The sequence below is a fragment of the Suillus clintonianus genome (genome assembly GCF_016758775.1).
Source record: "Suillus clintonianus strain FC179 chromosome Unknown DEU56scaffold_63, whole genome shotgun sequence".
Lineage (NCBI taxonomy): Eukaryota > Fungi > Basidiomycota > Agaricomycetes > Boletales > Suillaceae > Suillus > Suillus clintonianus.
Window position 1 is genome coordinate 1 of NW_024539287.1, and position 130,824 is coordinate 130,824.

Genomic DNA, 130,824 nt, shown 5'->3' on the forward strand with positions numbered 1-130,824 from the left:
CTGACCGACCTACCGATTTCATTCTTCACCGACTGGTGATTTTCCACTTTTTGCAAGACCGAATGTATTTTGGTCCACCGAGTGTATTTTTACCGATTGTGTTATGTTGACCGATTGTCTTGGTACCCGACTGTGATCTGACCTACCGACCGATTTCACCGACTGGTGATTCACTTTGCAAGACCAAATGTATTTTGTCACCGAGTGTATTTTTACCGATTGTAATGTGTTGACCGATTGTCTTGACCGACTGTGATCTGACCGACCGACCGATTTCACTGTGATTTGACTTTGCAAGTATGTTGCGGATGATATGTACTCAATCTCAACATGTGACTGACCGACATATTCTTGATATACCACCGAGCATCTTTTTACCGAGGGGGTATGTCACCGAGCATCTTTTGACCGAGGGGCTATGTTACCGAGCATCTTTTATACCGAGGGGTCCGGGGGCATGATCTATACCACCTCGGCCCATCTGTACATATCGGCCACAACTGCCCATTCGGCCCACCCGTTCAAATCAGGTACATACTGTTTACACTACCTGTCAAGGTTAATAGAAAAGTCTACACTTATCTACTACACTACATACTACACTCTTTGACCGGCCGACCCGTTGGTATCAGATACACACTCCCGACCGGCCGACCCGTTCATATCAGGTACATATTTCATACAATACCTACCATACACTATCTACCAAAGTCAATAGAATGTCTACACTTATCTACTATACCACACACCATGGGCCCATTGATTGTATCAGATAAATACTTGGTGTCGGCCCACCTGTATTTAACAGAACAATACATTCATCGGCCCACATCCGCTGGCCTGTGTAGAACAGGGATATTTCAACCTCGGCTGTCTGTTTCTATCAAGGGTAAAGTGACTGCAGTATGTGGTCCGAGAGATCCGACACGAGGAAGACCGAACGATCCGAGATAGAGGAGGAGGAAGAGTGACAGGTCCGAGCCCAAGCTAAAACGAGCGTAGACGAGCGACATGTTGACGTCGGCTCGTGCGCTGCAATATGTCAGATAGTGATACGTTTATTACTCGCAAACGGTCAAACTTGAAACAATATGATGCCACAATATATTACTGGTGTAACACGTCTCTGGCCCTGCAAATTTTCATCACCCACTAGTACCACTCCCCACCATGCAGCTCGACAATGCTCTCGCAGCTAAAGAAAAACGTGTCATCAAGATGACCGGCAAGGCCAAAGCTGCACTTGAAGAGAAAGCTGTTTCGAAGAAGCGTAAACCTGATGATAGTGGAGATAGCATGAATCTACTACCGAAGAAGGCAAAAAAAGACCTACCAGCTGGTAGCACGACTCTGGCGGACAAAGATAGGCCAGGGATAGCATTGTCGCCAGCACCAACTCCACCTCCAGTTGCAAGTAGGCGTGCCACTGTGCGCACAGAGGAGGAGGAGAACATGCTGCATGAATGTACCAACTTGGATGTTGACGAGCCTGCAAATAGCGACACACGGTCGCAGGTTGATGACGAGGCTGATGAGAGCGCCGAAGATGAGCTCAGTAAGTCCAACAATCTATACATGAATTGAACATTAATTGAACATAAATAGAGCGGCTAATGAGAGAGTGGATCTTGCCTGTGTACGCGTTTTTTGATCCAACACCACAAATCGTCGAAATTGCTGGCTGCCGTGCGCACGAGTTCAAGTGCCAAGCACATGGTTGCAAGGTAAAAGTGCGACGCTTCCTCGATAAGGCTGATGCACGATCCACGGGCAACATGCGGAAACATGTGCGTTTGTGCTGGGGAGGCGAAGTCTTGAAGGCTGCAGATAACGCGAAGGATGCCAATGAAGTGCGTAACAAGATCGTTGACAGCATTCTGCGAGACGGATCCATTACTGCATCCTTTGAACGCAAAGGCAAGGGCAAAATCATGTACTCGCACCGTCAACATACCCGCGGGGAAACAAGGTATGAACCAAGTATTCTGATAGTCTTTGGAGCCTAACAATGCCTTCAGGGCTGAAATCGTGCGTTGGGTGTCCGAGAGCCTGCGTCCATTCGATATCGTCAAGGATCGTGCATTCCAGTCATTGATGAAGACGGGGAGACCCGAATATTACATACCTTCCCCATCCACTGTTTCTCGTGATGTGCGACTTGTCTTCGCGCAGACTCGACAACGGGTTGCTACAATGTTGCAGGTTAGTGTTTTTTCGTTTAGACAAAATCAAATGTTAACGACGTACCAGGAATACAACGGCAAGATTAATTTTACTACCGATGGTTGGACATCGCCCAACCATCGCGCACTGGTCGCATTTTCGGCCCACTTCGAGCACGAAGGGGAGCCACTATGTATCCCATTAGATGTGATTGAAGTTGGGAAGGTAAAACTTACTAATCTAGTACATGTATACGAGCTAACAAGACCACAGTCCCACACCGGCGAAGAGCTTGCAGAGACCTTTGCGAAAATGCTAGAGGAATTTGGCATATCAGAAAAGGTATTGTTCAAACAAAAAAAAACTTACATGCAGCTAAATGCATGATGCACAGATCCTGAGCGTGACTTGCGACAATGCATCCAACAACGATGCAATGATTCGTGAACTGAGCAGTAAGGTACTCGAGTTCGGTGGAGCAATGACTCACACAAGGTGTTTCCTCCACACCGTCAACCTCGTGGCAAAATCGCTTATCCGAGAGTTCGACATGAAGAAACCGGACGCTGACCATGAGCTGAAAGACCTGAGTGCAGATATTGAGGAGGAGGATGCAGGGATTGCGGAGGATGTAGATAACGATGACGGATTTGTTGACGAGGTTGAGTTGTTGGACAATCAAGAACGAACAGCACTAGACAAAGACATTCGACCAGTCAAATTAGCGCTTGGAAAAGTAAGTACAATCAAACTGTTAAAAACTCACCATTGATCCCAATCTACATCCTACCAGTTGCGAAAGCTGGCATATAAAATTATCCATTCGACTACCATTGTGCTTCCTGCATGGCACAGCATCCTCCAGGACTTGGCGCAGCCACAAATGCTTATACCACGCGATGTGGCAACACGATGGAATTTGACCTTCGACATGTTGGACTATGCCCTTGGACATCGAGAAGCCGTGGATGCTGTTACCCAACGGCGGGACTTGGGATTGCGGAAGTTTGAGTTTGAGGATCATGAGTGGCTAATACTAGAACAGCTGCGAGATATACTTAAGGTTGGTGCATTCCTTTTTTGGTACAACTACGTGCTAACATTGTTTTGTTTGCTTCTGTTAGATTCTAAAGGATGCAACGCTATACTTTTTGCGTGCAACACCCAACCTTGCAACAGTGATCCCAGCAATGGATCACGTCGACAAGATGCTCACATCATATTCCCGCAACAAAAAATACCTTCTGTCAATCCGTTCTGCAGTTCGGCTGGCCAAGAACACTCTCAACCGGTATTACCGGCTCACGGACAGGTCTCAGACATATTGAATCGCAATGGGTATGTGCTGTTCGATCTTAGTGTTTTTTAAAACTGAGATTTATATAACTCTAGTCTTACATCCACAGCACAAGCTAACATACTTTAAGGCAGCACGATGGGAAGATGACTCAATCAAAACCGCGGAGAGACTTGTGCGCGAAGAATTTGAACGTTCATACTTATCAATCAATGATGACTCTGATGTGGGATGCGAAGACGATCTCTTAGAGTCAGACTACAATGCGCAGATGGTATGTTTTATTTTATTTTTATTTGGCATCTGTACTGAATAGTTCTTAGAGCGACAACATCTTTGACAACCTCCCAGTGCTCGCACCCCCAAAATCTGCTAACCTAGGCTCCGAACTTGACCGGTACCTCAGTACGGACGTGGAACACGTCACTAACCCTATTGCTTGGTGGTGCGAACGTCAGAAATCTTTCCCCGGCTTTCACGCATGGCTATCGACTACCTGACCATCCCCGGTATGTAACTGGCTGTTTTTCGATGCATTGTAAGCTTACATTTTGCCATAGCGACATCGAGCCCATAATGCTATATAGATACATCAATATACTACTATAGCCCTAAAATAGGGATACATTATCCAGTCTACTTGTCCACTGTCCACAATGATATATCCAATGGTGAATCACAATAAGCAGTTTTAGGCTGCAATTTTGGCTCCCCAAAGCGAAAATTCATGATATATATTCCATTTTGGTAACCTCCTCATGTCAGGCCTCCCCACATTATTCCCACACATCATATGTTCGCATTTTTCAGCCCCACAGTGTGGGAATTACCCCACAACACCAAAAATATCGCCCAATTTGGGAATCTCCACAATATCAATTATTCCCACACCCTTCCCACCTCACTGCAGCTTCACCACCACCCCACAATAGGTCCCCCTTCATATATAAGTGGTAGTTTGGTATATATATGTATAATATAATATAATAGTCCGCTTTTTTTTGTTTATTTGTGTACCTGCTCCTCCTCCAGGACCCTTTCAACATAGCCTAGGGTACAGAACACTTTCGCATTTTTGCCCCTATGATAGGGAAGTGTTCTAAGGCATTCAGAACATGTTCAGGAGTATATATGAATGTATTCCCATCTTTATTTTACCCCCTGAAGCGCCCTACATCAATAGCTATAGCATATATACATAGAAATACAAAATATGTTCCCATGTGTGCATTTCCAAGTGAACAGACTTGAAAATTGTATCCCCACAATCCACTAAGCAGTAGGAACAATGTATCAGGAGATCAGGACCACAGAACAACACCCTGTTGACTGGTATACCCCTCTTCTTCTGGTGGTTTACCCCCTGTGAAAAATTTTCCTGGAAGGCTAGACCTTAGATATGGCAGGGAGTCTATTCCTATACATATCTGGAGTATATCTATCACATAGCTACCACAGGAAGACTTTAGGGTCCTTCAATAGCAACAAAAACATAAAACATCACATATTTCACTTTTTTGATGTTTTGTACTACCTTACCCTTTCACAAATAATACAACATGATCATATATCATTAGTAGGGCATATATACATGCTTTATATACCAAAGATCAGTTCAAAATAGGCCATAGTTGTGGAATAGTGTATATACTTTCTAAATCTACTGATTAGGTTCCCATACCTTAAAATCATCGAAATCTTATAATCAGACACCTGGAGTACATTTCACATATATTCAGCATCATAGGCCTAAATGTACAGAAACATCCACCCAGATCTCAGAGCTGGGAAGTGAAATAGATCAAAAATTGAGTGTGGGAAAATTCAAATGCCCAAAACATCGAAAATGGGTAGTTTGAGGTTGAGTGGTTATTGGACTTTAATGCTGAATCAACTCACTTTCACACTACATCCCTTCCACCAACACTCTACCCTCAGGGCAGTATGTAGTATAGGTTCCTTAGGTAGTCTATCATGTATCCTACACATTTTTAATAAAATCTTCGACCTGTCTCATATATACATATGACTTTCTGTGAAAAAATGTCAATTGTCACTTTTCACACATATGTCATTTTCCTTGCCATTCATTCAAACCTTGATGGATCTTTCTATAGATTTAAAACTATCATTAGGGATATATATGAGATATATTCCAGGTGTCTGATCACTGATAAAACCCTTTATTTCCATGTGGCCTTCTAATCAGTGGAAATACCCCCTTTACCTCAGATCTAATGTTTCCACCCTATATCCAGCTGATCCTTAGCATAGGAAACATGTATACATGCCATACTAATGATATATGATCATGTTGTATTATTTGTGAAAGGGTAAGGTAGTACAAAACATCAAAAAAGTGAAATATGTGATGTTTTATGTTTTTGTTGCTATTGAAGGACCCTAAAGTCTTCCTGTGGTAGCTATGTGATAGATATACTCCAGATATGTATAGGAATAGACTCCCTGCCATATCTAAGGTCTAGCCTTCCAGGAAAATTTTTCACAGGGGGTAAACCACCAGAAGAAGAGGGGTATACCAGTCAACAGGGTGTTGTTCTGTGGTCCTGATCTCCTGATACATTGTTCCTACTGCTTAGTGGATTGTGGGGATACAATTTTCAAGTCTGTTCACTTGGAAATGCACACATGGGAACATATTTTGTATTTCTATGTATATATGCTATAGCTATTGATGTAGGGCGCTTCAGGGGGTAAAATAAAGATGGGAATACATTCATATATACTCCTGAACATGTTCTGAATGCCTTAGAACACTTCCCTATCATAGGGGCAAAAATGCGAAAGTGTTCTGTACCCTAGGCTATGTTGAAAGGGTCCTGGAGGAGGAGCAGGTACACAAATAAACAAAAAAAAGCGGACTATTATATTATATTATACATATATATACCAAACTACCACTTATATATGAAGGGGGACCTATTGTGGGGTGGTGGTGAAGCTGCAGTGAGGTGGGAAGGGTGTGGGAATAATTGATATTGTGGAGATTCCCAAATTGGGCGATATTTTTGGTGTTGTGGGGTAATTCCCACACTGTGGGGCTGAAAAATGCGAACATATGATGTGTGGGAATAATGTGGGGAGGCCTGACATGAGGAGGTTACCAAAATGGAATATATATCATGAATTTTCGCTTTGGGGAGCCAAAATTGCAGTCATAATGTATGTTTAGGATTTCTGCTTGCTATATTAGATACATGGATTCTCAGACTACATGGATGTATCACTGGTGAGTGGACAATTAGATTGGGGGATGTATCCCTATTTTAGGCCTATAGGCCAAAAGGATACATCCATCCCCCACCATCAGGTGTGACATCTGTTGATGTAGAATGACTGTTTAGTCGCAGTCGCCTGATCCTATCGCACGTCAGAAGTCGTCTATCAGCACAGTCAACATGCGCGCTTCTTTGTCTTGGCCTGTGGAGTGAGTTGCGTCTTGTTGAGTCTGAGGATGTAATTCAGGTGTCGAAGCTCCCAGATGTTGTGGGGGAAGAGAAGGCCATGGACGATGGATGGGACAGTATCAATAGACAGTAAACTAGCTACTACATTGTTATCTCGTAGGTATAATTCATAGAGACCCGCGGGTATACCCTCCATGGGTTGTACCCCGGGTCCGTTATGCAGGTACCCGTCGACAAACCCGTACCCGCTGTGGGGGGTATGGGTATATCTCGGGGTGCGGGTACGGGTCCAACCACTGCTACCCGGGGGTATACCCGTGCAGTTCCCTAGCAGTAATAGCGCCACCTAGAGATGCTACAGCTGCTACAAGTCCGTCTCCACCTACTATGTCTCTACCTTTGCAACGGCCTGTCTCGACATCAACTCCAGCTATTCCGAGTCCGTCTCCCGCTACTACAAGTCCGTCTCCCGCTGCTACAAGTCTGTCTCCACCTGCTTTGATTCTGTCTCCACCTGCTTTGATTCTGTCTCCCGCTGTTTCAAGTCCGTCTCCCGCTGCTACAAGTCCATCTCCCGCTGTTCCAAGTCCGTCTCCCACTGCTACAAGTCTGTCTCCCACTGCTACAAGTCTGTCTCCCACTGCTACAAGTCTGTCTCCCACTGTTCCAAGTCTGTCTCCCGCTGCTACAAGTCTGTCTCCCGCTGCGCAACAATCAACTTTAGAATTTCCCGCATTACTAGCTCCATTTCTACCTGCACAACAGCCTGTTATAGAACCCGCGCCTCAGATCAAGGTCGTGAATACATTGTACGTCAAAATATGATTTCTTGTTCACAGCTAACATTGCTTAACAGATCCACTCTCGCTCTCGCTGCATCTCAGATCGTTTTGCCTCCACTACCACCTTCTAATCCATTGCTTGAGTCTCCACCCGAGTCAACCATCAACGCATCGCCGCTCGATAATATCACGAAGAAAGGCAAGACTACTGGCACCAAGAGTGGTACCAAGAGCAAGATGCGTCCTAGCGCGACCAAAAACGGACGGTGAGTTGTTTCCTTTTTTTTTCATTTGGACGATACTGGTCACTAATCGCTACTACTACAGGAACCTGTGCGCATTACGTTGGCTGAAACAAACCAAGTCGAATGGCACAACCGAGGAGTTCAACGCCTACTACAGCTCCCTCACGTCAACACAACGCACGGTGCGTATTTATCTTACTCTCTCGGACATTGACTGACACACATTTCAGGAATACGACAAAGACGCAGCGAATTTGGCAGCAACCGATACATGGAGCAAGACTGTGTGCGACGGCAAGATACACTAGTCCTCTAGACGGGTGTTTCGACGTGTTTCTGTTTCAGCATTTCATCGAACCGCTTTTGCGCTGTTTTCTGGCTGTTTTCGAACCATTCGTATTGTTATTATTCCCGTATTCACATTCGCATACCAGACTACCAGCAATACCAATAATATCATATTTGAGCATAATATAGCATACACCAATGGGGACAAGCAAGCAAGCAATAATATGCGCTCATGTGCTGGATCGTGAAAACGACACAAAGGAGCACGAGGGAAACTGCCCCCACATATAGAAAATCTGCTATTTTTCTCATCATCGTTTGGATTGTGCTGCGAGGTGTTTTTCTTCGCGAGCAGTTCTACCAACACACCTCGACATACACGGCCCTTTCCCAGCACAGCCGGTGCTCACTGGGTCTGAAGTTTGAATGCCGCACACCGTGCTGCACGATGTACGAAAGACTTGTCTGTGCAATTTCATTATCTCGCATCCCAAAAAACACATCATATGACGATAAAGTGCAACCAGCTACCACGTGGAACCTCCAAAAAAAACAAGATCACGGTCATCTTGGACCACCCTTCCGCTGATCTTCGTTCAGTTCGCAGAACACTGACACGATCAGGCGAAACCAGGTCGTTTACGCCATCAGTATGTAAGCGCGTTGGCCTTGATCCTGTAGAATATAATGTTGCTGTAGCTGACTTGAAAATGATAAATACTCACATTGCAAAGGTCAAAGATTGCGGATACGACGTCCAGGTGGTGACGACTCTGCAACGATTCGGACACAATGTGGTGAGCGAGGTGTATGGGTGATACGATCAAGACTGAGATTAACCGACTGCGACTGCAAAGCTTCAAGCTTCGCTCACCTCAACGAATTGTAGTACTGTTGCAGCGTCCAGGTGATGGGAACTCTACAGGGAAGACAAGAGGCAACAATTCAGACACAAGGTGGCAAACAGGATGTGTATGTGTTATACGTGTCAAGACAAACACAGGCAGTACGAATCACATCTCACACTGACAGCTTCCATGTCGTTGGAAGCTATGTAGTCATCAGCGTGACATTGCTTCTGAAGTGTTGTGCCGAGTGCGCGTGGAGGGCAGAATAGATCATGCACCCGCCGACAAGAAGTTCTCTGATCTGGATCTATTGGTGCTTTGATCGTGAATGGAGGGAAGATGATGAGTAGCCATTGACGAGAGGAGGAATACGGACCATCCAGAATGAGGAAGGATAGACACTGTGCGACGTGGAGGACTGAGAGCAAAAGGTCAGAACAAGACCTGATTCAAAAAATACTCACAGCGCGCATTGATGTTGGCTCGTATGTCATCGAAAAAACCTGGCAGTACTCGATTATTGACTATGAAGATTGCCCGACTCTTGGAGTTGTCCAAATGGATGTACCCTTTGCTGATCCCAGCCGAGTGATCAACCGATGTCTGGATGGACGTGACTGAGACCGTGATGACCTCTGGAAACTGGTGCTCGCATCCGCACGGAACATTGGTTCCGGCGCCCAGTTCACTGCAAAAACTTTATCCCGAAGTTAGTGCGAAGGAGACGACTTGGGCACAATATTAGGTGAAAAATGGCACAGCACAGCACCGTCGGCATCCTCACCCATTCGACTATCATCAACCAACGTAGCAGTGAATCTTCTGTGACGACTCCTGGCGGTACAGGAATTACGTGTCTGAGTCAAGTTGAGCTTGACTTCTTTCTATGTCAACGCTGCAACCAGACCGGCTGGCTGGCCCAGCGCCTGTCGTTATCACATAAGTGTTTGATAGAGCGCGCCTCGGAAGGCAGAAACTCCGCTGCACAAAGAGTGGCTGGTTTGAGGTGTGAGGGGAAAGAACGTCGGCTGCATCTAGCGCACACGCAGATCTTGGGATTGGACGAAACGAAGAAGTGATATTGCAGTAAGGTGTATGCAAAGTGTTCAGGAAAGTTACATGGTTACAACGGTGATGGAAGTATGGCAGCAAACCACCTCGTGTCCTGGGCGTCTATGGAAATGAGGCAGGTTAAGGTAGTGAAGTATCACAAAAACGCACAATACACGCACCTCTGCAGCTGAGACAGAGACGCTCACTAACCCTCCAAAGTCGACCTCGACCGTGCTCAACGCTACCAACATCTAGTAAAATGACAAAGCTCATTTCAAGCACCACACCCCTTCGAACATTTAAAGGTCATGAAAAAATCGTAAGGGCAGTCGCAGTTTTCCCCGACAGACGAAGAATGGTTACGGGCTCATACGACAAGACACTTTGTCTTTGGGACTTGAAGACAGGTGTTGTGTTGAAGAAGATGGAGGGGCATAGCAGTAGGGTGTATTCATTGGCGGTATCACGAGATGGGCAAATAATAGCAAGCGGTGATGCAAATGGGGAGGTCATTGTTTGGAACGGAGAAACAGGAGAATCCCTCACCCAACCCATCAAAGCCCACTCCGATTGGATCTGCTCGCTGGACTTTTCCGCAGATGGTACGGTGTTGGCCACTGGTTCAGACGACCACACGGTCAAGCTGTGGTGTACCAAAACATGGGGGGTTACACACACTCACTCACGTGGATGCCCGATGGCACACGCCTTCTTTCTGTCGCGTATGACGCCATAGAAGAGTGGGATACATCAACCTGGGGGAAGGTCGGTCATCCCTGGAAGGGCCATACTGGGGGGATCAATGACCTCGCCGTCAATCCTGCTGGCACGCTCGTTGCTTCCGCATCTAGAGATAGCCATATCCGTCTCTGGCAGCTCTCAGATCGCCAAACAATTGCCATGTTCAAGCACTCATCCATTCCGGAATGTATCACTTTCTCCGCAGATGGCAAGTACATCTTCAGTACAGGTGGTGACAATCAGATCTCGGAGTGGGACGCAAAGGGTTTTCATTCAAGCGTGAGTTTCCGTCCTTGACTCACGTCAGACAATTTGATCACGCTTCACGCAGATCCTCTCTGCTGTCACGGCAGACCGTGGTTCATCCATCACTGGAGACTTGTCGACTGCTGAACAGATACTCACACAAGATATTGACGCCGACGCCAATAACTATACCTCATATGCCAGTCGCTCATTCGTTATGGCGCGAAAACAAGACTGGGACCGTGCCCTTGAGGATGCAATCAAGGTCAGTCATACCGACCAATTATGGCCCTGTTACGAAAGGCTAACGTTCATCCGTGACATAGTCCATCAGAATTGAGCCTTCATTAATAGGCTACATCTCGAAAGGCATCGCCCTCTGCGGAAAAGGCAATGTCCCGGGCGGGAGGGTGGCATTTGATGTTGCATCCATGTTCACGAACCAAGACTCAGGCACTATTCATTTTCTTCTCTTGATCAAGGTAAGTTAGGTTCGTCTCGCATGCGCTCTGCTCCATTCTGTATTTCAGGCCATTGCCCTCTTCAATGCAAATCAACATGAAGAGGCAATGCTGCTCATCACAGAGCTAGCTGCCGCTCGTCGGGATGCTGATACCCTCTCGTGTCGCGTCGTGGAAGTAAGCATCATGCGGCTATGCTCGGTTATCGCTACTGATCTTTGCAACTCGCACATTAGGCATATCTACGCGTTCAGCTCGGAACCAAGGCCTTCGATGGTGGACATCATGATGAAGCCGCTGACTACTTCGCTGCCGCCGTCAACTCCAGCACTTTCCCATCGAAAATGATCCCTGATCTATGCGAGGATTTTGTTGTGGTATGTTGACATGATGCGTCCGCAAATGCTATATTAACTGAGTGCTTTCTCCAGCTCTTCGGCTGGGATCTCGAGTCCTTCTGGCTTACTACGCACCAGAAACGTTGTCAGGCTTTGCTTTCGGCAGGTAAAGTCGAAGAAGCCCTCGAATCACACCAACATATGATGGACACCATCGACGAAACTGAGAAGGCCAGCTGCCTCGATTGGTCCAACGGCAAGTTTTCAGTGATGTCACTCGACGCTGTCATACTCACCCGCATTTCACTCAGACTTCAAGGAACAATGTGCGCTTGCTGCCCGTGATGACCGTATTCTTGGCGCATGTACTCCCTTCCTCAACCTTTTCGCTATTGACCTAAGTTATGCAGGCGGAGATTCCGGGGCAAGATCAAGATGGCTATGATGTAGAACCTGATTTCTTCCGGGGGACGCATGGCGTGGGTGCTTCAGCGTATCCTTCATTTTTCTCTCACATGTCATTCATTACAGCATCCTCAAACTTCCAGACCACGACCTCAAGAGCGCCCCGGGCTCTTCGAGAAACTCAGGCTCGCTATGACAAGGAATCTTCATCCAGTTCCACCACCTGCACCTGCACCCACACCAGCACCGCCCACCGCCCTACCACCTGCCGCTGCCCCCACGACCTTCACAGGCCACGTACGACACCTATTCACCTGGCGACCCGATCACACAGCACCACCCGTCGTCGAAGTTTCTTTTGCGCAGGGTCGAAAGGTGCGCTCGATCTATTTTCATCACTGTCTTAGGTGTCTCATGCATATATCTACAGCGTAATGCTGCAGCGGGTGCTCCTGCTGATGACGATTCAGACATTATACGTGCTGAATATGTCGATGATGGTCCACAGGATCGCAATACACAACAGCCTACTACGCAACAACCCATTACGCAACAGCAACGACAACCAGTAGTAATGCAGGCAGTAGATACTGGGGAACATGGAGGTGGCAAGTCGTGTTTCTGCTGCTAGCGTCTTTCTTGGATGTCCTCGTGTATTTTAGTTCTGTCATTGCTCTTGTTTTTTTTTGCGATATATATCTGTTTGATGTAAATCGTACTATTAATCCGACTCAACGATGGCACCGCAGGGTCCCTACTACATTACCCATACCATCCTTTCTCTCGGAACAGGCCACAACTCAGTTTCATCGTGTCAGTGTTCAATTTTGCGTGCACTCATCCACTACTGTATTCTTCATAACTGACGGTTCTACACTTATATACTAATTGTACGCTATCCGCCATATTCGGCGGATCTGCTCAATCCAATGACAACATGAACTTGAAGATTCGTATTATCATCCTCGCGTGTGTCCATCCTAGCTAATGTTACCCCCCGCAAAATATTCATCTGGCCAAAATTGAAACGGCCGCATTCTACACCATCACTTTCACGAACTATCTTGGACGTCACCTCACCTGCCCTGCCCTGATTCAATGATGGACATGCGTGCTCCCTATCACACGCTAGTCTCGCAAAGATCGGTTTGACTTTCTGCAGCTTTTGCGAATGACTCCAGTGCGATGTTCAAGGACTCCCTCATGAAGATTGATCGCCGTATTGAAGCTCAGTGCGCTCGGGCTCTGGTGTAGTAAGAATGGTGTCGGCACTGGAGTTTGCAGGGCGCTGGCCACGGCTATTTACTATATAATGGCACTTCTCCGATACCTCACCATGCACTGTACAGGTGGATTAAGTAGAGACGAACATATGGCTGAGAAATTTTTTAAGAAACCCTACTCATCAACCACGACATTGCCGATGTATGTGTTTCAAAGTGAACTTCAGCATGTTCAAGGGTGGCCCGGAACCCCTGTTTTAAAAGGCTGCTGGTGTTAGTTACTTGTGGGGCGACAGATTCAGCATGTGAAAAGTGACTTGGTGCAATAGACTGGCGCATTTCGGAATTGTCATGCGATTTGAACAGAGAGTGGCTGTTGATGACGATGAGCGTAGGCTCGAGTACTAATCCTTATACACGCTCTCCAACAAGTGGCTCATGGCACCGCTCGCCAACGAGTTGGAGTGACTCATAACACCGCCCACAGACGCGGGAGCAGCAATACAAGTGTTTTGATTTTGAGATCTTCGAAGTGGCTAGACGTCCTGGACGTAACTACCAGGCATCATGGGAATGAGCATGAGCATGGATTGAGCGGGAGTTTCAGGCAGCGATGGACTTGGGTCCACTCCAACCACCCACACCTACACCGACATCGACATGGCCCACTTCGCGGAACCCCACGAATTCGATACCAGCGCCTCGCTCACAAATACTTGCAGAGCGTTCATGTTTAATGCTAGGACTATGAAAGCTGCAAGCTGCCTGCTCATTCATGGTGAAAAGTCAGAGTCTGTCGTCACAGCCAACTCACCTAGGGAACCTAGAACATTCAACTTCGGATTCAGCTTCAGCTTCGGATTCGGATTCTTGACCAGGGGCGCAATCAAGACGGACTCCGAGTCGAGGTTTCGGTAATGGTGATGGTACCACTGTGTGATTTCGATGGGGCATAGGCGTGTACTCTTGCCCGTGAGGACTGGTAGCGGATGTGAGTATCGCAGTACCACTAGTACCAATAGATAACTTTTAGACAGATACAAGCGCCGGGAAGCAGCAACCGCAGTATGATGCGAGTGCATGCATGCTGGAAGATGTGGGGACAAGAGTCAAACGAATGTATACAGTGCTGAGGCAGCGGGAGGGTATACTGTCGAGGAAGGCAAGTTTGACAATAGGGAGCATTGTTGCTACAACGGTGATAGGTGCGGCAGCAAACGACCTCGTGACTTGGGCGTCTATAGAAACGAGGCAGCTTAATGTAGTGAAGTAACGTAAAAACGCACAACACACGCACCTCAAAGACGCTCACAAACCTTCCAAAGTCCACCTCGACCGTGCTCAACACTATCAACCTGCAGTAAAATGTCGAAGCTCGTTCCAAGCACCATAGCACTTCGAACTTTTAAAGGTTATGAGGGACGCGTTAGGGCAGTCGCAGTTTTCCCCGATAGACGAAGAATGGTTACGGGCTCACAAGACAAGACACTTTGTCTTTGGGACTTGAAGACAGGTGTTGTGTTGAAGAAGATGGAGGGGCATCGCAGTCAGGTGCGGGCATTGGCGGTATCACGAGATGGGCAAATGATAGCAAGTGGTGATGAAACTGGAGAGGTCATTGCTTGGAACGGAGAAACAGGAGAATCTCTCACCCAACCCATCAAAGCCCACTCCACATTTGTCGACTCGCTGGACTTTTCCGCGGATGGTACGGTGTTGGCCACTGGTTCATCCGACTACACGGTCAAGTTTTGGTGCACCAAAACATGGCAGCAACAAGGAAATCGAATTGAATTTGAATATGGTGTCTACCGGGTTCGATATTCGCCGTCTGGTGAACTTCTTGCCATCGCAACAAGGTACAATATCCAAATTTATAATTCAGGCACAGGGGAACTCGTCGCAACCTTAGAGGCCTACACCTTCTCACTCGCGTGGACGCCCGATGGCACACGCCTTCTTTCTGCCCATGACGCCATAGAAGAGTGGGATACATCAACCTGGGAGAAAGTCGGTGATCCCTGGAAGGGCCATACTAAGTGGATCAATGCCCTCGCCGTCAATCCTGCTGGCACGCTCGTTGCTTCCTCATCTGAAGATAGCCATGTCCGTCTCTGGCAGCTCTCAGATCGCCAAACAATTGCCATGTTCAAGCACTCATCCATCCCGGGATGTATCACTTTCTCCGTAGATGGCAATAACATCTTCAGCGGAGGTGAAGACAATCAGATCTCGGAGTGGGAAGTACCTAAGGGTGTTCATTCAAAGGCGAGTGTCCATCCTTGACTTGTGTCACGCAATCTGAGCATGCTTCACGCAGATCCTCACTGCTGTCACGGCCGCCCGTGTTTCATCCATAACTGGAGACTTGCCTGCCGCTGAACGGCTACTCACGCAAGAGATCGATGCTGATGCCGACGACTATACCTCCTATGCCAATCGATCATTCGTTAAGGCGCGAAAACAAAGCTGGGACCACGCCCTTGAGGATGCAATCAAGGTCAGTCATACCGACAAATTATGGCCCTGGTACGAAAGGCTAACGTTCATCCGTGACATAGTCCATCAGCATTCAGCCTTCATTAATAGGCTACATCTCGAAAGGCATTGCCCTCTGCGGAAAAGGCAATGTCCCGGGTGGGAGGGTGGCATTTGATGTTGCATCCATGTTCACAAACCAAGATTCAGAAATCACCCATTTTCTTCTCTTGATCAAGGTAGGTTAAGTTTGTCTCGCGTGTTCTCTGTTCCATTCCGCATTTTAGGCCATTGCCCTCTTCAATGCAAATCAACATGGCGAAGCGATGTTGCTCATCAAAGAGCTAGCTGCCGCATGTCCGAATGCTGATACCCGCGCGTGTTGTGTCGTGGAAGTAAGTGTCATGCGGCTACACTCGGTTATTGATACTGATCTTTGCGACTCGCACATTAGGCATATCTACATGTTCAACTCGGAACCAAGGCCTTGGATGGCGCGCGTTATGATGAAGCTGCTGACCACTTCGCCGCCGTTGTCAACTCCAGCGGTTTCCCATCGAAATTCATCCATGAACTATACGAGGACTTGATCGTGGTACGTTGACATGATGCATCCGAATTTTTTTTTCATAACTGAGTGTTTCGTCCAGCTCTTCGGCTGGGATCTCGAGTTCTTCTGGCTCACCGCACATCAGAAACGCTGTCAGGCTTTCCTTTTGGCAGGTAAAGTTGAAGAAGCCCTTCAATCACACCAACATATGATGGACGCCATTGACGAAACTGAGAAGGCCAGCTGTCTCGATTGGTCCAACGGCAAGTTTTCAGTGATGTCACTCGACGCTGTCATACTCACCCGCATTTCACTCAGACTTCAAGGAACAATGTGCGCTTGCTGCTCGCGATGACCGTATTCTTGGCGCATGTACTCCCTTCCTCAACCTTTTCGCTATTGACCTAAGGTATGCAGGCGGAGATTCCGGGGCAAGATCAAGATGGCTATGATGCAGAACCTGATTTCTTTCGGGGAACGCATGGCGTGGGTGCAACAGTGCATTTTATCTTTTTCTTTCTCTCACACACTATTCATTACAGCATTCTCAAATCTCCAGACCACTACCTCAGCAGCGCCCGGGGCGCTTCAAGAAACTCAGGCTCGCTATGACAAGGAATCCTCATCCAGTTCCACCACCTGCACCTGCACCCACACCAGCATCGCCCACCGCCCTACCACCTGCCGCTGCCCCCACGACCTTTACAGCCCACGTACGACACCTATTCACTTGGCGACCCGATCATGCTGCACCACCCGTCGTCGACGTTCCTTTCGCGAAGGCTAAAGAGGTGCGCCCGCTCCATTTTTACCACTCTCTTGGGTGTCTCATATATACATATATAGCGCAATGCTGCAGCGGATGCTCCTGGGAGAGACGAGGACATGGTTCCTGACGAATATTTCGATAATCTTCCAGAGGACCCCAATGTCACACAACGGCCCAATACACCACATCAACAACAACCAGTAGCAATACAGTCAGACACTGGGGAACATGGAGGTGGCAAGTCGTGTTTCTGCTGCTAGCGACTTTCGTGGATGTCCTCGTGTATTTCAGTTCTGTCATTGCTCCTCTTTGTTGCGATATCTATACAGTTTCTAAGTATTTGTGATAAAAGTACAATGTCCTGATCCTGCATAAAAGTACAGCTGCGAATGATTATGAAAGCGATGGACTCGATATACGAAAGCTAGTGTACACGCTGCGCTAGCGTTCAATTAATCGAGTTACCCTTGGAAGAACCGTAGTGCGAAGTCTCCAGCACTGGCCCCTGTCCTAAATTTTTCATGGACTTCTTTGAGCCCTGTTTCGCTCGGCCTCTCTGAATATCGCTTCCTATACCGAAGAGCTTCACCCACAGAAGTAAGCTGAAGACCCATACCTTCGAGCACATGGCCGTCATAAATGCGAAGAAGACGAGTGCGAGCCGGACGAGCGGAGTAAGAGGCGGTAGAATTGAATTCATCAAGTCCTACCATTGGCAATTAATGCAAATCCAAAATAATATTCTCAAGAATGAACCAACCATGGGGTGTAAAAAGTCTTCTTGAGAATAGATATATAATAACCTGTCTCGCTCCTGGAGCTTAAGACGGATGATGTAGCTGGCGGATGTGCGATTCGCGTTCACGTCAACATCATGGTGGTACACCGGTAACGCGCATCCACTCACCGAGAAGGGGCTGCCTTGAACGGGCTAATTCTAGGACGGAAGTTCTGAGTGACTTCGGCGACAACGACTTGATTTTTCTTGTCATATACTGGTATGTCAACGCGCATATAGTCAGCTTTGAACGACGGAACGAGATTGTTGGGTAAACTAACACACTGAATTCACTTCAATGGTAGTGTCGGGGCTAACGATGCGGCACCATTCGAACACGCCGAGGATTTTCTGGCTTGAATTTTTTCCATGCTCAACGATCCTGAAAGGGTGGTGCAAAGACGCGTCCTGCGTGTAGAATTTGTCCACAGCTTCACGCAAGTCAGAAGGTTTGCGGGAGGTAGTCAGGGCTGACAGCGCGCCGGGAAGATCACGCTGTGGGTTCTCCATTGTATAGAATAAGTTTGGAAGGCTGAGTGCGGTGGTTCTTCTGTGCGGAGGTGAGAGAAGGAGCGGGAGGTGAAAGTTGTTGAACTGACCCTATTTGGCGTCGCGACTGGTGGGTGACATCATCATCATTGTACCCAATAAAATGCTTCAGCACTTCAAAGCCTTCGACAACGTTCGCATTTAAAAGTTAACCTGATAGTATGCTGCTACGTCTCATAGCATCCGATGGTCGAGTTTGGTTGGCCGTACTACGGTGGCACTGGTTGGCTGGATTTTGACTTGCCAATTCAATTCGCAGAAAATTACCAAATGTGGCAATCATCAACTCAAACCAGCTTCAAGCGTTGCTCCAACTCGGATAGCGCTTCAAGTTCGACAACGTTCGCTTCTAGCCCGCGCCATCGCCAATTTTCTCAGCTAGAAGAATACTACTACATGGGACAACTCTTTGGAACTTTTCAGGGACCCAACTATGCACAGTCTCTTCCCCCCGAACTTTGGCAGCATTGCTTGAGTTTCCTGGCGGTTGAAGATCTCCTGGCTGTGTCATCCACTTGTTTGTCGTTTCATTTTATCTGCAAACGCATGTTATTCAGGCACATCACCACCACTATCCCATACAAGCGCACCGTTCGGCACATATTCCAGCCTCGATATGGGGATGTTGCAAGAATAGGACGAGCACGCCGACTTCTTCATCGTATTCACGCGCTTCAAAGTGACAATGATGCTCAGGAGGTACTCGGGCTAGTGGAGACATGGAGCATCAGGACCTTTGGCTCGCCTGCCCCATTAGAAGCCGCCGATATCATGCAATACGCCATAGATTGCCTCCCCTTTGTACAATCATCCACCTCGATTTTCCTGATTTTGCCATCATGCATAAACCTTCGGATGCTGAGCATTTCGGATATTTACATGGGGGAAGAGCAGTGGTCTGCCCTGGTAAAAATCCCTCAGCTGGAATGCCTCAACATGGAACGATGCAACCTGACATACGGTGGCGAGGTTATGAAGCTCAAAGTCGTGTCAATTATCCATGAGGCGCATCATGACCCACCGCTTGTACTACCTCCGACTACACAGCTTATCTCCTCGCTCTTCAACCTTCGACATTTAGAAAGACTCACACTACTCGACCTCACCTTCTCGAACTCGTTTCTCATTGGACTCGCTCAGGTGGGACAGTTTGAGAACCTGAAGCACCTTTCTGTGGTGGTTCCAGAAACCCACATGGACACGATGTTTACCTTCTTGAGTAGAACACCTTCAATCACATCGCTCACTATTTCAAACTTCTCAACCATGGCCGAGCCTAGCATGCCCGTCTCACAATTTGTCGTTCCTAACCTCGTAGCCTATGACGGTTTCCCGACTCTCCTCCCCATTTTACTTCCGGGGCGGCCCATCAGCACAGTTCGTTTGAGGATGAATCACAGGACGGATCCTCAAGCAAGTCTCGGCGATCCGTTTGGCGTTTACGATAACAACGTTATCTGCAAAGCATTGAATGATTGTTCTACGTCCACTCGCGTGGTACATGATCTTATGCTCTCTCCATTTCATCCTACCCCCGACAGTATGCAGGACATCGTACGCATCCACCCCGATCTTCGCCACCTGCGACTTGATATCCTCCGCACACCAAATATCAACATGGGCGTTGACGTGGTGAGTTAACGCGCTCTGCACGTGATCTTTTCCGACTGCTTATGACAAACAAGGACGAACCCATGTCACGTATCATGGACATGCTTGCTGATACCATGGAAGCGCAGAGTAGCGATAACATCTCAAACCATCCCCTGTTCTTGATATCGGTGAGTGATGTTGACTATTGGCGAGCCAAGTACAATTCTGATGAAGGGTTTCGAATCAGGGTTTCTTAAATTGGATCGCTAACGGTCATCTCCCACTTCCGACAAAGCTTGAGACACTGCATCTTCATTATTACCAGAAATCGGAGACGGTTTGCGGTAATACGGCGAAGCAACGACTCCTCGTGCCAAAGATCTCCGCAGCTTATCCTGCACTGCATGAAATTGAGATGGGCACGACGCGCTGGTGGAGAGAGGGTGATCGTTGGTCCCATGAGGTACTCACACGTACTCAGCTGTGAGGTGTAGGGTTGTAACATTATTTTAGTCGCGAACCAGGTAGCTTTGTTACTTCTAAGGGCTTTGTCCGTGTATGCAGAGGGCATTCCACTGCCGTAATTACCACTACCAGCGTTCTGGTATAGGCCCGACAGACTCGGAAGAGTAGTAGTTGGATCTTCTTCTCGGGGCGGTTCTTGCGGTTATTCTGAGCCATTCGGAAGCGATTCGAGTCAAGATCACTGGCAGTACTGCTGTTTGTTTTGTCTTTCATTGTGTCTTTCTAGGTATCCAAATTAGAAGAGTACAATGCAAAATCTGATTGTTCGCCTTCACAGCGTGGGTGCCCGTCAGTTGTTAATTAATTAATCCAAAATAGGTCCACAGCCACAGATGACGACTTGCACTTGACTCGCACGCACAGCAACTTCAGAAGCGCTACCCACGGGCCATGACCAGCCTGCGACTATAAGTACTGCTCTTTGGTTGTTTATTTCTTTCCTGCATACAGCCACGAAGACAACATATTCTATACTTTTGAATCATGAGCAACCCTCCGCGTGGCAGGGGCGGTAACCGCGGTGGTCCGCCTGGTGGCCCTCGAGGTGGTGGTGGTGGTGGTGGTGGTTTTGGCGGAGGAAGAGGCTCTGGTACGAGGGGCGGGTATGGCGGTGGTCCCAGAGGGGGAGTACCAGGAGATTTGATCTTCCGGGGCCCTGCGTCTGTAGACCAACGCCTGGCAACCTTGGATCAACTGGTCTCTTCCTTTAAAAAACTCGCCTTCAACCCCGCGCGCCCTCACCGGCCTGGCTACGGCACCCTTGGCCGTTCAATCACATTACGAGCCAATTTCTTTCCTATCAAGCTTCCCAAGGGACCCATTTACGACTATCGTGTCGAAATTACGCCGTCCACAGACATTAAGCGCATTCGTGCGCGCCTTTTTTGGTTCCTTGAACGGAGCAATCAACAAGGCTGGAGAGAGCTCGTGCCTTTCACTGCTCACGACAACAGTGAGAGGCTAGTATCCTCCAAGAAGCTACCTCAGCCTCTTGACGTGCAAGTCCAATATTATGAGGAAGGAGAAGCTGGCCCCAATGCCAAATCCAAGACATATACTTTCGGATTCACCCACACGGGTGACTTGGATGTTGCGAAGCTCACGAAGTAGGTTATGGGAAGCTACCTCCTTTGTTCTCGCGTTAATTCATGGCGGCCAGGTATCTCAGTGGCAACATCGAGTCACGGGACTTTGACGTCCAGCCACTGTTATCTGCTGTGAACCTCGTGCTTCAAACGCATGCAGCGCGTACCGGTGTTCGTGTTGGCAAGAATCGCTATTTCTTCCCCTCGCAAGAGCGCTTTGAGCTAGCGCTTGGCGTGGAGGCCTGGAAAGGCTTCTTCACGTCCGCCAGACCTGTGTACAAGGAACTTATGGTGAACGTTGGTGTCTGTATGACTGCCTTCTACAAGCCTGGCAACCTTGCCGAAGCTATCATGGAGTTCAACCGGACATCCAATGGCGCTATGCTCCAACGGTTTACCCAGAAGCTCAAGGTGACCACGAGTCATTTAGGGTACAGGCAAAAGAAACCAATCAAGAAGATCATGTCTACGACTGCGAGGCAGACGTTTTTTAACTGCGAAGAGTACGGTGGCAAGATATCTGTTGAAGATTATTTCAAGAAAAGTTCGTTTCCTTAATCACATACTTCATTCACTCGCTAATTCTACGGTAGAGTACCCCCAAATCAAGCTGAAGCATGCACACGACGTCCCAGTCGTTGACATTTCAGGTCCAAATTCGAAATTCTCCATATACGTACCGGCCGAGCTATGTGAAATCGAGCCTGGGCAACCGTTCAGAGGGCGTCTCAACGAGAAAGAAACGTCGAACATGATTCGGTTCGCCTGTAACCCGCCCAGAGTCAACGCAGATGCCATCGTTGAACGCGGTCTTCCCACCCTTGGATTCACGCCTCAGACGCTGAGCAGTCCTATGAGCAACTTCGGCATGGCCGTGGACAATGACATGGCGGTTGTCCCTGCACGTGAACTTCCCCCGCCCCGCCTCAGCTACAAAGCAGGGAAGCCACCCAACGTCAGCAACGGCAGTTGGAACATTCTTGATGTCAGTTTCCACGTCGGCGGAGCCATCAAGACGTGGTGGGTGCTTGTCATCAAAGACGGACAAAGCGTGTTCAACGGGCCCAAGGACCCGAATTTGGAGGGAATTTGGAGGGGCTTTGGTGAGAAATGCCGCAAAAGCGGCATGTCACTGGGGTCAACGCCTATCTTGTTGAACCAAGATCTCGTCCCTCCCGCTCGTGATCCATCCAGGCAGCAGGCGCTGGACCTGATTCGCCAGAATATCAAGCGACACATTGCTGAGAAAGGAAAACCGACGTTCATACTCGTCATTCTCTCTCGCCGGGACAACTACATTTACCCTGGCATAAAGCGGATTTGTGATGTCGAGTTGGGCGTTCACACCCTCCATATGCTTACAGATAAGGTGCTCAAAGACCGCAATAAACAAGATCAATACTTCTCGAATGTCGCTCTCAAGTTGAACACGAAACTCGGAGGTATCAATCATATGCTGGACCCGGAGAGCATGAAATGGTGGACAAAGTCCAAAACGATGGTTGTGGGCATGGACGTTACGCACCCCGGTCCTGGCAGCGTTGAAGGCACACCATCAATTGCCGCTGTTGTCGCGAGCGCAGATAGTTCTTTCGTCCAATTCCCAGCAAGTCTCAGGTGTCAGGAGACCAAGAAAGAGGTAGGCGATGTGGCAATGTTGTCGCCCTAACACTCACCCCTTCTTTATAGATGATCACAGACCTAACTGCGATGATGATAGAACGCCTCATGTTTTACAATCAGAAGAATCGAAGCCTGCCAGACCGAGTTTTTGTTTATAGGGACGGTGTGTCTGAAGTCAGCAGAGCTTTCTTCTCGATCTTGAAGTTGCTTGCTGATGTTGAATTGAAAGGGCCAATTCGATACTGTGCTGGAGGAAGAGCTTCCTAAGATGTTGGAGGCATTTAAGAGAGTCCCCCAAACGAAGCCATATCGCCCAGCGTTGACGATCATCATTTGTGGAAAGCGCCACCATGCCAAGTTCTGGCCGACCGACTCCCAGTACGCGGACCGGAACGGTAACACTCGTCCAGGAACTGTCGTCGACAGAGGCGTCACTGCAGTGTACGGCCCTTCTATTTGACCACATGTTGATTATTTTAACATTTTGATCATTGTAGATTTGACTTCGACTTCTACCTTCAAGCTCATGCTGGTTTGCAAGGCCACGTGAAGGCAACGCACTACACAGTGGTGTATGACGAGAACCACCTTGGCGCAGATGAAGTACAGCAGGGTACGCACACTGCTAGTTACCTGTACGCTCGCGCGACCAAGGCTGTGAGTCTCGTCCCGGCCGCGTACTACGCCGATTTGGCGTGCGAGAGAGGGAGATGCTACTTGAACGACTTCTTGAGTGCCGATGACAAGGTATCGAGCTCTGTCGTATCGAAAGGACAGGGGCGAGGGAAGTTGGACAAGGAGGAGGAGAAGAGACGTGTGTTTGAGGCGGCGAAGAAAGCATGGGGAGAGGGTGTTCACCCCGACTTGCGCTCGAGCATGTTTTATATCTGATCTGGTGGTCGTGTGCTGCGGGTTGTACTTGTATCTAAGTTTATCGTCTTGTATGTATTTGCGGATATGATATCTAAAAATATGTTTGTGTATCGTATGTAAAGCTTGGTCTGTGCGTGTGAATAAGGTGATTTTCTTGCTGAGTAAGCGACTTTATTTAAGACGCAACTGGAAGCTCTTTCCGGCAAACTGCTATTAGTGCTGAACCATGAATACCAACAGCAATCCCAATCGTATCCGAACTCTGAGCAGAGGCATCCGTGGTCGTGGAGGAGTTCAGCGGGGTACCGTTGCCCAACGGGGCCCTGCTGCAGGTCCTGCACGAAGCACCTATGGACCGCCTGCCAGGCCGCAGCAGGCAGGGGCCCCTCAAGGAGGTGAAGTTGACGAATTGCTCCGCTCCCATGAGCAAGCTCTAGATAAACGACGGCGCGAGGTTGGCATTCGGTATGAACGGCCTATCCGTCCAGGGTTCGGCACCCTCGGAGACCCGGTCACACTGACTGCCAATTTCTTCGCATTGAAGATTACAAATTCACTTGTTAATACGTATCATGTCAAAGTCGAACCGGCCCGGAACGCCAAGGATGTTCAGCGCCGTCTCCTACGTTTACTCGAGGAGACCGATGACCAGCCTTGGCAAAGTGTCAAGTCATTCGTGGCATTTGATGGGAGAGAAACACTGGTATCTGCGAAGGAGTTGCCCCAACCCATGCAGATTTCTGTGAGCTTCTTCGAGGAAGGGGAGACGCCTAGTCCAAACTCGCCAGAATATACCGTCTCCTTCCAACTGCTTCGCAAATGGGAGATGAGCGAACTAAACAAGTAAGTACTGAGCCAAGAGACGTGACACTTTATCTTAATCTTATTGTCCAGGTACCTGCACTGCGACGCCGACGTTGACATTTCCCCGCTCATATCTGCATACAACATTGTTATTCAACAACATGCATCCTCCACTGCGACTCGAGTCGGAAACAGCCGCTACTTCGGGTTCCCGGATTACAAGGCAAATGAGCTCTCCCCCGGGCTTACGGGTTTGCAGGCATTAAGAGGCTTTTTCTTGTCTGTGAGGCCCGTTTTTGGAGAGTTAATGGTCAATGTTGGTGTGTGCATGACACCGTTCTACAAGCCCATTGGACGGCTGGACTTGGCGTACAATGAATCCGCGGATCGTTCCAAGGGCGCAATTCCGCAGCGGTTTGCTCAGAATGTCAAAGTGACCACCACGTATCTTGGTTACACCAAACGTCGCACGTTGTTACGGATCACGTCGTCGTCTGCAGAAAAAACGACATTTCTCAAGGATGGACGCCAAATTTCAGTCGCCCAACATTTTCAGGAAGGTACTGTCGTCATTTAGCTGCCAGTACCTCTTCATTAAGCTGATCGTGAGACACTAGCGCACGATATAGCTCTGAAACGTCCCGATCTCCCACTTGCTGACCTCGGGACAGAGAGGAGGGCGGTCTATGTCCCCCTGGAGCTGTGTACCATCGAGTCGCAACCATTCAGAGGTCTTCTTGATGATCGAGAGACTACGAAGATGCTGAATCACGCATGCCAGCCTCCAGCTGCCAACTTTGAAGAGATAATCAAACGAGGATTACCCTCGCTTGCTTTGACTAAACCCAAGGCGAGCCTTCTGGACAAGTTCGGCATATCGATCAGTCAGACGATGACCGATATTCCCGGACGAGAGCTGCCTCCGCCCAAAAGTCTACTATATCGTTCCAGTTCTCTTGCCATACAGCCGGCAAAAGGAAGTTGGAACCTCGCGAATGTGAAGTTCCACACTGGGGCTTCCGTTGCCAAATGGGCGGTGGTCGTCGTTGGCACGTCTAGGGACGAAGACGTGTCCAAAGTGTGGAAAGGGTTCAAAGAAGGTTGTCAGAATTCGGGAATGATGTTTGACGAATCGCCCCCGACTATTGCCAGAACATCCCAACTGCCCCGACAGTCTCAGGACAGGGATCGGTCTAAGGATATAAAGGAAATCAAGCAGACCATTCAGGACATCAGCAGGGACAACCCTACGTTTGTGCTGGTCCTCTTACCTTTCCGTGACACGAAGCTATACCCCGGTGTCAAACGCATCTGCGATGTCGAGCTCGGGATACATTCTGTCACGATTGTCCTGGACAAGATCTTGAAATCCAAGGGTCCGCAGCAGTACTATGCTAATATCGCCTTGAAGCTGAACCAGAAACTCGGGGGCATCAATCATACTCTCGATGCTAAAAGCACACGCTGGCTCACTACGAAGAGCACGATGCTCGTGGGCATGGATGTTACCCACCCTGGACCTGCCAGCAAGGCAGGCACTCCATCCATCGCTGCAGTCGTCGCCACTATTGACGAGACTTTCGTGCAATGCCCTGTAAGTTTGAGGTGTCAGAAGTCAAAGCAAGAGGTATTGCGCTCTAACAAATTCTTTGCCTTCGGCAAGCTGATGGACACCTACAGATGATAGACGACTTAACGGAGATGATGCTAGAAAGACTGAGAGCGTATAAGAAGACTAGTGGTTCCCTTCCAGAGAGAGTTATCGTCTACAGAGACGGTGTCTCAGAGGTAAGACAATAAATTTTCAACCTTTTGTGCAGAACGCTCACCCATAACCTAGGGTCAATTTGACACGGTGCTCGAGCGCGGCTCTGAGAAGGACAAGATACTGGATGCCTTCAAGGCCATCCAAAAGGAAACCGAGGGTCTTGCAGAGTATCGGCCCCATTTGAGTATCATCATTTGTGGGAAACGGCACCACGCGCGCACCAGGCCGACAAACTCAAAGAACGAGAGCCGAAACGGAAACACGCGCCCTGGAACAGTTTTCGATCGACGCATCACTGCCGTGTAAGTCCTTTCTGATCTGTGAAATTCCCAGCTCATATTCTCGTTTCTGCCAGTTTTGATTTCGACTTTTATTTGCAAGCTCACGATGGGCTCAAGGGTCACGTGCGACCTACGCACTATACAGTTGTCTACGATGAGAATGGTTTCAGCGCCAACGACATACAACAGGGCACGCATACCGCGAGTTACTTATATGCCCGTGCCACCAAGGCGGTGAGCCTTGTCCCCTTGGCGTATTATGCTGACCTGGCATGTGAGCGGGCGCGGTGTTACCTTGAAGGATTTCTCAATTCGGAGCAGCCCCCCGCGTCTGGTTCCTCAAGTAAGAAAGGAGGAGGGAAGGGTAAAGGGAAAGGCGTAGCGAAAGAGGCGGCAGACGAAAGAGAGGCGGCGAAGCAACGTGTTTACGATGCTGCTCTTCAAGCATGGGGTAATGGGGTCCACGCCAATTTGAAGGAGATGATGTTCTATATCTGAAGATGGACGACTTGATTCTGCATAAGTAGTACTTGCGTTATCGTGTCTGCCTTGTGTGGATGTGTGGATGTGCCTGACAATTGAATATTGCCATTAAGGCCGCTATCTACATATGCCCGGGCCATGATGCCGCCCTTCTGACAAACGACTACAACTCCAGCTGGCGAAATAAATTTTCTCATGAACTGGACAACACGACCGATGTATCACGGAATGACTCGATGCTCTATCTGTCCAGAAAATAGACCACAAACCGGGCAGCCAAATGGGTCTACTTATTGCGCAGTTCTCTCCTTCCACACGGGTGTCGTGACTCGTGAGGCAGACGCACATTCAATAATTGAAGCCCATTTTCACCACACAGATCTAGGGGATGAATGCATTATACAAAAAGCGGAAGGGCAAAGGGTTCAAACAGTCAAAGGCAAGAATGAACACATTTAAGAGTTTCCCAGTGTATCTGACTCTGACATAGAATGATCCAAATGCTAAGCACACTTCTTCTGATACCAAGGCATCGCAGGATGACAACTCGAGCCAACTGGTATGCGGCGCTATCGCTGTACTCAACCCCCACAAAAAACCTGCCAGTTTGTATCGACCTGGCGAAAGGCATTCTCGAAACTATCAACATCCTTCTATTGCGCAGGTAGCCTTTTTTCCTGAATCGATCTTTAGGTATACACAGCTAGTTATCAAGATAAAGTCTAATTCCTTGGCGATAGCCGCCGACAAGTGCGAGATAGAAATGTCTTTACAAGGGCGATAAAGAATGCTACCAAAGACAATCTGCCAGAATCTTCAGGGGATGCTTTACCACAGCTTAACGTGTGAGCAGAACGGGTTTCATCTCTATTTTGCGTTCAGTACATGTTTTGATAAAGGGTTTCATTACTGACATACCCGGACCCTTCATTTGCGTTGCAATTATTTCTTAGAACTGCAACAGCACAGAGTCTGTACAGTATAAAGGGCGCTACTGGTGGTGGTGACTTTGTGTTGCGTCTCCGGGCACTGCGGGCCATACGCCCCACACGGCTCCCAAATGCACGTGTCAGTGGTCTCTGTGCCGGGCATGGCTCGTGCACTGATAGGACTGACAGCCGTAAGTGCCAGGAGGATGACCATCAAGAGATCCATCTAGACCATCAGTGTCGTGAGTCCAATCTACAGGTTGGTGAGGTGAGGCTTACCGTCAAACGGTGCATGATTTTCAAGATAAGTGTGGGTTTGTTTTTTGGTTGGTGTTCGTCAGTTCTGTGCTCACGCACTTTATAGCTGTTCGTTCAAGTATCAAACGTAAGTTCGAAAACAGCATCTCGCCTACTAAGTCTCTCTAGGCAGAAAAAAATGAAGGAAAACAGTTGTTCCATACTACCACCTCAAGGCTAAATGAAGTGCCAGGCGAGTTAGGGTATGACAAGGGCGATCTTTGCCCAGGTACCTACTGTGGAGCACTTACAGTCACACGTGTTGGTCGGGTGGAACGAGTGACGGGTACCTGTGATTGGTTCACCCGTGCGGGTACGCCTGCAAAACTACCCACGAGTATCCGCGGGTGCAGGAGATCCGAAAAGTGCGGCGTGCACTGTCTCTTCTCTCTGCTTGCATGCTGGGCATAGCGGTGAGTCTACTGCATTTATTTTGGCGAGGTGTTTGTTGAGGGGGGCGTAGCCCGTTCTCAGTTCAAGTTGCACAACTAGACGACATACTGTAACGTGGTGATAGCGCGAAGACCTCTTCGTATCCTTATTTTATCGCTGCGTGCGCATCTTCAGGATGGCCCATGCATTACTAGTGTGCGTCACTACGTAGATACACGTATTAGGTTTACAGCGCACGGATAAAAGGTAAGGCTGTGAGTCGGGAAAGGATGCCTGGCATCGTTGTGCCACTAGTAGCATAGACTATTATCGCTTAGCCTCAGCGGATGTATCCTAGCTTTGGTCTACAGGCTAAAGGGATATATCCTGCCCATAATATGGTAGATACAAACATACATTTTCGAGTCCAAGATCTCTCTAGGGGAGGCTAATATTCTCCCCTCAAGCCGACTTCAGGGAATGGTTGCACAATATCATGATGTGATAGCTCAGCCTTCTCATAGGAAATTAACATAGTACTTAGTATAGCCTGATGTATAGTCGACATACGGGGACGTCGGCCCATAAAACTACACAGCAGGTACAAAGGGAAGCGACCTATCGCTCTAGCAGTCCCAAGTCTCCCTTCTCCACGCACCTATCCACGCCATGACAAAATACAAAAACCCTGCAGGTAATATGCAGACTCTTGCAACGATACCCCAATCCCACCGGCGTCCAGCCAACTTGCGTGTCTCCTCACCCTTGAGTTTCACATGCGGCCGTAGACGATCAGGGACCGCGGATGCGCGAGTGCCTGTATCTGACGGGAGAAGGTTGCTTGTCACCCATATTTGAATGCTACGAGAAATGCACGTCGTCGTCCCTATAACAGCCCAGCACACATCTGGACGTATTGTGGTCCAACGCAGCAGTGCATTGTCCAGGATATTTAGTGTAGGGAATGCGACATCGACATTAACCCCTAGTCCGCCAAGGATGTCGAGCGTAAAGTGGGTTGCAGGCCAACAAATGGCCTGCAAAGCGAGAAGGCGTATTAGCGTGGATAAAGGGGCGTAGTAGGCACGCCACCGGTGAAGGAGTCCGGTTGTTAACTGGAGGCATTGGTGTGCCGTTAGTAACGCCTGCAGATGAGATATCAGCCACGAGATTGACCATCCCAAAAATCTAAAACCTTACCCAAAGAACGGCCAGGAAATAATCAGCTCTGTCCGGCAGGGCGATGCGACCCCAACTGTCATGCTCCCGGTTTATTCGAGAGCATGAACCGGGGGCGACGTGTTCTGAGTACAGTCCTGGAGGTTTCCACATACACCAGGCGTTTATTAGGGCGCCTAATGAAGCAGGGACGACAGACAAGAGGCGCGATGCATCGAAAAGTAGAGTTGTCAGAGTGCTTGGTGGAACTAATGGCTCTGAGGCAGGTAGGATACGCGTCGTCGGAAGATGGCGCGGCTGCAATACGCGTCCAAGTAAGAAAGGAATGAGGTATATGTCGACAAATCCTCACAGGTTCGTCAGTCTCGGTCTCGGTCTCACCCGCACCCAATTGTCCTGGAGCAGTCGTTATCTGCTGTGATTTGGGCTTCCGCCAGCCAAGGCCTACACTCAGGAATGCATGGAACCCGCTCGCTCGTGAGTCCTTCACTACTCGTGTATTATTGTGACGGTGTATATCTTGATTGCTTCGAGTGCGTCTAGCAGTATATATAACACTGGCCATGTCTTCGTCATCGTCTGGACTCAGTTCCTGGTCAAGTTTCTCGGAGAGCAAGTCGCGCATGGAAGGTAATAATGCAGGAGAAACGACAAAGCCCTGTGGTCGTTTCCGTGATGATGGTGGTGGCGTAGACACTGCAGAGGGTGTCTGTGTCTGGGAGGGGTGTACGCGAGTGTCCGCGGGAGTGAGCAAGTCGCACAAATGTATGTATGGTGGTTTGCAGCACGATGTAGTTCGTGATGAAGATAAGGACGAGGATGAGGAAGACGAATAGGAATACGACGAAGTTGAGCTCAGGCCAGGTGTGGAAGCCGGTGTTAACTTCAAGGTATGCGACCGTCGTCTTGAGCGAGCCTTGCTTGTTGCAAGACTCGACGTGGTTGATGCTGCCATCGACATGTTCAATGGTGAGCTCAAATGTCGGCGATAAGAAGTGAAACTCACAGCAAAACCCTTATATATGGTTCACACTCAATCCCAGACCTACTGTTTTGACGTCGACGTTAACTTGAGACACACCTTTGTGCCTAAATATGAATTGCTGTATTGAGTAATATGGTTTCGGCAGATGCCGCAGGAATTCCGAATCCCTCTGTCAAACTCTACTACTACAGACTTTGTCTTTCAAACGCTTTTACTCCCTCAACGTAGATCATGGATCATGGACCATTGCTTGTATATAGCATATGTACTCTCTCGCGTCTATTCCCTGAGACTCGGCCATTAGTACGCCATGGACCCTCTTCTGCGGCTTTCTGTAGCACCTGCGCGTCCACGCGGCTGCATGGCATTCAGAAGAACTGGAAGACACAGAATTGATGTCACGAAGAACGGGTATCTAGATGTATTCATATACAGATGTAAGGGTCCCCCACTATGTTGCATGGCCAACCGCCGTACTCCCCATGTCAGCTTCATGTTGAACTCATTTTCGTGATCTAAGTTCACGTGTGAGGTCGTGAATGTTGCACCACGAGGCTGCTTACATCATAGTTCGTCTTATGGAACGAGACTCGGCTTGAATACGTTCACATGCTGGGCCAACTTGTGGGGGAAGACATCTGGTAAGTACGTCTAGTATCAAGGCCGAACGCCCCGCCAGTCACTTAGTCCCTGGACAGCTCAAGCTCATCCCCTCGATTTGGTTCATATTTTTGCCGTTCTAAACAAGTCCTGGTATTTCGTGGACTCATCGGCGTACGTTTCCCATTGGTCTTGACGCAACATGTGAAGCTGTTATCGGGTTTGCGTGGCTGTACGCAAGGGTTTCATCCCGGTCTCGCGGAACATCTTCACTGATTTGACCTTGAATCACTCATGTTCCGGGTATGTGGCTGAGTGTGGTGCACTAGGCGATCCTTTCCCCCTCTTTCTCCACTGCCAATGGTGTGGTACACGTTCTGCTTATGATGACCTCATCTCGTCAACCCTTGTTTCATTCATATGTCGCTGGTTCATGCTCAAATATTCAACCTCGGCGAATTCTCCACGAATTTTCCAACCAAGAATAATCAATGTCCGACCTTACTAATGATCACCGACGATTCCCAGGGCCAACATAAATCTTATCTTTGAAGCTCCCAGCGCAACAACCATACCGATGAGGATGTGTCAAGCGAGAGCAATCCTTGCGTTTTAACTATGTTTTGTACAGAACCTCACCACGGGCAGCCTATTTTCCCTACAGGGGTTTGCTAGTCCTCTATTTCCGGCTAAGACAACTGGACTTCCTTGTACGACCCAGAAATCACTCTGAAGCAGACAAATTCTGTCCACGTCAACAAATATCTCTCTCACTCATCCTAGACCCTGCCGGTGCTGAACAGCCAACGGGCTGAAGTTCATCATGTGTAATGCATATTCCGCATCAAGTGGCCCATCTGTTGTCGTGTCGACTCCAGGGCATCCGTCCTGCGGCTTTGGGTGGGCCACCATATCCACCCAGGGCTCCAGGGTCAATACATAACCTCTCGTCATCCAACTGACCATGTGTAGTTGGCGATTGCGGACGATACAATCTGCATTTGAACAAAGGCCGATCACGCACCCAGTGAACATCGGACAGTGCGGGAGGATGTCAGAGTGTGCGATAGAAGTATGCAACGTGGGAGCGCAGCACATGCAAATGCACAATTCTGCATTCCCCTCGCACTTATTGCGAAACTGCACGGATCCCTCAATGTATTGACAAAATTTTCGCATCTGCTACTCAGTGTACAAGAAATGCTTCTAAGTGTAAAGTCCAACTTCACGATGTTCGGATCTCTTGTTCCCTTCCTACCATCATGACTACCAGTACGGTCCAGCAGCGATGCGGCCTACTCGATGTCCCTGGCCCCAAAACATTCGAATATATTCCTAATGTAATTTTATTTGATGTGGGTGGTATGCAACTCATGTATTTGTGTGCATAGGGCACATATATGCGCAATTTCCATTGCTCGTAGTCGTATGAATCAGAGAGAGTCAGAGGTAACAAAAGTAGCGAGTTTTCATTAAGTTTGCATCATCCACTCAAATGACAGTCGCACGACGATGCACGATATTGACTCCTTTTCCATTGTGTGTTCGTCTGGATTTATTGTCGATCGTATATTGTGATGGTTTTGGTGCAGTTGGAAAGATCTTTTCAGACGGACTTCCTCACGATCATGGTTAGCGCCGTACACGGGGTAGAGGTTCCCATCGGCGATTGTATTGAAGTTGAATTGTTCTAGTATAGAATTTTTCGAACCAGTGGGCGAACCATGTTTTAAGCTTAAGCTTGAGCTTTGTTTCTCATGCCTCAGGAGTTGTAGACGCTCTGAAATAGGATATCGGGAATTTCGCAACCACAGCACAGACATAACATTTTTATATATATAAAATCTGACTTTACAAGTCCAGTATGGCCAACATGCATAAGCGAATGAGATATGTACATCCACCGTGCCAAAGCTTGCGCCACTATTCCAAGATCTCCATTGCTCGAGCGGCAGTATTACAAACCTGTTCCGAAGTAATTACATCAATCAACCCAGTTGAACAGACTACCAGTAACTCACGTCGTGCCATCAACCATACTGCACTGTGAAAGCAGAAATACAACTAACTGCCGCACTAGAAGCATACGCCGGCCTGCCCCATCGGTGAGTCATGTGGCTAAATTCTGGACGCAAACTACTCACACAGACTTGCTTAGGACAGTTTACGCATTGTGAAGACTTCTTGCAAAAGACAGGGCATTTCTGGGCCTGGGCGTCACTGGCAGAAACGGATACTGTCAAAGCAGCAAGGACGGCGAGTACAAAGGAGAAACGCATGATTTCTTTGTGAGGATGGGATCTGAATAATTCTGAATGCACACTAGTAGGACTCCAGACGCTTTGCTTTTATGGGATTTTCAGGAGGATTTAAGAAGAGCCTATCGACCTTAATCCCTTTCGAACAGAAGATATTTGCAATGCCAGCAGATTGCCAAGTAATATCTATTCAGTTTGGTGTCGTACTTGTCAGTCGGTCGATGTTAACGTCGACCAGCCAGCCCTGAAACATGAATTCATAGTCCGCATTCAACATCTCGGTGGAGGACTCATCTCTAAAATGGCCAGCCTGGGCCTTTGAAAGCCTGGGACACAGAAGGTCTAACTGCCAAGGGCTTCCCCAAATCTGGACAAAAGACAAGCGGTGAGCGGGAAGTGACTCGGATGTATGGCGGCGGGCGCATTGGCGGAATGATACATAGGCGTTACAAACATACAGCGGGGTTTGAGCCAGACTTTGTCCGTACTTTGGCACGGACGTTGTCCCAGACCGGCCAAATATTGGCTTTCTATCTCGGTGTGAATTGCGTTCGGGACAGAGAAGATATTGGCCACCAAGTTCGATAGTGCAATGAATCTCCGAAGACGAAAAGTACGTCTGGCGAAGGGCCTTGCATACCTGTAAGCAAGCCTATTATCAATATAAAAGTCTGTAACAATATTGAGTTTGCCTTGACACTCGAGGTTGGGCGGCGAAACAGTGTGGAAGTTGAATTTCGTTGGCAGTCGCTCTGAGTCACATGACAAAGATCGCCGTTAGTACGTAACCATCGCTAGAATAAAAATTCTGCTTCCACTTCTCCAAAAAGATAATGCGGTCGTTGGTCATGCAGGTACACCAGGGTGCCACCAGTCTTCTCCCCGCGGCTCAGTTCAATATTATCCCTGAAACAAGTGGGAGGAGTACATGGCATACATGTCGACACTAATGGCGCTCTGGCACACTCGGCTGGCTCTTCATTTAGGCTCTTGTGTATTTGTTTGTCATGATCAAGAAATTCTGCATTATCTGACTTGAAGGGTATCAACAGCTGAATAGGCCAGCAACGAACATGAGTATAAGCCCGACGCCAGCTGTGAGCGAGGAAATTATACGACAAGTGGCCTTCTCCACGATAACTAAACTAGCAAATTGGTAGGAATTGTCTTTCGTACAGAGTACTAATTGTACTAGTACTACTAGTAGTGGAATTTCCAGCACTGCGCTTCACAAAATGAATCGATGAAGTGTTGACAAGACCTGCAAAGCCTTGGTTTATGTACAGGAGACTCGGCCTGAAGATAGATAATGCAGTGCCTGTGTATCCTCCCAGATCTGCGGCTGGAACGTTGTCTATGCCTGTGCCAACGATAAGACATGTGGCCTCACCTTCAATGAACCAGCGATACGGTGCACGGAAGCTACAATTCGTACACGACCTGCGACATTTTTGCAGCGGCGGCTCTGGTATGAGTATACTATATACAGTAAGGAACCTAAAAATGATTGTTAACCTGAGATCGCTACGGTCGCTGGTCGCGGGCCTCCGCCTGTCATTCAGTGTAAATGTTGTCCCATGTTGGCCCTGAAAATGAGCGAAATGAGTGGCCATGGAGCACGCATACATGCTGTCAACTTGTTGTCATTAACGGGAATTAGATGGAACAACTGTCGTCCGTCTATTGGGTCTGCCTAGGGGAGACTATGCATGATTGCTGTCTTCAAACTGACAAATCAGTACTTTAACGACCAGCAGCTATAAAGTGCGTGAGCACAGAACTGACGAACAACCAACCAACAAAAAAACCCGTACTTAGCTTGAACTTTTTGACGGTAAGCCTCACCTCACCAACCTGTAGATCCGACTTATGACACTGATGGTCTAGATGAATCTCTTGGCGATCATTCTCCTGGCATTTACTGCTGTTGGTCCTCTGGGTGTACGAGCCATGCCCGGCTCCGAGATCAGTGACACCGAGTCCGTATGCTATTGGAGTGAATGCGGGTACCCGTGCGCGGCACAATGGGGTATTTCGGGTGCCAGGGATTGCGAATTATACACTGGTGCTACGTCGATTCAGTACGAATGCTGCAGGTGAGGAGAAACCATTGTGACTCAAACGATGGTCTGGGTATGTCAGCGATGAAACACTTTGTCAGAACACGTACTGAGCGCACCATAGGAGTGAAAAAGTTCTGCCCGCAACTTGAAAGAGATTCTCGCAGAATGTCTATGGTAGCATCCTTAGTTGCCCTTTTGTCCAATGTAAAGACTTTCCTGATGGTGTCATACATGCCGACTATCGCTAAGAAATTAGACTTGTTCTTGATAACCGACTGTGCATGCCTAGGGTCCAATTGAAGAAAGGGCTGCCTGCGCAATAGAAGGATGTTCGCGATAGTGTCAATGATGCCTTTCGCCAGGTCGATGGGAACAAGGTCTTTGTAGGGTTGATGGCGGTACCAGCAGAGGCGTGCTTAGCATTTGAATAAGTCTATGTTAGGGTTGAATGACACTGTAAAAGTACAACATCTTGCCAAGGAAGGAAGAAATTCTTCAGCAAGAGATATCAACTCTGCTTTGGGGTCGTTAGCTTGATGCTGCATCATCATACCTAATGTTGACGTCGCGACTTGGGAAAGGTGGATGAAATTTTAATTTCGCAGATCGATCGTCATTGACCCTCTAGATCTCTATGATCGCTGGGATCAAAACTCTGCTTCCGCTGTCTCTGGCCTCGGCAGAGGATGCGCGTATTCATGAGTCGGTGTATCGGGTAGACTTCGAGGTTGGTATGGGTTTCCCTTCATTTGAATTCGTGCCCGGTCTACCGGAAGCTACACCTACGACGCCTCCAGCCCCTCGCCGAGATTGGCACGTGGTTGATTCTTCTTCTTCTGAGGTTAACCTGTACTTGGCTTCAGCGAATACACCATAGAATTAAGAATGTCATAAGGATGTAACCACAGGAAAGGCAGCGCCGACGACTTGTTTACAACCGTAGGTCGCCAGCTACAGTTGGATTTGCTAGAGTCATGATCTCGACTCGGATCCAAGCGGGCGATCTTCTCGGGTCGCTCATCATCAGCCACCGATGCCTCACGGATGAAGTGGGATCGGTACGTTTCCTTTTCCCGAAGGCTCGGCGTCGAACCGAGAAAGAACATCTTTCAAATGCAACAAGAACCCCAGGCTGGATAACCTTAATCACAATACATACAGGTGGCTTCCGTGGACCCCCACAGCACTCGGGCGTGCATCAGCGCGTTCTGTGTAGTCCTTTGTTCAGTGACGGCGACTTCGAGAATCCAGAACTGAGAACGCGGCGCAACTTGGATAGTGGTTGTTGGTATGATAAGTGTAACGTGTTTGTACTAAAACATAACCAAACATTTCAGCAGAGTAGTTCGGTTGTCTAAACGACTGTAGTAACCATCGCTGGAATAAAAATTCTGCTTCCGCTCTTCTCTGAGCTCCAAAAAGATATTGCGGTCGTTGCATCAGCAGGTACACCAGGGTACACCAGGTCTCTCCCCGCGGCTCAGTTTCAATATTGTCCCTGAAACAGGGAGGAGCACGTAGCAGTATTACATATTGTCATCTCATACGCTTGCTCCGACACTTCATTTAGGTTCATGTTACGTATTTGTTTTTCATGATCAAGAAATTCTGCATTATCTGACTTGAACGGTAGCAGCAGCTGAATGCACCAGCAACGAACATGGGTAAAAGCCTGATGCCAGCTATGAGCGAGGAAAGTATGCGACAAGCGGCCTTCTCCACGATAACTGAACTAGTACACTGTGGATAGTAAATACACGGAAATTCCGTGATCTGATCATTGAAATTTCCTTAGAGACCTTCTATTGAAATCCAGCGCATACTCACTGAAATCAAGTGATTCTATTATCACTGAAACGACCGACCTACTCTATGAGAATTTCAATAGAGGCTCTCTACTGAAATTAAGTACTTGAGGCTGTCGCCAGTCGGGAAACCAAAAATATAAACTTGACTACCATTTCCGTGACAGAATCTTGGAAATTTCCGCGACCCGTAACAAATACGTTGAAATTAATTGATTCTACTACCCACAGTGAGTAGGAATTGTTTTTCGTGCAGAGTACTAATTGTAAGTAGTAGTACTAGTGGAATTTCCAGCACTGGACTTCACAAAATGAATCGATGAAGTGGTGACAAGACCTGCAAAGCCTGGGTCGTCAATAATATTTCGTAGTAGGTCTCTAGTTGATGTACAGCCGGCTTGAAGATAGGTAATGCAGTGCCTGCGTATCTTCCCAGATCTGCGGCTGGTTGTTGGTTGTCTATGTCTGTGTCAACGAGAAGACATGTGACCTCACCTTCACAATGAACCAGCGATACGGTGCACGCAAGCTACAATTCGTACGCGACCTGTGACATTTTTGCAGCGGCGGCTCTGGTATTAGTATACAGTAAGGAACCTGAAAATGGTTGTTGACCTGAGAACGCTACGGTCGCTGGTCGCGGGCCTCCGCCTGTCATTCAGTGTAAATGTTGTCCCATGTTGGCCCTGAAAATGAGTGAAATGGGTAGCCATAGAGCATGCATACATGCTGTCAACTTGTTGTCATTAACGTGATTTAGATGGAACAACTGTCGTCCGTCTATTGGGTCTGCACTGGCATAGGGGAGACTACGAGTGATTGCTGTCTTCAAACTGACAAATCAGTACTTTAACGACCAGCAGCTATAAAGTGCGCGAGCACAGAACTGACGAACAACCAACCAACAAAAAAACCCGTACTTAGCTTGAACTTTTTGACGGTAAGCCTCAGCTCACCAACCTGTAGATCCGACTTATGACACTGATGGTCTAGATGAATCTCTTGGCGATCATTCTCCTGGCATTTACTGCTGTTGGTCCTCTGGGTGTACGAGCCATGCCCGGCTCCGAGATCACTGATACCTATTGCATTTGGAGTGAATGCGGGTACCCGTGCTCGGCACCATATGCTATTTCGGGTGCCAGGGATTGCGAATTATACACTGGTGCTACGTCGATTCAGTACGAATGCTGCAGGTGAGGAGAAATCATTGTGACTCAAACGATGGTCTAGGTATGTCAGCGATGAAACACTTTGTCAGAACACGTACTGAGCGCACCATAGGAGTGAAAAAGTTCTGCCCGCAACTTGAAAGAGATTCTCGCAGAATGTCTGTGGTAGCATCATTAGTTGCCCTTTTGTCCAATGTAAAGACTTTCCTGATTGTGTCATACATGCCGACTATCGCTAAGAAATCAGACTCGTTCTTGATAACTGATTGTGCAGACCTAGGGTCCGATTCAAGAAAGGACTGCCTGCGCAATAAACGGATGTTCGCGATAGTGTAAATGTTGTCCCTTGTTGTCCCTGAAAATGAATGAAATGGATGGCCATGCAGCATACATGTTGCCAACCTGTTGTCACTAACGTGATTTAGATGGAACAACTATCGTCCGTCTATTTGGTCTGCATAGGGGAGACTATGCATGATTGTTATATTCAAACTGACAAATTAGTCCTTTAACGAGCAGCAGCTATAAAGCGCGTGAGCACAAAACTGACGAACAACCAACAAACAAAAAAAACCGTACTTGGCTTGAACTTTTTGACGGTAAGCCTTAGCTCACTAACCTGTAGATCCGACTTATGACACTGATGTTCTAGATGAATCTCTCGGCGATCATTCTCCTGGCATTTACTGCTGTCGGTCCTCTGGGTGTACGAGCCATGCCTGGCTCCAAGCTCACTGACACCTCATGTCATTGGAAAGCATGTGGGTCGCCGTGCTCGGCGGCAACGGAGGCTCATGATTGCTATTTGAACGGTGTTGCGTCTATCCAGTACTACTGCTGCAAGTGAGGAGAAAGCATTGTAACTCAAACGAGGGTCTGGGTATGTCAGTGATGAAACACTTTGTCAGAACACGTACTGAGCGACCATAGGGGTGAAAAAGTTCTGCCCGTAATTCTCGCAGTGTCTACGGCAGCATCATTAGTTGCCCTTTTGTACAATGTAAAGGCTTTCCTGATTGTGTCATACATGCCGACTATCGCTAAGAAATTAGACTCGTTCTTGATAACTGACTGTGCAGACCTAGGGTCCGATTGAAGAAAGGGCTGCCTACGCAATAGAAGGATGTTCGCGATAGTGCCAATGATGCCTTTCGCCAGATCGATGGCAACAAGGTCTTTGTAGGGTTGGTGGCGGTACCAGCAGAGGCGTGCTTAGCATTTGAATCAATCTATGTTAGAGTCAAATTACACTGTGAAACTCTTAGACACGCGCACCCCCGCCTTCAAGTGTCTCCATTTTCTATACTTTGGCAATATATTCATCACCTGGATCTGTGTGGCGGGAGTGGGCGTCAATCAATGGGTGCGCGTCTGCCAGGGTGAGAAACTGCGCGGCATAATAAGCTGTCGTCTATCACGCTGTCAGGGAACTCGAAGTTAATTCAGATGTAGGCATTTCGTTATGTCGCGAAACCCCCAGGCTGGATTAACTTTCCGCTTGCTTGAAGGTCCTCTGCAGACTAATTTCAAGTTGGTTGCCTGGCGGTAGTATTTTGCTCTGAAATCTGTGATTTCCCGGACAGACACAGAACTTCCATGAGCCTAATTTCCAGTCCGTGGTCGATGGTTCTGACGATGATTAAAACTTTGGGATGGTAAAATTGGGTGAACGATGTCGATGAACCGTTAACGTTCTGGTTCAACCACTTTATTTGCATAACGTAATAACCGACATGTCAGGGAATTACATAATTCAAATTCTATCCGGCGCTGAGTTTACGCTCTTCCTCCGAGTCGTCTGCATGCATTACTAGCCATAGGACATTACTAGTAAGCTTAAGATGAGTTACCCGTCTCACTTGTACGTCTCTGACTCTCCTCTTGCGCCCCAACTTTTAAAGTAGCACTCATTCGCATGAGAAAATAAGTTTCTTGAGGTGCCGTCCGACATTGCTCGTAGACAATCATGCAACAGTCCAGGGAGCACTCGATGACTGAAATCAGTAGCTTCACCTGGGCTGCCGTGGAATCCCGAATTGAAGACAATCATTTGCCTCTTGCTCGAATCGCGGCTATACGCAACGGGCAAGTTAACGATCTCGATCAAGACTTGCAGAATCCGGAGTTGCATTCCAATTGGCGTGCTATATCACTTGTGTTAGCGCCGATGAGGCTGTCCATCTCATTGCAGCGATGCAATCAGTGTGATAGGTTCGATGTCACAGTTGTGAACTTGTGTGTCGACGAGTTGTTTCTGTAATTTACGGCGACTTGCCAGCTGGTTGATCAAGTTGATGATACAGGGAGATTGGCTAGACTGCATGCGGCACTGCAGTAGCGCCACACGAGGCCGTAAATGTTAAATGTTGCACATTAAGAAGATTTTATGGATCGTATTTGTTCACAATAGCCTTCACATAAGTACGCAAATCATCCATATCCACACTAGTGCATGCACAGCGCGCTATCTAGATTCGTCAGACCGCTTTCTTCAAGGTATAGGTAGGTGAACTTCATAATAGTGGCACAGGTTAGAGTACATATGTATATAGTAAAGGCTAGTGATATTGTGAGTATTCCGAGGTATTCAGTACAGACTGTACAGTCTGTATGAGAGTCATTATGTCTTGCAAATAAGATGCAAGCTCGTCATGAATCCCAGCACAAACATGTTAATCCTTGGAAGGCGAGTTAGTATCCGGGTTTTGCCGCCAATGGTTCTCCGCTGGGGGTGTGTTCTTGGCGACCTTCTTCTTGCTCAGAGTCGCTTGAATCCGTATCCTTTTGTGCAAGGGGTCGTCAAATATTGAAGTTAACTAGCGAGATGTAACACTCACGTTGATATATACCGGCACCTCTTGGCCATCCTCATCGAGAGGCGCCCACGGGAGGGGAGGGGTAACCCATCTGGCATGCTGTTCGGTTAACCAACATGGCAGCCCGATGATTGCACTCACAATTGTTCGCCTGTGCGTTCGGGGGATGGTGAGGCCCGCCTGTTTCGGGGGGGCCTAAATTGACGAAGATCATACAAGGGAGTGAAGCAATGCTCCGTCTTGCATCCATTGCGTGATAATCCAGCTTGTCTGTCATTCCACCATCTCATCGAAGCCGTCGCACCAACGGTGCTCACAGGCGCCACAATGGGGGCGGAAGCTAGAAGAGCAATGCTGATATTTTCTCCGCCTGCACCTAAATGAGTATATTAGTTTCCAACGGCATGACGCACTGACTTTTATCTGAGAGGTACAAGGAGTAGGCGGGACAATAAAAGACCTTGACAACGAGATGCACGTTCTTCAGGAGCTCGATGCTCGCGAGCTTCCCGAGGATGGCTGGAGTGATGTGCTTTATACGAGGCTTATCCATGAGCAAGACAGCGCCCGTAGTTCCTTTCTTGATCTGCCATGTTCCTTTGATACTAGCTGTGGCAATCCCAGACACATCTCTGGGGGATTTGGAGTTCATCGGAATGCGATATCAGGACTGATGTGAATTGGTGACTCACGCATGAGATTCAACGTTCAATTCGAGTCTCTTGACATTTTTCGACCAAGCTGTGAACTCAGACTCTTCCGGACAGTCTTTGGGTTGATGCTCGTTAGAATCGGGGTTGATACCTGCAGCGATGAGACGTTCTTTGAAATCATCTGAGTATATGGAACCTTCGGGGATCAGATTTCCCGTGTCTTTGTCGATCCTTCCGTACGACCCAACCTGCTCGACATCAACATACAACGACAGGATATATGAGCCACTGATTACACGCACTGGAATCTCCGAGGGTGGGTCCCAGTTGGGATACTTTCCGGTTGAAGCAAATATAAGATCAACGAACATGCGTTGCGCATGCGCCGGATTCGACTGCCAGTGGGTGAGCCAGTTCCACATGTGGTGGGTATATGGTTTGCCAGTGAGTGACGATCGAGGTTTTATAAGGGTGTAATGGCAGTGTACTGCTGTGTCCTGCTGTGTGACAAGCGTCAAAAACTCGGATGCATATACCAACGTGAGAGCATTCTGAGATTTTGTTCTGAGGATGCATTGATGAGGTTGTCGGATCCATTCAAACAAATATGATTGTTCATGATCAGATCAGAAAGCCTGGGTTGCTCGGATCTGTTATTACAATGTACAGTGGTTAGATGGGCCTTGATTGAAAATATTTCATCCCGACACCTGCTGTACCAGGCAACATTCGAGTCAGCTGCGTGCTACGCCGGCAGTGTTCACTGTTCAGTCGCAGTTCGATGATATCAATAGTGGCGTCGTGGCGGTGCCAGCTTTGTCAGCCTGTGCTGGACCGTCAATTTGCTCGTGATCTCGATCAACCCTTCTTCGTCTGCATATCAACGTTAGTAATTAGAACTCCGACAGAACTCATTGTAATTATCATCCGGAATTCCACCTCATCATGATTTTTAGATCAACTGTACATAGATCGAAGAGCCCCCTTTAATCGTTGCTGCTTCAATACTTTCCATTCTGTTGTTAGGAAACCGGTTCGCCATGTTATTGTCGCAGGCGCGCAGCCTGAGCACGAGCACCTTTTGAGCACAGGTATTTTCACAAGTGCGGAAGCAGTGCTTGGACTCATCTGAGTCTCACGCACTCACAGGAGCCTCGTCAGCTGCTCGAACCTGTGCGCATTCACGTTAATCTTTGTAAGTTTTATGCTTACTCCTTAGACAAACTCAGCCAAGCTGGTTATCCGCTTACAAGTTACTGGTGCTCTCCCTCGTCTGATCAGAGATATCTCGTCAATATAATTTACCGGCTCCCGACTTACAGACTTATCCATATCATGAGGAGGCGGTCTTGACCTTACACAACGCTGATCAATCGTGTCGGCCGTATATTTCCTCGTCTTTCCACGCATACACCTCTCGCTGCAGATCCTGCGGTAGAGTGGCCATTGGGGAGTATCCTTATGGCTATTATAACTGATCCTCATCTCTCAGTAGCCTTGCCACCAACCTTCGATGCAAATTCTAGGAGAGGAGCATCCATTCTGACCTGGATGAGTTCGTCAAGTTCCATAGAGCTGTCGTGTTTCGTTGGCACTCCGTGCCTCTCGAAAAATTTCCTATCAGCCTTTGACACACATCTCAGTTGCAGGGTACACCTCATTCTGGATAGGTCTTCAGTCTCCCAACTATCTCAAGCATATCAAGTAGTTTCACACGATGGCTGTAATTCTGCTCCGTCGGGTTTCTTATCCTGCCGCATGCTGCATCTACTTACTAGTATGTTTTGTTCCCGCTTCGTCACGACTTCTCGTATGTGTCACCAATTAGCTCATGCTTTTTCTGTGATAGTCAATTCCAAGACAAACATGTGGAGTAAACATTGACGACATGTAATTGGACAAAACGCTGTTCCATGCACTCTGTCATCCGTGCGGACAATCATACACTCCCCCCACACATACACGCCGTTCAGGCGCAGTCTGCATTCGGGCAGCCTACGTTATGCTACCCGGACGACGAGTCTGTCACCGTCGATACTACTCTCGCTCGTTTACAACAAGCTGCCCAAACTGCCTCGTGCTTTCCTTTCTTTGCTCGTTGTACAGATACTATGGACCCATGATATTCTTTCTTGTTGCGAAAACTAAGCGAGGTATAGGCTGGCACATTGAGAACATATTGTACAGGCAATACGAAAGTTATAATATTACATTATGATACAAACTCATCATGTACCTTAGCACAAATGCTGCCAATGGTTCGCTATTGCGGTTTGATACCTTATTCCTGCTCAGAGTCACTGGAGTCACTGGAATCCGTATTCTCCTGTACAAGGAGTCGTCAACGAAAATTGGACAGTTCGATATGATACTCACGCTGATGTATATCGGCACCTCTGTGCCATCCTCGCGGAGAGGTGCACACGGGAGGGGAGGGTGATCCATCTTGCACATTAAGAAGATTTCATGGATCGTAACTGTTCACAACAACCTTCATAAAGTACGCAAATCATCCATCACAGCGCACTATCTAGATTCGTCAGACCGCTTTCTTCAAGGTATAGGTGGGTGAACTTCATAATATTGCAATGGAATCTGAGATGGCGGGCACAGGTTAGAGTACATATGTATATGAAGGCTAGTGATATTGTGAGTATTCCGAGGTATTCTGTGCAGTCCATATGAGAGTCGTAATGCTGGTTGCTGGTGTTGCAAATAAGATGCAAGCTTGTCATGAATCCCAGCACAAACATCTTAATATATTTGTACCTTGGAAGGCGAGTTAGTATTCGGGTATTGCAGCCAATGGTTCTCCGCTGGGGGTGTGTTCTTGGCGACCTTCTTCTTGCTCAGAGTCGCTTGAATCCGTATCCTTTTGTGCAAGGTGTCGTCAAATATTGAAGTTAACTAGCAAGATGTAATACTCACGTTGATATATACCGGCACCTCTTGGCCATCCTCATCGAGAGGCGCCCACGGGAGGGGAGGGGTAACCCATCTAGCATGGTGTTCGGTTAACTAACATGGCAGCCCGATGATTGCACTCACAATTGTTCGCCTGTGCGTTCAGGGGATATTGATGCCCGCCTGTTTCGGTGGTGCCTAACATGATGAAGTTCATACAAGGGAGTGAAGCAATGCTCCGTCTTGCATCCATTGCGTGATAATCCAGCTTGTGTGTTACTCCACCATCTCATCGAAGCCGTCGCACCAACGGTCACAGGCGCCACAATGGGGGCGGAAGCTAGAAGAGCGATACTGATATTTTCTCCGCCTGCACCTAAATGAGTATATTAGTTTCCAACGACATGACGCACTGACTTTTATCTGAGAGGTACAAGGAGAAGGCAGGACAATAAAAGACCTTGGTAACGAGATGCACATTCTGAAGGAGCTCGATGTTCGCGAGCTTCCCAAGGATGTTTGGAGTGATGTGTTTAATGCGAGGCTTATTCATGAGCAAGACAGCGCCCGTAGTTCCTTTCTTGATCTGCCATGTTCCTTTGATACTTGCTGCGGCAATCCCAGGCACACCTCTGGGGGGATTTGGAGTTCATCAGAATGCGATATCAGGACTGATGACTTGGTGACTCACGCATGAGATTCAACGTTCAATTCGAGTCTCCTGACATTTTTCGACCAAGCTGTGAACTCAGACTCTTCCGGACAGTCTTTGGGTTGATGCTCGTTAGAATCGGGGTCGATACCTGCGTCGACGAGACGTTGTCTGAAATCATGTGAGTATATGGAGCCTTGGGGGATCAATTTGCCCGTGTCTTTGTCGATCAATCCGTATGACCCAACCTGATCAACTTGATCAATACATATGCAACGAACGAGGATGTGAACCACTAATCGCACGCACTGGAATCTCCGACGGTGGGTCCCAGTTGGGGTACTTTCCAGTTCGCTCAAATATAAGCTCAACGAACTTGCGTTGCGCATGCGAGTTCGGGTTGGTGAGCCAGTTCCACATTTGTGGTGAGTTTATGGTTTGCCGGTGAGTGACGATCTCGAGGTTTTAAAAGGGTGTAAGGCAGTGTACTGCTGTGTGCTGCTGTGTGACAGGCGTCAAAAACTCGGATGCATATACCAACGTGAGAGCGTTCTGAGATTTTGGTCTGAGGATGCATTGATGAGGTTGTCGGATCCATTCAAACAAGTGTGATTGTTCATGATCAGATCCGAAAGCTTGGGTTCTGTTATTACAATGTACAGTGGTTGGATGAGCCTTGATTGAAAAGCTTTCATCCCGGCGCCTGCTGTACCAGGCAACATTCGAGTCAGCTGCGTGCTACGTCCGTCGGCAGTCTTCAGTCGCAGTCTGATGTTATCAACAATAATTAGAACTCCGACCGAACTCATTGTAATTATCATCCGGAATTCCCCGAGGCTCATCATGATTTTTAGATCAATTGTACATGGATCGAAGAGCCCCCTTCAATCGTTGCTGCTTCAATACTTCCATTCTGTTCAATTGTTAGGAAACCTGTTCGCCATGTTATTGTCGCAGGCGCGCAGCACGAGCACCTTTTGAGCACAGGTATTTTCACAAGTGCGGAAGCAGGGCGGCGCCACTGTCAGTGCTTAGGCATCCGAGTCTGTCGCACTCAGGAGTCTGACGCACTCACAGCTCGCCAGCTGCTCGAACCTGTGCGCATTCACGTTAATTTTTGTAAGTTTTGTGCTTACTCCTTAGACAAACTCAGCCAAGCTGGTCATCCGCTTACAATTTACTGGTGCTCTCCCTCGTCTGATCAGAGATATTTCGTCAATATAATTTACCAGCTCCCGACTTACAGACTGATTTGTATCATCAGGAGGCGATCTTGACCTTACACATCACTGATCAATTGCGTCACCAATTATCTCATACTTTTTCTATGATGGTCGATTTCAAGACAAACATGTTGAGTCAACATTGGCGACATATGAATGGACAAAACGCTTTCCATGCACTCTGTCATCTGTGCGGACAATCATACACTCCCCCCACACATATACGCCTTTCAGTCGCAGTCTGCATTCCGGCAGCCTACGTTGTGCTATCCGGACGACGAGTCTGTCACCGTCGATCCTACTCTCGCTCGTTTGCAACAAGCTGCCTAAACTGCCTCGTGCTTTCCTTTCTTTGCTCGTTGTACAGATACTACGGACCCACGATATTCTTTCTTGTTGCGAAAACTAAGCAGGGTATAGGCTGGCACATTGAGAACATATTGTACAGGCAATACGAAAGTTATAAATATTACATTATGATACAAACTCATCATGTATCTTAGCACAAGCGCTGCCAATGGTTTGCTATTGCGGTTCGACACCTTATTCCTGCTCAGAGTCACTGGAGTCACTGGAGTCCGTATTCTCCTGTACAAGGAGTCGTCAACAACGAAAATTGGACAGTTCGATATGATACTCACGCTGATGTATATCGGCACTTCTGTGCCATCCTCGCGGAGAGGCGCCCACGGGATGGGAGGGGTGATCCATCTTGTATGCTCCTCGGTAAGCCAACATGTCCATCATAAAAAGCAAAGAGTGCACTCACAGCATTTCACCTGTACGTACTGGGGAGGGCGACGTGCGCCTGTTACGAGGATGCCTGACATGCAACAGTTCATACAAAGGGGTATAACAATGCTCCGTTTTGCATCCGCTGCGTGCTAATCCAGTTTGCGTGTCACTCCACCATCTCATCGGGGCCGTAGCATCAACTGCGCCCACACTAGGCGCGGAACCTAGAAGAGCTATGGAAAAGCTTTCACCGCCTTCCTCTGGATGAGCATACTTGTTTTTCAATAGGATAGCGCACTCACTTGTATCTGAGAGGTGCATATAGAAGGCAGGGCAAGAGAAGGTTTTGGTAACGAGATGCATGGATTGAAGGAGCCGAATATTCGCGAGCTTCCCGATAGCGTCTGAAGTAATGCGTTTCATGCGAGGGTTGCTCATGAGGAAGACAGCGCCAGTGGTGCCTTTCTTGGCTTGCCATGTTCCTTTGATTGCAGCTGTGGCAATCTCAGGGACAGCTCTGGTAGAGCCAATTGGAATGTGATATCAGCAGATGATCGAAAGCTAAGGACTTAACAACTCACGCTTGAGAATCGACCTTCGATTCGATGCGTTTCACGTTTTTAGACCAAGTTGTGAATTCAGACTCCTCTGGACAGTCTTCGGGAAGATGCTCGCCAGATTCAGGGTTGATACCTGCATCGATGAGAAGTTCTTTGAAATGATCTGAGTATATGGAACCTTCGATGTTCAGATTTCCCGTGTCTCTGTCGATCCTTCCGTACGACCCAACCTGCTCGACATCAACATACAACGAAAGGAGATATGAGCCACTGATAACACGCACTGTAATCTCCGAGGGTGGGTCCCAGTTGGGATATTTTCCGGTTCGATCGAATATAAGCTCGATGAACTTGCGTTGCGCGTGCGAATCCGGCTGGGTGTTCCAGGACCACATAATGTGTATGGTGGGTATTGATGGGTAGTAATAGGTATGTCCAGTGAATGTCAAACTCTCGAGACTTATACGGGGAAACTAAGGAGGCAGTGTGGTGCTGTGTTGGTGCTGTGTGACAGGCCGGCGTCAAAACTCGCATCTTACCGCGAGAACCTTCTAAGGTTCTATTATATTAAGCTTGACCAATCCGTATAAGTTTCTTTGTTACAGTACCAGTGCTGAGGGATGACGTGCCTCGGTAGAGTTGAGTCTTTCGAAGGCCATCCTTCATTGACATCCCTGACATCCCAGCAGGGCCAGCACCAGCCTTGCTGTGGGAGCATGCAGCGCCCCAGGCTGCTGCGGTGTAGGGAGAGCACCTGTGCAGGTGATTGGACAGGGTATGCATATTGTACTTGCTATACAGGACTGCGCGTTTAGAAGCCCGAAGTAATCCTCGATCAAATCTCCTGCTTGTTTTATGTAATTGAATGGCGCTGACTCCAATTATAATCGATATCTCTTGATCGTTGTGTCCCGACTTCATCATCACCATCATTTGGCTAACTCGTGGGATCGTCATTATAACATTGAAACACTGTCAGACGAGAGTAGTGTCAGCTCCGCGCACAATACGAATTGATTATACATAATACACGAACATAGGCCAAAGAAGGGTGAGCAAGAGAATATTTACATGGGTATGTGCAACCGACTGTATCAAGATCGTGTCTCTCCGCTCCCTTGGCAGCGCTCTTAAGAGATTGCACACCAGGTGAAGAAAGGAGGCAGCCACGCCCAGGACAAGACCTCTACCGTAATCAAACATTGAACCCACCACAGTTCAGGAGCATAAGATGCGATCAGAAGTGCTAGTATGGAGTGTTCTGTCAGTTACATCTTAGTACAAGGATATAACTGCTCACCTAACATCAAAAACATGATAGAAATGGTGAGGGATATACACGGCCAGCCCACAAATCGAAGTGTACAACATAATCGAAAGCGCGAAGCCGTCAAGACCTGCAATTGTATGAATATCGATGCGCGAAAGGCCAGGTCTGGTACCAACATCTTTAACCCATATTCGATCACAGGCTCCGTATATGTTAAGCACCGCTAAACCACACATCAAACCACCAAGCGCATGTGTGAATGACAAGAAGGCGAAAATATAGGCGCCACGGAATGTGTAAGGAAGAAATGATGTCAAGGGTGGTTGTGTTGAAACAAAGACCGCAGAAGTAGTGAGCATCTGTAGACACAGCATCCGGTTTATTCATATTTTGATTACCGAGAGTATACCAAGCCCGCCTGCAACGTTCATGGCATCAGTACACGGACAATGCCACATTTTTATCACCCACCACTATGTTAGTGTTACACAGTCTATTGATGATCCTCTTCTGTTGTTTCTCCCATTTGTCATCGTCCGTGAAAGACTGCCAGTACTGGTCAACGGAGGGTCTTGCTACCGAGATCAAGCAGAGTGCACGAAATAGCAAGGCCTGTATAGGGAACTTTTGGGGGTTTAGGGCCTTCCACCAGTCTGGTATCGGTGGCCTGCGGCCAAAAAGCTGATCAGTGTACAATCTGAAAGTCGTAGGTGTACTTACTTGTGCGAAAAATCACTTTCGTTCTCCATTTCAATGGATGAGCTAGATATCCGATATGGCTCGCTGTTGGACATATAGGTAGGCAAAGCCATACAGTGCTGATAGCAAGCGAAGCTAGCAGGAAATATGTTGTAACACGCACGAAAATTCTGGGTAGATAAGCTGTACGCATTCGCCAGATGGGGCTTCCGTCTTTACGTTCACGCAATATGCCTTCCCTCCTACTGAATTGAACGCTCCGAGTCGGGGGAGATAAAACGGCATGCGACTGCATTATCCCTTTGAAAACGAGCACTCACTGAGACTAGTTTATATGCGGCGCGTAGACTTGAGATAGTTGTTGACCGCCGGGAGGAAGAAATGAACGTCAGTAAGGGTTCCATGGTCATTCTTGCCGCTCTTCCGGGCAGTAGGGTGGTCGAGAGCGCTGCTTTCTGAAGCACATTCTAGCTCAGAGCAGAAGGCTCGACGGTCACATTGAAGTAAAATTTAAACTGCTTCAGACTGCACGACCTCGAGATATCCTTGGATAACTTGGTTTGAGCCTGGTATTGAGTACTGGCAATGGCACCTTGAGCACTGAAGGAAGTTCAAGGAACGACTGCAATTCGCCTAGTCTGTATCGGAGATTTTGAGAGTTTGCCAGAGGCCGGCAACCGCCGGTTTCAATGTTCGGTTCATTTTCCGCGATGATGGATCACGATAAATAAGCTTTTCAACCAACTTTCCCCGGACATAACATACTCAGGAGGTAGACGTTGAATCTTAGCGATTATCGTTTCACTGCTGAGTGCATGTTAAACAAGCTTGTCGACTCGGGCTCACACAAATCACCTATTTCATCCCAGTTTTTTTATATTCATTGACGTACGTCACGATCCGATGATCACCGTGACCTAACCATTGTACAGCCGCCCTTTGTATTGAATGGCGCACTTAAGCTTAAGGTTCGTAAGTACATGTAATACGTTTCTACGATGGACCCGATACTGCTGCGCAATCCTCCTTACAGGGTGGAGTTGCATTGCAGTCCAGTGGCATCACTGCGATCCACGCCCGACAGTCTCAGAAGCATAGCATAACCTACTGCACATGACGACTGCATCTTCCGCCCCCAATCTCGCCATCTTCCGCAGTTATGCATCCAAACCCAATCCAACAACTATACCACCATCGATCCTACTCTCCCACTCAGGAACAAGTCTGACGGTCTTCGACGCGTTCCCCAAATCCATCTTTCACCTTCTGGTCATTCCCCGAATCAAACCGCCCTTAAGCGCGCGCCATCTCACAGACTTGCGTTCTTTGCTTCAATGCGAGAAAAGCGTTGCAAAGGAGGTGCTTATGAACTTGAGTGAAGAAGCGAATAACGCAAAGAAGATGATCGAGGAAGAGATGATGAAGAAATACCAGTTCAAATGGGAAATTTGGATTGGGTTTCATCCGATCTCGAGCATGGAGTAAGTGTTTGTCTATCCTCTCTTAAAGATGGTTTCGTTGAGTTCATCACATCTTTATGGCATCGTTTCAGACACCTCCATTTGCATGTCCTTTCTGCAGACCTCTTTTCTCCGAAGATGAAGTTGAAGAAGCACTACAATTCGTTTTATCCTAGCCTGGGGTTCTTTTTGCATTTGAAAGATGTTCTTTCGTGGTTCGATGCCGAGCCTTCGTATTATCGACGAGTACGTTGCACTGCAAAGGATCCCTTGTTCCTCACTACTGACAGAGTTTCGGGAATGTTTTGTAGATGATTAAGCTTGATGCAAGCCAGTATCAGCCGCTCTTAAAGGATGGCGACCTCTGTTGCTGGAGGTGCGATCGTGCCTTGGGGAGCATGCCCAAGTTGAAGGCGCACTTACAAGAAGAGTTCGAGAAGCTGACGAAGATTGAGAAAGCGAAGTTGGAGAGGAAAAGGAAACGCGTCGATGTACCCGCCTCATCCGTGCAGCCTGAGGTATCAGTGGCTGATGATGAGCGACCCGAGAAGATCGCCCGTACGGATCCAAGTCCAGATGACGACTCCAGCGATCCAACTGTAGCTGGCGACCTAGTGTCGTAAACAGGTCGTCAGCGCTGCCTTTCCTGTGGTTACATCCTTATGACATTCTCAATTCCATGGTGTATTCGCTGAAGTCAAGTACAGACGGTTGACCAAATATACCATCACAAAATTTGCGTTTGACGCCAAAACTCTTGTGTAATTCAAGTTGATCACATCAGAAGAAGAACCGACCACATGCCAATCTCGGCGAGGGATTGGAACTCAACTCGAATGCTGTATCAAGCCATATCAAGCCAAGGCATCGTAGGTGTAGCTGCCGGTAGACTGGGCACGAATTCAGATGAAGGGAAACCCATGCCAACCTCGAGGCCTGCCTGATACACCGACCAACGAGTACGCGCATCCTCTGCCGAGGTCAGAAACAACGGAAGAAAAATTTTAATTCCAGCGATCATAGAGATCTAGATGGTCAATGACGATCGATCCGCGAAATTCAAATTATATCCTTCTTCCCCAAGTCGCAACATCAACGTTGGGTATGATAATACAGCATCAAGCTAACGACCCCAAAGCAGAGTTGTCTCTCTTACTGAAGAACTTCAGTCCGACATTCTGAGCTTCCTTCCTTGGCAAGATATTCTTCCTTGTACTTTCATACTGTCATTTGATTTTATCATAGAATGGATCCAAATACTGAGCATGCTTCTTCTGGTATTGAGGGGTCGCGGGGTGATAGCGCGAGCCAATTGCGAGGTGCCACTATGACTGCCATCAATTCTACAGATACGTGGTTCGCATCGACTTGGTGAAAGACATGCTCGAAATAATCTTATATTGTGCAAGTAGCCCTTTCCTAAATCGATCCTTAGGTGTGTACAATCAGTGATCAAAAACGAGTCTGATTTCTCAGCAACAGTAGCCAAGTACGACACCATCAAGAATGTCTTTACATCGCACAACGTCAACTAAAGATGCTACTGCAAACAACCTCCAAAAATCTTCCTGGGAAATCTTCATCATACGAGCAGAACCGCCCTTACTCCTATTTTGCGCTCAGTACGTGTTCGGATAAAGTGTTTCATCGCTGACGTACCCGACCCTTTCATCTGCGTCACAATGCCTTCTCATCATTGCAACAGTACTGAGTCTTCGAGACACCATTTACTGTGCAACTTTTGCTCGTCACAACGACCCCCTCTCCGCATGAAACTCCACAGGACTTCCAATTGCATGAGTCAGCAGCACTGGCCTCGGCCAGTACACCAAGAGGACCGATAGCTGTTACTGCCAGGAGAATGATCGCCAAGAAATTCATCTAAACAATGTCATCAGTCACATTGATAAGTCCTAGTGATGTGAGCCTTGCCGTCGAAAGGTGCGAGTTTTTTCAAGACAGGTGAGGGTTTGTTTCGCAAAGTTTGAGTTAATCGCAAGTTCTGTGCTCATACGCTTTATAGCTGCTGCTTGTTAAAATATTAATCCGCAAATTCGAGAACAGCAGTTATGCCTAGGTCTATGCAGACATAATAGATGGAAGGGCGTCCGTCGTTCCATCCAAACCATTCAGTCATCGTAAGAAACATTCATGCGACGGTAGAGGCTAAATCATGAGCCAGGGGACAACAATAAAACGATCGCGCAGGAAACAGTGCAACGTTGCTAACACCATCATATTCAATAAAGCGAAAATGAAATTCCACACTTCTTCGCCTCAAGTGTCGAGGCGAACTAATCAAACTGACAAACCCAAAGCAAGGGGTCGATATCACCTATGCATACTGATCATAAGTTTGCAGGTATGCAAGGCCCTTCGCCAGACGTACTTTTCGTCTTCGGAGATTCATTGCACTATCGAACTTGGTGGCCAATATCTTCTCTGTCCCGAACGCAATTCACACCGAGATAGAAAGTCAATATTTGGCCGGTCTGGGACAACGTCCGTGCCAAAGTGCGGACAAAGTCTGGCTCAAACCCCGTATGCATCATTCCGCCAATGCGCCCGCCGCCATACATCCGAGTCACTTCCCGCTCACCGCTTGTCTTTTGTCCAGATTCGGGGGAAGTCCTTGGCGGTTAGACCTTCTGTGTCCCAGGCTTTCAAAGGCACAGACTGCCCATTTCAGAGATGAGTCCTCCACCGAGATGTTGAATGCGGACTATGAATTTATGTTTCAGGGCTGGCTGGTCGACGTTAACATCGACCGACTGACAAGTACGACACCAAACTGAATAGATATAACTTGGCAATCTGCTGGCATTGCAAATATCGTCTGTCCGAAAGGGATCACTGTGGATAGGCTCTTCTTACATCCTCATGAAAACCCCTTAAAAGCAAAGCGTCTGGAGTCCTACTAGTGTGCATTTCAGAATTATTTGATCCCATATCCCATCCTCACAAAGAACCAATGCGTTTTTCCTTTGTACTCGCCGTCCTTGCTGCTTTGACAGTATCCGTTTCTGCCAGTGATGCCCAGGCCCAGAAATGCCCTGTCTTTTGCAAGAAGTCTTCCCAATGCGTAAACTGTCCTAAGCAAGTCTGTGTGAGTAATTTGCGTCCTGAATTTAACCACATGACTCACCGATGGGGCAGGCCGGCGTATGCTTCTAGTGTGGCAGTTAGTCGTATTTCTGCTTTCACAATGCATGGTTGATGGCACGACGTGAGTTACTAGTAGTCTGTTCAACTGGGTGGGTTGATTGATGTAAAATTACTTCGGAACAGGTTTGTAATACTGCCGCTCGAGCAATGGAGATCTTGGAATAGTGGCGCAAGCTTTGGCACGGTGGATGTATATATCTCATTCGTTTATGCATGTTGGCCATACTGCACTTGTAAAGTCAGATTTTATTGAAAAAATGTTATGTCTGTACTATGGTTTTAAAATTCCCGGTATCCTATTTCAGAGCGTCTACAACTCCTGAGGCATGAGAAACAAAGCTCAAGCTTAAGCTTCAAACATGGTTCGCCCGCTGGTTCAAAAAAGTCTATACTAGAACAATTTAACCTCAATACAATCACCGATGGGCACCTCTTGTACCCCGTGTACGCTAACCATGATCGTGAGGACGTCCGTCTGAAAAGATCTTTCCAACTGCACCAAAACCATCACAATACACGATCGAGCGTGGTCCCCAGTGAAAATCGGACAGTGCGAGAGACGTCCGAAGAGTGCCGCATCGTGCACCACCAACTGAAACCGCCCTCGCACGATCTCGACAAGAAATCCAGACGAACACACAATGGAAAAGGAGTCAATATCGTGCATCGTCGTGCGACTGTCATTTGAGTGGATGATGCAAACTTAATGAAAACTCGCTACTTTTGTTGCCTCTGACTCTCTCTAATTCATACGACTACGAGCAATGGATATTGCGCATATATATGCACTATACACAAAAATACATGAGTTGCATACCACTGACATCAAATAAACTTACATTGGGAATATATTCGAATGTTTCGGGGCCAGGGACATCGAGTAGGCCGCATCGCTGCTGGACCGTACTGGTAGTCATGATGGTAGGAAGGGAACAAGAGATCCGAACATCGTGAAGTTGGGCTTTAGACTTAGAAGCATTCCTTGTACAACACCACCATAGAACTGGATAGCCAGCGTATTCCCCCTATTGCGAACGCCGACTACACCTGCGTCTAGAACTCCCGAGGGATAAAGGACAAGTATGGTTCAAGTTTGATGCCCTATATCAAAATTGTCTCTACACCAGAAGGAATTAGCTTTGATATCATACGGTCGCTGATGGGCACCTCTACCTTCCATACGTAGATGATGACTGAATTGACCCTGCAGTACTTTTGGTGACCCTCAGGCTGCTTGACGGATGTTGTTTCCGTCCCCGAGGCTGCTCGGGCGCATTGAAATAGTCTCTGTTCCCTGCAGCCTGCTTGCGCGCTTCGTCCCTCCCTCGGTGCAAAGCTAGATAACGGCACACGCATCAGTAAAACAGATCGGCACAAGGAACCTACTTTGTTGAGCTTTGCTTGCAAAACGAAGCTAAAATCACAAAGTAGGTTCCTTGAGGTCTTTGAGAGCTCTGTTGTCGTTCTCGAGTCTCTCGGCTTCTAACCTCTGAGCAGTTTTTTGTCTCTCAAACGAATCAGAGAGAGGTCCTTGCTCGGAGATGATCGATGAGAGGTGAAAGAAGGCTTCTACGATAGTGTTTGAGGGGGAGTCGCTAAGAACGCGCCTGTCTTCCGCGTATGTTTGTTTGTTTTATCGAACAGCAATGGGTTGGTCGTATGTGTAGTACTGATGGGATGGCCTCAAGGCCATTCTCGGAGTTGGGAATGTGAAAGACTGCATGTAGACAAAGAAGGATATGACACGGAGAACGAGTGGTAGGAAAGGCGGTGGTGCATGGTGTAGCTCAAGGTAAAGCGTAAGCTGAAAGGACGAGTCGGAGTCTTATGTACTGGGCGTGACAAGATTGTGACACGACTTTGCCGGTGCTTATCGCTGTGGTTGCGTGCTCGATGCTTGAAATGGTAATAAAAATGCGGCGATGATAACGGCGGGTGGTAGGTCCGGAGTTCATTAGGATAGTATCAAGTCAGCTGGAGTACTTGCAACGTGATAGATTGTGGATCTGGCTGAGTATCCTTCACTGTAAGGGGTTGACTGAAGGGAAGGCGAGTCACGGTGAAATTGACGAGACTGTTGACACCTTGGCGGGTTACAACTTACAAGGTGGAGCGAGTGACCTCCAGTGCTTAGCGGGTCGACTGGTTTATGGATTTGGCATTACAATTTTAGTATGCATCTTTGGACAACGAGACAGTGCGATGATTCAATTGGCTCCAAAACGCTTCACGACGCTACAGTACTCCTTCACGCCCTCTTGCGCGTATCATGCCAATTGTTCTATACACTGGCGAAAGCAAGCACATCAGCACTCCGACTCGGAAGGCAACGAGAAGGACACACTCACTCAGGCACTGTGTAGTTGAGTAAATCTCAAGACTTACACGTGAAGTCATCTCCATCCCCAGTCACCTTACAACAATGTGTGCATGAGCATGGCGTAAAGCCTATAATTTTGCCATTAGCTCCACAAAAATATCCGAAATCCCTGCCGCCGTTGTAGCCCTTGAGGCCCGTTGAGCACCCCGACCGACCTGTGGATAACCGTCAGCATGTGGTCTAGGTCTGCACGTAGGCTGCAGAAGTGCTCACTTGGATTGCTACAAGGGAGGTTCTTGGGTGTTACCGTCAGGTCCTCGGATGCGATAGCTTCGCTAGCCATCACTGCGGCAGATACGATCATAGTGGTGAATGAAGCGAATTTCATGGCTGAAACTTGTTGGTGTTGTCTGGTTCTGAAGCTAGTATATTGGCTTTTATACATAAGTAGTATAGGGGGCAGCCAAACAATCTGCACGTACCCTTCATCACTGGATGCTGGGTAACGAAACAGATGCCGGCTCACGTTCCGTGATGTAATTGTTTTGAATGCCTTGGAAGGTATCGAGAGTGCAGGCTCACGTTGCGTGATGTAATTCCTTTGAATGCCTCGGAAGTTGGAAGGCATCGAGAGTGCAGTCACAGATAAATTCTCCCGACCACATTCGCATAATCTTCCAAACCCACTTCGCGAGTCCTCTTGGTACGGCGCAGTAAAACTCCTATGATGATGATCTATTCACCCAGTTTTCATATTTGCGGTGATGTGGTAAACGCACTCACTGACCATGTGCCAATCTAGAAATTCAATAATCAAGTGAATTGTGGGATCTTGGCAAAACGTCACTACGAGGAGTAGGGTATACTCGTGACGAGATCTGATAGGCCTGAGCGGTGCCCAGTGCCCGCATGACCTCGCGCCACATACTAGAGCATAATAGTAGCAAGCGCGGTGGTTTGCGGTGGTATAATGTGGCGGCGAGGTCCCCCCGAGGACGATGAATAGATCTTGTTGTGGAATAAGTACTTGAACAAAACCTCCTCGATGGTTACAATATCATGACTTACGAGTTGTTCCGCTCAATACTGGTGCATTCCTGAGATTTTTAGTGGACTCCAGAGTATGCAGATCATGCGAATATGAACTTCAATAAACCTATCCTGCCGTGGACAGGAGCGGGCTCGTTGTTTGCACCTTCAGGCGTGTCAATGACCCATCGAACAGAAGCGCCACTGTCTGTGAGATCAAGGCAATCTTGGCACAATTTGCTGCATATGAAGGATGGGCGCCGGGCACTCGCGAGTCGTGTTGCAATCCCAGACCCTGAATATGTGTATTACCTGTGGCGTTATAGATGGAGCGCTGTGGCATTGGCACAATACTCTGCGCTTCGCGAGTCGCTCTACACTGAGAGTGACAAGAAGAAGCCTGGGAAAAATAATTATGCCTCCAAGAGCTAGACATTCGAATAATAGTGGTACTCAAAATAAGATCCAAAACTTTTTGGAAACTCGCGTAGAGCACGGCTAAACCCTTCCAACACGGCTAAAGTTTAACAGAACATGCTCGGCACGAGTCGGCACAAAGTCGGACCTTTAAAACAACACTTGTGATTTTTTTCAAAGCGTGAATATACATAGGGGAAAGTGTACTTTAGAGAGAATAGAAAAAGTAACCACAATCTAGTAGCTTCAAAACGAGTAGCAGATCCTCCAACATACTTGTATTTCAAATGGTAGTAGTAATACACTTGTAAAAAAAACTAAGGCCCCGCCCCAATGAAATCAGCCGTAGGTAGGGAGCGCCGGATGGAACAAAATAAGTGCTGAGGGGAAGAGCGGGGGGGAAGGAGAGGATAAGCGTTGGGAGGGATATGTGGGGGGCAGATTTGCGCTGGGCTAGGTATGCGTTTGGGGGGCGGATGTGCGATGGGGCAGATTTGCGCTGGGGGCTGGGGCTGGGTATGGGCTAGGGGGCAGATGTGCGCTGGGGGCAGGTATGCGTTTGGGGGGCGGATGCGCGATGGGGGCTGGGTATGCGTTGAGAGGGCAGATGCGCGATGGGGGCTGGGTATGTGTTGAGAGGGCAGATGTGCGATGGGGGCTGGGTATGTGTTGAGAGGCAGATGCGCGATGGGGGAGGAATATCTGCATGCCTCCGCGGAGACGCAAGACTGAGTGAAGGTAGACTCCTTCTGGATGTTGTAGTCGCTGAGGGGGGAAGATCTGCATGCCTCCACGGAGACGCAAGACTGAGCGAAGGGTAGACTCCTTCTGGATGTTGTAGTCGCTGAGAGTACGGCCATCTTCAAGCTGCTTTCCAGCGAAGGTAAGGCGCTGCTGGTCAGGTGGGATGCGTGTGGGATCTGGATAAGAATAGACAGTGCGAGACGAAACATCGGAACTTTCCGCAACTTTTAAACTCCGCTCAAAACTGCGTCACATATACACGCAGATAGGAGTTTTGATCCCACACGCACCATAGCCCCCCACCATAACTATGCCTCGCCCATCCACTCGTAAAGACCTCCTGAATATTGTCGATCAGGCTGCACTTTCCGTGGCTAGGTTGCAGTATCAGGATATGCTGGACGACTGGTCGGACTTTGAGTCTGATACCGACTCTGACTCGAACTCGCTTTCTACTTCAGGCGATGATCATGACGACTCTTTCAGCCTGTCATTTAGCTCCCCATCCCCTCAATCCCCCCTCTCTCCCATCTCTCCCCTTCCCCTCTCCCCTGGGATGGGGATTGCGGATTCTTCCAGTGACGAATCCGATGACATCGCTGCACCTTACGGCAGGCTCCAGGACACCATCGCTGCTCTTCGTGATGAGGTTAAGAGGGCACGTGTACTCCACAAGCCCAATGAGCCTCCTCCACGAGCATCTCAACTTCACATGCTGGTTCACCACGAGGAACATCGCCCTCACTTGTTTCGGCAGAAACTTCGTGTCAACCCGGAGATCTTCGATGATATCCTCGATCATATCTCTAATCACCCTATCTTCCAGAACCAGTCCAACAATCCTCAGCTCCCCGTCTCCATCCAGCTTGCCATTTTTCTTAATCGTGCAGGCCACTATGGCAATACCATTTCTCTCGAGGATGTCGCTCAATGGGCAGGCGTGAGTGTCGGGTAAGTGGTCAATTGCACTAATCGTGTGATGGTCGCGGTGCTCGATGCCCATGATCAGTTTACCTGCTTCCCAGCAGGTGACTCTGAGGATAGTGACCTGGCTCGCAAATTTGCCGAGTCACGTACTTGTCCAGAGTGGAGAGGTGGTTTTCTAGCCATTGATGGCTCAACCATAGATCTGTTCACGAAACCGGGTTATTATGGTGAGACATTTTATGATAGGAAGTCGAAGTATTCCCTTGGCTGTCAGGTAACATTTTTTTTGTCATCTTCATGTGCAAAAATTAATTTGATTCTAGGCAGTCATCTTACCCCACAACCTCCTGATCGTTGATTATTCTCTCGGTCATCCTGGGAGCGTCCATGACGCATTCGCTTTTCGATCCACTCGCCTCTATAACGAGCACGCTGATCTTCTGCCTGATGGTCATTGGGTTTGGGCGGACAGTGCTTATCCATTGGAACCATGGTGTATTCCCCCTTTCAAGAAGCCTCGCAATGGACGGCTGACGAAGAACCAGAAGACATTCAATTATCACCTCTCTAAGGTATGTTTTTTTTTGGTGGTTTTCAATTGATTTACATTTATTTAGATTTGTGTTCGTGTTGAACACACATTTGCTGTTTTGAAGGGACGGTTCCAGTCTCTTCGAGAGCTACGGTTCAGAATTCAGACCGAGAAAGACCTCGAGTTTGTTGTGCAGTGGATTAAGTGTTGTATCATCCTGCACAACATGATCATCCGCTTCGAAACCGACCATCAAAAACAGGATGGAACATACGAGAGTTCTCTAAAGTGGGCTCGTGTAGAGGGCGAAGATTTCATTCCTCAAGAGTATGAGGCTCCAGATGGTGATGAAGTAGTTGGTGACAGGACATATGATGGCACTCCAGGTCAGGCTACTTGTGCAAGGCTAATGGATGAGCTCTTTGACAGTCCTCAATCTAATGCACAAAGGAGAGCAGGATAAGGATCACATTCACATGTACTACTTGACATGTACTACTACTAAATGTACAACACATATGTACCTATGTAACATCAACTTGAATAAGATACTAGTGTAGGAGAAAAACATACATGCAACAATGAGAACACAAAAACAACAACAAAAGAAACATATGGTAGCAAGAACAAATGAAAAAAACGAGACGAAAAACTCATACACCTCCATCTGACCTGTTGCCCTGTGTCATCTGGTGGAACTTGATCTTGAGGCGGAGGTTTTCAGCCTCCTTATCAAGCACCAGTGAATGAGCTTCGTGCACTCGAATGTCAGTCTCGCGAAGACAGATCTCAGCATTCTGCTTCTCTTGCTCACACTGATGGTTGGCGGTTGCTAACGAGGCCTCATGCTCTCGCACGCTGCGCAGATACTCATACTTCCTCGTGTCGCGATGGTGTTCGGTCTTGGCGTCGAGCTTCGCAAGGAAGCGCTCTTGCTTCTGGTCGTGGCGTGACCTCGCGTCCGAATGCAGGCTCTCGATCTCGTCCTGGACGTGGTCGATCTGTTGAGCGACGTCGGACTTCGCCTTCTTCTTTTTGGAGCCGGCGCTCGTTTGCTGCGACGTTTGCGGGGTGGGGGACATGTTGTAGTCAGATGAGGAGGTGGTGGTGTTGCAAGTCGTGGATGATGGTGTCGACATGCTGCGGGACATGTCGGTCGATGCCTTGCGTCGGCCCCCACAAGAAATCGGCCTCTGCGCCCCAAAGGCTGCCCGACTGTCGTAAAATGACGCCGGGGACTTCGGGGGCATTTCAAACGGGTGGGGGGGGGTGAGGAGGAGGGGACGGGGAAGAAGGCAACTGGCGCTTCTTACCCGCAGCCCGGGAAGGGCTGGTGTGGGTGCCAGCATCAGCGTCCATCATGTTGTTGTCGTCGCCGTCGATGGGGGCGGAAAACGGACCAGCGCTATCATCAGCGCGTCCGAAATCGTCGGTGATGTCGATGTCGTCGGATTTGTCGAGCCCAGGAAGGTGGAACGGCGGGCACGCGTTTTGGGGGGGGTATGGGTTGGGGGACAGATCCACGCTGGGGGCTGGGTATGGGTTGGGGGGCGGATATGCGTTTTGGGGGGGGTATGGGTTGGGTGGCGGATCCGCGCTGGGGGTTGGGTATGGGTTGGGGGGCATATGTGCGCTGGGGGCTGGGGCTGGGTATGGGCTAGGGGGCAGATGTGCACTGGGGGCTGGGGCTGGATATGGGCTGTGGGCTGGGGCTGGGTATGGGCCAGGGGGCAGATGTGCGCTGGGAGCTGGGGCTGGGTATGGGCTGGGGGCTGGGGCTGGGTATGGGCTGGGGCTGGGTATGGGCTGGGGGGCAGATGTGCGTGAATGTGTCTTTGCCGCCATGGCGGGATTGCCGTGCCAGATTGAGTCGAGGTCCTGGTACCATGGAAGGTCCGCACATACGACTTCTATAAAAATAAATCAGCCGTTAACTAAAAAAAAAGGGAAGACGAACTCACGTAGAAGATTTTGGGCAGACGGCCCATCGAGCGGCATGATGCCAGCGCCAGTGGCGGTGAACTTGTTCTTGTGCTTCTTGTACTTATTTCTAAGGCTTGATGTATTTTTTGTTAGTGTATGCGTGAATAAAAATGAGACGAGAAGACTTACCTTATGATGCGATTGGAGACCGAATCACTGAATTTCTTTTGATTGTGGCGGTATGCGGAGCGGTACTTGATGTGATCGGCGAATATGAGGTGGGCGATGGCGCCATATACGTCCCCTTTGTCCCTGTTAGAGGGGGGGTTGTTGACGAGAGCCGATTTCTTCTTCCCCTCGGAATAGAACAGGATCTTGCAGTCAGTGGGATGGGTGGTTAGGTAGTTCACCAGGATGTCAGTAAGGGCATGTTCACTTTGCCACTGGATTGACATCCTGGGTCCAGATGTTTCTGGAGGGAGTCCTTCGGAGGGGGATTCTTGAAGGTCCATCGTCGTTGAGCTCGCTCGAGTAACTCGAGCGTTGCCTCTGAGCCGTGCAGAACAGCGAACACGTTGGCGGGCAGCAGGCATGGATTGAAACTCTGCCGTGCCATGCCGGCCTGACTTTCAATTGTAGTCGTCAAGCCGATACCTTTAGCCGTGTTGGAAGGGTTTAGCCGTGCTCTAGGCGAGTTTCCAACAAGTTTTAAATCTTATTTTGAGTACCACTAATATACTCAATGAAAGCAAAAGGTGGGAAAAATGCAGCGGCAAAACATGTAGTTTGCTGAGATATTTAGCGCGGAGATTGAACGCGATAGGCGCCTGCAGCTTACAAGTCACCAAAGCGCTCTATGTATCAAGTGTCGTAAAAGGTTGGCAAAAGACGAGAAGTGCTGGTGATGTACCGGAGTAATGCATATCGTGGATGGATGCTGGATTCACTGGAAGAGGGATTTGCCACGACGGATCAACCCGAAACCCAACATCGCACGCTCTTGGGCCTGGGCAGGAGGTGTACCCTGTCAGAAGATCGAAAGTATTCAGTCAGTTTACATAACACTACATTCACAATTTCCAATACGAAGTCCCAAAAAAAATACACAGGTGGAGAAATCAAAAGTGGGTGAAGCCCATTGCCAAAACTCCAGATTCACACAAATATACTCGCACAACGGCATCTAGGCTCACTTCAACCCTGGGTGACAAGTCTTTCCATTTCCCTTAGATTTGCAACCTGAAAGTAGCATCGTCAAAGGGCATCATAGCGAAATGAAGGACGAATGTACCTTCCAACCGTGCATAGCGGCCGCTCTCGTATACCCTGACAATGCCTCATGTGGATGATACGGTCTTTAAAAAAGGTCAGAACTTGGATCCTCTATCTAGCAGGCGAGAACACATACTGATCCCAATTATGGGCTAGCTGCGCAGGTTTAGGATCGGTGCTCGAGATGGCAAGCTTGATCTGTAAGAGCACGGATGCGATGCTATGAGGCGTGTCAGATCAGCATGAAAGATATCTTGCGAGATACGAACTTGTAGCTTGGAAGCCATCCTAAAGAACTGCCTCAGTACGTGCTGTCGAGACTCAAGTGAGACTCGCGACTCACCAGCTGATGTTAAAAGATCCATGCAAATAGAACCCCCTGTATAGATACCAGTAAGCCGGTGCAACAATAACACTTCAGTGATACTCACCAGCAGTAACGTGACCACCTCCACCCTAGATCCAACAGTCAGCTACACCAAGAATATGAATCCTTCACCTCGTACCTGCATGAAAGGAAGGAAGCGAGGCATCACGAGTCTAAAGAACGGAGGAGAATGAGGGAACATTGGCGGGAAACATATCTTGAAAACAAGCGAATTGACACCCCTTGTAAAAGACGAATGACCCATCAGCACAGTCCAATACTCAAACAGGCAGCCCAAACTCACTTTGACTTCAAATCCTTCGCAATAGGCAAATCAGGATCAAACAAATGCATCTCCACCACCCACTGGAACAAGTTCTCATTGAACTCTGGAGGCATGTACCATCCCAAAGTAGCAAGTGAGTCCGCGCCCTCCTGTTCTTTCATCATTGCCCTGTACTCTTTTTGTAGCGCCATTGTCGCGCCTGGGGTCGAATCAGCAGGCGGAGGCAACAAGAGGTCGATGTTCTTCTCCACCCAGCTCGCATTGTGTACCCAATCTCGCTTTGGTTTTCCGTTGGCGTGTGGTATGCTGCTCCTCAGCTTCGCTTCCTCTTCATCTGGTGCGTTAAACACAGCGTTGTCGTCCTCATTGAGATCAGGCAGGATGTATGCGTCTTGGCAAAGCCTGAGAAGTTTCTCAAGTTTGTATGAAGGCTGTGGGATCTCGACTTGGGCATTCGAGAGTAGTGGACGGCGATGAGGATTGTGTTTGACAAAAGGAACGTTCCGGATGTTTGACTTGGTGGGGGTGGCGGCAGTGACGATGATCTGTTCATTAGGATGCAAGCTATTGAACGTGTTGACTAGTAGGTATCGACTACAATCAAGATTGTCAGTCCTTGATGACCAAACTGAAGTATCATTCTTACCACATAATCCATTCTGTTTGCTTTACTACATAAAACAGATTTTGCGAGGTAAATTTTTGCAGGAGATTGATGATCTCAGCGAGAGCTACGCAAGCTGAAGGGACAATCGTGCTATTCTTCCAACACAGTGAGCTGATCGTGGCATAGGAGCCCATCGAAACAACATCGTCCTTGGCGAAGTAGACACCTGAACAAGATAAGATACATTATCATCGATTATGGGATTGTCTACTTGCCATCTCCGTATGAATGGCCATGTGCGATGGTCTCATACCACAGTCCGTGCTGTATGATCTATCAAAACATCTCAGTGGTTTCATTCGGGGGCTCTCGAATAACTTGCCGAATGCCAGTTCTTCAGAGGTGACCCATGGAAAGCCTGTTGCGCTGTAGTAAGAAAACATTGTAACTGACGAAAGTACAAAGACGCATACATAGAGAGTGGGGTACTTCTTCGCATTAGGATCTACACGTGTTTCCTGCTCCAAGGCATGTTTGAACTTTGCTTCTTTATCAGGTGCACCGACCATGAAGCGGAATTGTTGCCACTGAGAGCCTATACCGTCACCAATTAAATGAATAAACGAAAACGAGCTAATAGCACATACCTATATTCTGTACTTGATCTTCCTCTTCAGTTAACTCTTGCAGGTGCGTTGTGCAAGAGGCAACACACCTAAATGAGATGGATTGAATAAACTGCATCAGTGACTCAAAAGCATTCAATTGACCAACACAAGATAGACCACGCAGCGGGCAAGATCGAGGGGTCCATGTCTTTCAACTTCGGCTTGTTAGTCCCTGTTCTCAAGGTGTTTCTTCATGTCCTGAATCTGTGATGACTTGAGCATTAACGTCGGCAATGAAAAGATGTATTCGAACTGAAGGCAGTGTGTCGATGAGTTTCATGATTGTAATGTGCATGTCGCTAACAGTCAAGGTATCGAAGTCACACGTGGGGGTTCTATTTTCGGGGTCGGGAACTTTCAATAATAAGCCACGCGGAAGGGGCTCGTCAAGAACTTGTTCTACAGCAGCAACATAAGTGAGGGAAACCAGGAGATCTACCATCTCAGTCTTCTTGCAGATGTCATACTCAATGAGTTAATAAGTAATTGCCGATGATATTTCGGGTGCAAAGTTACTGACCTCTTGAGAGGGACCAAAGTTGAGGCTGTAATATTGGTATGCACATAAACCAGAATTGCAAACATAGGGTTTTAGCGCCTTGAAGTCAGAATTAAGTTTTTTGTGACAGACGATGCAATAACGATTGCAGAGCTGTTGATAATAGATCAGTGCAAGTCGCAATGTCCATCTCAATAGCACTGACTGTGAATCGACGTAGAAGGTACGCAAACGCAGTCTCGAGCAAGTTGATGTGATCATCTTGTTTGTACAAGGGATCATGAGGCAAGTAGCGAGAGCCAGAGAGGTGTTTCTCCTCCTCGTCAGCTTGATGAAGTTCCTAGAAATCACAAATGTGAATATGACAGTTACTTGTGTTGATATAAACACGCACCTCCTGCATCTCCTTGACGAGAATCACAGGCGATTTCTGAAGTTCCTGCGATCTCCAGTGGAGTTCTTCTGCTGAGGCCCATCCAAGTTTGAACTGTCGTCGAAGTCGGAGCAGTTGAAGGAAGTGCTTGTCAAGTAATGATTCAAGCGAGCTGCTCAAGCTAAACTTGTCAAAGGCGCCGTCATCCTGTTCCGGCCCGGTTTCGGAATCCTTGTCAACGTCGATATATTCTTTGACCATTCCATCTTCGACACCATTATGCTGGTCGGACTGGAGGCCGTATTGGCGGAGTGAAGTGATGACATGTTCCTTTGACGGTTTGTACTGTCGTGAAAGGCCGACATAGAACTTCAAAGAGGTGCAAGAATTGACTGCAGCAGGGGAGAGTGTCCCATCACTCTGAACAGGTGGATAGACACCCCAAAATCCAGAAATAACCAGCACGAGATGCTGGCGAGGAAGTAGGAATTGTTTATCCCAAGACATTAGGACGTGAGCGGGAATTTTGTCAGTTAATTACACCACAGGAACAGAGACTGTCAAGAAGAACTCGCTGCTACCACTCCAAATAGCTCCTGGTGTGTAACCGGCTGCATGAGCGCCTTCAAAGTCCCTGCAATGATGTAAGTGAAATAGTTATCTGCGTAAATATCGGCACACCTGCGCAAGACTGAGCGAGAGATCTCTGGTCTGGTGAATGCACTCATGTCCTCATCTATTGATATATCATAATCATAATCGTGGTCATCTTCGCCGTCATCGTCACCAGATATACTGATCAAGAAATGCTTCGCCACTTTGTGTATCGTACTGGGACTGTCGTCAAGTACCCTGTCACAAATCTCCTTCACCTGCTCCCCATAACTGCCAGGTTCTGGGGAATGGCAGAAGAACAAGTGAGTGTTGGGGTACTCTGAAGTGTCTATAGGGATGATGATCGGTATTGATAACACTTCCCTTCTTGATGATGACTGACCGGAACATAAGAGATGCATCACTATCCTTGCCTGATCTCTAGATTCTATCAGGTCGAACTCTACTGAGCCGTCATCATCTCCTGATCTGAAACCTAAGAATACCACTGTTAGTGATGTTGGTGATCGGAAACGATAAGTCTAACTTACTTTGTGCAGACCATGTTCCCCTATTAAGGTCAGATGGACAGGTTGTGTGCAGCTTGTGAAGATCAGCACTGAATCTCTTACGGCCTTTCAAAGGCTTTGCTGTCAGTACCATGGGAGGAGATGATGAAAATGCCAAAGGAGTCAAATGAATCGCTTCCGAGGAAGTCAATGGTAGCTGTGCAGCCTCCGCCACCGGTACCGGCGATATAGGGGTCTGTGCGTCAGCCAGCTTCGACAACTCGTAAGTATCATCATCCGCCATAGCAACTTGTTCACCATGGACATCTTCACCGTGTCGCACAATGATGCGCTTGTGAGGCCTCTTCCTGGAGTCTTGACTTGAGCATGGTTCGAATTTATGTTTCTTGTGTGTATTCCGTGTAACGGGCATGGTACTCAGTGACTTGAATTTGCTTGGAGCTGGGCTCTGGGAGCAAGACTCAGACTGATTTATGGTGTGTGCACGATGCAGGAATCGTTGGGTTATAAAGGTCGAGACGCCGTGTGGCTCATGGCCTCGCTGAGACTTTCGCAACATTATGGAATTGAAGACTTGCCATTTACAGCATCCGTCCACAAGCGCCCAAACGTTTGAACCAAACACGTCTCCCTTCCCTCTCGTAACAAATTCAATCGAGTAGGGATTTGAACTTCAGTGGCTCAGAGCCATGTCTGAGCGCTCAGTGCATCAGGAAAACCACCGGTCCCTTTTTCCCGCTTATGTTACTTTTAATTAATAAATCCAACTGAAAACACTGCTTTTCCCACTTAATTGACTTTTGCAAAAGCGCATTAAGACACACTTAAGCTCACAAGTCAGACCACCAAAAAAAGCGAGAAAAGTTGTATTAAACCAATAAGTAATAAAAGGTAGTAGTACTCTAGTAGTACTAAGTCACCTGTGCTCCTTGCCGTTAATCCGAGTCGCGGTTTGAACATCAGCCATTGCATGTCGATGTTTCCATGGAAGAGGTAGGTCCATCAAGGCCAGCACTAAAAGCACTGACCTCACCTTGAACGATGTGTTCAACCGATTCCTTTTCGCAAGTAGACCCAGGATGCACCTTCTCCTGCGTGACCAGCTCTGGGACCTTGGCGCGGATAGCTTCCAGGTAACACACACTCTTGACAACCCTCCCAGGAATGACAGCCTCAGCCACCACACCCTTCCCACGTCCCTCAATCCAGTTGATGGCAGCAGGCTTCTTGTCCGTGCAGTAGTTCCCTGATAGCGCAAGCGTGATCATCTCTGGGTAATGCTTCTGAATAACCTCAAGCACCTTTTCCGTGCCCTTGTAAATCATGTTCATACCCATGGCATCACCAGTGCGTGTCGCGAACTGAACGAAGAGGGTATGACCAGCCATGGCAGTCTTGAGGTGTTGAAGCTTGGCGAAACGTGATGTTGAATCAAATGCCTCGCGGATGATCTCAAAGCCTTCTTCCGAGTCGATCCATAGCTTAGCTTCTGCAGCCATGACGATGGAAGGGAAGTCGATGGCAGGCCTACGCGTCATGGCGTCGTTGGTGAGGACAGTTGATACAGTGGATCAAAAAGTGAAGTGTCAAGAACGCATAGTGGTCGGGCAGGAACTCGTCGCATGCGGTGTTGTTGTTGACACATCTGCTTGAGGCGAATGTGACACGTCCGTCACACATGTGATGTGTTGACGTGTCTGGTTAAATTTTACCTTAGAAAATTACAAGCAGACCAAGCAGGCTGCTCAGGTCCTCCACCATGGTGTTGTTCGTTTGGCTGTGACTTTGTTCCTTCAATTATCGGTATCATTGTCTAGTACTGTGCATGAGTGGACTTTCCTGACGATTTCAATATTGACTTGTATTGACAGGGCGGGCATCAAGAAGATGCAGAAGAATTCCTAGGATTCTACCTCAACACGCTCGAAGAAGAGCTTCTAACGCTCTCCTCATCTCTCACCAACCCCAACCAGGCTCCAACTCAGCAGAACAACAACGCCCCAGCAAACAACGTGCAAGAAGAGGGCTGGCTCGAGGTGGGCAAGCGTAACCGCACTGTCCTGTGCAAGTCACCTCCGTAACACGCCCAGGGGCAACCCTCGACGCAACCCAACAAGTCCACATCGACTCCCTCCCTCCGATCCTCATCCTCGCGCTCGTGCTGCTGCCGACGGCAACCATGTACCGTCACATGGACACTTTGCATTGGGTAAGCATTTCTGATGCTTACAGCGAGTGACATGCAGGACTAACTTTGTTCATTTGTAGAATGAATACATCCAATGAGCCGTCTTCCTCGCCCCTTCAACCTATATTGTCTCCTCCTCACACATCACAGGTTCCTCAGCCCACACATGATCTACACCTCTGGCGTCATATTAGATGCCACTAACAAAGACACCTCCCTCGAGAACTCCAAGGTAACAAACTCCATCCCGTTTGCTCAAAATCTCGCTGACATCTAGCGCTGCTGCAGGATACAAGTCGTTACTATACCATCGCTGCTACCCTAGTACAGTAGATTTCCATCATCATCATCCGCCCCGCCGTTTTCTGCCCACATACCTACCCTTTCCCCCCTAGTATGTTTGGCTAGCCCCTGACTTTTTATTTCCAGGAGTCTCCTTAATTTATGCTTATTTTACTTTCTTGTATGCTGGGGCCCTTTTCAATGACATGCTTGTGCTGCTTTTTCTGCTTTCTTAAGTGAAATAAGTGTGAAAAAAGCGAAAATTCAGAGATGGAGTGGGCTTAATTAAGTGACTCGCACTTTTTCACTCAAATGACTTAATTGTCCTTTTCATGTAATTAAGTGACCGGTTGTTTTCCTGATGTGCTGGTGGAAAGGGTTTGTGTCATAGTTTTGTAATGCAGTTGAGTCCTTCAAGCTAACATGTCGTAGAACGAAGCAGAATAAACATCAATGATCAACTCCAGATCATCATCTCATTATACTTCAGTCACATCATGTTCCTCAATTCTATAGGCTTTAGAACGATCTGCACATATTTATCAAGGAAGGTGCTTGAGTCTTCACAAAAGCAGAAACCCTGCTCTATCTTTCTCAGCATTCCAAAACCCAAAGTTCAACGCGCCGTGGGTGAGGAAATAGGGATGCGAACTTCAGGGAGTCACAAGAATATCTACCTCGAGAGGCGAGCTTAGTAGATTCGTCCCTTAGGGGATGCTACTGAGGCAATCTCTCTAAATGATGAGAGGGATCAAGAAAAGGCTCGAGTTGGAAGAATGCGAAGGCGTGCGGAAACGCGCGGGGCTGATGCGACGAATGCGCGGGACACACGAGTCGTGCGGAAGAGTCGGAATGCACGCAGTATGCGCGGAGTAGAGGAACGGCGACGGAAGATAATAGGCAGACCCCTTGACTTATAAGGCGAGTCTTCACAAGAGTAAGGAGATGATAGACAAATGCAGTGATGTTATTAGCGCTATATGCACAACTAAGCAGAAAACAGATAGTGAGTCCAAGTAAGGGAAAAGTAAGTAAGTCCGAAAATCCTCCAAGCCTTCTAGATATGTAGGTCGCTACGCGCGCTCTCAGGGTAATAAAATGTAAGGGAAGCGGATAGGCTGTGCGGAAGCGTATAGGGAGCGGATGTGTATGTAACAGTATGTAACAAGACCCTGGATGTGGTCAGAGACAGAGATGACAGTGAGAGTACGCACCAATGGTACCGGACAGACAGGACAGGACATGGGAGGGTATTCCGATCAATGCGCCGGATCGCGGAAGGGTGCGGAATGTTGCTGATGTGTCGCGTGCTCTGCGGAGGAGCGCGGAAGGTCGCGCATGTCGCACGTGGCTCTATAGGACTGGTAATACATGGGGATAGGGATGAGGTCGACGTACAAATGTGGGGATATGAGCCCTGTAGAGATATAACTCTCTACAGCGCATCATGGAGCTTCGATGTCTAAGCCAGAATGGAGTCGGAGGATGCCTGTGATCTGTGTGGGTCGGTTCTGTTGTGAGTTCCTATACGAGTTTGAGGCGCAAGGATGTAAATATCAATATCAAGCACAACACACTGGGTCTCCAGCCTTCCCTCCGATTTTGACACGCAAAGTGTAGGAATTGTAACTTGTTGAACCTCCCCAAGGTTACTGTTTGTGATAGAGGAGCTACTTTTCTGATCAGATCTCTTTGAGGCGACATAGGCGGATGTAACTTAAGTTAGCAATAACATTGTGACGAAGCTGACAAATATCGATGATGCAATCAGATTTACAGCAGATAGGCGCTTATGACAGCGGAGGAGCGCATATACCCTTGACTTGTGATTATTGTTTCTTTTACATATGATTTATCTATCACGGGCTAAGTACTAGATACCTACTTAAGTAGTATACCCACTGTACTGAAGCACTAGTTCTTTTCCAATCAACCCAGACTTTTACCTGGCTATTGCGTTGTGGGAATACTCTTCTTACCTTGTGCCAATTACTCAAGCATTACCCTTCGAGCAAGCGTCACATATTTTTTAGCCTTCAATCAAGTCTATTTTACTAGCTTATCTCTATTAAACTTTCTACTCGACATCACTTCGACGACGGGTCCGGCCCACCACGTTCATCGATCAGTGAAAATGTCAACTACTACCCGAACCCGTTACAACCTTCATTCCGCCCGACAAAGGGCTAATTCAGACGCGTCCCCAGTAAAAAACACTGAGGTACGCCCCGGGGCGACTTTGATAAATTTGTTGCTAAATTGTTAGACAGCGCGAGGCGACTGACAAATGGGACCAACGTCGATGAGACGAAGTCCCTTGTCAAACAGTCACCACCAATCCCTATTGAGGCGCCCAGTGAGGCACTCAGTGATGATACCACCATTCCTGAATCCACACGCCTATACAGCGATGTGGTCAGAACAAGAAGCCCCTCGCCAGATCTTCGGACTGGCAGGGAGATAGAACTATCAGCAGTTAGCGCTGTAGATACCCCTGAGAATTCTAGTGTACAGTTACCTTTTGAGAAATCAATCGCCATCTATGAAACAGCGAGTGAGCAAGAGGAGTCCACTAGTGAGTCCGGTGAGGAAAACAACCCGCTGTTACGATAACATGCCTCGGACCGGACCCCCCTATCTTTTTCCCTATCTTGTACTGCCTTATGACGATTCTATCATCTTCTTGTACAGCATCCTTGATCGCCGTCTTATCTTGTATCTCTTATCTTGTACCCTGTACCCTTACCATTGCCTCGGTAGTCTTGCCCTGAAGTAACCTTTACCTATAAGTAGTCGATCATCTTGTCCTGTATTCTCTAACTTGAATCTACTCAGTATTCTGATAGACCTTCCTTGAGCAAGATCACTCTCATATACAATTTCACTTAAGACTCTTCGTCTTAGTGTCTATACTCGATCGATACCATTAGTCTTGTCTTCTCTTACTGACTCTTGTCACCAAGTCTTGACTCCAACAATAACGATAAATGAACCTCTGCATTATCTTCATCTCATCTGAGACTTAGTACAGAGCTCTTACCTGAGTCTACGCTTTCAGCGTAAAACCCGCCTTGGATAACAGTCGCGAATAAAAGAAATCGCGACCCACGAAAGCGCACTAAGGAACAGGCCATGAGACCCAAGGCGTTGACCAGTGAACAAAGGAAAACGGTCGGGAGAGCAGAAGAGCGACTCACCGAAGCGGATCAAGACCAACTGGCTCGACGAGATGATTCTATCCGTCATAGGCATGTCACGAGGGTGACATGGGATAATGAATCCCAGGTGGAGGGACCATCGAAAGGGAAAGGTCCAGACCCCCGGAATTGGGGAGGGTTAGACCTTGATGGTACAGAATATGAGCTAGAGGCTCAGAGGGCAGCGTTAGCTTCGTATAAAGCAATGAAGTCGGCAGGAGGGGACTTACCCAATGTTTATGAGGGAGTATCCTCCAGACCAGAGTTGTCTCGACTTAACGAAGGGGGCAACGAGCCAAGCGACCTTCAACGAATGGTCGAAGCGGCAGTACGAGCTGCCGAAGACTGTCTGAGGAAGGAGTATGAGATAAAACTCAAAGCGGTTAGTAGAAACAAGAGTTTTAAACCCCAGAAGGGGGTTGAACATACCGAACCTGTCGAGGGAAGAGGGGCTGATCCTGTGCGCAGAATGATCAATAGGGTAGTGCAACCCTCGAAAGAACCCAGGGTAAGGAACCGCACCCCTCAAACGATGGAGCCAGTGCACCAGGTGGCACCTGAGTCTTACATTGGGAAGGCGCTGGGAAGGATCGATCTTGACGATCCAGATGACTCGTCGTCGTCATCCTCATCATCATCGAGTGAGTCAGAATCGTCGGAGAGTACGAGCTCCTCGAGTGAAGATGACCGTCCACCCAGGAAGAGAAAGACTTCTAAGAAACGAAGTAAGTCCAAGAAATCAAAAAGGACTAAGACTACCTTGAAACCCATCCCACCCACTGTGTATGATGGAACAATAGATTCCCGTGCTTACCATAGGTTCATTACAGAGGGCACCGTGTATGTGGAGGACGGCAAGGTGAAATCTGAAAAGAAGGTGTTCGTGCTCGCGCACTTCCTAAAGGGAAAAGCGCATGAGTTTTACATTAGAGAGGTATCGGGAGACCCTTACCAATGGCGCCTGAGGGGGTTCTTTACAGAACTCTTCAACTACTGCTTCCTGATTAACTTTCGGATGAAGCAGCGAGAGAAGTTGAAACACTGTTTTCAAAACGATAAGTCAGTAAGAGACTAAGTGTATGAACTAAACGAACTATGGAATATGATAGGAGATGTTGAGGAGCGTGATCGGGTCAGTCGACTATGGACAGGGTTAAAGCCCGAAATCCAGAGGGAACTCTGGAAGACAGAATTGAACCCAGAGGTATCAACGTTCAAGTCAGTACAAGCGACAGCAGAGATTATAGAGATTGCTCACTCTGTACCAGCTGGATGTGACCAAGTGCCCTCGCGAAAGGAGAAGGAACGACCATCGGCTATACATAGCTCGGCAGTGGTACATATGAAGGGGGTAGGATCACGTCTCGACAGAACACAAAGGACAAAAGGAGGGTACCCACCTAGGAAACCAGGTGGAGGAAGTCCCCCACAGTTCCAGAACCGCCCTAAGGGATGGGAGCGTCCTAAGGAGGGAAAACAAACCACACCCCTATCCACTGAGGAGAAAATGAGATTTAGTGCTGAGGGCCGGTGCTATAGCTGCAAGGAGACAGGGCATTTATCAAGAAATTGCCCTAAGAGAACAATATTTAAAGTGGACTCACCATCTATCAACAAGCCGCCTGGTGTCCCCAGTTTTGGAGTTCATATTGAACCCGGGGATACAGAACGGCTACGGGCCCTCGTGGATTCTTCGCCCACTCAGGACGAGTTGTATCTAGGATCAGTAAACCTATACCTTGAGGAGGAAGAACAACGCGACTCACCTAAGTCCAGTGGGACTTACCGTCCAGGAGGAATCAGAGATCCTACTGCCAGACGCGCCATGGATTTGCTGCAAGGAATTAAGTACCCTGGGGATGAAATAGGAGACCCTACTCAACAATGGGATGACCCAGATAGGTTCCACGTCTATAGAGAATCAGACGAGATATATAATATAGTGGATCACTTACACAAGGACCGTGGAATACACCTTGCAGTCCCTAGGGAAAAACTGGAGAATCCACACTTTAAAGTAGATAGCGCGTACTGGATACACCTTGGGTTAGCATGTGGGCACCCAAAAGTGTGGCTACGACAGACTGACCGAGAACGGACTAACTATCGAGAGGCAATGGGAGACCCCGTGTCAGAAAGGATCGTTTGGTGGCTGAACACCTACTGCCCCAAGGTTAAGGGCGGAAGATCTGCGCGGACAAGGAGGCGATTCTGCTGTCAGAGGACACCTGACAGTAGCTACCAGGTGGTAGACGATGCACTTGCCTTCCAAGCAATATTACCCCGGGGTGTTGTGTGTCAGTGGGAGTGGGATCCAGCTCGCTGGTACATCCGTCACCTGCGAAAGACCACTATAATGGTCAATAACGACCTATTAGAGGCAAAGGGATGGATGTATGCTGGACTCACTGAGCTGTTTGAACCAACCACACCCGACCAGCAGACACTCACCAAGGTTCTTGGCGAATGGCTGGACTTCGGGGAGTTGGTAAAGGTGTACGAGGACAGAAACCCCAGGTTACCTAGTCAACACCTGGTTAGTGTAAACGGCATCCAAGTGACCAAGGGGACATACCCGGCACTACAGCGCAATTCGTCAACAACACGTGACTTTGCAAGGGCAATACCCAAAGCCATAGTAGTCGTCGTGCACGTCAATGGGCGACCTGTGCGGGCGTTAATTGATACAGGATCACTGGCAGACTTTATGTCATTAACAACAGCAGAACAAGTTCACGCGAAACTTACAGTACTGGAGAAGCCCCTAACTATTCAGTTGGCGGTCCAAGGTTCAAGGTCGAAGGTGAATTACGGGAAGAGTGTCCGTTTTCAGTACCAAGGGACAGACTACCCTCGGTACTTTGATGTAATTAACCTACAAAATTATGACTTAATATTGGGCACGCCGTTCTTGTACCAGCACAGTGTAACAATAGGATTTAATGCACCTCGTGTGATTCTGGAGAGCATACGACCCCAGCCGTTAAAAGGAGAGGGGGTGACCACGCTGGAATCGCGTGCCGCAGAGGTATACAATGAAAGGGTGGATAAGGCGCGTGAACATCTGAAAGTGTTAGCAAAACCATTGTGCGCCAAAGCGTCAGAGACAGGCTTACCGCCGTTAAGGGTTATAAACCACACAGTACCCCTAATAGACGAGGGGAAAATCTACCCATGGTGTCCTTCTCGATGCCCGGAACCGATGTGCCCACAATGGGCTGAGAAACGGCGGTCGTACCTAGCGCCGGGGCGATGGGAGATGACTAGTGCGGGGAATACAGTCCCGATGCTATTTATTCACAAACCTGGGACGGATCGACTCAGAACAGTTATTGACTTGAGGGAGCGCAACAAAAACACAAAGAAACTTACCTCCCCCCTCCCTGATATGGAGGGCATATTAAGGCGGGTAGCGAGAAAGCCGCACAGATCCCTAATGGATGGTCAGGACGCATACGAGCAAATAAGAGTGGTGCCGGAGCACGTACCTCGTACAGCAATGACCACCCCAGACGGTAACATGGTGAGCCATGTGCTACAGCAGGGGGACTGCAACGCCCCTGCGACCTACCAAGCCTTGATGAACTATATATTCGGGGAATATATAGGCGTGTTCCTAGATGTATACCTAGATGACATTATCATTTATTCTGACACATTGGATGACCACGTTAAGCACGTACACACCGTAATACGAATACTCGAGCGAGAACAATTCTACTTGAGTGAGAAAAAGTTGAAGTTTCTCTGCAGCGAAATGAAAATCCTGGGGCACATTGTGAATGACGATGGAATTAGTATGGACCCAGATAAAGTTGACAAGGTACTTAACTGGAAGGTACCCACCAATCGCGACTTGTGCCGCGACTTCATAGGGGCCATAGGATACCTGGCAGACGACATCTTCATGGTGCGCGTGCCGTTGGGGGTATTGTCCGCAGTATGCGGGGATACGGTACCGTTTAGGTGGGGAGACACTGAACAACGTGCATTTGATCAGGTGAAACAGCATGTGGAGGCATGTGCGACTCACCACAGAGTACCACTTGAATACGGGGAAGGCAAGCCCACCATCTGGATGATGATGGATGCCTGCCCCACTGGTGTTGGAGGGGTTGTAGCCCAGGGTACGGACTGGAAGAAGGCGCGCGTAGCGGCCTTCTACTCTGTGAAGATGAATCCCGCCCAGTGCAACTACCCTGTTCATGAACAGGAGTTGTTGGCTGGGGTGGAGACAATGTTGCGTCATCAGGACATCTTGTAGGGCACACCTTTCATGTGGCTAACAGACCACAAAAGTCTTATACACCTGTTGAACCAAAAAGGGGTGTCAGGACGGCAGGCCCGGTGGTTAGAGAAGACAGGGGAGTTTGACTTTACCGTCCAGTATGTAGAGGGCGAGCTCAATGTGCTGCCAGATGCGCTGTCGCACATATATAACTTTGATTCTCCTGGAACAGTTAGGGCGGGAAGTGAGTATGTCACCCATGACGAGGACATACCTCCACCGGAGATGGATGGCTTGGTCACCATGCCTGTATTGGTTGGCGAGGAAGCCAACGCGGTGACACCACGGAGAAGTGGTAGGGTGGCTGAGCGCATGGCGTGTTTCATTTCAAGGGGAGGTGAGGATGAAGCACTGAAAAATGCGGCGCGTTCCACTTCAATGGCCCGACCAGCAGTTAGGTCTGTGGATACCACCAATAGGGTGGAGCGTTCAACTTCAATGGAAAACTCACCTGTAACAGGTGTTGGACACCCTAAGGGAGTGGCGCGTTCCACTTCAATGGCGCATTTCATTTCAATGGGGCGGTCCTCTGTGGAAGGAGTGGTCAATGACTCTAAACAAGGAGTAATCAATGACCAACCTCAACAAAGGGAGGGGTGCCAGGGTACAAGGACGAGTGTGGCTCCTGCTGAGTCTGGACGACCCGAGACCAGCGCAGAGTTCGCCAGGCGGGTCAGAGACCGATTTGTCCTGCGCGGGCCTCGCCCACTCGAACAAATGGAGGGGAGGGATGATGCCCAGAACATCAAAGCTAAGGATGATGCCCAGGACATCCGGACTAAAGAGAGTGTCAATAAAGAAGACGAATTAGTAGCGCTGCCAGTCACATATCCGCACAAGATAGACTTACTTAACCAGTTGAAGGACCAGTACCAGGAAGACACCATGTTGAGCAAAGTCCTGGGGGCCCCAAAAGACTTTCACAATTTTGAGGTTGCTGAAGGGTTAATCAGGATTAAACTCAAGGACAGAACACCACTGTGCATACCTGATGTAATAGTTGGAGGAAGACACCTGGTTGAGGTAGTGATTGACCAGGCGCACTCCATTTTGGCCCATCTAGGGGCAGACAAGACATTGTCGTACTTGAGGGAGCATGTCTGGTGGAAAAGTATGGTGGCAGATGTAAGAGCCTTTTGCATGTCCTGTAAGACTTGTCAGAAGAGTAAACCATCTAATCAAAGACCATATGGACTGCTACATTCGTTACCAGTCGCTAATAGGCCATGGGAGGCAATCAGTATAGATTTCATAGGGCCGATGCCCCTATCTCGAGACAGAGACGGAGAATATGACTCTATAACAGTAGTTATCGATCTGTTAACATCGATGGTGCATCTCGTACCTAGTCACACTAACTATACCGCCAGAGACGTGGCAGAGTTAGTGTTTGCAGAAATATATAAACTTCATGTTACGCTGAAAGCGTAGACTCAGGTAAGAGCTCTGTACTAAGTCTCGGATGAGACGAAGGTAATGCAGAGGTTCATTTATTGTTATCGTTGGAGTCAAGACTTGGTGACAAGAGTCAGCAAGAGAAGACAAGACTAATGGTATCGATCGAGTATAGACACTAAGACGAAGAGTCTCAAGTGAAATCGTATACAAGAGTGATCTTGCTCAAGGAAGGTCTATCAGAATACTGAGTAGATTCAAGTTAGAGAATACAGGACAAGGTGATCGACTACTTATAGGTAAAGGTTACTTCAGGGCAGGACTACCAAGGCAATGGTAAGGGTACAGGGTACAAGATAAGAGATATGAGATAAGACGGCGATCAATGATGCTATACAAGAAGGTAATGGAATCGTCATAAGTACAAGATAGGGGAAAAAGATAGGGGGATCCGGTCCGAGGCATGTTATCGTAACATTACCTCCCGTTCTAAGGCTTGAAGTCACCAACTTTAATTGTCTTGATTAGCGTAGTAGATTGGGTCGACGTCGATGTCTGCCAACAATGCAATTGCATCGAGCTCGTTCTCTGCACGCTCCTCTCCAATGCGAGCACGGTCATGGTCAAAGGCAGCTTCAAGTTTGACTAACTCTCCATAGAATTTGTCGGAAGATCTTCCATGACGAAGAAGCTTCTTGCCTTTGAGTACGGGGCAGAATGCGGTGAGATGTTTGGGAGCGTATTTGCCACAAATGCAGCACTGGTAGTGGTTGCAATGCTTTTGCTTGTGTCCCCAATTATTGCAGGTGCGACAGACACAATTGAAGGGATGGGTCTGAGTCGTCTCGCTAGCTTTGAACTGCGCCATCTCAATGGAGTATTCTGCAGCAGTAGTGCACCCGGGTTCAGATTCGAAGTTATAATGTTTGTAGTGATGCTGGCTTAACGGAAGCCCCATAGAGAAGAGCAGCTTGGGTTTCATCCTAGTAAGCCCTTGTGCTTTGCGAAGGACGTCCATCCTACTGTCAGGATCGTTCATTGTCAAGATAGATGTCGCGGGTGGTGGAGTAGGGATAGGCGCAGCTACTTGCAGTGGGGAGTAGTGCAAAAGATCAGGGGTAGGGGTTCTTGGCACGGATGGAAATATGTTGATGGGGGGTTGTTCGTTTTCTTCGACCTTAGGAGGGGGTGTGTTGGGTGGAGACAAGCCAAGGAACGAGTAATAGTCCTGATCTGTCCGTCCTGGAGGAGGGGGTGTGTATGGTATGTAGAGCGGAGTGCTCAACTCTACTGCTTCTTCGTCATCTTCAACGAAGGGAGATGATGGAGGAGGGGTAGGAGTTGTATGCCTTAATGTCGTGATGAGCGATTTGGGAGGGGGATTGAACTCGTTTTCATCCTCTATCCTCCTTATTGCATCATCAAAGTCGACTGTTAACTGGATGGCGTTCAGAACTGCATTCTTAATTTTGCTTTGGTTGTATCTGATAGGGATAGCACCAAGACTGGTGGTAGAATCGAGTTGGAATTGCATTGCTGCAGGGGTGAGAGCATCTGCTGCTCGAAAAATGATGATGAGTTCCTTGAGGGTGGCATTGTTGATCCTGTCTACATAGGCATCGAGCCTCATAGCGTACTGAATGTCAAGGATGACAGCTTCCCACATAGCCCGGTGCTGGCCAGTGGTCTGGGGACGAGTGAAGGGATTGTTTTCAAAGAAGTTGGTAATGCTATGGTCAGAACCAAAAGAAGAGTTGGAGGAGTTAGACATGATGGTTTCGAATCAAGGTAGGTTTAGAGGCCTAATGCTCTAGAGACGAGTTTGAGCTTCTTCTGATAGGCGTTGAGGAGCTCCGCTGCACTTTCAAGTTCCGATTCAAGGATCCAGGAATTTTCGGACTCAGGATATCCAACCCAAGATATGAGATAACGACATCTTGTGCCTGCTCCTTTGTGTGAGAGAATGGCTTCAATTTCGTAATGTTCTTCTCCGTTGATAAGGTCAGGAGGTGGTTCAGTGAAGTTCGGACCATGTATCTCTGTTTCCTGATAGGAGGATAGTTCAGAAGTGTGGAATGTGGAGTGAACTTTCCAGGTTTTCGGCAATTTCAATTTGAATGTGATAGGCGATAAGACTTCTGTGATTTCAAAGGGGCCATATTGCTTGGGGGCTAGCTTCTTTAAGGGAAGTCGTGTGATGAGGTGTGCTGCAGAAAGCCAAACTTTATCACCACGTTTCCATGGTTCGTACTTCTGTCCATGAGATCTTTCAGCCATTCGTTGTTGAGCAAGGCTGTGAGAGGCTAGGGCTTTTTCTCTGATCTTCTGAAGGTGTTTAATGTGGTCTTCTGCGGCTGGAAGAGTGGAGTCAGGGAAAGCGTGGGGGTATCCACGGCGTTCATATCCCATCATTAGGGAGAATGGAGAGGCATTTCTGGCACTGCCCTTTCTGGAGTTGTGAATGAATTCTGCCATGGGAAGGTGATTTGCCCAATCATTGGGGTTCGTCCGACAGTATATCCGGAGGTAGGTTTCGAGTTCTTGATTCATTCGTTCAGTTTGTCCGTCAGTTTGGGGATGATAAGCGGTTGAAAGGGCAACTTGATAGTTCAGGAGTCTTCCAAGTTCTTTTGCGAGCTTGGAGGCGAACTGCGGTCCTCTATCTGAGATAATTTTGTCGTAGAGACCGAATCTGAGGAAGACTTTTTCGAAGAAAAGTTGGGCTACTCCTTCTGCGGTGATCGTTTTTCTGCAAGGGCAGAGAATTACCCCCTTCATAAGGCCATGGTCTACCACGACCATGATAGAATCAAAATCAAGGGACGGGGGGAGGTCAGTGATAAGATCAACAGAGACCTGTGAAAAGGGGCGGGAGGCGGTGGAGGAGATTGGCAATAAGGGAGGAGTAGTAGGATGCGTGTTCGGCTTCATTTGCTGACACGTTGCACAACCATCAACATATTTTCGGATATAGGTCCCCATTCCTGGCCACCAATAGGCCTTCTTTACGTTCCATTCAGTGATAGTACGGCCAGGGTGTCCGGCAGTGGGATGATCATGGTGAAGGGTGAGGATACGGTGGCAAAGATCTGAAGGAACATAAGCGCGGTTCTTATAAAAGAGGACATCATCCTCAAACTTCCAATCAGAAAGCGCTGATTTCATGGGAGGGGCGCATACGCCATTTAAGGCATCCAATGCGGTGCGAATGGTAGCATCATCGGATGCATTGTGAAGGAATTTGAAGTCTTCTGCAAGTTCAGCGTCGATGAGTTTGACAAATAGTGAATTGGGGAGAAGGATAAGATCTTCATTATCAGATCCAGAGAAGGCATGATCAGACCAGTGAGACAGAGCATCAGGGGCAGCGAGTTTGGACCCGGGGACGTGATGGAAAGTGAGATCATAGTTGCATAGAGTTAGCTGCCAACGAGCCTGCCTCCGAGTGAGTTTCTGTGCGGATCTGAAATACAGGAGGTTTTTATGATTGGTAAAGATGATGACCGGGTGAGGATTCCCCTCAAGGAAATGTCTCCAAGCTTGTAGGGTGCGGATGACAGCAAGGAGTTCTCTATCATAGATCTGATAATTTCATTCGGCTGGGTTTAGGGATTGAGAAAGGTATCCGCAAGGATGATACGCTCCATTTTCATCTGTTTGAAGGAGTACTGCTCCTGTAGCAAACAACGATGCATCGGTTGCGAGTGCAAATTGTTGAGTAGGATTGGGATTTCGGAGAATGGGTTCAGAAAGAAAACAGTGCTTCAGCTTCTGGAAAGCCTCTTCACAGATGGTCGACCAAGAAAAAGCATTGTCTTTCTTTGTGAGATCAATCAATGGTCGAGCGATATCAGAGTAGTGGGAGATGAAGTGTCGGTAGAAGTTGCAAAATCCGAGGAATGATCGGACTTCTTTGACGGAGGAAGGGGAAGTCCAATCGCTGATTCCTTTCAGCTTCGCTGGATCCATAGCAACCTGTCCAGGTCGGATAATCATACCGAGATATTCAACTTCCTGTGCATCGAAAGTGCATTTCTCTGGTTTGAGGAAAAGTGACTCCTTCCTGAGTTTCTCCAGTACTCGTCAAGTTCTTTCTTTCTGCTCTTCCAAGGTGTCCGAGAAGATAAGGATGTCATCCATATAGACGATGAGCCATCCTTCATTGATTTCGGTTGCAAAAGTCTGATTCATGTATGCTTGGAAAGTTGCAGGAGAATTGCATAGTCTGAAGAACATGACTTTTGGTTCAAAGAGACCAAAGGAGGTGGAGAACGCGGCTTTCCATCTATCATCGGGATGTATGAGGATATTATTGTAACCAGAGTGGACATCTATCTTGGTGAAGAATTTGGTGTCGCTCAATTTCGCAATAAGGGGAGGGATCAAGGGGAGAGGGTAGGTGTTCTTCACGGTCCATTCATTAATATACCGATAATATTGACAGGGTCTTAGCGATCCATCCTTCTTTCCAATGAAGAAGAAGCCAGACACTTGTGGAGATTTTGATGGAGCAATAAAATCTTTTGCTACATGTTTGTCCAAAAATGCTTTCAATGTGTCGGTTTCTTTCGGGGAAAGAGGATAAGCCCTAGATGATTTCGGAATGAAGCCTTCTTTGGTGTCAATTCTATGGTCAAATCCAGGGCGAGAGGGAGGGAGTTTGTTCAAGCCGTCTTTTGCGAAGATGTCGGCGAAATCATGAAGATATTCTGGGACAAGTTCCTCGAAAGTTTTCTTCTTCTTTGCTTGGGCATCCTCCATAGCAAACTCTTGCGCTTTATTGCTTGTTTTAGTGTATTCTTGCGAAGCAGCAAGTATCCAAATGTTTCTAAGCGGAGTTTGTTTGGCGGAGATTTCTTTCTTGGAGGTTCCATCACGAGTTAGAGGAGAGTCAAAGGTGGTATTTTCGATAAGTCGGACATTGGTTCCATCCGCAGCATATTCGATCAGGACTTCATCATCAGATAAAGGGTAGGTGGCGATATCATCAGGGTGTGGAAGGAATTGGGTATTTCCTACCCATACATCTTCCATAGCGTTGAAATTAGGAAGTTTGGAGGTGGTTTCTTTGGGTTTCTTGTATTTCTTCTTTCTTTTCTTGATTTCTTCGATACAATACTCTTTCTCATTGGAGAGCGTTTTGAGAGGGTGAAAAGAACCAGTTTCTTCTTCTTCGATAGTCGCTTTCTTGGCTTCGAATAAGAAGGGGTCTGCGTGCTTTTTCCTTCTTTCAAGATTGATTTTGGCTTCAACAAGTTTGGATCGAGGTGAGGGAGGAAGGGATATTGTATTCTTAGTCCAGTCAATGTCTGGATTCATAGCGGAGAGCCAAGGTTTCCCAAGGAGGATGTTGTCTCGAGCAGAGAGCTGGGTGATGTTGAATTTTCCCCACATGCATCTTTTGTCAAGTCTGATGGGTAGAACGCAATAATGGGACACCATTCCTGCTTTTGAGTTACTTCCATCCACAGTGGTGATATGGAAGGGTTTTCGGAGTTTGTGGGAGTTAATCTTGTGTTTCTTGACAAAGTCTTTATTAATAAAGGAGCCTCCTGCTCCTGAATCAATGATGGCGGTGGTTTCAACGGTTTTTGTGCTTTTTGTGGAGAAGAGTGTCACCAGGACACGAAATTCATTGCTTTGTCCTACAGTCTTAGTATACAGCACGTTGTGCGAAAGATATCCGGTGAGTCCATGTGTGATAAGACTACCGGGTCCGTATGAGTGCGAGTGAGGTGACTCGTCCCAAGGGGAAAGGTACTGAAAGCGGATCCTCGCAGAATAAAATGCGAAGGGAGATGCGACCGAAGGACTAACGATCTAAACGGCCTGCGCGTACGGATAGTAGATGGCGCGAGTGACGGGTGAGACGGATACGGGAACAGAAGAAGTGCGTTTGCGGACTGTAGCGAGGGTGCGAGGTATCAAGGGGACTTAGGTATCTAGGGGACTTAGGGAGCGAGGTCTCGATGTAACGAGCTACCGGTAATGATCCGGGTAACGGAAGGTCAAGGCAGAACGAGCGATGAGGATGCGGGTTATGCGCGAAGATCCGTGGCAACGGAAAGCACTAAGGGGACTTGAGCACACGAACTTAGATACTAAATCCAAGGGAGTGAAAGGAAGTGCTATTGCTAGAGGCCAGCGCAACTATTTATCGTGAATCGTACAAACTCGGAATCCCCTAAGCGGCACAGTAAGTACAAGCGAGTCCGTAGCGCAAGTATGTAATATGCCGCAAGCGGCCTCGTGTATGGGAGCGCACATGTAATATGGCCTGCGAGCGATCAGAGACACAAAATAAGACAAATAACGCACCAATGGGGACAGGTGGACATGGATAGAACGAGGGCCAAGTGCGCGCGACGGATATCTGGCACGGTGTGAGGAACCGGTATGAATCCGTACGGACGGATAATGACGGATAGTGACGGGTAAGGATGTACTGTCAGGTAGTCTCCAAATCGTGTATATAGGCCGATTGTGAGGCTAGCGCCCGGATGCTCGGCACAACATAAAGGGAGGAGTCTGACGTTGATACAGGTCCTCTGTTTAAAAATCCACTCGGTTGGTATCCATGTCATCTTCATCGTCAGTTTCATCATCAGGGGTTTTAGCCCTTCCCTTTCCCTTTCCTTTTCCTTCTGAAGCTCCTGTGGCTCTAGTTGTGGTTTTCTTTTTGGGGCAATCCTTGGAGCGATGTCCTCGCTTGGAGCAATTGAAGCAGAGACCTTTATTGAAATGGTCATCGTGTTGTTGGGGGGATAAGGTTCTGTCTACATCCATTGCATCAGGATCGCGTTGATGGTGGATGGTTGGTTTAGGGTTGCTTCGTCCCTGATTGGAACGATTTCCAGATCCTTTTCTTGATTGGTTGTTGTTCCTGTTCGTGTTTCTGAAAGCTTGTTCCATTTGCCAGTTGGCGCTCTGCTGGGTTGCTGCAGTGTACCATTTGTCTATGGTGTCTGGGATTTCGGAAGTTCCATGAATAGCTTTCCTCAATCCATCTCTCAATCCTCTTTTGAAGAAATACTTGAGTCCGACTCCTTCTTTCATTCCGGCCAATGCGGAGAGGAGTTTAAACTCTGCGATGTACTCAGCAATTTCTCCAGTTTGTCTGAGGTTTTCTAGCTTGTTTAAAGCATCGGTTTGAACATCAATGGATTGGAATGTGATTGTGAAACTTTTTTCAAAGTCTGCCCATGATCCGAAGGATGGGACAGTTCCACTGAACACATTGGTGTAGAAGGTTTCTGCCCAAAGCGCAGCGGTTCCTCCAGTCATGTAAGCAAGAGCAGTGATGATCTTCTTCTTATCGTCGGTATAGGTATCAGCATTGGCAAAATGATAGGCCTTAATGCTATACAACCATCTGGTTGCTTGGGATGTGTCGCCATCAAAGTCCTTTGGAGAACCAATCTTGAGTTCAGGTACTTTCGACATGGTTAATGGTCCTGCTGGTGGAGGTACTGGTGGTGGGATCGGAGTAGATGATCTAGGTAGAGCTGGTGGGGGTCCAACAGCAGGTGTTCTAGGTGGAACAACTAATCCTCTTGGTGGGGGAGGAGGAAAGAATTGTCTCGGGGTAGATTCTACTGGGATATTGTCGGAGCTTTCTGATGAACTATCAGAGGTGAGGACAACGTCATCGGGATCTTCTCCTAGGAATGAAGACATTTTGACTATAGGCCCTCAAGATATGAGGAGCCGGTGGGAAACTTGAATCTTTTGTTACGCTGAAAGCGTAGACTCAGGTAAGAGCTCTGTACTAAGTCTTGGATGAGACGAAGGTAATGCAGAGGTTCATTTATTGTTATCGTTGGAGTCAAGACTTGGTGACAAGAGTCAGCAAGAGAAGACAAGACTAATGGTATTGATCGAGTATAGACACTAAGATGAAGAGTCTCAAGTGAAATCGTATACAAGAGTGATCTTGCTCAAGGAAGGTCTATCAGAATACTGAGTAGATTCAAGTTAGAGAATACAGGACAAGGTGATCGACTACTTATAGGTAAAGGTTACTTCAGGGCAGGACTACCAAGGCAATGGTAAGGGTACAGGGTACAAGATAAGAGATATGAGATAAGACGGCGATCAATGATGCTATACAAGAAGGTGATGGAATCGTCATAAGTACAAGATAGGGGAAAAAGATAGGGGGATCCGGTCCAAGGCATGTTATTGTAACACTTCATGGGCTGCCAAAAGCAATAGTCAGCGATCGGGACGTGTTATTCACGAGTAATTTTTGGACTAACCTGAATCGGCTGGTCGGGGTGACACAGAAGATGTCCAGCGCGTACCATCCAGAGACGGATGGGGCGACGGAACGGGCGAATCGGACAGTGACCCAGATGTTAAGGTCGTGCATAGGCCCTAAGCAACATGACTGGGTAGCACGTCTACCAGCTATAGAATTTGCTATTAATATAGCACAATCAGAGTCAACGGGAATCTCACTGTTTGAGTCGAATAATGGCAGAATCCCACGGGCAATGATATGGGAAAATCCCCGAACGACTGAATATCCTGGTGTTCGAGTGTTTGCTCAGAAGATGAAGGCCACCATAATGATGGCCCACGATGCGTTAATAGGTGCATGCGTCAAACAAACGCACGAAGCTAATAAGAAGAGAAGGGCATGCCCCTTAACAAAGGGGGACTTAGTATACATCTCAACGAAAAATATATCCTTACCAAAGGGAACCGCGAGGAAATTAACCCCTAAGTACATCGGGCCCTATAGAATAATTGAGGACTTCGGAAATAATTCATTCCAACTCGACTTACCAAACAGACTGAAGCAGAGGGGTGTTCACCCAGTCTATCACTCGTCATACCTGAGAATACACGTACCAAACAATGATAGATTGTTTCCTGGGAGGTTAGAAACTCAAATAGCGGACTTTGAGGACTCAGAACCGGAATGGGTGATTGACCAGATCATCTCGCATTCGGGAAGTAAGGCCGACGTGAAATTCGAGGTCTTATGGAAAGCGGGAGACAAGACATGGCTGACATATGATAAAGTCGAAGGGCTGGATGCCCTTCGGGAATATTTCACGCTACTAGGGGTACAAAATGTTTCAGAACTACGAAATGGAACCGGGGAAGAGCCATCCGAAGGCCCCCAGGTGTTCCTAGGGCACCTCCAATTTGAAATCTCCCCAGCATATAACTACTCACCTCTTTCCCCAGTCCTTTTCCCCAGCAAATACCCTCTCGATCACCCAGCAACCAAACCCCCTCACGTCGGCACCATTATCCTTCCCATGCCGTATCTCGCCCATGTACAGGGCACTCGCTGGTCCATCCCTAATGCCCTAGGAGATGGCAACCTCCTACTCGTCAGCGACATCATCAGGCTCTATGTCGAGCACGACACTCACCTGCGCACGGGAACGGTTTCCCCACTGTGCACACCCATCGGCTACAACAAGTTTGTCCTGGTGTTCAACGATCAGCAACTTAATAACACCCTACCAGAGCGTCTCACCTTGGCTGGTCCTAATGGGCCCCAAATCTCTGGTCCCGCACCTACCATCCACGATCTCGTCGGGCCTCTCCCATCCATCCCACAGCCCACCAAACCACCCGCGCACGCGCACATTCCAGATGGTGGGCGCTACTTGACGCCTCAACGGGTGGAGCTGATGGAGGAAGCGCTGTGGATGTCGTTGGAATCCACCAAGCGCAAGAGGGAGTGGAGGGATTGCGCAATCACTGACTGGAAGTCAAAGAGAGCTAAGGGATGGGTTAGTGGGCATCATGAAAGAAGGGAGGGTGCTCACCAGGACCTTGCCTTGGAGGTGCCTAACGATAACTTGTTGGCTCAGGCGTCTGGTCCTACTGCTAGTACCAGCAATACTGGACAGGGGCACAGAATGGATATTGATGGCGGGAACGGAACCTCCGCACGTGCTGCTGATAGTGCTGCCGCAGTCCAGTTCTGAACCTCGGTTCGAACCCGAACTTTTCCGAACCGGACTCAAGGTCCGGTCACAGGTCCGGCATGGCCCCTGGACCGAACCTCCAAACAGGTTCGGGGTTCGGGATTACCCAGAACTGGTTCGAACGCGTCCGAACCTCTTCAAACTCATCTTTTGTCGTCCTGCCGCGTCAACCATTGCCTGCGCTCAAAAACAAATAATGGTCCTACCTATCATATCCGAGATTGCAGCAACCACTTTGCGACAGGAAATTGACTCAGTTAATGATCAATCACTCCACCCGACATTCTTGCTACTGTTTGGCCTCCACAAGAAACACAGACAATCACTGGGTGTAGCCAGCGAGTATTTGTAGTATGAAAAAATGTGAGAACATGGTCACGTTGCATCAGCTTGAACCCATGACAAGTCCAGCGTCTCGCATATTAGCTATGTACGGCTAACTCTATAACTATGAACTATCTAAATGACAACAAATTGACTTGCTCGAACATCTAGCTGGCTGTGGCAAGGTGATGTAGTCCAAGGCTAAACCATATGTATGAAGTCCATCAGTACAACCTTTGTTTTGCTCCGATTTTGTGGCCGTTTTATGTGACAGCTAGCCAGTCTTAGGTGACCTAGACCCAGGTCAAACAAGCCATGTGATACTGATCAAAACGGATACTGATTTGATAGAGTAATACAATCATGTGGCGCGCATATATGCTACACCCCCTCGACGCGTCAAATAAGCTCTGCCGCGCCCTGCGTGAACCCTTGTTCTAAACGCATCGACGGTGCGACATGCGTGACAGTGCTCAACACTACCAACCTCCAGTAATGAGTGGCTGGTTTGAGGCGTGAGGGTAAAGAAAGTCAGCTACATTTGGTGCACATGCAGATCCTGAGAGTCGATGAAATGAAGAGGTCATATTGCAGCAAGGTGTATGCAAGTGTTCGGGCAAGTTACACGGTGATGTGTTGGAGCCACTGCTCAACAACAGAAACAACAATATTGATGCGGCCATCTAGGATAGATGGTTGTCGGCCAGATACGAGCGCCAGGAAGCAGCAATCGCACTATGATGCGAGGGCACCCATGCTAGAAGATGTGGAGACAAGAGTCAGACGAATGTATATAGTACTCAGGCAGCGGGAGGGTATATTGTCGAGGAAAGCAAGTGTGACAATAGGGAGTATTTGTGGAAGCGAACCAGCTCGTGTCTTGGGCGTCTATGGAAACAAGGCAGATTAATGTATTGAAGTAAGGTAAAAACGCACAATACACGCACCTCTGCAGCTGAGACACAGACGCTCACAAACGCTCCAAAGTCCGCCTCGACCGTGCTCAACACTACCAACCTCCAGTTAAATGTCGAAGCTCGTTCCAAGCACCACACCCCTTCGAACTTTTGAAGGTCATGAGAAGCGCGTAAGCGCAGTCGCAGTTTTCCCCGATAGACGAAGAATGGTTACGGGCTCGTGGGACAAGACGGTTTGTCTTTGGGACTTGAAGACAGGTGTTGTGTTGAAGAAGATGGAGGGGCATCGCAGTGAAGTGGAGGCATTGGCGGTATCACGAGATGGGCAAATAATAGCAAGCGGTGATGGAGATGGAGAGGTCATTGCTTGGAATGGAGAAACAGGAGAATCTCTTACCCAACCCATCAAAGCCCACTCCTGAACCGACCTGAGCTCCGCTTCGACGACATACTTCTATAATCTTGTCCATGCGTAGCTGAGTAAACCAGCGTCAGAAGAAGACTGCTAGATCAACGGAATTATAAACGAACATAGCTTTCAGATGACGGCGCAGGGCCGATGCAGTAGGCCTCATCTGCTTCAAGTACATGCAGTGAGTTTGCGTCAACTTCGCTGTCAAAGGCACTCCAATACTATCCTCTCCAACAACCCGCGGACGAGGTAAAAGCCCCCTCGCAATCTCAGCTTGAGCATTCGGTCCATCCCGCATTTCGAACACGAAGTTCTTCACCAGAACTGACAAAACCGCCTATGTCACAGTGAGTAACGTCGACGCTGGCTGATTCGTTTAAATCACCTTGAATTCTGCAATTGCAAAGTCTTTTCCAAGACACGTCCTCGGGCCGTCGACAAATGTCAGCAGATGTCTATGACCTTGGACTTCCTTGGCCTTCCCGCTGATGCCTTCTTCTGCCAGCCAACGGTCAGGATTGAACTCCTTTACATCAGGTCCCCAGATGGCCAAAGAGCGATTGATCGCCGCGACTGATATCGTGATCAACGTCCCCATGTCAAAAAATGGTCCTCACCTCGTTTCTGGCCATGTTCAGGTTTCCGAGTCTTGGTTGATGTGGTGGTAGACAAAGAATAAGTCAGCCAACAAACCGAACGGACTTGGGCAAATATTTGCGACGAAACCCTCAGCCCTGGCGTTAAACGCACTATCCATATGTGAGATCATACCAGCAATTTTCGGGTGGTCATATGGCACAAATATCTCGCAGATAGTGAGTCAAACTCGCTATATATTCCGAGGGTTGTCACATGTAGTTACATTTTGATACAGCCGTCTAGTCATGGGGTGTGAATTGGTCGGCGCTGGTTGTCTATTCAAGGATAGCTGTGTAGAGACGAAGCAGCGTTGAAGGCACGTTGTCGAGGGCTATGACTAAGGTGAACTAGGTTTATTTTGGTGGATTTGTGCAACTTTGTCAATTCACGCGTTAAACGCAGTGAATGTATTCATTCACCCGCTTAGATCTGTTGTTCATGCGCTAACATTATCTTGCAGGATGTTGCCCCTCACAATCCACGCCTTGCTGATTTACTCAATGTATGTGGTCCCTTAAATCTTTCTTCTAGTCATTTATACCACTGCATCAATTGTCACAGTCCAACGCAACATGTCGTGCCGCGCGTCGAAACATAGCCATGTCACCTTTCACACCCCTTCCCCACCCGCTAAGACTATCTACAGAGAAGCCCACTATTTTTCGCTACATCTGCCCGTTCCTTCCTTATCCTTACCTATTTCCCTCGCACATCACAAAAATTGCTCAACTGAGATATTACCCGATTTAGACCATGGTGCGCCACAGCGCTTGTCGGCGACATCCCGACCTGATGTAGACATATCACAATGATGTGCGTCTGCGATGTGTTTGTATCTACATGATAGATGCAATACATTAATATTGTCGACAAGATCTACACGCACTCAGTTTCCTCCAAGTCCTTTGTTTGGTCCGCTTTGTCACTTCCGCGCAAAATGTTGGGGTTGTTTTATGTAAGGCTCCAACAGGTTGAACTCGACTCCCCAACCAGGCCTCTCTTCTCCACTTACCCATTTCTCTTCCCACCACCACCACCATCTCCCTCGTGGCTACTGTTTGTAGTTCATAACCTGAATCTCCGCTCAAGGTAACACTAGTATATCTCTGCACAGAGTATATCCGCATTTATTACCTGAAGGTGAGTATATGCGCACTGCTTCCACTATCTTCCCTTCTTCATTTTGAGTTTCTGCATAGGCTCATGATCAGGCATGGTATGGGTAACCCGCCACGAGTCACGGGTACGGGTGCGGGTTAGAGTTGCCTGAAGGTGAGTATATGCGCACTGCTTCCACTATCTTCCCTTCACGGGTACGGGTCTCACTGACAACTCTCTTTGCTCAGTGTCAAGTCGTTTTTGGAAGTACGTGGAGTGTTTGTGTTCCTCGCTCGACTGTCCTCACTTCTTCCCCGCCATCGCTAGAAACACGTCCTGGCTGTGAATCGTGGTGCTGCAATTCCCGCTTAAATGGAGCGCATGTGTACGCTACAATTCTGCTTTTTCTTTGCCTCGCACTTACTAATCTGGTTCGTCAGTTTCATGGAGCATCCGTGGGCCAATGTCACTGATACTTTCTTGAACCTTGAAGGCAGCGGGAGGGTGAGCAATTCAAAGCGACATGTGCTGTATCACTTTGCTGACTGGAATCCTCAAGATGGTCTCTACTTTTCCGAGCGACTTCTCGCGCTCCTCTGGCGCCATGGAGTACTTCTCGTCTGCACGCAAATGTCATCACTGGCGACGCGTTTGCGCGTGGTGTTATTCGCACAGTTGGAGGCGGGGGTGAAAGAAGGCGAGGGGAGCATGCCTGTAGGGGAGCAGAACAAAGACGAGATCGCCATGCAAACAGAGACGTGACTCTGATGATATGCTCGAAGTAGACCAACATTAAAAGAATGTCAGGTCCGACGGTAAGGAGGACGATGTTCACGATCCACAGAGTTTGGAGTGTGAACATGATCATTATAGCACCAAATACTGATAAGAGAATTGTAGATGCCACCAGGTGGGATAGCAATGAAAGAACTCCTAATGCTCTACCAACCCTCCGCCGGAGGGTATGACCTCCTCCCACCTCCACCCTCTCAGCACCTGACCACAGGCTCTCGCCACGAATAGTCTGTAGCCACGCCCGCATCTACGTAGAACAACTCATAGCTGGAATTTTTTTGGGTTCGGTTCGAGTTCGAACCCCAAAAAAACCGAACCTGACCGTTCCGAACTGTTTGCAAGGATACAGTTCTGGGTTCGACGATTTTGTTGGACCAGACCATGGTTCGGTTTCATGCTATCATCACTTTGGCATGGACGGAATACAAAACCGGTCGGCTTCTTGGTAGGCACTGGAAATGTGAGTATATCAGCTTATATGCTGCATATATGCGCATATACTGTGTACTGATATACAGTCATCAGCGCAACACGTTCGGACGACGAACACTAGGGATCTCGACCAATCTATAAGGCACTTTGAACGTGCGGTTGATCTTTGCGCCATAGATCATCCATGCTGCTCTGCAGCACTGTTCAATCTAGCTTCTGTGAAGTTTGTTAATTGCCAAGTTAATGGACTGTACCTCGACCACAACATCCCCACCTCTCTTTTTCAACACGCCTTTGACTTGCGTCCGACTGGTCATCCTGACCGACCGATCACTCAACTCTGTCTCGCCATTGCTCTGCTGTCCCGCTTCACGAGCTCGACGCTTACATGTCCGCGACACAATGTCATGAAGGATTTTCCAGGTACACTTGCCGTGGATGCTGCGTCATGTGCACTTCGTAGCGGTGATGTGTGTCGCGCTGTCGAGTTGTTAGACTTACACCTTACTGACAGACTCATTCCCACCTCCTGGTCTTAGGTTCGTTGTTCAGCACTACAATTGCTTGCTGCTGAAGAGGTTCGAGGCACTTGAGCTCTGAAAATGAGCATGGCATAGTGTATGATTTTTTTTGTATTTTATACTAATTAAAATGAGAAAATTGATGGTTCGAACCGGTTCTGAACCTGAACCGGACCTTATGAATGGTCTGGTCCAGGGTTCGCCTCCTGCGCTGAACTGGACCGAAGGTTCAGTTCTGGGTTCGACAAAACACCCCCAAGAACTGGACCGAACCGGACTTCGGCAGCACTAGCTGCTGAAAAGAAGAAGAAAGTTGTTTGAAGGGCGTGCTACGCCCTTGGAGGGGAGTATGTGACGAAGCTGACAAATATCGATGATGCAATCAGATTAACAGCGGATAGGCGCTTATGACAGCGGAGAAGCGCATATACCCTTGACTTGTGATTATTGTTTCTTTTACATATGATTTATCTATCACGGGCTAAGTACTAGATACCTACTTAAGTAGTATACCCACTGTACTGAAGCCCTAGTTCTTTTCCAATCAACCCAGACTTTTACCTGGCTATTGCGTTGTGGGAAGACTCTTCTTACCTTGTGCCGATTACTCAAGCATTACCCTTCGAGCAAGCGTCACAAACATGCTACAGCAAATATCTGGGGCAAATCTCACATAATCAACAATTAATCAACCACTTTTCCATCTCAGCTGCTGCTTGTCGAGCTCGGCAACAAATTTGACTCTTGCTCACCTCGAAGGGTCTTGATTGCTTCTGCGCACGGCCTTGACGAAGGTATGGGTAAGATACATACCACCGCCTCCATGGCCACCACCTTGGGTTTGTCGAGTGGGCGTCGACATGTTGCGTTAAACTCAGAGCTGAACGTTATGCTGAACGATGGGCAGTAGTGACTCGTGAGGACAGATGGTCATCCTCGGCAATTTAGGACATGATCATTTCTGATGCCATGGTAGACTCAAGCTGCGGCGCAGTGGCCCTTCGTTCAATAGCGCCCAATTTCCCGGGATCTTCCTCGGTCGTGTAATCTACCCAAGTGCTACCTCGCTGTTACCTGGCTATTGTTCGGCACTATCTCTCAAGTCTCCATCGTTTCAGTGCTCGAGTTTTTATCCGCTTCACTGTGCGTATTCACCCAGGTCTCACTTGAATCATGATTTTGTACTAATTAGCGAAACACTTGACTGCAGTGAGCTGCGGAACTTGCAATCTTGTCTTTTCCAGCCTATTTCGCTGCTCGAGCCTCGCATTTATTCTCCCTGCATTTTTCCCAGTATTCATTGTTCGCGTTACTCGCTCCCTTGTGTCATTCAAACGAGAGAGTTTAGGGTTCGTATGATTACCCAATCCTTCTCGAGATGCTAATTGAATTGTATCCTCAGGAAACGATCAAGATCGTGATCTTACCATCGTATGCGTCTCAACGATATGACAGATGATGTCGAACGGTATCGGACGGAGTTACAAGAGTGTCCTCCTGGCCATTCTGATCGATCTACATCTCTTAGCAACCTTGCCAACAGCCTTCGAAACAAATTTGAGCGGCAAGGCGCCCTGTCTGACTTGGATGAGGCCATTGAGCTCCATCGAGCTGCACTGGAGCTCCGTTTCCCTGGTCATTCTGATAGATACATGACCCTCAACAATCTTGCCGTCGGCCTTAAATGCAGATTCGGGCAACGGAGTATCCCATCTGACCTGGATGAGGCTATTGAGCTCCATCGAGCTGCACTGGCACTCTGCCCCCCTAGCCACACCGATCGATCTGCATCTCTGAACAATCTTGCTGTCAGCTTGCAAGACAGGTTCAAGCAGCGGGGTGTCCGATCTGACCTGGATGAGGCCATTGAGCTCCATCGGGCTGCATTGGAGCTCCGTCCCCCCGGTCATTCTGACCGATCCGCAACTCTCAACAATATTGCCAATAGCCTTCAAGAGAGATTCAAGCAGCGGGGCGTCCAGTCTGATCTTGATCGGGCCATCGAGCTCCATCGAGCTGCGCTGGAGCTTCGTCCCCCCGGTTGTTCTGACCGATCCGCGTCTCTCAACAATCTTGCCAATAACCTTCAAGAAAGATTTAAGCAGAGGGGCATCCCATCTGACCTTGACGAGGCCACCGAACTCCACCGAGCTGCACTGCAGCTCCGTCCCCCCGGCCATTCTGGCCGACCATCGTCTCTCAACAACCTTGCAAACATGCTTCGAGAAAGATTTGAGCAGCAGGGCATCCTGTCTGACCTGGATGAGGCCATTGAGCTCTATCGAGCTGCACTGGAGCTCCGTCCCCCCAGTCATTCTGACCGATCTGCGTATCTCAATAATCTCGCCAATAGCCTTCAAGAGAGATTCAAGCAGCGGGGTGTCCAGTTTGATCTTAATCAGGCCATCGAGCTCCATCGGGCTGCGCTGGAGCTTCGTCCCCCCGGTTGTTCTGACCGATCCGCGTCTCTCAACAATCTTGCTAATAGCCTTCAAGAGAGATTTAAGCAGAGGGGCATCCCATCTGACCTTGACGAGGCCACTGAACTCCACCGAGCTGCACTGCAGCTCCGTCCCCCCGGTCATTCTGACCGATCCGCGTCTCTCAACAATCTTGCCAATAGCCTTCGGGACAGATACTCTCAGCGAGGCATTCTATCTGACCTCGATGAGGCCATTGATCTCCATCGAACTGCACTGGAGCTCCGTCCCCCCGGTTATTCTGACCGATCCGCGTATCTCAACAACCTTGCCAATAGCCTTCGGGACAGATACTCTCAGCGGGGCATCCCATCTGACCTTGATGAGGCCATTGATCTCCATCGAGCTGCACTGGCGCTCCGTCCACGCGGCCATCCTGATCGATCCATGTCTCTCAAAAATCTTGCCATCAGCCTTCGAGACAGATTCCAGCAGCAGGGTTTATCATCAGATGTGGATGAGGCCTTCGGGCTTTATTTCCAACTCTCCAATGTGTTTTATGCAGCCTCTCGTAGTGATATCCAGGCTGCCAGGTCATGGGTCGCTTCCGCTGAGCAGTTGAGGCATGGCTCTGCATTGATGGCTTATCAGACGACACTGAGATTTATGGATCAGCACGTTGCCGGTGTGCCATCTCAACACCATTTTGATCTGTTCAGGGAGGCCACGTCATCCCTTGCAACGGATGCTTTCTCGTGCAGCGTTCGTCGCGGTGCTTTAACGACTGCTGTGGAACTGGTGGAGCAGGGTCGTTCAGTATTCTGGACACGGTTGACAAGCTTTCACACACCATTGGACGAACTTTCCGTGTTAGGTGGCACCGGGGAGGCCTTGGCGCAAGAGTTCACCCGACTCAGCCTTCGCCTCCCTAACTCGCTAGACGCGTCTACTGAAGACCAATCCCCAGAGATTCAACAACTGATCATGGAATGGGATGATGTCATCACCCGCATCCGCATGCTGCCTAAATTTTCTCGGTTCCTCCTGCCTCCCCTGTTCTCTGACCTGCAGGAAGCGGCAGCAGAAGGTCTGGTCATTATTCTCAATGCCAGCCAATATAGCTGTGACGCCTTGATCATCCTGAGTTCTCGGGATCCCGTCCATGTTCCACTTGATATCGGACAAGCCGAGGTTGCCGAGTTGTCCTCCGAGTTCAAATCCCTCACAGACCGTGTTGGCACTTCTGATCATCAACTTGAATACAAGATTGTTGGCGTCCTACGCCAGCTTTGGGATCATGTCGTTGACCCAATAGTTCGGGCTCTCAGGGAGCTTTCGATTCACCGTCGCTCACGCATCTGGTGGTGTCCTACTGCTGAGTTCACGCTCCTTCCCCTCCACGCCGCAGGGCCGTACGCACAAGACAAACACAATTTGTCACACTTTTACATCTCCTCTTACACCTCAACTCTGGCGGCACTTATTCGCGCGAGGCAGCAAGCTCGTGAAGACGCATCTATTCAGCAGTTTGCCGCCATTGGTCAAGCAAACCAGAACATAGGAGAGGAACTTCTGCATGTCGATGCTGAGCTAGACGTTGTCGCTCAGTGCCTTGCACCCCTCCTATCCCTCACTCCACCCAGCCTGTCCTTCACACGACATGACAATGCAACAGTGCAACATGCATTGGATGCACTAAGCCGAAATCAATGGCTTCACCTGGCTTGCCATGGAATGCTGGATCGAATACAACCGTTCGATTCTTCCTTCGCAATGCGCGATGGGCGGTTAACCATCAGGGACATTGTCCGATCTCGCTCGCAGAATCCAGATTTTGCGTTCTTATCGGCTTGCCACACTAGCGTGGGCGATGAGTCGAACACTAATGAGGCGATCCATCTCGCTGCAGCGATTCAATTCTCCGAATTTCGCAGTATCATCGGCCCCATGTGGTTTGTTGACGACGATGTTGCACATCAGGTTGTTTCTGCCTTTTATCTCAACCTGGTGGATGGTCCAGGAAGGTTGGACTGCACACGGGCTGCGGTAGCGTTGCACAAGGCTGTGAAGTCGTTGCGCAAGAAGATTCCACTGGAACAGCAGATCGTGTTTGTTCACGTAGGTGTTTAGTGAGAGAGTGACTCGATTGACCTCATTCTCATTGTCGCATTTTCTTCCTTTCTTCCTTTCTTTCTGTCTGGTTACTTTGATTCCCTTGCTTTCCTGCCGCACGATACTCAAATTGTTGCTGTATTTTGTACCAGTACTTCTACACCGCCTAGCTTGGGCATACATGACCGCAATCTATAACCCTGGTACCGTCATTTTCACTAGTAGCTTCCGCACAGTCAATCACTCTGCCACATAACTACCAATACTGTAGGTGAATTCAACTTTAGTGGCAAATGACTACGTGACGAGACACATTTCGTCAGTCAGCTGGAAGGTGATATCAATATTTGCAGTAACATCCCAGAGTCTACGCGAACCAACGAATTGCGATGTATATAGTACATGATGTGGAGTCCAAGCAACTACCAAAATGAAAACGAATGTGCGCAGCCAAATCATAAATGAGTGTATGAAAATGAAGACGATGTCCATAGGAAAGCAAATGCGAGTCCATGTGAGTAGTTAGACGAGCATCTATTATAAAAGGAAATTAAACGCCAACTAAAAGTCGAGGAAAGCATGGATGGTTGATCTATCTATGCATCTATTAAATGCGACATGCAGATTTAGCAAAAAACGATGCAACAAAATGCACGAAAGCAAAGCAAAAGAACGCATATCAACGCCAACACCAACACCCCCTACAAACTAAACACCCCCGCAGCCCTCCTCCTACTCTGAATCGGATGCACAAGTACCAAACTAATTCCAAGACCCACAGTCAACCCAATACTCGTGCTGATCAACTGCAGCGCCGTCTTGAACCCGCTTAGGTAGGAGGAACTAGAGCCCGAGGTTTGGTCGACGACAAAGTTGAAGAGTCCGCCGTTGCCTAGGCCTGAGGGGAGTTGGAAGAGGATGCCTGTGATCTGCGTGCGTGTGAGATACGAAAAGATGAAAACGCGAGGAAAACAAAGACAAAGAGAACGAGAAAGATTAAAACGCACCATGACGACAAACGCGTTGCCCTCAAAAAACCTCCCATAGAGATTCGACACGAACCCCACAGCAAACGCCCCAACAGCAGCCGATATATCGCTCTGGTTCGGGAATTTGGTGCTTACGAAATGGTTCGTCACCCATCCGATACATGAGATGGCGACTAGGAGAAGCTGTGCGTCGGAATCAGTCAGTGTCGCGTCGGAATCGGGTCGGTGTCACATCAACCCCCCAAAAACCAAAACCCCCATTGAAAACACCCCCAAAAAACTCAAAAACTCACCAACTCCCTCCTCCCAACAACAGCCCCAAACCTCAAACTCAAAAACAAGCTATACAACGGCACACTCAAAAAAGCCCACCACAAACTCGGCGTGCGCTGCCACCACCCGCCCTCCGGGTCGTGGCTCGCCGTGCACATGAAATCAGTGCCGCCTACTAGGGCTTTCCCCAGCATCGTCTGATAGAGCTCTGCACCGATCGCTAGGCCGAAGCCGAGGAAGAGGCTGTACATGAGGGCGTAGCAGAGGCGCACGGAACCTGCTATTAGGGAGCGGGAGGAGATTTCGAGGGAGCCGTTTAGGACTATGAAGCCCTGGGTGGTTTGTTAGCGGGAGACGCGGGGACGGATGCGGTGTGAAGCGAAAAAAGGTATGGATGCGACAGATGCAATGTGACACGACAGAGGGAGGGAGAAAAAGGAACTCAACTCACAGGTAAAATAAGCACCACACTACTACTAGCAACAGCCTCATAACAAACCCTCTTCGTACTAGCAAGCGCAGCGCTCAAAAAGCTCAGCAGCGTCGCGACCGTGATCTCAAACACGTTCCCATACAGCTCGTTGCGCACGCTGAGGAGCTGGATGGTCACGAGGAGCGCACCGAGGGGGAAGGAGACGAGACAGTCGATGAAGGATCCGTTGAATGAGACGCTGCAGATGCTGCTGCTGCACATCCCCCCAAGGAAGATGAGCTGGGGGAAGGAGTAGATCGGCTTTTTGCGCATTAGGGTGTCGAGGGCACTGCTGGCTGAGGATACGGAAATGACGTCGTGGATGACCTGCGCGTTCGACGAGAGGTTGAGGTGAGTCATTCGTTCATAATCAGAAACGCGAGAACGACGTACATCCCAATACAACCCATGCGCCTCTCCAAGCTTGCCCAAATCCAAATTACTCCCCTGCCTTATAAACTTGACATTACTCGTCCCAGTCGCGTTATCTTCGAAGCTGATCCACATGACATCAGGCAGATACATACAGCTCAGCTCTAGCTCCAAAACACGCGCTGTGCTTTGGATCTGCGCGACGAGCCTGTGCGAGGGGCCTCCGAACATCATCATCGCGCGTGCGAGTTTGAGGATGAATTCTTGGCGTTGGAGGATCGCTGCTACGTGATGGGTGATCTGTATGTGAACAAGAATGAAAAAAAAACGACATGAGTAACATAACCCACAGCAAAAAGAAAGAGAAGGAAAAGAAAACGCACATAAACCTCCGCTCTCTTCCTCTTCCGCCTCTTCTCCTTCTCCCTCCTCTCCCTCTCCTTTCTCCCCCTCCTCTCCCTCTCCTTCTGCTCTTCTAACCACTTGGCACCGAAATAATCACTGTCGGCTCTTTCTTTCCCATCGAGTTCCTTTTCCTTTTCATCGGGCGAACCAGCGACGCTACTCGCCCTCGTCCCAGTCCCAGTCCCAGGTGTAGACTCCCCACTAGCACTAACAGGATGGCGCAAAGGCGTCCCAGGCATACTCAACGAAAACCCCATCCCCTTGAAATGCCCCCCATGCAACGGGTGCGGTAAATCCCTCAACACTCCTTTCCACCGCTTCGACTTTTTGAGCTCAGCGGTAGGCAACTTTGTCGGCGGGGTTGACTCAGTGGTGGAAGTTGGTGTGGGTGTCGACGCTGTCGTCGCTGTGGTAGGTGGTGGAACGAGCGTATCTTGAGGAGAAAAATATTCTTCTTCTTCCTGCACTTCCGGATCTATTTCAGTTTCGAGTCGGGGGGGTCGGACGGGGGCTTTAGACGCGACTTCACCCTCGTGGTCTTCTTCGACGGTCCCGCCTACCCCTTTTGTGAAATCGAAATCGGTGCTTTTGGAGCGACGGGGGAGACGTAAGCTTAGACGGGGAGGGGTTCGCTTTGATCCTTCTCCTTCGACGGGCCCGGTAACGGTTCCCTCGCCTAAATCGACTTCGGACGGAGCCCCCTCGCCATCCTCATACCGATACCTTACAAGCCCATACCCCCTCTTCAAATCAGGCGCCAAGCCCAACTGCATCGGAGCAGCAGCACCCGTAAGGGTCCCAGCGCCTGTGATAAGCGCCGCCATACTCGACGGTGGTTTCTCTTTGGGTTTGAGGGAGGAGAGGAGGGAGGCGGTGCTGCTTGAGGCGGAGTGGATGGTGTGGCCTAGGGAGGCGGAGTGTGCGTGGGATAGGGAGTATGATTTTTTGTGTTTGTGTTTTTGTTGGGATTTGGATTTGGGGTGGGGAAGCCATGGAAGGTCGGGGTTGGAGAGGTCTGATTCGTCTCCGCTTTGTGCGTGGTCGTCGTGTTCGTTGCCGTAGAGGGCCAAGAGGGCGCCCAGCACGCCAGAGCCCAGTTTAGGCTGAGAAGGGTGCAAGGGAGGATGGGATTCGGGGTCGTAAGGGGCGTGGGTTTGGGCGTAACGTGGGGGGTGGTGGGGTGTAGGAGCGACTGATGGGGGAGTGTGGAAATGCCACCATGATTTCTTGGGGGGTTGACGCGGCTGTGGGGATTCCTCTACCTCGTCGGGGTCGTCTGTGTCTGTGCCTCTGTTCTCTTTTTCTGGGTCTGGAGCTCGTGAGCGTGGTCTGGAGCGGTGACGACGACCTGGGATACGCCATCGTTTTGTGTGGGCTCTGACGACGCCTGCTGCTTCGCGTACAGCGAGGTGTTCGACGTGGCCGTCTGCTGTGATTTCAGAGTCGCCGCTTTGTTGTCTTGAAGAGAGAGGGAGGCCTGCGCTTTCTAGGGGGTCTATGAAGACTTCACCTGGGAGGGCGTGGGTGCGGCAGGGGAGGAATTGGGTGGAAGATGTGGGGGATGTGGGCGCGGATGAAGTGGGTGTACTTGGGGGATAGGTGTGTGTGTCTGCTTTGGAAGGAGAATTTAAGGAGTAAGAACGGTGGCGCTCTAGTGCGTCTTTGAGTGTTTCGAACGCGTTTGGCTAGACGTTGAATGTGAGTAGGGGTATAAAATGGATGTCGGGTGCTCACGTCTTGTGCCATCTCGTCTAGTGCGTGTGAATCTGGTTCATGGAGGTCCTCCGTGGTTGCCCATTGTACGCGACGGGGAGTACGCGCACCAGGGGTCGGTGACATGATACTGGTCGGCATCGTATTAGACGATGATGAAGACATGAATGAAAATGGCTACGCACCTTTGATATGATTTTTTGAAATAAGAATTGCAAAATGCAATTGTATTGACGGTCTCACTGAAGGGATCTCTTTAAAGTACTATACACTAATAATAGAACTTGACGTCATTTCGCTCTCCACCCGCCAAGGTGTCAACAGTACTCCACTTGTCAATTTCAGTCGCCATCCCTTCACGCGCCTATTTAATCGCGGCTCCACTTCAACTCCTTACGGTCAACGATACTCACCCAAATACCCATTCCAAGCTCAAATTACGCACGTTCCACTCCAGCTGACTCCGGTCCTATAACCCGCCGTTATCATCACCGCGTTATCATTACCATTTCAAGAATCGAGCACGATAAGCGAGTCGGGTCACAATCTTGTCACGCCTACAAAAGACTTCTTTCAGCTTTCGCTTTACTATACCGCCTTCCCTACCACTCGCTCTCCCTTCTTTGTCTACATCCAGTCTTTCACATTCCCATTCCCAACTCCCAGAATGGCCTTGAGGCCCATCCACCACACATTGCTGTTCAACATACGCGGACGACAGCCACGTTGTCAGCGACTCCCCCTCAAACACTATCGTAGAAGCCTTCTTTCACCACTCATCTCCGAGCAAGGATTTCTATCTGATTCACTTGAGAGACGAAACACTGCTCAGAAGTTTCAAGTCGAGGGGCGAACGACTACAGAGCTCCCAATGACCTCAAGGAACCTATTTGGTTGCTTTTTTTGCACGAAAAGTTCAACAAAGTAGGTTCCTTGTGCTAATATGTTCATGCGCGTGCCAGACCTCAAGGAACCTACTACGCTACCTCTTTTCATCGAATGAAAAGATCAGCATAGTAGGTTCCTTGTGCTAATATGTTCTACTGATGCGCGTGCCGCCATCTCTCTTCAAGGCACGGAGCGCGCAAGCAGGCTACAGGGAATATTAATACTCGATTCCTGCTAACGCGAACTCTGCATCCCAGGTGCCTGACACTCATCACGCTCCATGGTATTCATCAAATACTGTTCCTTCAAATGAGTCACGATCGACAAACATTATGTTACAAACGAAGTGTCAAGACGAGGTCAAGATAGTAGTCGTCGTAAAAGTTCTGAAATTCAATTTTTTTTGTCTGGCTCATCCGTTACGAGGTATGCACATGCACCATCGTTCGTCCAAAGGAAGTACACCGTGCTCGTCATTGATGAGGGAAAGACCCCCAATAATTGCACGCCATTGGACGTTCGATCACCGCGCCAAATATCTCAGCGAACTACGTGTTTCGCCGCCTCGTTTTTCCTAACTTTTGCTTTCATTGAGTATATTATTCGAATGTCTAGCTCTTGCAGGCATAATCATTTTCCCCAGGCTTCTCCTTGTCACTCTCAGTCTAGAGCGACTCGCGAAGCGCAGAGTATTGTGCCAGTTCCACAGCGCTTCATCTATAACCCCACAGGTAATACACATATTCAGGGTCTGGGACTGTAACACGACTCACGAGTGCCCATCCTTCATATGCAGCAAATCGTGCCAAGATTGCCTCATCTCACAGACAGGGACGCTTCTATTCGATGAGTCATTGACACGCCTAAGGTGCAAACGAGCCTGCTCCTGTCCACGGCAATTCAAGTACATATTTGCATGATCTGCGTACTCTGGGGTCTACTAAAAATATTAGGAATGCACCAGTAATGAGTGGAACAACTCGTAAGTCGTGATATTGGAACCATCAAGGAGGTTTTGTTCAAGTACTTATTGCATAACAAGATCTATTCAACGTCCTCGGGGGGACCTCGCCGCCACAATATGCCACCACCGCGCTGGCTACTATTATGCTCTAGTATGTGGCGCGAGGTCATGCGGGCACTGGGCACCGCTCAGGCCTATCAGATCTCGTCACAACAATGGTATACTCCTCGTAGTGACGTTTGGCCAAGCTCCTACAATTCGCTTGATTATTGAATTTCTGGATTGGCACATGGTCAGTGAGCGCGTTTCCCACATCACTGCAAAATATGAAAACTGGGTGAATAGATCATCATCATAGGAGTTTCACTGAACCGTACCAAGAGGACTCGTGAAGTGAGTCTGGAATATTATGTGAGTCGGGAGAATTAATATTTATCTTGTGCCTGCATTCTTGATGCCTTCCAACTTCCGAGGCATTCAAAACAATTACATCACGGAACGTGAGCCTGCACTCTCGATACCTTCCAAGGCATTCAAAACAATTACATCACGGAACGTGAGCCTGCACTCTCGATACCCTTCCAAGGCATTCAAAACAATTACATTACGGAACGTGAGCCTGCACTCTCGATACCTTCCAAGGCATTCAAAACAATTACATCACGGAACGTGAGCCTGCACTCTCGATACCTTCCAAGGCATTCAAAACAATTACATCACGGAACGTGAGCCGGCATCTGTTTCGTTACCCAGCATCCAGTGATGCAGGGGTACGTGCAGATTGTTTGGCTTCCCCCTATACAACCCGTGTATAAAAGCCAACATACCAGCTCCAGAACCAGACAACACCAACAAGTTCCAGCCATGAAATTCGCTTCATTCACCACCATGATCGTATCTGCCGCAGTGATGGCTAGCGTAGCTATCGCATCCGAGGACCTGTCGATTACACCCAAGAACCTCCCTTGCAACAATCCCGGTGAGCACTTCTACAGCTTACCTGCAAACCTAGACCGCATGCTGAAGGCTATCCACAGGTGAGACGGGGTGCTCGACGGGCCTCAAGGGCTACAACAACGGCAATGATTTCGGGTATTTTTGTGGAGCTAACCGCAAAATCATATCCTTCACGGCATGCCCGTGCAAAAATTGTTGTCATGTGACTTCCGACGGGAATGACTTCACTTGTTCATGATCCTTGATGCTTGCTCAACCACACAGTGCTGAGTGAGCCCATCCCTCGTCGTTTCCCTCCGAGTGCGAGTGCTGATGTGCTTTGCTTTGCTTTGCTTTCGCTAGTGCGTAGAACATTTAATATTGGCGTGATACGCGCAAGAGGGCGTGAAGGAGTACTAGTACTGTAGCGTCGTGAAGCGTTTTGGAGCCAATTGAATCGTCACACTGTTCTCGCTGTCCAACGATGCATGCTAAAATTGTGATGCAAAGTACATAAACCAGTCAACCTTGCGCTTCCGCCCCAGGGAGTCCACTGAGGTTTGGTATGAAGCCAGGAATCAAAAGTCCCCATCAAATTTGTCTGATCCTCAGCAATAGCATGTCAAGTCATTTGTTTTTAGATACGTTTCGGACGTTCCCTCATTCTTCCTCTTGGGTTCTTTGGACTTGTGATGCCTTGTTTCCTTTATGCAGGTGTGAAGTGTCATGATTGTTTTACGTTCTCGGTGTAGCTGGCTTGTTGGAATCTAGGGTGGAGGTGGCCACGTTATGACTGTTGGTGAGTATCGCTGAAGAGTTATTGTTGCGCACCAGCTTACTGGTATTTATACAGGGGGTTTCTATCTGCACGAATTCTCAAACTTCAGCTGGTGAGTGACGATCATCACTTTTGGTCTTTAATGTACTGAGGCGGTTCTCCAGGATGGCTTCCAAGTTACAAGCTCGTATCTTGCAATTTGTCTTTCATGCTGATCTGACACATTCGGAGTGCCGTATATGTTGTCTTACAGATCAGGCTCGTCATCTCACGCACCGACTCCAAGCCTGCGCAACTAGACCGTAATTGGGATCAGCATGTCTTCTCGTTTGCGACACGAGGGCATCCACGCCTGAGTCCTGACATTGTTTCAAGACCGTACCATTCGCAGGAGGCGTTGTCAAGTATACGAATGCAGCCGCTATCAATGGTGCTTCCAGGTCGCAAATCCGAGGGAAACGGAAAGGCTTGTCACCCAGGGTTGAAGTGTGCTTAGATGTCGTTGCGCAGATATATTTTATGTGTAGATCATCTTTGGAGTCTTGGCAATGTTAATGGCGCTGCTTCGCGCTTACTATGGACTCGTAGACTAGGTGGTACAATGTGTGCCCGAAAAATGATAGTTGATGTTTGCTTACATAATCTATCATTTTTCGGGTGCGATCCTAATGCTAGAATCAAAGACACTTTTTCGCCAGTTGGGGGGGGGTGTTTTCGGTGGTGTCGATATGTGCTTTCCCGCTGCACTGCTACGTGCAAGTCTCTGCGTCTGCTATGACTCTGGTTTTCTTTTTTGATCTCTCGGTGAGCTGGATTCGCGGGTCTCGAAGTATGTGTCTTTTGAAGTCACGTGACCGAGAATTTAGATGTGCGGTGCGCTCAACCAACTCGTGAGTATGAGAGACCAGAATTCAGAATCGTTTCTGACGAGGTGCAGAACGAGACGAGAAGGCGGTGGAAGCCTAAAACCGAAAAACAACGAGTGTGAGGTAGTTTAGGGACGACAAAAACCGGGTGCACGACGCTACCCATCCTGAGCATTGCTCACCACTCAGTCGTGACCCGGGGCCAACGACTCCCCCTTGTTACGAGAACTGCGAAGGGATACAATATGATTGCGTGGGAATATGACTACTTGAAACGGCGCGCGTAACTGTTCATTGACGAATGGACCATCGAAATACGAGCGTCTGTGAAGGATGAAGTAACAAAAAGAGGTAAGATACACTCAATCTTCCTCCAATAGTCCAAGAATGCGTGCGATTTCCAACGTCCTTGTTTGGCCACGATGTCGGGAGGGATGCCACGTAATAACAATTCTGATGCGCCCCCAATTCTAAAGCAATGACCTGACAGTTCCAATAGCCCGGCTTCCCGCCATATGTAGTTGCAACGTGCCAGAAGCCATGGTCTTGTCATTGGCGCCCATCCTCCGCTAGCTGTTTCATAGGCGAAAAATGGTGCTGTCTGAGGCACGTTTGCATTCGCGGACATATGATGCTCGAGTGCCGTTACCGGATTGGTCAAGTCGTCGATTTTAGAAGCTACGATGTCCTCGCCTTCATTGTGCGTGGTTTTTGTCCAAGGTATGTGGATGACGGTGAACGGGAGTTGGTTCGGGAGACTTCGTTTGCGGACTGACGTGGAGCGTGAAATGTGTTTGGCGGGGTCGAAGCTATTTAGTGAGTCCACTACGAGCTCTCCGAGTCTGTAACTATTAAGTCAATGAACCGAGACTGGTATGCTGTGTCCTACCTGCAGCAGCACCAGAACGCGACGCACGACACTGCGTATACAGCTGCGTCGAAGGCGTTTGAGAGGTCTAGTCCCCGGAATAAGGCGTGCATGTGCTCTAGCGTGACGGGTGGTCTACGAGGACGCTTTGATGAGTCGGGTACGGTTTTTGCAAGACCTGCTGTTGCTGAACGTAGTAAGGCATGTCCGAACCATGGGGCACCATGGAGGTTGTGCCAGAAATGTAAACCTGACAACCAGTTCTGTGCTGTGGTTGTAGCGACTTTCCCGGCCCATGACGCGATGAACGAGGCGAGCAAACGATCTGATGCTGGCATCCTACTTTTTTCTGAGATTTTTCTAGAGTCACAATACTGGTGAAATCGTAAGAGACCGGCACCGTAATTCTCTCGTGTTTTGGGCTCTATTGAGACGAGCATTACGTCGAAAAGTTGCAGAACGTCTGCCAATGGGAGTTCTTCAAGAATGGAACTGTGAAACGAGTCTGAGTGCGGCGTGAACCATCTGCGAAGACGATCACGCGCAGGTACAAGAGGTCTAAGTGTTGAAGGTGCGAGTTCGTTGCCTTGTTTGGGTTTTCTTGGCTTTATCTTTTTGATGACAGCGGAGGGCGGTACCCCAACCGAGGGGGGAAGTGCCAAAGCCTCCCTCAGGTGAGCCAGAGCTGCCACGGCGTTGGCTGTTGCCGACGCCGTTCGACGATCGTTACTGGACATAAGATGCAATGAATGGCGTGAGCTCCTCGGGGAGCTGGAGTGGGGCAAGACGAAATTCGGGCGACCCAACCTCACCGCGAGAGATTGCGTCGGCCCGATTTCGAGCGGACTCGACATAAGAAAGTACGTGGAACACGTTGGAAGCCATTGCGATGGCCTCCACCCGTCTGATGCAAACGTTAACCTGAAAGTTTCTACTCCTTCCCTTCTGGAAGGAACCTATAACGCCTTGATTATCCGAGTGGATCAAGACCGAAGCGTCTTTCCACCCGCGATCGAACAACGTGCGAACTGCCAATTCGACGGCAATCGCCTCCAACCAACCGATATCTCTTCCGTTCCCCTTCCATCCGTCGCACAATGTCCAGGCGTTCCACTGTTCTCCCAGCACGATCCCAATTCCCCAGTCAGTTGATGCGTCCACCCATAGCCCGATGTCCTGCGTCCTTCCTCGTGGCGAGAGACTGCGGGGGGAGTGTTTGTGTGACAGAGTGTCCAACCACCACCTCAAATCACTCTTGACTGATGGTGGTGGGTGACGTGCTGCGAAACGTGCGTGGAATTTCGAGTGCGCGTTGAATTGGGCTATGAACCCTGATAGGTTGGCTAAGTATGCCCTCCCATGTGGGATCACGAACGACACGTGGGACAACGTTCCATTTACGCTCATAGCGTCTTTGCATGACAGTCGGCCACCTGCCTCTACGTGCGCAACGACAGAAGTGAGTTTCTTCAAATACTTGGCTTGCTTCTCGATCGGGAGTTCTACCGTGTGGTTGACTAAGTTCCATAGGAACCCTAAGTATATGAAGGCGATGGCGAAGTCGGTCCACTTGGTTGGGTGCCAAGGGATTCCTAGAGGTCGCGAATGCCTATAGACGTCTTGCAAGTCGTGCGCGTAGACGAACGGCGATTTTGAACCATCGGGCAGAAGTTCTCCCCCGCTGATCGCGAACCGGAAGAAGGTATGATCGTCTACCCATTTCTTGATGGGGCCCAACTCTAAGTTGTGCAAGATATCGACTGACGCATCTGCCACGTTGTCTTACTACTTGAGGGTCTTATATGTTTTTGTGTAAATGTAGTGACACCACAACTACACTTTGATAAGACAAGAGTTGCCAACTCCTCAAGTACACGGTCAACGGATTTTCTAGTTTTCTCGGTTGATAACGTGTCGTTCGTGGGAGGCTCGACTATACAGTCTGTCGTTGGTTCTTGGAATGGGGTTCGGTTTTGGATGGGATGATAGACCTAGATGATAGGCCTGATACGATGAACTGTGTAGAATAGATGGACTAGACTACGTTGACGAATGGTTTGTCCGAATGGTCCTTGGACAAATATACAAGTGGATGCGCTACACAACACTTGGCTGAAGTGTGTGGATCCTTTGATGAATGAGGGACCTTTGGTATGGAGCAAAAGTCCTTGGTGGTGTGGAATTGGGAAGCTGACTAAGCTTTACCCAGACAGATCCTTGCTGACGTAATCAAAGCAAGAATATCTCCTGAAGAGTTCTTTGCCCAAACAGCTCTTGGACAAAAGATATGGGTTGTGTGGGATGCTGACTAAGCTTTTCCCAGACAAATCCTTGCTGACTTAATCAAAGCAAGGAAACAGCAGTTCTAGACCAACAAAGGACTAGAAAAGAAGGTTAGGGTGACTAAATGCCCCTAACAACAGTAAAGATAGCACAAGACTAAGATTATATCAAATCTTAGTGTAGTAAGGCTGTCAGTATCAGCCTGCACTTCAGATGATAGATGTGAAGTGGGAAATCTCCAATATGGGGAGTCTCTCATTTCTCCTCAGAGAATTGAGCCTCCTTATATACATTTGGTGTGGGAAATATCCCAGGAACTGTATAGTACCAAGAAAATAGAAAGAGACACAAATCTCAGAAGAAATAAGGTAGTTGTAGCATAAAATGCAGAATTGAAGTGGAAAGAACACCAAAGGAGGAAAATGACTCATTCTGACTCATTTGACAGCAAATGACATCACTGTGGAGCAGTGTGGAGCATTTGTGGAGCAAAGTGGAGCTGAATGATATCATTGTGGAGCTATGACATCAAATGACATCATTGTGGAGTTATGACATCGAGTGACATCGTCCAAGATCAAATGACTCAATTCTGGAGTCACATGACTTCTCCTAGGGTTAATTACATGTTATGTAAGCTCAGATTGTGGCTGAAGCTCACATAACGTGCACAAATAAAAAAGAACAAGAGAAACAGAAGCAAGAAAGTCAACAAAGATAAACGTAAACAGAAGTAAACGAAACGCGAGCTTTCTGCCACTTTTTACTTCTCTTGCCTCAACATAGAGTAATTAGTCTAAAGCAAAAGCTTTTGGACTAGTATACCCTTATCCTATTGAATGTCAATGTATGATCTTCGTTTCATGCATGACATCCGCGGGGCAGTGAGATTACAACTGTCCCCAGTTGTCTTCTTCGTCATGAACAATCAGTGATCTGGTTGTTCATTTCTTGGCACATGCCAGCGATGCTCAAAATGTGCAATGCGCATGGCAGTCTCCAAAATAGTTAAACAGTGGAAGAAGTAATAGCATAATGGGCATAGCAGTTGGACTTCGTCTTGAAAATCATGATCCCAGTAGTACAACATCTGGCGGAAATGGCCATGTACATCACGATTAGGGTCCTCGTGTAGATGCATTTGCTCGCATTCATCTAGCAGAGTTTCAAAAGTCTCTGTGATAAACATGCGAGTCAAATGAACTGCTATGTAGTCGACGTTATTCATTATGCTATTGAAGAGGTGTGTGGTTTTGATAGTGGTCTTTGTTATCGCCAAGGAGGTTATTGAATTGGGATGGGTGGGATGGGCTATCTGTGCAGATTGCAATAGAAGTGCAATGCCAATGGACAGATATTACAGTGAAGGAATACGTCGTCTTCACGGTCTTCAGTGATATGCAGATTCCAATATGATAGTGTGATGGTGACAGGTGTGACAATGACAAGATATTGGTTTGGCAGGACAAGTCAAGACCAGAGTGGCGCTTCATGATTGATGGTCCCATTGACAACATCATAATATTTTGGCACGTTGATCTTTTGAGCGAACCATTGCCCCAGAAGTCGAGCACATCCCGATAGATGACTACATGGAAAGTTCATGTCCCTAATAGCACCATGGGCTATATTTTGGGGATACTTCATGAACATTACATGCCCCTAATAGCAATACTGGCTATATTCTTGGGCGTACATGTTCCTAGTCCGATGTGGGATATATCATGCTCTGCGTCCTTCTGCATATCGGACAAATGATCCAAAAGAAAAGGCCTATTGTTTCTGTGTTTTCGCCAGCTTGAACTTGCTGCATATTGATAATGATAGAGTGGTCAATTGTCAGACTGATTCGTCTGTCGTCCTTCGTCACTTGAGGGAATCGATTCTTCGTCATCACTGGAACTTTCTTCTATGCCCGATAATTGTGCTTCATCTCCCTCTAATGCATCGGCAAGTGAGGGTAGGATAGATGAATTGCGCGTGATGTAGGGAATTAATCGGAAGGCAGCTATTCCTCTTCGCGATAAATTTCCATTCATCTCCCTAAGCACGTATGATCCTCCTTTTGTTTGTCGGTCGACAACAAAGGGTCCCAGATAACGAGGTTTGGTCTTGCGGTTAAGTTCTTTCTCAACCTGTGGGTTTCGAACAAGAACCAAATCTCCTGGTTTAAAAGCATTGCGTTGCAAATGTAGGTGATACTTCTCTTCAAATTGAAGTTTTGACTTGAAGCGAGCTTTCTTGAGTGTCTGAGCTGCTTTTTCCAAGTCTTCTGGACGGCGTTCAATTTGGCGTATCCTCAACGCAAGAAAATCAGCCGGATCCATATTGGTATGGAAGCCTTCCACCATAAAAGTTGCCTCCATGAGGTCAAAGGGCAAGACAGGGTGGACTCCATGTACCAAGTAGAATGGCGATAATCCGGTAACACGACTGGAAGTGATATTTTCTGCAAATAGTGCAGCTTTCACTTTGTCTGGCCAGTGTGAAATGTGCTTTCCACAGCTCTTCACAATGGCTTCCCTAATATTGAAATGTCCACGCTCTACAACTCCATTCGCTTGGGAATTGTAAGGGGAAATTTGAATCTGGGGGATATTGACACGCTTGAGGAGTTGCTCAAACGCTCCTCTGACTTCTGGTCCATTGTCTGTAACGACTTGGCCAATGGCACCATAGCGGCAATATAGGTCTTCCCAGAAAAAGTTGGCCATGACTTTGGCCGTTGCTCTTCGTAGGGCTCTTCCTTCTACGAAGCGTGATAGATCGTCCCTGGCAACAACAAGATTTTTGTAGCCTGCAGCTGAAGGCATCTTCATAATATCCACATAAATCTTGACGAAGATTGTTGCAGGGGTGGAAATGGTAACCGGAATGTGCATCTTCCGTACACTACGGATTTGGCAGTCATGGCAAGATTGCACATGATGCTTAACATCCGTGTACAAGTGAGGCCAATAGAAGCGATATCGAATGGTCTCGAATGTTGCTTGTACTCCTTTATGTCCTAGCTCTTCGTGTGCATTGAGCAGGATAGACACTCTCTTATCACTGTCGAATATGACAAGCAAAGGTGGACGGCCAGGCAAGCGTTTGAACATCTGGTCGCCTCGGACAAAGAATTGTGTTGCCCGATTGACAAACTTTTTGCGCTTTGCTGTCTTTTCGAAATGAGGTGCTTCAAGCGTAGTCAAGAACTTGAATATGTCACGAAGGGACTTTTCTTGACTAGCTGAACCGGTGAGCACAGATGGAAGTGATGTCGATGGATAAGAGGGTCGTGTTTGACATAGGAAGTGTGGTCGATAGCGTTCTTGAGACATGCCACTGTACAAGGCAATGTCATCCAACCAGGAATCTTCATCTGGTTGTTCTTCTTCGTCTTCTGCTAGAGGTCGTCTTGATAATGCATCAGGACCTTTGAACCTCGTAGCAGGTACATGAATGAGGGTGAAATCGAATAGCAATATTCCTTGGATCCAGCGATTGATAGTAGCATTTGGCTGGAGGTCCGGTTCATTAAGCATTCCCTTGATGTACTTTGCGTCGACTTCAACATGCAGAGTTTGTACACCAATAATATGAAGTCGGAAATGCCTAAGAGCACGAAATAATCCATAGAGCTCTAGCTTTGGTTGGGAATATCTGGATTCTACATCTCCCATTGGAAGCGAACCATAGCGTGCGGGTCTTCGCTTTCCATTGTTATCAATTTGAGAGAGTATGATTCCAACCGCGATAAAGCTAGAGTCCACTGAGAGAATGACAGGGTTGGGTGATGTGTAGTCGATACTGCGCATGGCTGGGGCTGATGAAACTCTCTGTTTGAGAATTGCGAAAGCTTCATCTTGTCTGTCTCCCCAAATAAATGGTGTGTCTTTCTTCCATAGACACGTGATGGATTTTGCTAGTTCCGAAAATCCTAGGATCCATATGCGAACAGTACCACACAGTCCCATAAATCCTCTGGCTTCCTTGACAGTGGTAGGAATAGGCCATTTCAAAATCTTGGAGACTTTGTCTGTGTCTGGTAGTCTCCCTTCAGGTGTGCACCGTTGTCCAACAATAAGGACTTCTGGTAGACACAGCTGGATTTTGGTAGCAGCAAAGGTAGCACCAACATCTTTGATACGGTGCATTACCCTGTGGACATTTTCTGCATGCTCCCAAATAAATCTCCGGATACCAGGGTTTTCTTTTAAAACCTCTGGTTTGCCATCATCGTCCAGATAGACTGACTTAGGTCCTTTGACCGGTAAGTCATCTATGAACACATTGGCCACATGGGGAATTTCATCCTGCAGGACAAAGCTAGTGCATTTTTGAAACTCTGCAGGTGCATTCGTATATCCCATAGGCAAAGCCGTTAAACGTAGCAATCCCAATGGTGTTAGGAAAGCTGTCAAGTCTCTGCTATCTGGGTGCATTTTTCGTGCATCAAATCCCCAGAATAGGTCAAAAACTGTGTAACACTGGCATCCCGCAAAAGACTCGACAAAGTCATCTACGATGGGGATTAATCCAGCATCACGGATGGATATTTTGTTTAGGGGTTGAAGGTCATGGACGAGTCTGAGCTTTCCATTTTTCTTGAGTACACAGAACCAGCGCGAGCGATATGCGGATTGGCTTGGTTCGTATACTCCTGCTCCGATCTTTGTTTTTAATAGCTCGATGACCTTTTCCCTAATACCAGGTGGGATTGGAATATTCTTACATTCCCATGGAACATGGGGAATGGTAGGAATAATATATGGAGTGAAGTATGATTCCTTTAGCGTGCCTCGATCCGTTTCTTCAAAGGCAAGTGTATCTTGGTTTAGATCCATGATGTGCTCGAATAGCTTGACTTCCTGTGGCAGCAGGAATCCCTTGGAGTTGATATTTAGGCTATCCAAATTCTTTTGTGAAAGCCTTCCATTAGGGATGAAATTGGGTGGATTTCGAGTCAAGGGTGTCATGGATGCTAAAGGATCATGCGGAAAATGACGCAAAACGCGGGCTTCCTGTGGGAATGTTCCCGAGACAGGTTTAATCTTTTTGTCCACACGTTTGTACATGGTCATCACGGGTTCATAACTTGGATCATTGAGACTGGAAGCCGTACATTCAATTAAGAAGTCGGATTCTTCAATCTCGAAATTGTCCAAATCATCATAGTTTTCGGAGGGCATCATTGCCTGTCCTAGACTATCATAGTATTCTTGTATGGTTTGACTTTCGAGCACGTCACCAGGGTACACAAGCAAAGGAGATTCATTGAAATTGTCTAGTGTTTCACTAGTACAAATTCCTAGAACAAGTCCTTTCGTACTTGGGCCTGACGTAAGTCGAAACCGATACAAATACATTTTGAAACAGAAATAAACATACATGGCTAGCAGACAACAGAGAATTCGCAAACACGAACACAAATACATGGCTAGCAGACAACAGAAGATTCGCAAACACGAACACAAATACATGGCAAGCAAACACATGCAAAGAAAATAAAGAAAAACAAGATTTTGACTGTTTTTCGATGTTTTTGGATTTTTTATGAAGTTAGCACGACAAAATTTTTCCGCATCCAGATACGACTCTGGATGCGCAAATAGGGGTGTCCATGTGCTGTTTTTTGACTCTTTTATGAAGTTAGTGCACACAAAACTCTTTTGGCTAGTCAATGATGTCAGTGCACATGCATCATGACTAGTGCGAGGATTTACCTCGTCTTTAAGCAATGTAGAAGAGGTGACCAGAGTGTGGTTCACCATCTTCGTCCTCTCGATCTTCATCAGCATAGAAATGATAGAATGTTTTGTTGGCTGATGGAGATGAACGAAAAGGACTACATGCCATCATTACCAAACGGATCCGACGTACTCCGAGCAAACGGTCACGAGCATGAGCAAATGTAACAATCTCGTCTTCATTTTGTGAATCGAGAAGCCCGTGTTGCACAAGGGAGTAGACAATGTCTCGGTCGGGGAATGGTAAGACGAGGATGGATGCGATAATGTCCGCAAGTCGAAGTTCACCGTGGAATTCACAAACGGCACATAAAGCATTGAGGAGCTCGGTCTCGTCTCCATTGAAGAATGGATTAACCAAATTATGGTTATGGTGATAGAACGAGTCGTCAACGTGGGTTCCAAAGACTCCTTCCTTGTCGCAGTTCAGTACAAAGGGTTCTCGTCTGGCTTCTTCGTACATCCGTGGAGGTAGGCAGTCTTCGAGCAGTGCAAGTATTCCTTTGGCTTTGGCACGATGCTCGATAAGTTCTTCGGCTCGTTCAGTCCAGTCACGCGATGCGCGTGGTTCAGGTGATGCAACACTCAGATACTCCCCGTCAGCTCCAGGAAACAATCGTTGAGCTACCGTGTCTTGGTCCCAATCACGAGCACACAAATCGCTATGTTCATCAGCGTAGGTAGACAGCGCCAACGTAACATCACGAAGTAAGGGTGTGTGAGTGTCGGAGAGTGTTGGTAGGTCTGTGGTAAGATAGTCCTCCATAATCTGCTCATTTGTTGGAGCAGGTAATGTGATAGTTGAAGGATCGATTGTAGAAGTTTCCGAAGGAATGGGAGTAGGAGATGGATGAGAGAGCAGGACAGGACACACTGCATCTGTCCAGACATCTGTAGACATAGAGCGTGAAGCATCGGGACTGAATTCCAATACAGGGATTGGAGATGAAGGATGTGGCTCGAATAGTGAGCGAATGATGGAGTCGCCGGACTCAAGGACATGCGCAGTAGTGATCAACAATCCTGGTTCAAAGATGCGAGGGCTAGCATCTGAATGTTGACCAAAGATGGATGTGTTGTCAACAGCATCGTCAACAGTCATGAACTCGTCCAGCGCGGATTCAAAGTTTGAAGTTGCACTGGGAGTAAGCGGTGGTGTAACGAGTGCGGTCATGTCATTGAGTGGCTCGGTCATGGCTTCATCAAGGGAAGACACAACATCGGATTGGTATTCATCATAGGCGTTGGAAGAAATAGTAGTAGTGTATATAGAACTACCATCTCCCAAGCCAGAGTAGGCATGAAGATCAATGCCATGCTCTCCAGACATGTTTACCTCAAAGGCTGGGTCTGAAGTAGCGCAGAGATCATCAACATTCCCGACAGTGGTACCCTGGTCGTCGTTGACACTGGGTTCTTCAGAAGACTCGTCTCCTGGATACACAAGATCCGGGAGATTGTAGAGACGCGCATTATATGCTAGAGCGTCATTGAGTACACGAGTGAGATCTTCTGCCGCTGAATGAATGGAACGAGACATACCATCCAACACGTTAAGATTTCCATCCCTCTCCTTTACAGTAGGAGTAGTGCTAACAGCAGGATCAGTGCAAGGCGTAGATGGCGCGTTTGCAGACAAGAGATCCTCTGGCTCAGGGAGGTAGGAGTATGTGTTGGAGGCGTCTGCCTGGATTGGACCAATGAATGGAGTAGACGTGTTAGATACATTAACATCGTCTACTGGAATTGAGTTGCCATAAGAGTAGGCATTGGGAGTGTTGCAAGGCGTTGGAGTCGCAAATGATGTAGATGTCCCGCATCCAGATACAACACTGGATGCGCAAGAGAGTTCCCGAGATGGCAAAAATTCTCCGCATCTAGATACAGCTCTGGATGCGCCAGAAAGTGCCTCTGACAATGAAATTTTTCCGCATCTAGATACGGCTCTGGATGCGCCAGAAGGTGCCTGCGATGACGAAAACTTGCCGCATCCAGACACAGCACTGGATGCGCAAGTGGTGGTACAGATGTGCTGGTTGGCAGGGTGCCTTGCAACGTATGATGCTCCCAAGGTGTGTGCAAGTTGAGTGGCATACTCAGTAGCATATGATACGTGAGCATCTCCAGGCTTATGAGCTGTTAAGAACGCGTTGTCGTGAAGGACAGATGTGTTAGGGGATGGTAATCGAGCCTGGATTGGAGATGCTGATGGGAGAGCGCTAGTGGACATGGAGTCGGCACTAGGATCCGCGGTAGGCGTAAATGCAGATGTGCGTGCACTTAATGTATCAAAGACATTTTGCACTGCACATGGTGAGAGTCTGTCTTGCGGGACAGAGTCAAATGACATACTATTAGCCACTACAGGCTCTGCTCCTTCATTGCCGATCCGTCCAGTATTGTACTGATGGTGTTCCTGTCCATGAGCCGATGCCCAAAGGACAGGAGAGAAGACTGGAGACGGAGGACTGATAGAACGAGTAGGAGAGGGTGTATTGGGTGTAGGGCTAATAGTAAATGATAGTTCTGAATCGGAACAATTGAACTTCAACCGACATTGCCCAGACTTCCTGTTTTGGAATCCGAACAGACCCGGGAATGAATTTTGGAAGGGACCGTCCATAGTCACGTGTGCCACCGAATTTGGTAATGTAGCAAATCGTTGTTTAGCACTGATTGCACCAAACTGAGGGCTAGGAGGGTGCCACTTCGTCTGCTGGGGACCATCCATTTTTATAGAGTCTGCAACATCCTGTTTTGCAAATGAATGATCTTTGCAATCGGCTTGGCAGGAGTTGATCTGTGGACCCAATAATGATCTCGTGTAGCCAATCTTGCTACCAATTTTGGAATTTGGGTCACGTCCAGCAGTGATTGAATAGCTCGAAGGTGCTTTGTCATAACCCTTTTGACTAAGCGCCTTGAAATGATGCACAGATGGTTTGGTATGCATTTCTAGCTTGTTTGTCAAGGAAAAGATACCAGGTAACTTTCCTCCAAGCCAGGTAGCAGGTTCGAAAGACCATTCAGGGTCTGTACCATCTGGTGTGCATAGGATTTCGTATTGGACCGCAAATCCTTGTGGGTCCTTGAATAAGAGCCATGTTCCGTCCTTCCTTTCGTCAATTGAGACGTAGTTTCCGCGTTGCCACGGTCGTCCAAGTAATAGACTGAAGGGAACATGGTCTCCAACATAGAGATTAGCCTGAGTTTGAACCCCACCGCAAGTCAAGGGTACATTCTGAACTAATCCACGTAATTGTCCTTCCCCGCCATTAGCATCATTCATGCTAGTTGCACGCCTAATATCGATAGGTCTATTGATCACCGTCTTCCAAATGTGACGGTTGACGATGTTAAGCTGACTTCCAGTGTCAATGATGGCATGGATAGGTTGTCCATCACATTGCATGGTAAGTCTGATCAATAGTCCACGTGTTTTGGTCCATACGGAATGAGCTTCAGTCGGAATTGGTTTGGGTTTGATTGCATTAGCAAGGAGTCCAGACAGTTCACGAGAAGTGCCTAGAATCTGACCCACTTCCAATTGGACTGGAGTCTTCAATACAGATTCCAATACTTTCTCTGGTTTGGTTCGAGTAGAAAGATCGGAGACACGTTGTCGTACAATTTTCTTGTCGGGGTTGGATTCGTCCTTGTTGACCGCCTGTTCTTTCTTCTTCTTTTCATTAACTGCTTCCTTAGGTCGGTCATTCCTATTGGTGACATCTTCCATGATGACATCTTCATCGTCTTCGTTAAACCGAGCACGTTTCATGGTACGCGGGATTTCTTTGGCTACATTGTGATGCTTGTTTTCGGATAATGGGGCAGGTTTAGAATGACCTTCTGCAGGTTTGTACTGCCTTGGGAATCGCGGGGCAGTCTGAATATTTTCTTTGACAAAGCCCTTTCCCTTCTGACCATTATCTCTTCGATCCTGTGGTTTGCTCATGGGAGGGGGAAAAACACCATCAAACCGCTCACGTCGAGCGTGTGTGTTTGTTTTGATGTTCCTCTCAGCAGGATAGACGTAGTAGTCTTCATCGTCATCGGTGGTAGCTGGTACCATATAGACTTCATCCTCAGAATCTGAATCATCCGACGTATAAAAGTCACTTGGATATTCATAGATTTGAGGGGTCTTCTTCTTCTTCTTCATCTTTGTGACCTGTCTGACATCTTTTTCAGGGTCTTCTTCTTCGGAGGGTACCCTAATGAAGTTTGCAGCTGGTGCTTTCCTATCCTCTCGATTAATTGCCTCGAGCATAGTCTCATCAGGCAATTTTCGGATAGTAGCTCCATTGGGTCTCTGAAGTTGTCCTCGCTGGTTCCTCTCGATCTTTCCTTGGGAAATCAACTGGTTTAACTTTACACAGTTGAACATGGAGTGTCCCTTTTCTCCACACCCATAACAGATCTTCTCAAGTGAACCAGGGGCTATATAGAATCGCGAACCTGGTTGAGGGAAATTTCGTCCTCCACCATTTCGTCGATTGTTAAAAGCTTGGTTTCCAGTGTTCCCAGTGGTCCTAGTCTGAGTATTAGATGCTCCTCCATTCCTTCTAAAAGGTGGGGATACAATCTTCATGACAGTAGGATCCAACTTGGTTGCACGATAATACAACAATCCATACTGAGGATCATCGAGAGACATAGAATTGAGTTGCTTAATGAGCCCCTCAATCTCATCGATGGGTTCCAAAGATGTAGCTGAACTATCCTTGACCTTTGATGAAGGTTCTTTAGGCGTTTTGGAGCCAGAATGATTGCCTTTGTGTTTAGAGGCTTCCTTGACACGCGAGTGTTTCTTGTGGGATTTCTTTGTGGATCTGCGAGACTTTGGCTCGAGTTCTTCCTCCGAATCGCTTGACGTAGTGTCAGAGCTAGTAGAGTCAGAAGAGCTGGTCTCAGTGTCCGAAGGAGAGGTTTCAGTCTCGTCCTCGGAGATGAGCAGATCGGCATCAAAGCGGTCCCGGTGAAGTAACTTCTCTGCGGTAGAAGTAACCTTGTCAACAGCAAATGCCTTTGACAAATCCTTATCAGGATCCTTTGCCATAAGGCGGCTTTCAATCTTTGCCCGAAGGCCTTTGTAGATTCCTTCCCAAAAATAAGAGGCAAACTCATCTTTTGTGATTTTCTTTGCGGATTCTAACCAACCCGCAATCGTAATGAACCCTCTTACATACTTTTTCCAAGCAGCAAGAGTCGGGATACGTTTCCCCCTTGTAGCCTTGACATAGGCTAATAGATCCTTCCTCTTGTATCTTTTTGAATCGAGGTCGGCATCATAGTATTTCAGGATGTCTGCCTTAAGAGCATCCCAGTTGGGAGTTCTAAAGGAAGGTAATCCTTCAATAAATTCCTCGACATTGCGAGATGTGTACTGTGTCACAGTCTCGCATTTTTCCTTGTCCGAGAGCACTTGGTTGTAATCACACAACTTTTCATAGTGCTTCAAGAACTTTTTCACCTTTGAGAAGTCTCCCTTGAACTTCTTAGGTGCGGCTTTACTACCCGGGATGGGCATAGTAAGGATGGATAGTGCCATGGTACTAGATGATGGTGCCATGGTAGATTTCGACGAAATATGCACGAATAGGATTCAGGTGTATTCCTGAACACGATAGGGTATTTGCTCGAGGATGGAGCAAATATGATAGAACAATTTGTGCAAGAACCAAAGAAGCCTCCCTCGCGGTGGGCTCCAGTGATGTCTTACTACTTGAGGGTCTTATATGTTTTTGTGTAAATGTAGTGACACCACAACTACACTTTGATAAGACAAGAGTTGCCAACTCCTCAAGTACACAGTCAACGGATTTTCTAGTTTTCTCGGTTGATAACGTGTCGTTCGTGGGAGGCTCGACTATACAGTCTGTCGTTGGTTCTTGGAATGGGGTTCGGTTTTGGATGGGATGATAGACCTAGATGATAGGCCTGATACGATGAACTGTGTAGAATAGATGGACTAGACTACGTTGACGAATGGTTTGTCCGAATGGTCCTTGGACAAATATACAAGTGGATGCGCTACACAACACTTGGCTGAAGTGTGTGGATCCTTTGATGAATGAGGGACCTTTGGTATGGAGCAAAAGTCCTTGGTGGTGTGGAATTGGGAAGCTGACTAAGCTTTACCCAGACAGATCCTTGCTGACGTAATCAAAGCAAGAATATCTCCTGAAGAGTTCTTTGCCCAAACAGCTCTTGGACAAAAGATATGGGTTGTGTGGGATGCTGACTAAGCTTTTCCCAGACAAATCCTTGCTGACTTAATCAAAGCAAGGAAACAGCAGTTCTAGACCAACAAAGGACTAGAAAAGAAGGTTAGGGTGACTAAATGCCCCTAACAACAGTAAAGATAGCACAAGACTAAGATTATATCAAATCTTAGTGTAGTAAGGCTGTCAGTATCAGCCTGCACTTCAGATGATAGATGTGAAGTGGGAAATCTCCAATATGGGGAGTCTCTCATTTCTCCTCAGAGAATTGAGCCTCCTTATATACATTTGGTGTGGGAAATATCCCAGGAACTGTATAGTACCAAGAAAATAGAAAGAGACACAAATCTCAGAAGAAATAAGGTAGTTGTAGCATAAAATGCAGAATTGAAGTGGAAAGAACACCAAAGGAGGAAAATGACTCATTCTGACTCATTTGACAGCAAATGACATCACTGTGGAGCAGTGTGGAGCATTTGTGGAGCAAAGTGGAGCTGAATGATATCATTGTGGAGCTATGACATCAAATGACATCATTGTGGAGTTATGACATCGAGTGACATCGTCCAAGATCAAATGACTCAATTCTGGAGTCACATGACTTCTCCTAGGGTTAATTACATGTTATGTAAGCTCAGATTGTGGCTGAAGCTCACATAACGTGCACAAATAAAAAAGAACAAGAGAAACAGAAGCAAGAAAGTCAACAAAGATAAACGTAAACAGAAGTAAACGAAACGCGAGCTTTCTGCCACTTTTTACTTCTCTTGCCTCAACATAGAGTAATTAGTCTAAAGCAAAAGCTTTTGGACTAGTATACCCTTATCCTATTGAATGTCAATGTATGATCTTCGTTTCATGCATGACAACGTGTCCTTGGACCCCTCCAGCTGTTGTCAAGCCGAAGGGAAAAACGTGATCTATGAAAAACTCGTCTCCCACCGAGACAACTAGGAAGCGTTTGTGAGGCGGCCACACTGGAATCGTTCGATACGCTGCTTCTATGTCCAGTGTGGCCGCTTCCGTTCCCGGCGGGGCAGTTGCTACCTGTAAGAGAACGAGGTAAGCCACATGAAGTCTCTATGTGCGCGTCTCGAGCCTCTGTGTCGCCTCGCACCATCGTGCGAGTACGAATCTAACTGACAGCCAGTACACTCGTACTGCTGGTGTCTGAGACAAGCACCGTCGCGTCTCGTCTAAAGTGCCGTCGCACAGGTGTTGCACACCTTCGTATTGTGGACCCCCACCATCGTGCGGGGTCACTGGGAAGGGAAGAGAAAGGACTTACTATTTCTGCTATTAACGCGGCCGTCCCCCATTCTGTAGGGAAGTCATCGGCGTCCAGCCAACTATTGACTGAGTAGCCATCTTCATTTTCGCATGATAAGTCCCGCACGATGCGGTATTTCCCTGGTTCACCGGCCTTCTCTACCAGTCCCAAGGGCGATGACACGAAATCTCCTCCTAGTATGCGCTGTACTTCCTCTTTGGTGAAGGGCCCTGACATGCGCCCTAGTGCTACTTCCTCACTGCAATATTTCTTTATGATTTCTGGTCTGTCTGTTGCGGATTTGTGATTCTTTGGCGTGTATGTGCGCGTGGGCGGAGGTATGTCCCCAATTGGGAATCCGTGCCGCATGTTAAATGTGAGGTCTGAGTATTTTTTTGTTAGGCCGAACTTGTGCAAGAAGAAATCGAATGCGTCTGCTATGTAAGGGGTTATGATGCGATTGTAGACGTCGCTAACAAGACTTGGAAGCGACTCCGTGTGTGGAGCTTCCACACTGGGAACAAACGTGGAGGATTTCGGGGCCGTGTCGAGCGGGACAGCGTCCGAGGTTGTATGAGATACAGACGATCTCCTTGGTTGTTTTGAGGAGGATCTTGTTGTCTTGTGCCATGCAGACGGGTGCTCCTCCCTTGATGGTTTGGGTGTGAGTGCAGCCGCTTGACTTGTGTCCGACTCTGCCGCAGATAACGCAAAGGAGGTTGTCGGACGACGTCTCTCCTTTGCCCCTTCGAAAGGGCTTCCCTTCATTGGAAGGTCCGGCTGTCGTCGAGTATTCTGGCTTGCGTGGGGGGTAAGGATTGTACCTCACGCTCCCGTTGTTCCCACGATCCCGATCCAACCTCGAATCTATCTTTACCTCGCTCCAACGACCCTTGTATGCGCCTGTGTCCAGAAAGACATTGGTGTTGAAGAACCTACGACGAGTTTCTATATCGAATTTTAGTACCGCTTGAAAGTTTGTGGTAAATTCGTCCCGTGACATGCAGAACGTTCGGTGGGTGGTGAACCTTGAAACAGTGTCATCGTCTGCGATGATGGCTAGGAGTTTAAGGAAATTGCTGGTGGCCTCGAAGAAGAAGTCGGCTGTAAGGGTGTTCTCTGGGGGGAAGCCGCTTGTCGTGTCCATGACTATCATTTTCGGGTCGCTGAGAACTAGCCCTTTCTTCAACTTCACGCAACCAGGGTCCTCGTGCATCTTCCTAAGGGCAGCGTTTGTGAGCAATGTAAGCGGAATGTGAACCTTAGCTTTGGCTAGGTTGAGGAGGGGGCGTGGTATCTCGAAGAGGCCTTCAGTCTCAGTAGCAAGGATAGTGTTAGCGCTGGTGAATATTTTTTCCTCGGATGTGGACGTTGACGCTACCACTAGCTGGTCGGCTAGTGCCTTCTCAGCCTCTTCCACGGCGATGTTCCCAACGTACTTCCTGGTAGAGGGCGTCAGAGTTTTTAGATATGCAGCCGCTCCCATCATTTTCTTGCCCAAGGCGGTCTGTGCGAAAGGTGTTGAAGGCTCTGAAGCTGGTTCGTCTAGAGGTGTCTCGTCGTCGGAGGTATCTTCAATGAAGTCAGGATCAGCACGCAGTTGTGCTCTAGCACGGTTTCTTTCAACTCGTCGCGCGTTTTCTTCAGCGACGGCCTCGCGATCACCTAGATCCACAATGCTTAAGGTGTTCTTCTGACTGATTATTCTTGATAAGCGTGCCGCTTCGCTGTCGGAAATTCCTCCTGTATCCCCAGTGGGGTTAAAAGCGTCCGTGCTTTTCCCACCCGCGCCTGCAGGGGGGCCAGAAATCGAGAACTCTGTCATCCTGATAAATAATTAGCTTTAGCGTGACGGAGGCTCGAATTCTCAATCTTAAAAGAACAATCGAGCAAGCGCGAGGTGGAGTCAGAAGACGAGAGGTAAATCAGACAAAGCGACGCGCGTTCACCTCGACGTGCTTCCTCGATTAGTAAGCAATCGTTTGAGCTTATTCAGCTCACGCGTTCGCTGAAAGCTCAAACTGCACCCTGCTTTTGATTTTTCTGCCTATCGATTTTTGGCGGATCTTGGGGGCATTGTATTGAAATTATGAATTGTGTTGAGCCGACTGGTTAGTTTCAGTCTTCTGATAAGACAACTTGAGGCCTGGGCCTGCTAGTGAGGGCTGAACGTTTGAACGGTGAACAATAATGGTGGTAAGTGAGAGAGCATCCACGAGAGCGTGGGATGCGGTGTTTCAAACCGTTGGGCTGATCTGCCGTGAACCGTGGCGCACGCCTCGGTTGTTGTTTCCTTGCAATTACAGACAATTCAGTACACACCATGAGGTCCATATAGTAAGTACTTAATTGTTTTCTGCGTGCACTTCTGGCTTGCTTCTAGTCTTGTATTCAGTAGCTCGAGTTCACTTTTTTAAATGTCACCCCGCCTCCGTCGGAGTCCGTCCATCGCTTCTCGACTTTCCTAAGTGGATGAGTGGTCTCTGAAAACCGTTTTCCGTGTTCGAAAGAACCTTGTCTGGCCCTTCTTACGCTGTCTTTGAAACTGCAGGGATCTCTATTAGTTTCTCATGCTTCTCCTCACTTGTCATTCACAGTCTCCGACTCGCGAGGCGTAGAGCTGCAGTTTGATCATGAACCCGCACACCAAACAGGTTACAGCGCTTCGAATTTAAACTTCAAAATCATCCAGCCCATTTGGTACGTCACACTGCTAGTCTTCACAACCTATATCATACTTATACATGTCTGTCAGAACTCTATCCAGTGCACGACATGAATATTTAATATGTAGAAGCACCCAGAATTTGATTATTCACCTGATTATGTAGCAGAACCCGGAACTCGTCCGACAGCGCAGTCCATTTGGAATCACGTCCCAGGTTCAAATGCCTTGTCAACCCATTGATATGCCGTATCTATATACTCGTCAACGTCACTCGTGTGCTCATGTCTGTTCAATCGCTTGCAAAAATATTGACGAGATCAAGTTACAACATCACCCTGCACCGTTCCATCGCCATGAAGCCACCACCGCGGTCAGGGGTCGGCGGGGTACTGCGATCAGCGATAATAGGTGCGAGTGGCTGGCATATCCGCAAGTCTGTGAGATTCGGCTTATGCGGATAGAGGTTGAGGCCTGAGGGGCAATACAGCAACGGTATGTGAGTGTTTCAAGGAGGTACATCGCCGATCAAGTTCCTTTAATGTTCATCGACCTCACTAGTAATAACTGATATCTATCACAGCCAGGAATCTCATTTTCCGCACGCCTGTCCGCCGCAGGCTACGTGAATCCTGGTGTAGGTTCATCGAAGTTTGCATTTAAGTACACTTTTGCACGATCTGTGCACTGAGGTCCATAAAGAATATTAAGAATACACCTAGTAATGGGTGAATCAACTCGTGAGTCGTGATTTTGGAACTGGATTTGTCCGAGTACTCATTCCACAGCAAGATCTATGTAACGTGTTCGGAAAACGCTCGCCGTCACAACTCACAGTAAATATACCACCACAACCACTTCCCTGGCTGATATTATGCTCTATTATATGGAGAGGCCATGCGCCAGGCACCGCTCAGGCCTATCAGATGTCGTCGCCAAGTATCTACTCCTCGCAGTGACGTTTGATCACGCGTCTGGCGGATTATGCGAATGCGAAAGTCGGGCGAATGTACCCGTAACTGCACTCTCGATGCCTTCTAAGGCATTCAAAATAATCACATCACGGAACGTGAGCCGATATCTGTTTCGTTACCCAGCATCCAGCGGTACAGGATACAGGCAGATTGTTTGGCTGCCTCCTACACTACCTGTGTATAAAACCCAACGTACCAGCTCCCGACTCAGACAACACCAACAACTTTCAGCCATGAAGTTCACTCCATTCACAGCTATGATCGTATCTGCCACAGTGATGGCTGGCGTAGCTATCGCATCCGACGACCTGGTGATAACGCCCCAGAACCTGCCCTGCAAAACAGCCAGTGAGCACTTCTACAGCTTACCTGCAGACCTAGACCGCATGCTTAAGGCTATCCACAGGTTCGGTGGGGTGCGCAACAGGCCTCAAAGGTTACAACGGCGGCAATGATTACGGGTATTTCTGTGGACCTAAGCACAAAATCATATCCTGGACGCCATGCTCGTGCAAAAAGTGTTGTCGTGTAACTTCCGAGGGGAATGACTTCACTTGTTCATGATCCTTGATGCTTGCTCAACTACACAGTGCTGAGTGAGCCTGTCCTTCTTTGTTGCCTTCCGAGTCCGAGTGTTGATTTGCGTGCTTTTGCCAGTGCATAGAACGTTTAGCATGATACGTGCAAGACTCAGGGCGTGAAGGAGTGCTGTAGCGTAGCGTTAATATGCCAAGCAGTTCTGGAGCCAATTGAATCATGATCACACTGTCTCGATGTCCAAAAAATCAAGATGATTGAGCGCACCAATGCAAAACATATCAATATTCGGCGCACACTCTTCCATACAACCTACATTGATATATTTCTGATTTATAATCTTGTGCTCTGACCTACCGTGACGAAAGGCCATATGTTCCCTCACATAAGCCGTCGCGTTGCCGTAGTGTGCTGTACAGAAATATAAGAGACACTACTAAGTCTGTCGATACTCCTCGTTTGGGCTGTCCTTGGAGAGGGAGGCGTTGACTTAATTGGCCAGGCTCAAAACAACGGGGTTTTTGAGGATGTGCTAGTAGAGATATCAGGTATGCCTCTCCCTCACGCTTAAGCCTGGACAAAATGTGTTAGTAGAGGTCGTTTTACGGCGGGACAGATATATTCACCTGATGTCATCAATATAGGTATTGCCGAGTTCGAAAGAGTTGTCGCTCGCCGACACCCTGCTTTCTGCGAGGTTGAAGGTGCTAATATATGTCTTAGCAAATGTCATTTACCTCTCAGTGGACGGGGCGACGAAAGAAACGCCACGTGCCTCACTGAGAAGCTCGTCTTGCTTGAACAGGCTCACGAGACGCGCACGAAAAAGTTTTCCAATAGTGGTCATCTCCATCTGGTCCACAGGGATGGGCACGCCGAACTGGTAACACGGCGATCATCTTCACATAGATATCTCGCAGGGTCCGGTGCACGGTGTAGAACTTGGTGGAGGCATCCGCCCCACCAAGGTCGAAAGTTGGTGAGTAGAAAATAATGAACCCTTCGGTGTACTGGCCAGGAGCGCGGTATGGGGCAGGTTGGTTTCGGGCTCGGGGATACCATATGAGAGACCATAAATGGTGGTGGTGTCCTTGATACGACCGCCAAGGTACGAGACGTCGTTCTCGATAATGCCAACATCGCCAGTGCGGTACCAGCAAAGCTAGAGGACATAACCTAGGCGTTGTTGTAGTAGCGTACGAAAGACCATCGGTACGCGAATTTGAAGCTCGCCGCTCTCAGTCGAAACGTAGGTGGATCTGCAGGGTCACATCTCGCAACCACCGACGGAACTACCGAGATCAGGGAATTTGCGATCAGGCTGGGTTGCGAGGATATTCACATGGTAGTTGTAAATACGTTCGGCCGCTGATAGGCCAATCAGCTGAGATATCAATATGCCTAAGGTATACTTACCAAGTTTCCGTCATTCCAAACCAGATGCGATCGCAAAGGATATAGCGAAGGGTTTCTGGTTAAACTCTGAAGTTCATCGTAGCGACAAAGGCTTGCGCTGTCTTGGAAAAAATGAATCCACACCCACTTTTGCTTGATAGAGGACAGGTCCAAGCACCCGAAGAGATCAGTGCATTCCTCTAAATCATAAGTGAGCTTGGAGAGCAGGAAGTTTGGGACATAAGCCAGCTCGATTGACTAACAATAGAACGATGAGAGAAACATAAGTTTTCGTCGATGTACCTTTTCGTCGAACGGAGTAGCCGGAGAGGATCAGCAAGGACTCACCGTAATGGACTATTACTTTAAGCGAGAATTCTCGTTGGCAAGCAGCGAAACCTATCAAATCTTCGAACCTACTACTATATACTCGATACCGGTGTCTGTAGGTGGCGAAAGTAAAACAACACGATGTGACGCGTCGCGGGCCGCGCTGTTACAAATCCCGAGTTTTATGTAAGCCTGTCACATTTACCGTATGCTTCAAGTTGTCCTCCGCGTTTTGTCCGCGTTAAACGTTTGTACAGCTCGGGGATGTATCAATCATCAGTAGTACTAGTGTGCCTCCTGCGGCCGGTGTATTGTTTCTAATGGCAATCTCAGATGAGGGTTTTCAGATGTCATG

At 48.1% G+C, this 130,824-nt stretch overlaps 31 protein-coding genes across 31 annotated transcripts; 13 read left to right on the plus strand and 18 right to left on the minus strand.

The window, feature by feature from the left end:
• Positions 1-7,678: 7,678 nt before the first annotated feature.
• On the plus strand, positions 7,679-8,395 carry DEU56DRAFT_816807 (uncharacterized protein). The gene is made up of 3 exons (XM_041353876.1): positions 7,679-7,936; positions 7,998-8,097; positions 8,146-8,395. Exons 1-3 carry the CDS (start codon positions 7,710-7,712, stop codon positions 8,221-8,223), a joined length of 405 nt encoding a protein of 134 aa, XP_041205934.1. The 5' UTR covers positions 7,679-7,709; the 3' UTR covers positions 8,224-8,395.
• A 3,607-nt stretch (positions 8,396-12,002) lies between these two features.
• Positions 12,003-13,063, plus strand: DEU56DRAFT_492779 (uncharacterized protein). Its single transcript, XM_041346487.1, has 3 exons — positions 12,003-12,146; positions 12,202-12,670; positions 12,726-13,063. The coding sequence occupies exons 2-3, from the start codon at positions 12,365-12,367 to the stop codon at positions 12,924-12,926; spliced, it is 507 nt and encodes a 168-aa protein (XP_041205935.1). The 5' UTR covers positions 12,003-12,146; positions 12,202-12,364; the 3' UTR covers positions 12,927-13,063.
• An 836-nt stretch (positions 13,064-13,899) lies between these two features.
• Positions 13,900-14,640, minus strand: DEU56DRAFT_816840 (uncharacterized protein). The gene has a single exon (XM_041353877.1). It carries the CDS (start codon positions 14,598-14,600, stop codon positions 14,292-14,294), a length of 309 nt encoding a protein of 102 aa, XP_041205936.1. The 5' UTR covers positions 14,601-14,640; the 3' UTR covers positions 13,900-14,291.
• A 2,798-nt stretch (positions 14,641-17,438) lies between these two features.
• On the minus strand, positions 17,439-18,658 carry DEU56DRAFT_816851 (uncharacterized protein; the record flags this gene model as incomplete). The annotated part of the gene is made up of 4 exons (XM_041353878.1): positions 18,375-18,658; positions 18,223-18,310; positions 18,076-18,154; positions 17,439-18,021 (listed from the first exon to the last, which is right to left on the minus strand). Coding segments are annotated over exons 1-4 (650 nt in total), but the record flags the coding sequence as incomplete, so codon positions are not given.
• A 265-nt stretch (positions 18,659-18,923) lies between these two features.
• On the plus strand, positions 18,924-20,802 carry DEU56DRAFT_816854 (uncharacterized protein). The gene is made up of 3 exons (XM_041353879.1): positions 18,924-20,274; positions 20,328-20,423; positions 20,483-20,802. The coding sequence occupies exons 1-3, from the start codon at positions 19,039-19,041 to the stop codon at positions 20,720-20,722; spliced, it is 1,572 nt and encodes a 523-aa protein (XP_041205938.1). The 5' UTR covers positions 18,924-19,038; the 3' UTR covers positions 20,723-20,802.
• Positions 20,803-21,099: 297 nt separating this feature from the next.
• On the plus strand, positions 21,100-24,455 carry DEU56DRAFT_982288 (Piwi domain-containing protein). The gene is made up of 6 exons (XM_041359884.1): positions 21,100-21,866; positions 21,920-22,389; positions 22,439-23,484; positions 23,535-23,642; positions 23,698-23,909; positions 23,966-24,455. The coding sequence occupies exons 1-6, from the start codon at positions 21,244-21,246 to the stop codon at positions 24,357-24,359; spliced, it is 2,853 nt and encodes a 950-aa protein (XP_041205939.1). The 5' UTR covers positions 21,100-21,243; the 3' UTR covers positions 24,360-24,455.
• An 18-nt stretch (positions 24,456-24,473) lies between these two features.
• Positions 24,474-27,795, plus strand: DEU56DRAFT_816857 (ribonuclease H-like domain-containing protein). The gene is made up of 6 exons (XM_041353880.1): positions 24,474-25,184; positions 25,236-25,705; positions 25,763-26,772; positions 26,826-26,933; positions 26,986-27,215; positions 27,269-27,795. Exons 1-6 carry the CDS (start codon positions 24,568-24,570, stop codon positions 27,690-27,692), a joined length of 2,859 nt encoding a protein of 952 aa, XP_041205940.1. The 5' UTR covers positions 24,474-24,567; the 3' UTR covers positions 27,693-27,795.
• Positions 27,796-28,500: 705 nt separating this feature from the next.
• DEU56DRAFT_492894 (uncharacterized protein) lies at positions 28,501-29,018 on the minus strand. The gene is made up of 3 exons (XM_041346488.1): positions 28,886-29,018; positions 28,596-28,832; positions 28,501-28,544 (listed from the first exon to the last, which is right to left on the minus strand). Exons 1-2 carry the CDS (start codon positions 28,898-28,900, stop codon positions 28,620-28,622), a joined length of 228 nt encoding a protein of 75 aa, XP_041205941.1. The 5' UTR covers positions 28,901-29,018; the 3' UTR covers positions 28,501-28,544; positions 28,596-28,619.
• A 740-nt stretch (positions 29,019-29,758) lies between these two features.
• Positions 29,759-31,537, minus strand: DEU56DRAFT_816864 (uncharacterized protein). The gene is made up of 4 exons (XM_041353881.1): positions 31,461-31,537; positions 30,807-31,402; positions 30,476-30,751; positions 29,759-30,420 (listed from the first exon to the last, which is right to left on the minus strand). Exons 2-4 carry the CDS (start codon positions 31,077-31,079, stop codon positions 29,902-29,904), a joined length of 1,068 nt encoding a protein of 355 aa, XP_041205942.1. The 5' UTR covers positions 31,080-31,402; positions 31,461-31,537; the 3' UTR covers positions 29,759-29,901.
• Positions 31,538-33,931: 2,394 nt separating this feature from the next.
• On the plus strand, positions 33,932-35,000 carry DEU56DRAFT_902856 (uncharacterized protein; the record flags this gene model as incomplete). Its single annotated transcript, XM_041356612.1, has 5 exons — positions 33,932-34,014; positions 34,096-34,144; positions 34,188-34,327; positions 34,377-34,506; positions 34,607-35,000. The coding sequence occupies 5 exons, from the start codon at positions 33,932-33,934 to the stop codon at positions 34,883-34,885; spliced, it is 681 nt and encodes a 226-aa protein (XP_041205943.1). The 3' UTR covers positions 34,886-35,000.
• Positions 35,001-36,247: 1,247 nt separating this feature from the next.
• DEU56DRAFT_758090 (uncharacterized protein) lies at positions 36,248-37,617 on the plus strand (the record flags this gene model as incomplete). Its single annotated transcript, XM_041350203.1, has 5 exons — positions 36,248-36,393; positions 36,459-36,564; positions 36,989-37,209; positions 37,304-37,418; positions 37,522-37,617. 5 exons carry the CDS (start codon positions 36,248-36,250, stop codon positions 37,615-37,617), a joined length of 684 nt encoding a protein of 227 aa, XP_041205944.1.
• Positions 37,618-41,718: 4,101 nt separating this feature from the next.
• Positions 41,719-43,325, minus strand: DEU56DRAFT_492973 (uncharacterized protein). Its single transcript, XM_041346489.1, has 6 exons — positions 43,109-43,325; positions 42,846-43,054; positions 42,571-42,785; positions 42,295-42,523; positions 42,175-42,244; positions 41,719-42,118 (listed from the first exon to the last, which is right to left on the minus strand). Exons 1-6 carry the CDS (start codon positions 43,226-43,228, stop codon positions 42,029-42,031), a joined length of 933 nt encoding a protein of 310 aa, XP_041205945.1. The 5' UTR covers positions 43,229-43,325; the 3' UTR covers positions 41,719-42,028.
• A 2,042-nt stretch (positions 43,326-45,367) lies between these two features.
• Positions 45,368-47,136, minus strand: DEU56DRAFT_816898 (uncharacterized protein). The gene is made up of 6 exons (XM_041353882.1): positions 46,672-47,136; positions 46,402-46,610; positions 46,128-46,342; positions 45,855-46,080; positions 45,735-45,804; positions 45,368-45,678 (listed from the first exon to the last, which is right to left on the minus strand). The coding sequence occupies exons 1-6, from the start codon at positions 46,780-46,782 to the stop codon at positions 45,589-45,591; spliced, it is 921 nt and encodes a 306-aa protein (XP_041205946.1). The 5' UTR covers positions 46,783-47,136; the 3' UTR covers positions 45,368-45,588.
• A 1,109-nt stretch (positions 47,137-48,245) lies between these two features.
• DEU56DRAFT_493042 (uncharacterized protein) lies at positions 48,246-49,361 on the minus strand. Its single transcript, XM_041346490.1, has 4 exons — positions 49,165-49,361; positions 48,902-49,110; positions 48,623-48,837; positions 48,246-48,574 (listed from the first exon to the last, which is right to left on the minus strand). Exons 1-4 carry the CDS (start codon positions 49,273-49,275, stop codon positions 48,351-48,353), a joined length of 759 nt encoding a protein of 252 aa, XP_041205947.1. The 5' UTR covers positions 49,276-49,361; the 3' UTR covers positions 48,246-48,350.
• A 468-nt stretch (positions 49,362-49,829) lies between these two features.
• On the minus strand, positions 49,830-50,860 carry DEU56DRAFT_816908 (uncharacterized protein). Its single transcript, XM_041353883.1, has 4 exons — positions 50,622-50,860; positions 50,327-50,568; positions 50,181-50,277; positions 49,830-50,126 (listed from the first exon to the last, which is right to left on the minus strand). The coding sequence occupies exons 2-4, from the start codon at positions 50,522-50,524 to the stop codon at positions 50,011-50,013; spliced, it is 411 nt and encodes a 136-aa protein (XP_041205948.1). The 5' UTR covers positions 50,525-50,568; positions 50,622-50,860; the 3' UTR covers positions 49,830-50,010.
• DEU56DRAFT_915083 (uncharacterized protein) lies at positions 50,545-50,944 on the minus strand (the record flags this gene model as incomplete). Its single annotated transcript, XM_041357694.1, has 3 exons — positions 50,545-50,568; positions 50,622-50,817; positions 50,871-50,944. The coding sequence occupies 3 exons, from the start codon at positions 50,942-50,944 to the stop codon at positions 50,545-50,547; spliced, it is 294 nt and encodes a 97-aa protein (XP_041205949.1).
• Positions 50,945-51,587: 643 nt separating this feature from the next.
• Positions 51,588-53,053, plus strand: DEU56DRAFT_493054 (uncharacterized protein). The gene is made up of 3 exons (XM_041346491.1): positions 51,588-52,330; positions 52,402-52,555; positions 52,621-53,053. The coding sequence occupies exons 1-3, from the start codon at positions 51,963-51,965 to the stop codon at positions 52,930-52,932; spliced, it is 834 nt and encodes a 277-aa protein (XP_041205950.1). The 5' UTR covers positions 51,588-51,962; the 3' UTR covers positions 52,933-53,053.
• A 4,622-nt stretch (positions 53,054-57,675) lies between these two features.
• On the minus strand, positions 57,676-58,205 carry DEU56DRAFT_816930 (uncharacterized protein; the record flags this gene model as incomplete). The annotated part of the gene is given in 4 exon segments (XM_041353884.1): positions 57,676-57,768; positions 57,779-57,788; positions 57,832-58,009; positions 58,068-58,205. Coding segments are annotated over 2 exon segments (269 nt in total), but the record flags the coding sequence as incomplete, so codon positions are not given.
• A 1,352-nt stretch (positions 58,206-59,557) lies between these two features.
• On the minus strand, positions 59,558-60,193 carry DEU56DRAFT_956444 (uncharacterized protein; the record flags this gene model as incomplete). The annotated part of the gene is made up of 1 exon (XM_041359241.1): positions 59,558-60,193. The coding sequence occupies one exon, from the start codon at positions 60,191-60,193 to the stop codon at positions 59,558-59,560; it is 636 nt and encodes a 211-aa protein (XP_041205952.1).
• Positions 60,194-64,630: 4,437 nt separating this feature from the next.
• Positions 64,631-68,695, minus strand: DEU56DRAFT_872472 (uncharacterized protein; the record flags this gene model as incomplete). The annotated part of the gene is made up of 21 exons (XM_041355785.1): positions 64,631-64,721; positions 64,775-64,858; positions 64,908-64,926; positions 64,982-65,017; positions 65,070-65,094; positions 65,145-65,247; positions 65,310-65,885; positions 65,938-66,124; positions 66,174-66,231; positions 66,281-66,316; positions 66,372-66,493; positions 66,546-66,613; positions 66,669-66,727; positions 66,781-67,032; positions 67,087-67,218; positions 67,271-67,405; positions 67,460-67,909; positions 67,982-68,072; positions 68,120-68,381; positions 68,436-68,528; positions 68,584-68,695. The coding sequence occupies 21 exons, from the start codon at positions 68,693-68,695 to the stop codon at positions 64,631-64,633; spliced, it is 2,991 nt and encodes a 996-aa protein (XP_041205953.1).
• Positions 68,696-69,701: 1,006 nt separating this feature from the next.
• On the minus strand, positions 69,702-70,123 carry DEU56DRAFT_956451 (3-hydroxy-3-methylglutaryl-coenzyme A reductase; the record flags this gene model as incomplete). The annotated part of the gene is made up of 1 exon (XM_041359242.1): positions 69,702-70,123. A coding segment is annotated over exon 1 (399 nt), but the record flags the coding sequence as incomplete, so codon positions are not given.
• A 198-nt stretch (positions 70,124-70,321) lies between these two features.
• On the plus strand, positions 70,322-71,083 carry DEU56DRAFT_758099 (uncharacterized protein; the record flags this gene model as incomplete). The annotated part of the gene is made up of 5 exons (XM_041350204.1): positions 70,322-70,324; positions 70,434-70,598; positions 70,653-70,771; positions 70,901-70,982; positions 71,039-71,083. The coding sequence occupies 5 exons, from the start codon at positions 70,322-70,324 to the stop codon at positions 71,081-71,083; spliced, it is 414 nt and encodes a 137-aa protein (XP_041205955.1).
• Positions 71,084-74,164: 3,081 nt separating this feature from the next.
• DEU56DRAFT_915095 (uncharacterized protein) lies at positions 74,165-75,304 on the plus strand (the record flags this gene model as incomplete). The annotated part of the gene is made up of 1 exon (XM_041357695.1): positions 74,165-75,304. One exon carries the CDS (start codon positions 74,165-74,167, stop codon positions 75,302-75,304), a length of 1,140 nt encoding a protein of 379 aa, XP_041205956.1.
• A 16,590-nt stretch (positions 75,305-91,894) lies between these two features.
• DEU56DRAFT_741269 (cytochrome P450) lies at positions 91,895-92,116 on the minus strand (the record flags this gene model as incomplete). Its single annotated transcript, XM_041348867.1, has 1 exon — positions 91,895-92,116. The coding sequence occupies one exon, from the start codon at positions 92,114-92,116 to the stop codon at positions 91,895-91,897; it is 222 nt and encodes a 73-aa protein (XP_041205957.1).
• A 1,442-nt stretch (positions 92,117-93,558) lies between these two features.
• Positions 93,559-94,433, minus strand: DEU56DRAFT_758103 (uncharacterized protein; the record flags this gene model as incomplete). The annotated part of the gene is made up of 6 exons (XM_041350205.1): positions 93,559-93,610; positions 93,680-93,741; positions 93,802-93,875; positions 93,896-93,967; positions 94,201-94,297; positions 94,368-94,433. 6 exons carry the CDS (start codon positions 94,431-94,433, stop codon positions 93,559-93,561), a joined length of 423 nt encoding a protein of 140 aa, XP_041205958.1.
• A 141-nt stretch (positions 94,434-94,574) lies between these two features.
• Positions 94,575-99,844, plus strand: DEU56DRAFT_860897 (TPR-like protein). The gene is made up of 3 exons (XM_041355324.1): positions 94,575-94,952; positions 95,728-95,797; positions 96,459-99,844. Exons 1-3 carry the CDS (start codon positions 94,890-94,892, stop codon positions 99,551-99,553), a joined length of 3,228 nt encoding a protein of 1,075 aa, XP_041205959.1. The 5' UTR covers positions 94,575-94,889; the 3' UTR covers positions 99,554-99,844.
• A 59-nt stretch (positions 99,845-99,903) lies between these two features.
• DEU56DRAFT_816968 (uncharacterized protein) lies at positions 99,904-103,986 on the minus strand. The gene is made up of 8 exons (XM_041353885.1): positions 103,945-103,986; positions 103,781-103,889; positions 102,025-103,731; positions 101,663-101,941; positions 101,249-101,596; positions 100,818-101,129; positions 100,543-100,707; positions 99,904-100,464 (listed from the first exon to the last, which is right to left on the minus strand). The coding sequence occupies exons 2-8, from the start codon at positions 103,883-103,885 to the stop codon at positions 100,237-100,239; spliced, it is 3,144 nt and encodes a 1,047-aa protein (XP_041205960.1). The 5' UTR covers positions 103,886-103,889; positions 103,945-103,986; the 3' UTR covers positions 99,904-100,236.
• Positions 103,987-106,452: 2,466 nt separating this feature from the next.
• Positions 106,453-107,010, plus strand: DEU56DRAFT_816974 (uncharacterized protein). The gene is made up of 3 exons (XM_041353886.1): positions 106,453-106,590; positions 106,649-106,838; positions 106,911-107,010. Exons 1-2 carry the CDS (start codon positions 106,476-106,478, stop codon positions 106,804-106,806), a joined length of 273 nt encoding a protein of 90 aa, XP_041205961.1. The 5' UTR covers positions 106,453-106,475; the 3' UTR covers positions 106,807-106,838; positions 106,911-107,010.
• A 21,404-nt stretch (positions 107,011-128,414) lies between these two features.
• Positions 128,415-128,971, plus strand: DEU56DRAFT_816982 (uncharacterized protein). The gene is made up of 3 exons (XM_041353887.1): positions 128,415-128,555; positions 128,614-128,803; positions 128,865-128,971. Exons 1-2 carry the CDS (start codon positions 128,441-128,443, stop codon positions 128,769-128,771), a joined length of 273 nt encoding a protein of 90 aa, XP_041205962.1. The 5' UTR covers positions 128,415-128,440; the 3' UTR covers positions 128,772-128,803; positions 128,865-128,971.
• Positions 128,972-129,034: 63 nt separating this feature from the next.
• DEU56DRAFT_816983 (uncharacterized protein) lies at positions 129,035-129,502 on the minus strand. Its single transcript, XM_041353888.1, has 2 exons — positions 129,371-129,502; positions 129,035-129,317 (listed from the first exon to the last, which is right to left on the minus strand). Exons 1-2 carry the CDS (start codon positions 129,475-129,477, stop codon positions 129,098-129,100), a joined length of 327 nt encoding a protein of 108 aa, XP_041205963.1. The 5' UTR covers positions 129,478-129,502; the 3' UTR covers positions 129,035-129,097.
• A 44-nt stretch (positions 129,503-129,546) lies between these two features.
• Positions 129,547-130,025, minus strand: DEU56DRAFT_493494 (uncharacterized protein). The gene has a single exon (XM_041346492.1). The coding sequence runs from the start codon at positions 129,915-129,917 to the stop codon at positions 129,588-129,590; it is 330 nt and encodes a 109-aa protein (XP_041205964.1). The 5' UTR covers positions 129,918-130,025; the 3' UTR covers positions 129,547-129,587.
• Positions 130,026-130,824: the final 799 nt, after the last annotated feature.

What these genes read in the sequence shown, in the direction of transcription:
- DEU56DRAFT_816807 (XM_041353876.1), top strand. Translation starts at nt 7,710, where the DNA reads ATGATTTCTTGTTCACAGCTAACATTGCTTAACAGATCCACTCTCGCT. An exon ending in AGCGCGACCAAAAACGGACG is followed by an intron (nt 7,937 to 7,997) that starts GTGAGTTGTTTC and finishes CTACTACTACAG; the next exon opens with GAACCTGTGCGCATTACGTT. An exon ending in TCACGTCAACACAACGCACG is followed by an intron (nt 8,098 to 8,145) that starts GTGCGTATTTAT and finishes CACACATTTCAG; the next exon opens with GAATACGACAAAGACGCAGC.
- DEU56DRAFT_492779 (XM_041346487.1), top strand. Translation starts at nt 12,365, where the DNA reads ATGGCGTGGGTGCTTCAGCGTATCCTTCATTTTTCTCTCACATGTCAT. An exon ending in CTTTTGCGCAGGGTCGAAAG is followed by an intron (nt 12,671 to 12,725) that starts GTGCGCTCGATC and finishes ATATATCTACAG; the next exon opens with CGTAATGCTGCAGCGGGTGC.
- DEU56DRAFT_816840 (XM_041353877.1), bottom strand. Translation starts at nt 14,600, where the DNA reads ATGCACTCGCATCATACTGCGGTTGCTGCTTCCCGGCGCTTGTATCTG.
- DEU56DRAFT_816854 (XM_041353879.1), top strand. Translation starts at nt 19,039, where the DNA reads ATGGGACAACTCTTTGGAACTTTTCAGGGACCCAACTATGCACAGTCT. An exon ending in TCAACATGGGCGTTGACGTG is followed by an intron (nt 20,275 to 20,327) that starts GTGAGTTAACGC and finishes ATGACAAACAAG; the next exon opens with GACGAACCCATGTCACGTAT. An exon ending in ATCCCCTGTTCTTGATATCG is followed by an intron (nt 20,424 to 20,482) that starts GTGAGTGATGTT and finishes GTTTCGAATCAG; the next exon opens with GGTTTCTTAAATTGGATCGC.
- DEU56DRAFT_982288 (XM_041359884.1), top strand. Translation starts at nt 21,244, where the DNA reads ATGAGCAACCCTCCGCGTGGCAGGGGCGGTAACCGCGGTGGTCCGCCT. An exon ending in GTCAGGAGACCAAGAAAGAG is followed by an intron (nt 23,485 to 23,534) that starts GTAGGCGATGTG and finishes CCTTCTTTATAG; the next exon opens with ATGATCACAGACCTAACTGC. An exon ending in ATAGGGACGGTGTGTCTGAA is followed by an intron (nt 23,643 to 23,697) that starts GTCAGCAGAGCT and finishes TTGAATTGAAAG; the next exon opens with GGCCAATTCGATACTGTGCT.
- DEU56DRAFT_816857 (XM_041353880.1), top strand. Translation starts at nt 24,568, where the DNA reads ATGAATACCAACAGCAATCCCAATCGTATCCGAACTCTGAGCAGAGGC. An exon ending in GAGATGAGCGAACTAAACAA is followed by an intron (nt 25,185 to 25,235) that starts GTAAGTACTGAG and finishes CTTATTGTCCAG; the next exon opens with GTACCTGCACTGCGACGCCG. An exon ending in GTCAGAAGTCAAAGCAAGAG is followed by an intron (nt 26,773 to 26,825) that starts GTATTGCGCTCT and finishes GGACACCTACAG; the next exon opens with ATGATAGACGACTTAACGGA.
- DEU56DRAFT_816864 (XM_041353881.1), bottom strand. Translation starts at nt 31,079, where the DNA reads ATGCGCGACTTGCTCTCCGAGAAACTTGACCAGGAACTGAGTCCAGAC. An exon ending in AGACCGAGACTGACGAACCT is followed by an intron (nt 30,752 to 30,806) that starts GTGAGGATTTGT and finishes CGCGTATTGCAG; the next exon opens with CCGCGCCATCTTCCGACGAC. An exon ending in ATTTCCTGGCCGTTCTTTGG is followed by an intron (nt 30,421 to 30,475) that starts GTAAGGTTTTAG and finishes TCTCATCTGCAG; the next exon opens with GCGTTACTAACGGCACACCA.
- DEU56DRAFT_492973 (XM_041346489.1), bottom strand. Translation starts at nt 43,228, where the DNA reads ATGTGGAACTGGCTCACCCACTGGCAGTCGAATCCGGCGCATGCGCAA. An exon ending in GAACGCACAGGCGAACAATT is followed by an intron (nt 42,245 to 42,294) that starts GTGAGTGCAATC and finishes ACAGCATGCCAG; the next exon opens with ATGGGTTACCCCTCCCCTCC. An exon ending in AGGTGCCGGTATATATCAAC is followed by an intron (nt 42,119 to 42,174) that starts GTGAGTGTTACA and finishes CTTGCACAAAAG; the next exon opens with GATACGGATTCAAGCGACTC.
- DEU56DRAFT_816898 (XM_041353882.1), bottom strand. Translation starts at nt 46,782, where the DNA reads ATGTGGAACTGGCTCACCAACCCGAACTCGCATGCGCAACGCAAGTTC. An exon ending in ACCCACCGTCGGAGATTCCA is followed by an intron (nt 46,611 to 46,671) that starts GTGCGTGCGATT and finishes CAAGTTGATCAG; the next exon opens with GTTGGGTCATACGGATTGAT. An exon ending in GAACGCACAGGCGAACAATT is followed by an intron (nt 45,805 to 45,854) that starts GTGAGTGCAATC and finishes ACACCATGCTAG; the next exon opens with ATGGGTTACCCCTCCCCTCC.
- DEU56DRAFT_493042 (XM_041346490.1), bottom strand. Translation starts at nt 49,275, where the DNA reads ATGTGGTCCTGGAACACCCAGCCGGATTCGCACGCGCAACGCAAGTTC. An exon ending in TCGAAGGTCGATTCTCAAGC is followed by an intron (nt 48,838 to 48,901) that starts GTGAGTTGTTAA and finishes TGGCTCTACCAG; the next exon opens with AGCTGTCCCTGAGATTGCCA. An exon ending in TATGCACCTCTCAGATACAA is followed by an intron (nt 48,575 to 48,622) that starts GTGAGTGCGCTA and finishes ATCCAGAGGAAG; the next exon opens with GCGGTGAAAGCTTTTCCATA.
- DEU56DRAFT_816908 (XM_041353883.1), bottom strand. Translation starts at nt 50,524, where the DNA reads ATGCTGTGTCTACAGATGCTCACTACTTCTGCGGTCTTTGTTTCAACA. An exon ending in ATCGAATATGGGTTAAAGAT is followed by an intron (nt 50,278 to 50,326) that starts GTTGGTACCAGA and finishes ATACAATTGCAG; the next exon opens with GTCTTGACGGCTTCGCGCTT. An exon ending in TATCATGTTTTTGATGTTAG is followed by an intron (nt 50,127 to 50,180) that starts GTGAGCAGTTAT and finishes ACTCCATACTAG; the next exon opens with CACTTCTGATCGCATCTTAT.
- DEU56DRAFT_493054 (XM_041346491.1), top strand. Translation starts at nt 51,963, where the DNA reads ATGACGACTGCATCTTCCGCCCCCAATCTCGCCATCTTCCGCAGTTAT. An exon ending in CATCCGATCTCGAGCATGGA is followed by an intron (nt 52,331 to 52,401) that starts GTAAGTGTTTGT and finishes GCATCGTTTCAG; the next exon opens with ACACCTCCATTTGCATGTCC. An exon ending in AGCCTTCGTATTATCGACGA is followed by an intron (nt 52,556 to 52,620) that starts GTACGTTGCACT and finishes AATGTTTTGTAG; the next exon opens with ATGATTAAGCTTGATGCAAG.
- DEU56DRAFT_860897 (XM_041355324.1), top strand. Translation starts at nt 94,890, where the DNA reads ATGAAGGATTTTCCAGGTACACTTGCCGTGGATGCTGCGTCATGTGCA. An exon ending in GTGCACTTCGTAGCGGTGAT is followed by an intron (nt 94,953 to 95,727) that starts GTGTGTCGCGCT and finishes CTGCTTGTCGAG; the next exon opens with CTCGGCAACAAATTTGACTC. An exon ending in TGCGCACGGCCTTGACGAAG is followed by an intron (nt 95,798 to 96,458) that starts GTATGGGTAAGA and finishes ACGATATGACAG; the next exon opens with ATGATGTCGAACGGTATCGG.
- DEU56DRAFT_816968 (XM_041353885.1), bottom strand. Translation starts at nt 103,885, where the DNA reads ATGTCACCGACCCCTGGTGCGCGTACTCCCCGTCGCGTACAATGGGCA. An exon ending in GGAAGAGAGCGGAGGTTTAT is followed by an intron (nt 101,942 to 102,024) that starts GTGCGTTTTCTT and finishes GTTCACATACAG; the next exon opens with ATCACCCATCACGTAGCAGC. An exon ending in GCAACGCGTTTGTCGTCATG is followed by an intron (nt 100,465 to 100,542) that starts GTGCGTTTTAAT and finishes ACACGCACGCAG; the next exon opens with ATCACAGGCATCCTCTTCCA.
- DEU56DRAFT_816974 (XM_041353886.1), top strand. Translation starts at nt 106,476, where the DNA reads ATGAAATTCGCTTCATTCACCACCATGATCGTATCTGCCGCAGTGATG. An exon ending in CCTCCCTTGCAACAATCCCG is followed by an intron (nt 106,591 to 106,648) that starts GTGAGCACTTCT and finishes GGCTATCCACAG; the next exon opens with GTGAGACGGGGTGCTCGACG.
- DEU56DRAFT_816982 (XM_041353887.1), top strand. Translation starts at nt 128,441, where the DNA reads ATGAAGTTCACTCCATTCACAGCTATGATCGTATCTGCCACAGTGATG. An exon ending in CCTGCCCTGCAAAACAGCCA is followed by an intron (nt 128,556 to 128,613) that starts GTGAGCACTTCT and finishes GGCTATCCACAG; the next exon opens with GTTCGGTGGGGTGCGCAACA.
- DEU56DRAFT_816983 (XM_041353888.1), bottom strand. Translation starts at nt 129,477, where the DNA reads ATGACATTTGCTAAGACATATATTAGCACCTTCAACCTCGCAGAAAGC. An exon ending in ACCTATATTGATGACATCAG is followed by an intron (nt 129,318 to 129,370) that starts GTGAATATATCT and finishes CATTTTGTCCAG; the next exon opens with GCTTAAGCGTGAGGGAGAGG.
- DEU56DRAFT_493494 (XM_041346492.1), bottom strand. Translation starts at nt 129,917, where the DNA reads ATGTCCTCTAGCTTTGCTGGTACCGCACTGGCGATGTTGGCATTATCG.